Source organism: Giraffa tippelskirchi, chromosome 7 (genome assembly GCF_054371585.1).
Source record: "Giraffa tippelskirchi isolate mGirTip1 chromosome 7, T2T-mGirTip1v1.2.pri, whole genome shotgun sequence".
Classification (NCBI taxonomy): domain Eukaryota; kingdom Metazoa; phylum Chordata; class Mammalia; order Artiodactyla; family Giraffidae; genus Giraffa; species Giraffa tippelskirchi.
Genome location: NC_137281.1, coordinates 16,722,574 through 16,844,469, shown reverse-complemented (window position 1 = coordinate 16,844,469; position 121,896 = coordinate 16,722,574). Strand labels below are relative to the sequence as shown.

Here is a 121,896-nt window from a genome sequence, read left to right as displayed (position 1 = left end):
GCAAGGAGGGCATGAGGTAGCCATGTGGGTGACGGATGGGTTCATTATTATGGTTGTGGTGTTGGTTCCCTGAGTGTACACATATTTTAAAACTCATCAAAGTGTACACATTAAATATGTACAGCCAATTATTGCATGGAAATTATATCTCAACATTAAAAGAATTGTAAGAATTATAAGAATAAGAATTATAATCATAATAATTATAATATAATATATATTATATATAATAATTATAAGAATTATACCTCAACATTAAAAGAAATTGTTGCAAGTAAAAATCTGCTCTCCCACTCATTTTAGAAAATTTAAGATTTGGCACCCCCATATTGACTCTACTCCCACTCTCCTCATGTGTTGTCATGAAAAATGTTTGACTGTGTCACAAATGCCTCCTCCCTGGCTTACAAGATCTACCTTCTCTTAGTCCCCATTTCTCTGCCAACACAACACTGGTTTTGACATGAATAATGCACACAGCCTGCAATAACCCACAAAACCTTTAGCTGATTTCCTCTGCCAGTGGCCTTAGTCATAGGACAGAGGTCTGGAGGTCCTGAGAATTTCTGCAAGTCCTGAATCCTGCATAGTTACATTTAAGGGAACACTTGTGGATGCACTTTTATAACAGATACATTCCCTCTAATCTGCCAATTGGACCCAGTAAGTCTTACAGTAGTTGACATATACTGGATTTTAGACATCAAAGGCATATGATTCCTTGGCAGAGGCCAGGTAAACAATGTCTACTCGACAGTGCTAAGGAATAGGAGGCATCCTCAGGAAAAAAGGGGCCTAAATCAGGCTGCTTCCAGATGCACTGGAGGTTGCACAACCTCCCTTTCCTCAAGGTAATCTCTGATCTACAAAAATTCATGCCCTTCAGGTCACAACATTAGGCCCACCAAGCCCTACAATCTTCCCTAGGAGAACTTAGGTAGCAACACAAATGAGGCCAAATCTGGACTGAGAACTGTTCTCTGCCATCCCACTCTTCACTGAGGCAATAAATTTGGAGACCTGTTTGGTTTGGAAGACCTTCATTCTGTTCTCAACCCACTCCACATAGTTATCAGAATACAGGAAACTAAAGGTGACTTTATCAATAAGGCCCTTATCATCCAAACTAGAGCAACGTAAAGTCAAGGATGGATAATGTGGAAGCTGGATGAATCCATCATGAGCGTCATACAAGATCAACAATATCTTTGGAAAAGGGAAACCTCTGTAAGCTGCCAGTAGGACCCAGATCAGGTCTTCATGGCAAAGATGGGTCATGATCACAGCTAAAGCAGTCACAGCGGGAAGGAAGACATCTTCCTATGGCCTCAGGCTACTCACAATTCCTTCTTGAAAGAGGAAACAGAGGCCTGTCTTCCCTGAGAACAGAAGTGGCTGGCACACACTCTGGAGACCTGCCAGTGGGTAGAGCTGAGGTGACTTCTACCACAGACACTAGCAGTGACAAAAACTCTGACAAAGTAAATGTAGCCTTGCTCCAGAAAGCTTCCAATTTATTTAGCATCCATTGGGAATCTCTCCAGCACAGATATTTGGATGAAGAAGGTTCAACTGCTGGCTGACAGCTCCTTCATAAAGACCACTCTCAGAGTTCATCTCTAGGAGGTGCCATTGTGCTGAAGAAGGAGGAAGAACATCCTCTGCACTCTTTTCTCTAGCATGAATTTTCTGATGCCGGATGAGAGTAGACCTTTGGCTGAAGGCTTTTCCACATTCATTGCACTTATATGGCTTATCTGGTTTGTGAACTTTCTGATGCTGCCTCAGATTAGGACTTTGTTTGAAGCTTTTCCCACATTCAAGGCACTCATAAGGCCGCTCACCAGTGTGCAGTCTCCGATGGCTATTGAGGCCGGAGCTTTGTCTAAACAATTTCCCACATTCACTGCACTCATAAGGCCTTTCACCAGTGTGGACTCGCTGATGTTTCATAAGGTCAGAGCTTCGGCTGAAGGCTTTCCCACATACACTGCATTCGTACGGTCGTTCACCTGTATGAACTACCTGATGTTGAACAAGTCCATCAAAGCGGCTAAAGAATTTCCCACATTCATTGCACTTGTAAGGTTTTTCTCCAGTGTGAACTCTCCAATGTTTAATTAGGCTGGAGTTGCAGTTGAAGGATTTCCCACACTCACTGCACTCATGAGCACTTTTACCAGTATGAACCCTCTTATGATGAATGAGGTTAGAGCGTTGGCTGAAGAACTTCCCACACTCGCTGCACTCATAAGGCTTTTCTCCAGTGTGAATCCTCTTATGTTGAATAAGATTAGAGCTTCGACTAAAGAATTTGCCACACTCGCTGCACACGTGAGTGCTTTCACCAGTGTGAACTCTCTGATGTTTGATGAGACTGGAGTGTTGGCTGAAGAATTTCCCACATTCACCACACTCATAAGGCTTTCCTTGATTATGATCTCTCTGGTATTGAAAGAGGCCAGCAGCATAGCTGAAGAACATCCCACATTTGTTGCACTCATAAGGCCTTTCTCCAGTGTGGGTTCTCTGCTGAACAAACAAAAGTTTGTCACTGACAGCATTCTCAAATTCACCGTACTTCTTACGGAGTTGCACAGTGGGAAAATCCACCACACTTTCAGAGCTCTGCTCTAGCTCCCCCACACTGGTAGTGACCTGATGCTGGAGAAAACCACAACTGGCCACAAAGGCCTTCCCATCCTCCCTGAATGGGAAAGATTTCTTTGATGCGTCATATCTGCACCTCTTCACAAGCAAGGCCCTGCTTTCATTCCTTCCAATAGACTTGTCCACATTCTGCTGCATCTGTGGCTGGTGAAAGTGGGTGTTGAACTTGAACTCTTTCTTATGTGCCTCATGCATGTGTGTTTTCTGCTTGGAATGTGTTGCCTGATGTTCAGCCAGATGCAGAATGTCTTTCAAGTGTAGGCCACACAGGTTACAGGGGTAGCCCTTCTGGGTGGGTGGAACTGCCTTGAGGTTCATGTTCTGTGACACTTCTACAGAAACAGTGAGCTCAGCAGGTGATTCCTCACCCTCTGTTCCACAGTAAAAATCTGAAAGTAGAGAAATGCTGGTGATATTCATTTTAATTTTCATGGAAGGAAACAATCCAATCACAAATGCAAGTCTGACCCAGGAATGAGTCCATGGGACTGTTGGCAAGATGAGAGGCCTAAGGTCAAGATAAGGAATGGTCTTCCCAGCAGTCCTGTGCCTGGTAAGGTCATGAAATAAGGGAGGCCATACCAGGAGCCAGGACACAAAGATGGGCACAGTATCAGATGGAAAGGCAGGTCTCCAGCTCCGTTCTCTACAAAGGCTTTTCTTGGGGGCTCCAGCTGCTGATAACCTGTGAGGGCTGTGCAGAAGGGTATGACCAGATCTGGGAAAACCTGATTGCAACTGGTTGACTGGTGTTCAAGGACTATCAGAGGAAATGTGCACATGAAGTGCAGGCCCATGCTGAAGAGTGCTGCAGAGGGAGCTGTGGAAACAGTGAGGGGCACAGACAGAGGCCCTAATCAGAGAAGAAATGACCAGAGGTCAACATACTAAAAATAGGAAAGGAAAGGTAGAAGAGATATAAGCCCATTGGCTTGGCACCAAAAGAATGATGAACACAAGAAAAGTGGCAGGTATGATTTGAAGACAGTGATGTCACATGCTCCCCCACCCCAACTTACCTGAGCCAGGCCCTCTATACACCCCTCTTGCCATGGCTGAAGTCATGTCCACTCGGTCAGGCACCCAGGGCTCTGCCCCCATCTCCAGCTGGGCAACTATGTGAGACCTGAAAGATGTAAGTCCTAAGGGGAAGACGAGGCAGGTAAGGGACCAGCACTTGCCCAGGTGAATTATCCCACAATAGAACACAGGAAAGGAAACATAATTACAAAAAGAACACACCAGGGAGATCTGGCAGGAACATCCCAGTGGTCATGGCAAACAGTGACCACATCGGTGCCTAGAATTCCTGGCAGTCGGGCCTTAGGGAATGTTAGCTAAAGCAAAGGAGCCAAACAGAACTGTCAGAGATCTGAACAATCACCCAGGAGATCAGTGGCTGAGTCAGATGGGATCTGCTGGGCTGATTGCAAGACTCCTCCTTCTGGGACCCTTCCCCACAAGGCTTCAAGACAGTAGGTGTTGAGGCTGCTTGGGGAGAGCATGGGACCCTGCACACAGCTCAGCTCTGGACCCACAGCACATATACCTGAAGAGGTGGGGGGACTTCCCTGGTGGTCCAGTGGTTAAGAATCTACCTCCCAATGCAGGGGACTTGGGTTCAATCCTTGGTTGGGGAACTAAGATCCCACATGCTGCAGGGGAACTAAACCTGCACACCACAACTGGAGAAACCCACTCACTGCAACTAGAGAAGCCTGCGCATTTCAACAAAGACACAGCACAGCCCAAAAAACAAAGGCAGGAGGGAGGGGAGGAAGCAGTGCCCACAGCCCAGCTGTGGGAAGGAAAGAACCACCTCTTGGAAAAAGGGAATGGGCAGAGCTGAGCTCAGGACACCTGGGTGGGTGTAAAAGCCTTACCAAGTGAGGTGATCAGTGCAAAGTTCTCTAGCATCACATCACAGTACAGGAGTCTCTGAGCCTCATCAAGGAGTCCCCACTCCTCCTGGGAGAAGTAAATGGTCACGTCCTCAAAGGTCACACAGCCCTGCCATGATGATGGGGACAGTTCATTCCATGATCAGCTTCTTTCCTCAGGACTCCCTCTCTGTTCACTGTTCACCCTCCTCCCCAACTCCCCAACACAGAGCAGATCTCAGACCCCAGTTCCACGCCTTCTATGACTGCTGTGTCAGCCCACAGCAATGTCCACAGGGAGGTAGGCAGAGAGATACCAGTTGAGCTCTGTGTCTGAAATGCAGGGCCCCTAATAATTACCCTAAGGCATATGATAATAGACAAAGATACTCCAAAACTCCTAGGAGAAAGCATATTTTCTTTTTCTGTCTCTTCAAATTATAAACCTTATCATGTTTTTTGAATGTAAACACAGCCCACTGAGCCTGAGCCTGGATTAGCTCAATCAGTAGAACCTGAAATTGAAAAGAGAGAGAGAGAGAGACTTTTTAAAACACCAACTGCTAAAAAGCCTCTCTTGCTGAAACTCTAAGTCACAGCATCCTTAAAATTGTTTGCCAAGGGCAATACATATCTTATTTGTCTTCTCCACAAAGAACAAAATCCGAGCAAATAATCTAACTTATTCCAACTGTTACTTATAAACTAGTAAATTTTATATGCTTCCCCGGTGGTGCAGTGGTAAAGAATTCACCTGCCACTGCAGGAGACTCAAGAGTCTCTTGGGTTCGATCCCTGGATCGAGAAGATCCCCTGGAGTAAGAAATGGTAACCCTTTTCAGTATTCTTGCCTGGAAAATTCCATGGACAGAGGAACCTGGCAGGCCCCAGTCCGTGGAGTTGCAAAGAGTCAGACAGGACTGATAGACTGAGCACACGTGTGTAAGTTTTATGTTGTACTTGATTCATGATTAAAGTTTTAAAATGAGAACTATGAGATCTCTGGTTGTGTCTGTCTGTATGTCCATATGTGTATGCTACCTCCGGATGGCACTGCCAAAATTAATTTGTAAAAGAGCTCTATTTAATTGGCTTATAAAAATAAGCACTTATATAAAAATTCTCAAATATGCAATAAAAAAACAACCGAAATATTTTTCAAGTTCATATATCTAGGATAATCTTTAGTAAATAAGAGTGACTTTTAAACTTGTTGGTTAAATTAATACAGGTATATCTCAGATTTAACATTAAATATAATGTAGATAAACAACTTTTTTTCTACCTGAGTTTATTAGTCAAATGGACTCATTTTGTCTCTGTTGCAACGTTTGTCACCAAACAAACAAACAAACTTAGGATAATGATTATTTTAATGTCTCATGAGATTTTTATGAGTAATCTAAGTATGATTGTTAAAAACAAATAAATTAGGGAATTTCCTGGCGGTCCAGTCTTTAGGATTTGTTGCTTTCACTGCCATGGCCCAGGGCTCAATCCTTGATCAGGGAACTAAGAGCCTGTAAATCATGCAACTTGGGAGGAAAAATAAATAAAAATAAATATATAAAATAGATGTAAATGTGATGAGTTTTTAGGTAGATTTTTAAACAATAATTGTGTTAAGGTATGTCCACTTAAATAACTCCGTAAATCCATTTGGTAAGTTATACCCTATGTTTTGCTATGTTAAATTAAATGATCAGAATTTGTTGGACGCCTAGATCACTTCCAAGTAAGATAAAGAAATATTAATTGCTAAACTCTAAGTTTATATGTACTTTTGGCCTCTTATTACAGAGAGATTAAGTATGTTTGGCTCTAGTAAATATATCTTGTGCTTTATTGAAAGACTGTACTATGAAATAGTATATGTTTCTAGAAATTATACAGTGTACTTATAAATTTGCCAAGCCACAAAATGTTAATAAAGTTTACAACTGTTTACTTCTTTATTTTCACTAAAAAATTAAGATTTCAAAGTATTAAGGATTCCAATTAATATATGTGGTTAAAGCTGCCAGATACAATAATAGAAATAGAATGTGTTTTGGGATGAGAAAAAATAAGGTGTGGAGATCTTTTTGTTAAGGAAAATGAAAGTAATTTTGTCCTAAGGCTAGTTAGTTCTAAATTGGAAAGAAAACAAGGGATAAACTAAAATGAAATTCTGTAGGGTTGTGAATAAAGAAATCTTTGGAAAGGAATTTTATATGTGGTCATGACTGAATAAGATTGGAATGGATTCAGTTAAGCAAATAAGTTTTAATATCAAAGTAAAGTAGTAAAAATTGGAATTTGGTTTTCTATTAAAAGAACAAAGTTTTGTTTTCCTATTGGACTGCTCTTGATAATAAGAAATTATGAAAGGCTTTTCTTTGCCTTTAAATAATATACTTAGGAAAAAAACAAAGATCTTCTGTCTTGTCAAAATAATTACTTACGTTCTGTTGTCTTTATCAGTTCTTTGATTCATTAAGTAAATCTAGTCCTGTTGCTATTAAAAGAGCTAAATTTTGCTCAGAACTACATAACTGCCTATATTTGCCTAAGGTTTTAATTGTTAGTTTCGTTGAATGGATAAGGAAGCACTGCTGTGAAGATCTATTTGACTAAGTCGAATTTTTTAAAATATTTTTGACAAACTTCCCTCAAATCAAGTTGTAAATGTAATCTTTTTGATTTAGAACTTTGAGAGACAAGATAGTTCGGGGGCCCTCTAAAATACCTCAAAGATTTATTCTTTCTCCTTATAAAAAAATATTAAACTAATCAGCTATATTTGATATGTTAAATTATGTGGAAACTGTTGTCACCTTCTTTATGTCGTGTCTATATAGGTATGTGTTCTAAGTGTTGCAGAAATTAGGTGAAATTCCTGAAGTCATATATGTCCTGGCATAAAATGTTATCTGTCATCAAAATGGAGGCTCAGACTAAAGGAATTGAGCCCAAGTATCAGAGAAATGCCCTAACTGACCTTCAAGCAAAGGCGGTAGCAACAGAATTTATAAAGACTGTGGCACATGTGAACAAAATCCATTCTGCTTCTGCAAAAATCCTGACCCCTTCTTGCCAGACTTTTCCCATCCTGATATCCTTGTACCAAGGCAACAGTATGCCACTGAATAAGAGAAATTAAAATAGGTAAACAATAGTTGCAAACTAAACAAACAGTCAGGGCTATGGGAAAACCAAGATGGCCACTTAGTTCTCCCCAGCTCCCTGGCAAATCTCATTTTTTCCCCCTGTATTCCTTCACTCACCATCATGCATTTAAATAGACATTGGCGGGGAGATTTCTATAAAACTGAAAAAACAGCCTATCAGTGATGTCTGACCTTTCAGGTCCATAACCCTGGGAAAAACTATTTTTGCCCCAGATGCTTCAGACCTCTTCTCTCTGGACCCTTTGAGCACCTGCAGTTGGACATCATTCAACTGCCACTAAGTATGGTTTATCAGAATGTTCTTATTATTACATGTATCCTTTCTAGATAGGTTGACGCCTTCCCTTGCTACAAGACTGATGACATCACAGGGGCAAAGAAAGAATTTTTTAAAATGTGTTTTCTATTTGGGGTATACCTTCCATAATCTCCAGTGATCAAGGCACCCACCTCACTGGACAAATCATTCAAGCCTTAACAAAAATCTCACAAACTCCTTGGAATCTCACTGTTACCCTCACACAAAATCATTAGGCAAAGTCAACAGAACTAATGCAAGAACTGGATTCAACGCGGAACAAGAATTAATTACATGGAATTGAATGAACTGATGAATATGACTATAGTTTTTATGACTTTTTGTTTAAAATACAATATTACTGATTTTTTACTCTTTTGTTTTCCAAATGCAAGGAATTCTTTTAAAAAGATTTACAGTAGTTTGGTGAATTGGATTTCCTTAGTAGCTCAGCTGGTAAAGAATCTGCCTGCAATGCAGGAGATCCTGGTTCTATTGCTGGGTCAGAAAGTTCCCCTGGAGAAGGGACAGGCTACCCACTCCAGTATTCTTGGGCTTCCCTAGTGGCTCAGATGGTAAAGAATCCTCCTGCAATGTGGGAGACCTGGGTTCGATTCCTGGGTTGGGAAGATCCCCTGGAGAAGGAAATGGCAACAGACTCTAGTATTCTTGCTGGGAGAATACCCATAGAAAGAGGAGCCTGGCCGGCTACAGTCCACGGGGTCGCAAAGAGTTGGACACGACTAAGTGACTAAACATGGCACAGCATACCTTTGTAAGCAAAAATGAAACTTTTTTTCTCCCCACCTGATTGCTCCAGAATTCAGAAACTCTCATGAGTATTCTTATTTTCTTAACAATATAGTTACATTTGGAAAAGTTCAATAAGAATCTGTTCTCCTTAAAATAGAACACAATTAGAAATACTGGTTATCTTACCAAGGCTTTTGACTGGAAAGTCATATTTGAGAGAGACACACACAGACTCAGATACGACCAAACAAGTTGAAAGAACTTGACTTTATTTCATTATTTTTCTTTTTAGCTGCACCATAGCTTGTAGGATCTTAGTTCCTTGACCAAGGATTAAACCCTGGTTCTAAACTGAACCCTTGTATGTATGATTCTAGTACTGTTAGTTTGCTTGAGGTTTTGTTGTTTACTTGAAATCTGGACTAGATCCTGAAATGTTCTAATTTCCTCCAATATCTGGCTACAATTCTTTAATGTTTCCAATTTTCTCCCACCCTTTTGACTTGGAATCTTTGAGAACTAAAATTGCCCTTTTCCTGATGCCTTGCAAATTAAGGCTAGACGACTTGAGAGAAACTGCCACAACAGCCCATACTTAAACAATCCTCATGCTTGCTGCTGTATGAGCCACTTAGAAAGTTTTCTTGAACACCTGGTGACATCAGAGACATTTCAAACTGCAAAAGATGCTTCAACCCTGACATCTAGAAATCTGGACTGCATCCTGATGTCAGAAACTGGTTTATAATTGGCTCCAAACATTAACCCTTTGTTTTCTTCTGTTTTCCTAGAAATGTCTCATTAACTACCTGATTGCTTGTACTATAGGCCTAGCTTCTGGAGCCCATCTGCAACATTGCCTCCCGAAATGATGTATAATTGTTTTCCTGAACTGACCTGTTCTCAGAACTAACAATCTGCTTCAATGAACTGGTGCTCAGACGCTCAGTCATGTTTAACTCTTTGTGATCCCATGGGCTGTAGCCTGCCAGGCTCCTCTGTACATGGAATTCTCAAGGCAAGAATACTGGTGTGGAGTGCCATTTCCTACTCCAGTGGCTCTTCCCCACCCAGCAACTGAACCCACCTCTCTTATGTCTCCTGCACTGGCGGGTGGATTCTTTAACATTAGTACCATCTGGGAAGCCCTCAATAAGCTGGAGGACTCCTCTTATCTGTTCTCTTTACACAGGGGAAGTTCCAGAGGAGGGAACTACTGGGGCCTAGTGTAGGCCTCCCCAAAATGTGCCTCAATGGCCTATTGATTATTTTGAATTAAAGTTACTGAAGAAACAGCCAACACAAGAGGGACACTCTGACCCATATTTCTGTCTCCCTGAAAACAGGAAATAAATGTCTACGTAAAAAGTGCATTCCCTGGGGACTTCCCTGGAGGTCCAATGGTTAAGACTCTGCACATCCACTGCAGGGGGTGAGGATTTGACCCCTGGTCAGGGAACTAAGATTCCACATGTCGCGCATGGCCAAAAAGTAAAAATAAATAAATAAATAAAATAAACTGGGCCAAGGTATTTAAAAAAAAAGAAAATTATTTAAAAGTGCATTCCCTGTATCTGGACGTAAAGGACACCCTTATTTCCAAAGGGAGGGAATTTGGACCAAGAAACCTATATAAATAAACCTTGTCACTTCTTTAATCCTAACCACTGGACTGCCAGGGAAGTCCCTGGTGTTTCTAACTGTGAAAATAAACAAAGACCAACCAAACAAGAAAAGCAAAAGGCTATTTAATCTTAGTTTGTTATGGAAAGGGAGTTAGCCACTTAAGTTTTTTTTTTTTTTAATTCATGTGTGTTCCCTTTATTTTTAAATATTTTTACTTAAAATAATTTTATTGGCATATAGTTGCTTTACAATGTTTAGTTTCTACAATACAACAAAGTGAATCAGCTATATGTATACATATATCCCCTCTTATTTGGATTTCCTGTCCATTTAGGTCACTGCAGAGCACTGAGTAGAGTTTCTTGTGCTATACAGTAATTCTCATTAGTTATCAATTTTATACATAGTTTCAATAGTGCATATATATCAATCCCCATCTCCCAACCACCTATGTTGGCAGAGACTCAAAGGTAGACAGAGGAATGGGAAAGCTTTATAAGTGGAAAAAAAAAATAGAAGGATTCCGGTATGCCCTGTTGGCCTGGGGAAGCTGTAGGCAAGCTAACTAGAAGCAGAGCATCCTAGGTGATCGGTTAGAGGTGCATATTTGGCTATTTCTGGTTGGTCTTAAGTTGGAACAAAAACAAGAGCAGTTGTCAGTTATTAAGTCCTGGTTATTTGAGGCCAACTGTTATAGAAATTATTGTTTAACTTCCTGGATTGTCACTAGAGATAGCAATCTGAGTTCCTGCAAGTCTAACTTACAGCAGAATGGCTTCCTGGGTTGTTTATTGTAGATAAGGGGTTTTTTTTCCTGGGCAGGTTGCTGCAGGTTGTGGGTCAGAGTTCTATTTTATGTATAGTCTGCCAATGTCCCTTTACATATTCAGTGTCTCTTAACCTAAACTAAGCCTCCCCCAAACACCGTAGCTGTGTGTCTAGCTGCTCAAGCTTCAACTCCACTCAGGGGTCCCTGGAACATCAGAACAGGGCCCAAATGTAACTTCTGCTATTTCCAGTGAAAATTCCTCCTACAAACAAGTTCCCTTCTCAGTTGATGGTTCATCCATCCTTCCAGCTGCTAACACCAAATCCATCGAGTCGCTGCTTTTCTTTCTCAGTTTCCACCTCAGAAAATCTGGTCAGCCTCACCTAGGAGACCCACCTAGAATCCAATCCCTTCTTCTACCCTCCTCACCTGGCCCGCAGTATTGCAGCAGCTACTGGTTGCTCTCCCCACCTGCACCCTCAGCCCACGGTCAGTTTCCACTTGGCATCCAGGTGACCCTGTTAGGATGTAAGTCACATCACCTTCCTCCTCTGCTCTGTGGCTTCTGTGGCTCCCAACACTCTCAGAATAGACGCCCGGCTTCTCAGCCGGCCATTCCAGGCTGACCTCAGCCCACCTGCTCTCTGAACATTCCCAGCTCCATCCTGTACTCGCACACCGCTGGTTCCTATTGCTTAGAAAACCGTTTCCCACCTCATCCACTAGGGTTCAGAAATGGGACCCGCTCTCTACGATCCCTGCCCTGGATTCAGGACCCGAGGTTGGAAGTGACCACTCGCTCCCTCTCAAACCCTCAGGACCCCAGACTCAAAAGCAGAGAGATGAAAAAGACGTCAAGTCGTAGAGCAAGGCCCGTCTTTGATCCCCCGGCTCCGGGTACGTGAGGATGAAGGGCTGAGCGGCTGCGGGCCTGAAGCCCATCCACTCACCTGCGCCGTGTCCATCAGCGCCGCCGCCGCCATCGCAGCCCCTGGACGCAGGAGCCCTCAGAGGCGGAGGTCGCGGGCTCAGCGTAGCGCCACGGCGCCTGGCCCCGGGCGAGGTGGGACTTCAGTCTCCTCGGGGTCAAGTACGCCCAGGGCCGGGTGCCGCCGAAAGCGCGCGGCGCGGCGGAACCCTGGCGGACACCGCGTTCCAGGGGGTCACTGCTAGTTCAAAGGGGCGGAGGAGGGTCCTGGCCTCCCTGTCCTTCCTCCTACCGTTCCCGAAAACCGCCTGGAAAGCGGCACCCGCCCAGCCCCACCCCCACCCCCAGCCCCGGACCCACGGCTCGGGGCGCACTGACCCAGCCCGGGGAAATGACTAGCTGTGCAGAAACGCAGGAAGTTCCGGCCCCCACCTCCCCGGACGGAAGAAACGACACTCTCCCGAGCTGTCATTGGCCCAGCGCCAGCCGGTGACGCACCAGCTCAGCCTCCTGGACAGTGTTTTCTGTCCTGCATCCGGCAGGGCGGGTCAGGGGCCGCAGGGAGGAGCGGGAGGGAGGCGGGCGGACCTTGCGGCTACTCGTTGGCATTGGCCTGGAGGCACCGCGAGCTTCTCCTCCTTAAGGGGCGGTCTCCAGACCTCTGCAACTGCCTGGGGCCAAGTGCCGCCTGCCCTCAGAAGCCTGTAATATGAGACCCACACGTGCCTGTGTGGGTGTTTGCTGGTCTCTTGAACCCGCAGGCTCCCAGGGACCTAGATTCACGTTGAATAATGAAGATAATATCTAATATGCGGGTTCTTTGTGTAATAACATTTAAAGTTGCGTCGATTCAATGCTTCTCAAAACGGTAACATCAGCATCACCCGGGAAGAAGTTAAAAATGCAAGTTCTCGGTCAGCAGTCTAAACCTTGATTTCTAGTCTTTCCCATTCTAGAGTTTTCGTGTATTTCTTTGCATTGTTCACTTAAGAAGGCTTTCTTATCTCTGCTGGCCGTTCTCTGGAACTCTGCATTCAGTTGGATATATCTTTCCCTTTCTCCATTGCCTTTCCTTTCTCTTTCTTTTCTCAGCTATTTGTAAAGTCCCCTCAGACAACCATTTTGCCTTGTTGCATTTTTCTTGGGGATGGTTTTGGTCGCCACATCCTGTACAATGTTATCAACCTCTCCATATTTCTTCAGGCACTCTAGCGACCTTGAATATACCTGAATCCCTTGAATATACCTGTCACCTCCATTATATAATCATAAGGGACTCGATCTAGGTCATATCTGAATGGCCTTAAACCCTTCAACTGAAGCCTGAATTTTACAATAAGGAGCTGATAATCTGAGCTACTGTCAGCTCCAGGTCTTGTTTTTGCTAACTATATAGAGCTTCTCCATCTTTGGCTGCAAAGAATATAATCAGTCTGATTTTGGTATTGACCATCTGGTGATATCCATATGTAAAGTCATCTCTTGTGATGTTGGAAGAGGGTGTTTGCTATGATCAATGTGTTCTCTTGGCAAAATTCTGTTAGACTTTGCCCTGCTTCATTTTTATACGCCAAAGTCAAACTTGCTTGTTATTCCAGGTGTCTCTAGACTTCCTACGTTTGCATTCCAATCCACTATGATGAAAAAGACATCTTTTTTGGTGTTAATTCTAGAAGGTGTTGTAGGTCTTCATAGAGCCATTCAACTTCAGCTTCTTTGGCATTAATGGTGGGGCATAAACTTGGATTACTATGATGTTGAATGGTTTGCCTTGGAAACAAACCAAGATCATTCTGTCAGTTTTGAGACGGCACCCAAGTACTGCATTTTAGACTCTTTTGTTGATTATGAAGGCTACTCCATTTCTTCTAAGGAATTCTTGCCCTCGATAGTAGATATATGGTCATCTGAATTAAATTCACCCATTTCCATCCATTTTAGTTCACTGATTCCTAAAATGCCGATGTTTACTTTTGCAATCGTCTGCTTGACCATGTTCAATTTACCTCGATTCCTGGACTTAACATTCCAGGTTCCTACGCAATATTGTTCTTTACAGCACTGGACTTCACTTTCACCACCAGACACATCCACAACTGAGAAGAGATTAAGAAGAGGTAACAAGAATACACAGAGGAAATATACAAAAAAAAAGTCTTAATTACCTGGATAACCATGACAGTGTGGTCACTCACCTAGAGCCAGACGTCCTAGAATGTATAGTCAAGTGGGCCTTAGAAGCCATTACTGCAGATAAAGCTAATAGAGGTGATAGAATTTCAGCTGAGCTGTTTCAAATCCTAAAAGATGATGCTATCAAAGTGCTGCACTCACTATATCAGCAAATTTTGAAAACTCAGCAGTGGCCACAATACTGGAAAAGTCAGTTTTCATTTCAATCCCAAAGAAAGGCAATGCCAAAGAATGTTCAAACCACCATATAATTGCACTCATTTCACATGTTAGCAAAGTTATGCTCAAACTCTTTCAAACTAGGCTTCAGCAGTATGTGAATTGCAGTACGTGAACTTCCAGATGTCCAAGCTAGATTTAGAAAAGGCAGAGGAACAAGAGATCAAAATGCCAACACCCACTAGATCATAGAAAAAGCAAGAGAATGCCAGAAAAACATCTACTTCTGCTTCAAGGACTATGCTAAAGCCTTTGTGTGGATCCCAACAAACTGGAGAATTTTTAAAGAAATGGGAATACTAGTCCACCTTACCAGTCTCCTGAGAAACTGGTATGCAGGTCAAGAAGCAACAGTTGGAACTGGACATGGAACAATGGACTGGGCCAATATTGAGAAAGGAGTTCATCAAGGCTGTATATTATCACCCTACTTATTTAACTTATATTCAGAGTCAGTTCAGTCGCTCAGTCGTGTCCGACTCTTTGTGACCCCATGAATTGCAGTACACCAGGCCTCTCTGTCCATCACCAACTCCCGGAGTCTACTCAAATCCATGTCCATCAAGTCAGTGATGCCATCCAACCATCTCATCCTCTGTCGTCCCCTTCTCCTCCCGCCCCCAATCCTACCCAGCATTAGGGTCTTTTCCAATGAGTCAACTCTTCTCATGAGGTGGCCAAAGTATTGGAGTTTCAGCTTCAACATCAGTCCTTCCAATGAACACCCAGGACTGATCTCCTTTAGGATGGATTGATTGGATATTCTTGCAGTCCAAGGGACTCTCAAGAGTCTTCTCCAACACCACAGTTCAAAAGCATCAATTCTGTGGAGCTCAGCTTTCTTCACCATCCAACTCTCACATTCATACATGACCACTGGAAAAACCATAGCCTTGACTAGACGGACTTTTGTTGGCAAAGTAATGTCTCTGCTTTTAACTATGCTGTCTAGGTTGGCCATAACCTTCCTTCCAAGGAGTAAGCGACTTTTAATTTCATGGCTGAAATCACCATCAGCAGTGATTTTGGAGCCCAAAAAATAAAGTCTGACACTGTTTCCACTGTTTCCCCATCTATTTCCCATGAAGTGATGGGACCAGATGCCATGATCTTAGTTTTCTGAACGTTGAGCTTTAAGCCAACTTTTTCACTCTCCTCTTTCACTTTCATCAAGAGGCTCTTTAGTTCTTCTTCACTTTCTGCCATAAGGGTGGTGTCATCTGCATATCTGAGGTGATTGATATTTCTCCCGGCAATCTTGATTCCAACTTGTGTTTCTTCCAGCCCAGCATTTCTCATGATGTACTCTGCATATAAGTTAAATAAGCATGGTGACAATATACAGCCTTGACGTACTCCTTTTCCTGTTTGGAACCAGTCTGTTGTTCCATGTCCAGTTCTTACTATTGCTTCCTGACCTGCATACAGGTTTCTCAAGAGACAGGTCAGATGGTCTGGTATTCCCATCTCTTTCAGAATTTTCCACAGTTTATTACATCATGCAAAATGGCAGGCTGGATAAATCCCAATCTGGAATCAAGATTGCCAGGAGAAATATCAATAATCTCAGATATGCAAATGATACAACCCTAATGGCAGAAGTAAAGAAGAACTGAAGAGGCTGGGAGACCTCCAGTCTCCTCTGTCCATGGGATTCTCCAGGCAAGAATACTGGAGTAGGTTGCCATGCCCTCCTCCAGGGGCTCTTCCTGAACCAGGGATTGAACCCACATCTCTCATGTGTCCTGCATTAACAGGTGGGTTCTTTACCACTAGTGCCACCTGGGAAACTTACTTATGTGTCCCAGTTTATTACAAAGGCTATTAGAGAGGCTAAAGATGAACGGTCAGATGAAGAGAGACACAGAGTGAGGTCTGGAAGTGTCCCAAGTGCAGGAGCTTCTGCTCCTATGAAATTGGAATGTGACACGCTCCTGGCATGTGGATGAGTTCACCACCCTGGAATTTCATCAAATATTGTTGTTCAAGAGTTTTTATAGAGTTTAGTCTGTACCCTCCAAACCACCACTGCTTCCCCTCATTTTCCCTTCCCAGAGGTTGATGGATGGAACTGAAAGTTCAGACCTTAAATCACTTATCTTTCTGGTGATCAGTACCATCCTAAGCCTTTGTAGGGAACTTACCTTAAGTCATCTTGTTAGCAGAAACTCAGGTGTGCTCAGAAGGGTCTCCTTAGCTCCAAAATCACTGCAGATGGTGACTGCAGCCATGAAATTAAAAGAGGCTTACTCCTTGGAAAGAAAGTTATGACCAATCTAGACAGCATATTAAAAAAAACAGAGACATTACTTTGCCAACAAAGATCTATCTAGTCAAGGTTATGGTTTTTCCAGTAGTCATGTATGGATGTGACAGTTGGACTATAAAGAAAGCTGAGTGCCGAAGAATTGATGCTTTTGAACTGTGGTGTTGGAGAAGACTCTTGAGAGTCCCTTGGACTGCAAGGAGGTCCAACCAGTCCATCCTAAAGGAAATCAGTCCTGAATATTCATTGGAAGGACTGATGCTGAAGCTGAAAGTCCAATACTTTGGCCACCTGATGTGAAGAACTGACTCATTTGAAAAGACCCTGATGCCGAGAAAGATTGAAAGTGGAAGGAGAAGGGGACGACAGAGGATGAGATGGTTGGATGGCATCACCGACTCAATGGACATGAGTTTGAGTAAACTCCGGGAGTTGGTGATGGACAGGGAGGCCTGGCGTGCTGCAGTCCATAGGGTCGCAAAGATTGAATACGACTGAGTGACTGAACTGAACTGATGAATAACAAAGATAATTCCATCACTCAGGAAATTCCAAGGGCTTTGGAAGCTTTTTACAGGAACCAGAGACAAAGACCAAATGTATTTCTTATTATATAATACCACAGTACCTTAGGTATGATGTGGAAAAAATGGCCTTTACCTCTATGTTCTTCTTCCCCAAATCCCAATCAACTCAGTCTAATCATGAGAAAATCACAAGATAAATTCTCACAGAGGCACATCCTACACTACACCTGACCAGTACTACTCAAAACTGTTAAGGTCATCAAAAACAACAGAAGTGAGTTATTGTCATGGCTAAGAAGAGCTTAGGGAGTCATGACAGCTAAATGTAATATCGTATTCTGAAGAGTAGTCTAATACACAAAAAGTGCATTGGATTAAAAACAGGAAATCTGAGTAAACCATGGGCTTCAGTTAGTAATAGTGTATCAATAATGGCTCATTCACTGTAACAAGCATACCATATAATGTAAGATATTATGTGTGTGGGGAAGAAGTATAGAGAAATCTCCTGTACTGCCTGCTCATTTTTTCCTGTAAATCTAAAACTACTCTAAAAAACATAAAGCCTATTATTAATTACAAATAAATCAGAGCTCTCTTGGAGTTTACAAGAGTGATTGTGGACAGAGGATATTCCAAGAAAACTGTAGGGGTAAAGGATCTGATTTACAGCACTGTTGTTTGCAAGTAGGGGAATTGAAACTTGCAGATATGAACCTTTTCAATGAAGTTTAAGATTAACCTTTGGGTTTTTGTTGTTTTTTTAAGTATTTTTTATTTGGCTGTGCTGTTTCTTAGTTGCAGCATGTGGGATCTAGTAATAGTTCCCTGACCAGGGATTGAATCTGGGCCCCCTGCATCTAGAGCACAGAGTGTTAGCCACTGGACCACCACCAAGGGACGTTCCTCAAAGTTAATCTTTGCTAGTGCCATTTTCAGAGAATCAAATCTCCAGTTTCTATGTGCGGGCTAGTTTAGATGGGAGGACAGGAGGAAAAGTAACATCAATTTGGTGATAAGTATCAGTAAATGGATAACTTAATGAGTTCATTTTAATAGTTAGGAAAGTCTGAACTGGCCAAAGTGGTATGTATACAGAATGCTCATGGATCTTCCAGTAATCATCTCACAGAGCAAGGGTTGATGTGGCCTTGTTGGTGAGGATCAGGGTTATCAAAGCCAGGAAACACCTTGGGCTATAGAAGGCAGGTTCCTCTAAGAGTTTTGCAACCTTTTTTTTAATTAAAATTTTTTTCTCCTTGAAGTATTCAAGTTTAGATTTAACAGTCTACTTGCACACTCAATAGACAGGGCAGAAGAAATTTCCAGGTGGGGAAAAATCATTCTAACAAAAATTTATCAATAGTAGTAATGGTGGTCCTTTTACATGGGAAAGCTTTGATCCAATGAGAGACCTGTGAATAATGATAAAGATATATTTATAACCGTAAGATAAAGGGGGTTAATAAAATCAAATTGCCAGTGGAGAAAGAAGTCCTGCCCAAGGTGACTCTCTTCCATGCCCGCCTTACCACCTGTTTTTGGCAGGTGAGGCAAATGGATACCATTTGTTCCAGGGAAGGAGTAAAAATTTCTCACTGATGCCAGTTAAGAAGCTGATCTGGTTTTTCTTTCTCATTTTGCCAAAGCCATAGACTAAATTTCAGGCAAGGGATTGAGGAGACACCAAATGGCCATCTGGGTGGCTCCAAAGCTTATCAGAGTGAATAAAACATCCAGGTGTTTCACTTAGCTTTTAAGCTTAGGAGCTTTGAACTGGGAGACTTTTTAAAAAAATTTATTTTATTAAAGTATAGTTGATTTATAATGTGCTAATTTCTACTGTACTGGAAAGTGATTCAGATAAGTCTGTATCTATATTCTTTTTCATTATCATTTATCACAGGATATTGAATATAGTTCCCTGTGCTATACAGTAGGATCTTGTTGTTTATCTCTCCTATATATCTGCATCTGCTAACCCCAACTCCCACTCCATCCCTCCCCCCGCCTGCCCCCTGGGCAACTACACATCTGTTCTGTTTATCTGTGAATCTCTTTCTGTTTCATAGATATATTCATTTGTATAATATTTTAGAGTCCACATTTAGGTGATATCATATGGCATTTGTCTTTCTCATCTGACTTGCTTCACTTAGTATGATAATCTCTAGGCCCATCCATGTTGCTTCAGATAGCATTATTTCATTCTTTTTAAAAATGTGAGCATTTAAAATTTTTATGACATCATACAAAGACTATCCCAAAGCTGAGATTAATTTTTAAAAATGCTCTTCCATACTTATGGTATTTTATGGTTTCTGTGCCTTATGGTTAGGTCTTTGTATCATCTGGAATGGATCCTGATTTGTGATGAGGGCTCTGTATGTCTTCTCCTCCTCTGTAGCTCCACTTCCTAAGACAGTGTCTGAAACATAGTAATACTCAATAAATATTTGTTGAATGGATGAAAAAATTAGCACTCAGGTGCTTCAACATGCCCTCCCCTGAAACCATTATTTTCCATTGCCTGTGGTGCTTTATTGCATCTCAAAGACCTATGTACTGCATGCCTCCCATTTCTCTTATTTCTCACAGGGAAACTCAGAGTATTTCCCTGTGGAGCAACAAGCACTGAAACTTCTCAGAAGATGAGCAAACTGCTGGCATCCTCTCTCTTCAGGCAACAGCCTCTAGCAGGGAAGACACCCCGGCTCTGACTGCAGCTGTCTGCAATATTGTGTCAGTGTGGTGATTACCTACCTAGTCTTGCTGAATCCTTTTTCATAACGTGGGATGGTAACTAGTTGGTAACTAGAGTATGCCTAGCTCCAGAATACAGAAAATATCTTCTTCTATGTCTGGTTCTTAAAACCATCACACATGTGAACCCAAAAGTCCTGGGAAAATATTCTTTCCTCTAGTATTTGAGAAGCAAAGCAAATCTATTGTTCTGGGTCTGCAGTGCTTGATTCTGGCTTATAGAATCCAAATTGAAAATGTGATGTGTGATGACAAAACGAAAGATCAGGGGTATGAAGGTAGGGAAAACAACTTGTATTGTCACACACTATAAGTACATAGATGTGGGACCAGAGAGAGGGCAAAGGGCGATCAGGCAGAAATACTCAAGTGGCCCCAGTTTCATATTTTGCTGCAAGTTGATCTCCCAGTAAAACTCAGCCCAGAAATCCACTTCTGCTCCTCCTGCCCTCTGGCCTGCTCCAATCAACTGTTCCTCAATCAGGGAATTCCCCAGTGGTCCAGTGGTTAAGACTCCATGCTCTTCCACTGCAGAGGGCATGGATTCCATCCCTTATTGGGGAACTAAGATCCCACATGCCATGGGTGGGGCCAAAAAAATCTTCAGTCAGGGGAGAGATAAATTAGGATATTGAGATTAACACATACACATAACTATATATAAAATAGATAATCAACAAGAACCTACTGTATAGCTCGGAACTCTACTCAATATTCTATAATAACCTATATGGAAAAGAATCTGAAAAAGAATGGTTATACGTATATCTGAATCACTTTGCTGTACAGCTCAAACTAACACAACACTGTAAATCATCTATACTCTAATATACGCCAATAGTCAAAGCTATGGTTTTCCCAGTAGTCATTTACACATGTGAGAGTTGCACCATGAAGAAGGCTGAGCACTGAAGAATTGATACTTTTGAATTGTAGCATAGAGAAGACTCTTGAGAACCCTTGGACAGCAAGGAGATCAAACTAGTCAATTCTAAAGGAAATCCCTGAATTTTCATCAGAAGGACTGATGCTGAAGCTCCAATACTTTGGCCACCTGATGGGAAGAGCCGACTCATTGGAAAAGACACTGATGCTGGGAAACACTGAGGGCAGAAGGAGAAGGGGGCAAGAGAGGATGAGATGGTTGGATGGCATTATTGACTCAGTGGACATGAGTCTGAGCAAACTCAAGGAGATAGTGAAGGACAGGGAAGCCTAGCGTGCTGCAGTCCTTGGGGTCCCAAAGAGTTGGACATGACTTACTGACCGAACAGCAGCAACATACTCCAATATAAAATAAAAATTGAATTAAAAAAAATAGAGTTGTGATCTTGGCAAGGCAACAGTGAGCAATGGGGTGAAGCAAGATCTTAATTCCCTGCCCGGGAATCAAACCTGGGTAGCCTGGATGAGAACCAGGAATCTTAGCCACCAGACCTGCAAGGGCTAGAGGCTAGAAGCTATTATTCCCTAGACCTTTGCCCCCAGTGAAAAACACATTTATCATGGAGGCAGAAACTGTAAATGCAGAGGCGTGCCTGTGTGCTCAGTCATTTCAGTCGTGTCCACCTCTTTGTGACAATATGGACTGCAGCCTGCCAGGCTCCGGTGTCCATGGAATTCTCCAGGCAAGAATACTGGAGTGGGTGGCCATGCTCTCCTCCAGGGGATCTTCCCAACCCAGAAATCAGTGTCTCCTGTGGCTCCTGTATTGCAGGTGTATTCTTTACTGCTGAGCCACTGGGGCAGCCCTGTAAATGCAGGTACAAAGTTTATTATTAGATACGTAGCAAAACCACCAGTAGGAGAGCACGTAGAGAAGCAGTTTGTTTAGTTAACATAGAAGCAAGGCAGAGATGCACGCCCAGAGAGAAAGAGTGTGGGATCCTAGTGAGGCGGAGCGCAGTCAAGAGGTGGTTAAGTCATTTATATAGGACAGTGCTTCCTCCTTCAGGGCAATTATTTTCCACCACTGACATGTCCCTGGAGTGGGCACACACCCCTCAGCTGAGATGGATCTCGAAGTGAAGGCTTCTGGGAGGAGCAAGACTCATTACGGCCTGGAATTATTCCCTGATGTTTGACCCACAAGGAGCCTTTCTGTGCATGTGTAGTGTGTCCCTTGTCCCAAAAGAGGGGGAAGCGGAGGCCCCTTAATCCTTTACTCAAACAGAGTTTTGCCCTCCTTTGTCCTTGCCATGACTGTTATCTTGTCTATTGCCATGACTATTACCTTAAGGTGTTTACAAGAGACAAACACTGGCTATTTACCCTGTTTCTGTTGTTACTTCCATTTTGGAGAGCAAACAGGAGGCTAATTGTAAATGCCTTAACTGGAGCCCACCTATCTCTTGGCTCAAGAAATGCAAACACTTGTTAAGTATCCAGCCCAAAGCCCACTTCCTGGTGCCCCATGAAATGTAAACAGAAGGCCAGTTGTAAATGTCTAACCTGGAGCTCATCTATTTCCTACATCAATTCCTCCATCAACTGTACTGGGTAAGACCTCTCCTCAGATTGCAATATTGAGGAGCAAAAATGACATCTGGCCTGAGGATTCCAGTTCAGAACTGCCAGAGAACAAGAGGCAGGAACTCGAAAGAGAGAAAGATCATGACTCAGAGGAAGTGGTTCTTCCTGCTACAGGAAGAGTCGGCGTATCCTGAGGAAACCACAGGTTTTGCAGAGCCTGAGCTCTGCCTGGTCCAGAGGGAGAAGACTCGATTTGCGGTATTCAGGGTGGAGCCTGTGTCTGAGGCCTTACCTGTTTCAGACAAAATCTGACCCAGGCCCCGGGGAGGAGATTTGGATGGGTGGTGCACCCAGTCAGTTGCTCCAAGTTAGGCTCAGCAAACCAGAGATCAAACCAGTCAATCCTAAAGGAAATCAGTCCTGAATGTTCATTGGAAGGACTGATGCTGAAGCTGAAACTCCAATACTTTGGCCACCTGATGCAAAGAACTCACTCATTGGAAAAGACCCTGGTGCTGGGAAATATTGAAGGCAGGAGGAGAAGGGGACGAAAGAGGATGAGATGGTTGGATGGCATCACCGACTCGATGGACATGAGTTTGAGCAAGCTCCGGGAGTTGTTGATGGACAGGGAGGCCCGGTGTGCTGCAGTCCATGGGGTCACAAAGGATACAACTGAGTGACTCGACTGAACTGAACTGAGGCTCAGCAAACACAGGTACCGGCACCAAGAAAGAACCAGAAGCCAGTATGGGACTGAAATATTGCCTTCACGTGAATGCAGGCTGGCACACTGGGCTGAGAACCCTGTTGTGTGTGTGTCGGGGGGGAGGCGAGGGAGTACAGGCACACGTTCAGCTTGCACGTGACTGGGGATCCTGATAAAGAAATGACATGTGAGCGGCTATTTGTTACCAGTGGCTGCATAACAAGTTATCCCTCAACTTAGCAGCTTAGAGCGACACACATCTATTATCTCCCAGTTTCTGTGGGTCAGACGTCCAGGTAAGGGCTTAGCTGGGGCCCCTCCTCAGGGTCTCTCTCGAGGCTGCAGTCAAGGTGCCAGCCACCCGGTGCCTCACCTCATGGCTCAACCGGGAAGGAGACACTTGCAAGTTCACGTCTTCCCTCACAGGCTGTTGACCAGAGGCTGCTCTCGGGTCTCCTCTTCCCCACCCCAGCAGCATGCATCATCAATGTGTGCAAGCCAAGGGGGCCATTGGAGAGTCTGCTAGTAAGAAAGAAGTCACAGTGTTTTGTAACCTAATCATTCCGTCAGCCTTGCCATATTCTCTTGGTAAGCAAGTCATGAAATCAGGCCCGCACTCAAAGAAGGAGAATACGCAAGCACACCAGTAACAGGAGGCCCTTGAAGAAAGTCTGCCTTCCACAAGTGGGGAAATACTTGCAGAAAAATACCCAAAACTTCCCTCTGGGTCTAGACTGTTCTTGAGGGATATTTAAGAACACAGCTTTTTTTTTTTTTTTTTTTTTAGGAAACAATAAAATCACTTTAATTTGTGACTTTTCATTTTGAAAGATCATTGCAGTATCATTTGTAAAATTCAGCCAGGAAAGATGCCCCAGGATGGCTGAGTCCTGGGGACCACTGAGAACCATCACCCCAGCATGTGGTCGGGGGTGGGAGTGGGTGGGGGCCGACCTCACAACCTGGGGCTGCTTCTTGCTTGCACCCGACCTGATTCCAAGCTAAGACAAGATGAGCCGGGGGGAGGATAGGGAGGTGTCAGGTTCCTCTGTGATGAAGGCATCTGGTGGAGACCAAGAGCTGAGGTATCAGAGCACGCCCCCCAACTCCCCTTAGCTCCAGAGTCAGGTTCCGGTCTGTGAGTCCCCAGGAGAGGCCACATGTGGGTTGATGCTGGCCCTGGCCATGGTCTGTGAAGGGACCATTAGTCCTGATGCTGAAAAGTGACACGAGGCCACAGCGTTTTAAATGAATTAAATGGCAAAGAGGAAAAGTCATAACAATGCCAACTCTGAAAAAATTTACGCTGATTCCCTAATAGTTTATAAGCACTGAACTTTATTTATCATGAGACTGCCTTTTAAAATAGTAACTAACAGGGACTTCTCTGATAGCTTCCCTGGTAGCTCAGTTGGTAAAGAATCTGCCTGCAACGCAGGAGACCCCAGTTCAATTTCTGGGTCAGGAAGATGCCCTGGAGAAGGGATAGGGTACCCACTCCAGTATTCTTGGACTTCCCTTGTGGCTCAGCTGGTAAAGAATCTGCCTGCAATGCAGGAGACCTGGGTTCGAACCCTGAGCTGGGAAGATCCCCTGGAGAATGGAAAGGCTACCCCTTTCAGTATTCTGGCCTGGAGAATTCCATGGACTGTATAGTCCATGGGGTCGCAAAGAGTTGGACACAACTCAGTGGCTTTCACTTCAGGGACTTATCTGGTGGTCTAGTGGTTAAGAATTCACCTTCCAGTGCAAGGGACACAGATTCTACCCCTGGTTGGGAAACTAAGATCCCAACATGCTGTGGGGAGACTAAGCCATTGAGTCACAGCTACTGAAGCCCACGTGCTCTAGAGCCCATGCTCCGGAACAAGAGAAGCCTGAAAACTGGAACTAGACAGAAGCCCCCAGGCACTGCAACTAGAGAGGCCTGACCACCACAACAAAGACCCAGTACAGCCAAATAAATAAAAATTAAAAAAAAAATTAAACATTATTAAAATAGTAACTAATGGAAAATAGGTAACTTACCTATGGTTAATCAAAGCCAGAGGCTCCTCATCCCCAACCTGACACTCAGTCAAATTCAGCATATTGTCCTCGAGTGAGAGTCTGAGGGTGTTTCAGTCACCTATTGCCCAGTAACAATAAGCTAAAGTTCAGTGATTTAAAACATTAATTTTGCTCCCAGGTCTCAGTGGGAGCAGTTCATGTCTGGAGTGACTTGAAGATAGAGAGCTGAAGGGACTTCCCTGACAGTCCAGTGGATAGGAAACTGTGCTTTCACGGCCACGCGTGCATGCCAAGTTGCTTCAGTCATGTCTGACTCTTTGCAACCCCATGGACTGTAGCCCGCCAGGCTCCTCTGTCCATGAGATTCTCCAAGCAAGAATACTGGAATGGGTTGCTGTGCCCTCCTCCAGGGGATCCTCCTGACCCAAGGATTGAACCCCTGTCTCTTAAGTCTCCTGCATTGGTAGGCAGGTTCTTTACCACTAGCACCACCTGGGAAGTCCATGGGGATGGCCAAAAAAAAAAAACGGGAGCTGGAGTCTTCTGAAGGCTCTCTTACTGATATGTCTGCAACTGATGCTGGCTCTCAGCTGGGGTTGTGGCCAGAACACCTAGAGGGGGCCCTTCCAGGTGGCTGCTTGGGCTTCCTCACAGCATGGTGCCTGGGTTCCAAAGATGAGCACCCTGAGAGAATAAGCCAGGCGGGTACATCATCTTTTATGACTTAGCCTCGAAAGTCACCTAGTACCACTCCCACCCTAGTCTTAAGTCTGCTAGCTTCAAGGGGAGGGAGCTTAGATCCCATATCGTGATGGAGGAGCCTCAAGATCTTATCATAAGTTCACTTAGGATGAAATTCATCTTTGGAAAAATGCAATCTGCCACAGAAAGCAAACTAGCCCCCTGGCTCATCCTAGAGTTTCATGAGTGTCGGTGACAACACACATCACAAGGTAGAAAGAAGTGTGCAGTCATGGAGAAAGAAGACAGCAGGTATAACCATGATAAATGAGAATCCTTTCTGCCTCTTCTGCCATTGTGTTGGAGGTTAAGAACGAATCCATCTGGGAACTTCCCTGGTGGTCCAGTGGCTAAGACTCTGAGCTCCCAGTGCAGAGGCCTGGGTTCAATCCCTGGTCATGGAACTAGATCCCATATGCCACAACTAAAGATCCTGTATTGCTGGAGTCCAGCTCCAGCAGCCAGGGAATTGGCCTGAAGGGATGAGAGGTGTCGGGGGAGAATAATGCAACCTCTGACTCACAGTGTGGGACTGCATGTTTATTTTAAGCATCAGGTTTTCTTTTATACTTTTACAAAAGTATTAGGTCAGAGGTTTGACATCTTCAGTTCCCCCTCACCCAGATTTACTGTCTCCATAAATCATTGTTGTCCTTCAGAGTTGCCTCTTAAGTGTCCTTGTGATTACATTGTAACTCATGTTTATCTCTGGGCTGCATACCACATTCCTCAGTTTATTTCTTAACTTTCTAAATCCTGCTAGCCCCTGGTATCCAAAGCTCATTATCTCCTAAAAAGGCTTCTAGCTATTAGTATCTCTAAAATTCCTAGTCTCTATAAACTATAGTAAAATATGCCAACATTGTATGCCACAAGTAAAACATCCCACATGTTGCAATTATGACCCTGTGCAGCCAGATAAATTGTTGTTCAGTCGCTAAGTCACGTGTGACTCTTTGTGACTTTTTCACAAATAAACAAAACAAATTTTAAAAAGAAAGAAAAGAGCGGGACCCATTGGCCTGGATTAGAAAAGAGGCATTGTGCATAATTGTGGGCTTGGGTTTCTCATTTTGCCTGTTATTGCGAAGCCTATAAAATTCTCTGTATTACTTTTGTATTGCGGCTAACATATCACAAATTTAGCAGCTTAAACAATACCCATTTATTACTTCACAGTTTTGTAAGCCAGGACTCCAGGGTGAGTAGTCTAGGCAGGTTTGTATTCAACTTATTACAAGGCTGAAATGAAAATGTCAGTGGCTGGGCTCTGGGAAAGAATCTGCAGAACTCCAGAAATTGTATCTGTTAGGCAAGCTTCCAGCATCATCCGGTCTTCTCTTGCTAGGTGCTGCTAGGGGGGTTATGACCACCAGATGGCGCAAGAACCACAGTTCCTGGGGCATGAAAGGGGGGAGGGGGGAAGGGGGGACCTGAGTTCCGTCTCCTGCCGCCTTGATACAGTTTGCAGCAGCATCTGGGAACTTGATAGAAAGTCAGAAGCTCAGGCCCCAAATTCAGACCCACTGAATCAAAATCTGCATCGTGTCGGGCAAATTGTGTTCACGTTGAAGTTTGAGAGGCACTCCAGCTCAGTGCTTCTCAACTTCAGCTGCAGGTTGGAATCACCCCAGGAGCTTTAAAAACGCCGTGATGGAGGGGCACCACCACCCTCCCCCCACCCCAGGAATTCTGGTTATAACGGTCCTGGGGTCTGGGCTGGTGACAGTTCCCTGAGGATTTCAGTGCGCAGCCAAGGTTGAAAATTGCTGCAGCGCATTCCACACTCTTAAGAACCCTGGGCATGCCGTGTAGTCCACCTGGGTGTAGACGTCGGAGAAGGACATACCCACCCTTGGGGATCTCCCGGGATGAGGCCCTGGTTTTCAAAGTGCTTCAGAGACCCAGGTCAAACCATCGGCTTCTCAGGCAGAAATTCTACCCCCTACATGCCACACACACACACACACATGCCCCGTGCTTGGTGATGATATTCCCTGACCGGTGCTCCCTGACTGGTGATGGTGCCTCCTAATCTCCATCGGGGACTCCTTGAGAGCAGCACGTGTGTCGATTTCCCCCTGCAGAGTGTTTGCTCAGTGAAGCACTCTCCACAACTGCTAAGGTAAGCTGGGCAGATCTCCCCACTGGTGGTGGAACAGGTGAGCCCAACTTCAAGAAAGAAGCTGCCTGCAGGTTAAAGGAACTTGGCAGTGTTAGGACGGACTTTTTAAAATATTTGTTCTTCCCTGTTTACATAGAGCTTTACAGTCCAGTACACTTTATGCACACTCTTTCATTTTCACAATACCCATCTGTGTTGTTAGAGTCGATTAACAGTAGTGGAAAACTGAGTGACGGGGGAGTGAACAGATATGCTGAAATTCGTAGGATGAGTCAGAATTAGAAAAAGATGTTGCTTTCCTAAATTCTCTGATTTTCTAAGTGCTATTTCCAGGATGTGGCAATAGCCAGGGACTTCCACAGCGGTCCAGTGCAGGGGACACAGGTTCAGTCCCTGGCGGGGGAACTAAAATCCCGCATGCCTCGCCGTGTGACTGAAAAAAAAATTATTGGTGGCTTCAGGATGTGGCAATATCCAACTTCTGACCTCTCTTTCCTCACTGGGAGTGTTTCTGGGGATTTTGTCTTTGGTTTTCCTTCTCCATTCTCCTCCCCCAAGTGGCAGGTTTGTTTTGTCATTCTGGAATTTTTGATTTATCTCCTACCTGATGTCCACTGATTTAGATGACTTCTCATTTTTGATAGACAGTTCACCAGGTATGGAGTAAATTCTTAATGTGTGTTAGCAATAACGATAATGCTTTCACTATATGTTTCTTCAATACAAAGAACTTATTTCTCATTGTATCTCTCATGTGCATAGGTCTTATATGTATGGTATCAGTAATTTTTCACATGTGTACCATCACCATGCATATGAGAATATAGAATACTTCCAACACCTCAGAAGTGCCCTTGTGCCCTCCCAGTCATTACCCCGTAGAAGCCAGCACTATTCCAACCTCTAGCGCCATGGATTAGCTTTGCTCATTCTTGAACTTCTTATTTTTTATATATTTAAAAATTTTTATTTTTTATTTGAAAGTATGATAACACATTTACAGGAGATTTGACAAATACAGAACAAAGTTACATATAGTTCCACTATATATTACAATAGGCTTCCTTGATAGCTCAGTTGGTAAAGAATCCGCCTACAATGCAGGAGACCCTGGTTTGATTCCTGGGTCAGGAAGATCCCCTGGAGAAGGGATAGGCTACCCACTCCAGTATTCTTGGGCTTCCCTTGTGGCTCAGCTGATAAAGAATCTGCCTGCACTGTGGGAGACGTGGGTTTGATCCCTGGGTTGGGAAGATCCCCTGGAGAAGGGAATGGCTACCCACTCCAGTATTCTGGCCTGGAGAATTCCATGGACTGTATAGTCCATGGGGTTGCAAAGAGTTGGACATGACTGAGTGATTTTCATATATTACAATTAGTTTTCTAAGTAGATAAATTAAGATTTTTAGTTGGAGTTTCAATATCAAATGCTCAAAAATTAATAGAATGAATATATAGAAAAGTAGAAGGATACAGTAGACCTGAAAGTCACCATGGACCAATTCAACATAATTAAGATTCATACAGTTTTCACACAACAGTAGGATACAAATTCTATTGAACATCATATTCATGGAAATGCCTCCATGCTGATGCTTGTACCGATAGTTGGCTCATTTGCATTCTTGTATAGTATTCCATGTCATGACTCTATCACAATTTGTTTGATCATTCTATTGTTGTTGGACATTTGGGTGGTTTCAGGTTTGAGGCTACTATGGATAATGTCAAATGATATCGTCATTCTTGTATTGGGTTGGTCAAAAGTTTATTCGGGTATTCTGTAACATCCTAGGAGAAAACCTGAATGAACTTTTTGGCCAACCCAATACATGCCTTTTAGTGGATATTTACAGTCTTTTTCTTGACTGGCAGTCTCCCAGAAAGATATATCCACAGCCTAATCGTCGGACCCTGCGAGTGTGACCTTGTTTGGAGAGTATTTGCAGATATAATTAAGGATCTCGAGATGAGATTATCTTGGATCATATGTGTGTGCGTGCTAAGTCACATAAGTTGTGTCCTACGCTTTTCAACCCTGTGGACTGTAGCCCATCAGGCTCCTCCTCTGTCCATGGTGTTCTCCAGGCAAGAATACTGGAGTGGGTTGCCATGCCCTCCTCCAGGGGATCCTCCAACCCAGGGATTGAACCCACGTCTCTTAAGTCTCTTGCATTGGCAGGCAGGTTCTTGACCACTAGAGCTACCTAGGAAGCCCCTTGGATCATATGGGTGGGTCCTAAATCCAATAAGTGTCCTCACAATGGACACACATGTGAAGATGGCATCAAAGACTGTGTTAATGTAGCTCAAGTCAAGGACTGTGGGGAGCCCCCGAAAGCTGGAGAAGGCAAGAAGGAATTCTCTCCTGGAGCCTCTGGGGAGAGCTTGGCCTTGCCAACACTTAGGGCTTCCACACCCCAGAAATGAACTCCAAGATAATACATCTCTGTTGTTGTAAGCCACCAAGTTCATGGTACTGTGTTATGGCAGACCCAGGAAGCTTAGACAGATGGCATTTAAAATGTAACTTTATGTGTACCCATGTACATTTGCTTGTCATGTGCACAACACTCGAGTGGAACATTTTAAGGTGTTTGGAGGGCAGACTTTCTCAAGCCAGACTAACTTTTTCCCCCTCTCTTGAGAACAGGTAGTGTTTGCTCAATGCTCAGGAGTTGAGGTGGCCCCAGCAGGCTTATAGGCATATCTGCGAGCCCACTCATGTGTGTGTGTGTGTGTGTGTGTGTGTGTGTGTGTGGTTTCCGTTAGAGACGGCTGGCTAGTACTTGATCAGGCGCACTTCCCCTGCTTGGGCAGCCAGTTCCCCTACCACTGCCCTTCCCTTACTCACCTTTGCAGGGGCAAGGCCAGTTTTTTCCTATTAAAATTAGTCATGCTTAAAATTTAACTGTTTTCTTTTTTTAATTTTAAAGTGTTTTAAAATAAAAAGCAAAAAAATATGCATCATCCTGATACGTAAACAGAAAAAAAGTTAGCCATATTAAACCTATCCTGTTTGGAGAGTTCCCTTCCTCACAAGCCTGATGGTGGAGCAAAATGAAATCTTTCTAGTTCCTCCTTCTGTGGTCTCTTTGCAAGCAAGCATGCATCGTTTGAGATGCATTTTAAGATCTGGCTAGTATATGATGTGAAGAAACACCCACAGCACAACAAAACCAACATTTTTTTTTTGACAGGACAAGCATGCTAGGATTCTTTTTCTTTTCTTTCTATACGCACTCAGCAAGTGCTGTATTTATTTATTTATTAGGCTGCACCATAAAATTTATTCATTTATTAGGCTGGATCTTAGTTTCCTGATGAGGGATTGGACCCATGCCCCTTGCATTGGAAGAGTGGAGGCTTAGCCACTGGGTCACCAGGGAAGTCCCCATTCTAGGATTCTAATACTTCTTCCAGCTCTATTTCCCCAGCATCTGGGTTCTAGCATCTTGGATAGTGTGGTTGTTGAAATCATGAACCATATATGCTCATCCAAACACCACCCGTGAACATATAGTAACAGCTGAAATCATGACTGGTATACACTGTGTGCTTAAGACCAGGCTAAGCACTATGCTTGTATTATCTCATTAGTTCACTCCAAACCCTTGGAGGTGGGTCATAACCCTTTTCACACTTCACGGATGAGGGCTGTAAGCACATTGACCACAGGGACCATGTCTGTCAGTGGCTTAATTTTCATTTTCTAGGAGAACAGCCAACAATGTGTGTGTCCATGGGAAGAGAGACAGCCTACAAAATCATTGCAGTTTATCAAGTCTCCCCTGACATCACTGCTGAAATGAAGCCTTCGATATCTGTTAAGTTTCCTTGAGGATTTCCCAATCCAGGTGAAATACAGAATGGAACGTCTACTGGGCCTTATAAGCCCTCCCTCCAACAGTTATTTGCTTTTTTAATTTATTTATTTTTAAAATTGAAGTATAGTTGATTTACAATGTTTCAGGTGTATAGCAAACTGATTCACTTACATGTATTCTTTTTCAGATTCTTTTCCATTAGAGGTTATCACAAGATGTTGAATCTAGATTCCTATGCTATACAGTACCTCCTTGTTGTTTATCTATTTTGTGCATGGTAGTCTATATCTGTTAATCACAAATGCCTACTTTATTCCTCCTCCCCTCCCCTCTTTCTCCCTTGGAAACCATTAGTTGGCTTTTTATGTCCCAAACAGCTATTTTCTACAGAAAATGTTATATTTAGTCTTAAGAAGTCCTTGCAGAAATGAAATCAAACAGTCAGAAAAAAAATGTAATTAGGTTTTTAGAACAAGCCATAAGGCTTCCCAGGTGGTGCTAGAGGTAAAGAACCCACCTGCCAGTGCAGGAGATGTAAGAGATGTAGTTCGATCCCTGGGTTGGAAAGATCCCCTGGAGGAGGGCATGACAACCCACTCCAGTATTCTTGCCTGGAGAATTCCAAGGATAGAGGAGTCTGGCAGGCTAGGGTCCACAGGGTCGCAAAGAGTCAGACACAACTAAAGTGGCTTAGTATGCATCTTTTCTTATACCAGGTCTTGGGTCCCCCTTCTAGTTTTCAGGGTGGGAATAAAGTGTATAAAATTAGAAGGTAGAAGGGGAGAATGGATATATGTATATGTATGGCTGAGTCTACCTGCAGTCCACCTGAAACTATCACAACATTGTTAATTGTCTATACTCCGATAAAAAATAAAAAGTTAAAAAAAAGAAAAGCAAACAGAAAAGAATTCAAAAAAAAAATAAAAAGAAACTATCCTAAATAAATTAGAAGGCAGAACAGAAAAATAGGTGCTAGGCAGGAAGTTGGGAGAAGGAAGAAACCCTTGGGAGGCCCAGTCCTTAATGCTCTAGCTGACAAAACGTAAAAAGTCCATCTTCTTCCTTCCTATCTCGTCCTTGTCAAGGTTCTGATTCCTTGGGAACTCAAGGTCCACCAAGCTTCCTCCCAGATAAACCCAAGTTTAAGGGCAGGAAATGGTCTTGGAGTGGGCGTCTTTGCTCTGACAGCAGCACCAACACAGACCTGAGATGGTGGCAAGACAAAGCAGAAGTGCAAGAGAAAGAGATGCTCCAATGACACAGTGTGGGAAGCCAAGGGGGGCTAGGAGGGACTGTCCAGCCTGCCCCACAGACGGCCAGTTAGCACCTGTTTTGTTAGCATCTGTTTTGTTGAAATGGAGCTCAGTCTAGCCAAAGGGAGAACTCTCAGTATGCAAACAAAGAACTGAAGAGGAGAAGACCAGATAATTTGGGACTCTCCAGGGTAGAGGGTGTGGGAAGGAATTTGTTAAAACCAGACACACTTGGGGGAAGATACCCTGCATATGTAGAGGGAGTGGGTGAGATTTGGTAAGAAGTCAAAACTTACCAGACCCACGTGGATACACTCAGAGAAGAAACCAGAAGTTACAGTTCGTTGGAAAGAGTTGGGAAATCCTGAAGTATTTGGGGAACGATAATATCACTTTATTGCTTATTATGTGTCAGAAACACACAAGCCTCAGAGCAACTAAGCCTGCTCACCACAATTACTGAAGCCTGCATTCTCCAGAGCTCATGCTCTGCAACAAGAGAAGCCCATGAACTGCAACTACAGAAAGCCTACACACTGCAACAGAGACCCAGCACAGCCAAAAAATTAATATATTTTTTTATATCCACTTAAAAAAAAAAAAAAGAAACAAGTGGTTTTAACCCACAGTGTGTTTCCAATGGGGAAACACAGGGACCTTCACATGGGAGCCTCATGTGGGGTGTTCTTAGGTAGCCCTACTCTGTTTGAGATTTCACTTCCATGCACCAGCCCTTCCTGTGTTTCCAAGGACATTAGGTGCTGATGAGTTTCCTTCTCCCCACAGTCCTAACGCCAGCCATGAACTTCCCTCAGAGATCTGTCTGCAAAAGCAGAGATCAGAAAAGGTAAAGCCCAGGTCCCCCACATTACTCAGCCCCGAAGAGGGAATCTGGGTCAAGCTCAGTGTTTTCTGAAGATAGTGATCTTGTGCAGGAAGCGAGGCTGAGTTCCGGGACCAGATGCACCAGGGGAGGGGAGGGACATTTTGATGCCAGGTGTCTTGGGGTGGGTGATCACACCACATGCTGGGGACTCCCCGGGCCAGCCCTGAGCTGTTTGTCAGCTGCCCACTGGACTTCTCCATCAGGAGCTTCCACAGGCATGGCCAGCAAGTTGTCCTAAATAGAATTCTTGATGTTTTCTGTAAAGCTTTTTCTTATTTTGGTCATCTTCTGCCCCCTCAGTTGTTAAACCACAGGCTGATCTCCACTTCTAAATGTGAAACAAGGATAATGCACATTTGGGGAAAGCCTCTAACATGAAAAGCCAAGAGACTCTTAAAGAAGAGCAAAGTGGGAAGACTTACCATCCCAGATATCAAGACTAGTTATAAAACTACACATGTGTATTTATATAAAACACATATGCATGTATATATATATATATATATTAGTATTTGTATGTGTTTATATATATGATAATTAGGTATATATAATTAAGATAGTGTGGTTCTTGCACAGGGATATATAAATGGACCAATGAAGCTCATGGATGGATAGATGGATGGATGGGGATGGGTGGACAGATAGACACTTGCTGTGTGACAGAGAGGAACACAAAAACACATGTAAAAGAATATTCACAGCAGCGCTATTTAAAAATACATATTTATTTATTTGGCTGCACCAAGTCTTAGTTGCAGCATGCTGCTGCTGCTGCTGCTAAGTCGCTACAGTCGTGTCCAACTCTCTGCGACCCCATAAACGGCAGCCCACCAGGCTCCGCCGTCCCTGGGATTCTCCAGGCAAGAACACTGGAGTGGGTTGCCATTTCCTTCTCCAATGTATGAAAGGAAAAGTGAAAGTGAAGTCGCTCAGTCGTTCGACTCTTTGTGACCCCATGGACTGCAGCCTACCAGGCTCCTCCGTCCATGGAATTTTCCAAGCAAGAGTACTGGAGTGGGGTGCCATTGCCTTCTCCAGCTGCAGTATGGGAACTCTTAGTTATGGCATGTGGAATCTAGTTCCCTGACCAGGGATTGAACCCCCGGGCCTCGTACATGGGTAGCATGGAGTCTGAGCCATTGGACCATGAGGGAAGTCCCAGTAGCACTATTTTTAATGGTCCAAACTGGGACGCCCAGAGACACAGTTTCAATCCCTGGGTCATAAAGATCCCCTGGAGGAGGGCATGGCAACCCACTCCAGTATTCTTGCTTGGAGAATCCTATGGACAGAGGAGCCTGGCAGGCTAAGCTCTTTGCCCACAGGGTCGCAGGAGTTGGATATGACTGAAGTGACTTAGCACACACACACACTGGGAAGCCCTCAAATATCCATCAACATAACCAATAAGTAAATAGTAGTATTTATCTCCAATTTATTTCATCAGTGGAATACTGTACAATAGTAAAAGTGAACAAATTTCAGCCACACACACTAAAGTGGATGATTTGCAAACAAAATGTTAAAAGGAAAAAGCCAAACACAAAAGACTTTGAAGTGTGTTATTCTATTTATATGACGTTCAGAAGCAGGCAAAACTAAATGATGGTTTTGGAGAATATGTGCTCAGGTAATAAAACAGCAAAGAAAAACAGGAAGGGAATAACGTAGAAGTCAGAGTGTATTTATCTTTGGAGGGGAGAGAGATTTGGTTGGGAAGCACTTGGTGGCATCTGACGGGGGTGAGGTTGGGCAGGGGGAACAACGTGCTTTTTCTTGACCTGGGTGGTAGGTCCATGGGAGTTTCCTTTATAATTATATATTGTTATTTATATTTTATGCCATTTCTTGTGTGTAATATCTGTCACAGAAAGATTTTTAAAAACATAAAATATCAAAGGAAAAAAATCTAGGAAAAGATTTAAAAGAACTTTACATGAAACATTATTATTATTATTTTGGCCACTCCGCATGGCATGCAAGATCTAAGTTCCCTGACCAGGGATTAAACCCACCCCTCTACCGTGGAAGCATGAAGTCTGAACTACTGGACCGCAGGGAAGTCCCAAGAAACATTATGCTTCAAAAGTACCTTAACATATGGTAGTTGTGTTTGCTGAACAATGTGAATGAAAATGATACTGAACTGTACACTTAAAAAAATACTGACAGTAACTTTTATGTGCATTTTGCCACAACTTAAAAAAAAAAACACCTAAACACTCAGAGAGGGACATTAAAACATACGTAAATACATTCAGTGTAACCCCTTGTGGACATTTTGGAAAACTCAGTGTTGTAAAGATATCAATTGTTGGTTAGAGCGTAACAATTAAACTCCCACTGTTGATTTTTTTCCCCCCTTGGAGTCTGACAAGCCAATGCTGGTAGAAGAAGGGCAAGATAGAAAGACTTGCTTCACCAGATATCAAGACTTACTTTAAAGATGAAGCAATTGAGGCAATACCTCATAGATTGAGTTAGGCAGATCCACAGAACCAGCCTGGGCATTTAGAAGCAGAGCCACACAGGTGAGGCACAGATGGCCCGGCAGTTGGAGGGATGCTGTCTACCCACGAGATACCCAAGAAGCAGATCCAGGAATATTCAGGGCAGCTCAGCTGCTCCTCAGAGCAGAGAGCTGGAAACAACCCAGGGTCTATGGACAGGAAAACTGGATAAATATATTGTGGTGTTAATTCCACAAGGGACCCTTTTGCAGCAGCAAAAATGGATGAAGTATAACTACTTACTTCCCTGTGGCAGAATCTTAGAAATAAAGCTGAGGGACAAAAGCTAGTCATAGAAGATGACACGCAGATGGTTGGATGGCATCACCAATTCAATGGACCTGAACTTGAGCAAACTCCAGGAGATGGTGAGGGACAGGGAAGCCTGGCGTGCTGCAGTCCATGGGGTCAAGAAGAGTCAGACACGATTTGGCGACTGAACACAGAATGTTCCATTTTATAAAGCTCAAAATCGAGTAAAGCTAAAATTATAATAGTTAGGAATGCATGCCGATCTGATTTAAAAAATAAACTATTAAAAGAGGGAATGATAACTGATAAATGAGGGGTGATGGAGACTTCTGGAAGGGAGGCAGGGTGGAACTCACAGTGACATGCTGGCTCTCAAATTGGGTCTGAGGGGTTCGTTTTACTGTTAAACTTGCTACCTCACAACTAGGCTCCAGACAGCCTTTAGCATGTGTCAATTATCATGTAATGAAATTGAAAAAGAGCTAAGCTGTGGGGAATGCCAGCTTTTATCAATCGGGTGGAGAAGACAGAGCTGTGCACAGAGGGAGAAGGAGCTGTCAGTGGGGTGCCCTGGAATGCGAAGAGAACCCACCAGAAGGAAGGAATTGGAGTCTCGAAGGTTCCTGGCACTAAGAGCAGGACGGGAGGATGGGGATGGGGAAGAGTGTCAGACCTGGCCGCCTGGGGGTGATGTCTGGGCTTGGAGGAGCAGTGCTGGGGGAGAAATGGGGACAGAAGCTACACTGTGACTGGCTGCAGCCAACAGGAAAGATGGAGCTGCAGAGCCCCAGGGCACAGTCAAGAGGGAAGGGCCTCCTCTGAGGTTGGAACACCCCCACCCCCACTCAACCCTTTCTCCCGGGAACAGTTGGCCTGAGGGGAACCTGACTCCAGCTGGACACTCTACTCCGCCTGACAAGGTCGTGACTCCCTGGCCCAGCCAGGACTCCCCGGGGGAAAGAATAGGGCCTGGTCACCTGCCCCAACCCTAGAAGCCGGAGCACACGCTGTGAGGACAGAAGGAGGAGGAAGCCATAAGGTAGGGGCATTGGGGTGTCTGGGAAGGACTCTGGGGTCCCAGCCTGGCCTGTAAGGGTCAGGTTCTTCCCAAACCGGGGGAAACCCTCTCTGGGTCCCACAGGTCATCCTTCCCTGTCCCCCTCAGCAGCGGGGTGCCAAGAAGCCCTCACCGTGTCCTGTGGTGAGGACAGACAGACACTAATCTCATCTCCCCAGACACATGTGGCCTCCAGTATCACAGTCATAATGGCAGGAACTGGCCTCGTTCCCTCCCTTTGTCTGTCTTGGGAGGGGCAATTGCCGAGCAAAGAGGGAAGGGAAATCCTGGCCTTAATCAGCCGTTACTCAGGCCCCTGGGCCTCTGGGGCCCTCTCAGACCCGGCTCCTTCCTGACCCTGTGTATCGGGAAGGGAGCTGGGGTGGTGGGTGTAGAGAGAACCCAGGGCTTGACCGCAGTGCATTCATGCTAGAAAAAATAAACCCCAGTCCAGGGGCAGAAACAGAGTTACTGACCACTTGCCGTGTGCCAGACCCTGGGCTAGCCCTCCACTTGTCGGAGCTCCCTGACACTGCCTGGCCACCCTCGGAGGTCTCCATCAGGCTCTCCAGATTCCAGAAGAGGAACCAGGGTCACCAGGCAGGATGTTGGCCGAGATGGGAATCCCACCCAGATCTCTCTGACCCAAATGCTATGCTCTGAAGCTCAGCTGACCCCTCCTCCCACTGGGCAGCGGGAGGTGGTAAGGGGCAGGGTTTGCATGGGAACTCTCTCCTTCACTCCTTCACCTCTTCTTTCTCCCCCAGAGGCCACACCACTGTCCAAGATCCCCGGCTGGGGGGCAGAGCCATCCGCATGGCTGAGTTCCTGCCCCTGCTGCCTTGTGCATCCCTGCTGACCCAGGATGTCTGTGCCCAGGACTCACGGGTGCCCCCAGCCAAGGAGCTGAGCCAGGAGGCACAGGGTGGCAGGGTCCAGGGCCCGGCCCCTAAGTGCTGGAAGCTCCTGGAGGTGCCCACCATTCAGATAACACCAGCCTGCGATGGGGAGTCACCCCCTTGCACTCCATCCCCCCAGCGCCTGCAGCTGCCAAGGACCCCAGACCCGGAGAGTTCGCCCCAGGACAGGTCAGACCTAGGTGGTGAGATGGGAAAGGGGTTCTCTCTCTCAGGACTCAAGCTCGAGGGTGGGTTCCCTGTGGCTGGTACTGTCCTGGTGGCGGATTGAAGGTCAGTTAGAATGTGGCTTTAGCCCCACAGAGGCCTGATTGGAAGTTATGAAATATATGCAGATAAAAACTGGAATATGTGTTGGGATAACCAGCTGTGCTCAGCTGAGCACTGCTTACTAAGACCAGAGGCAAATACTAACCAACTGGTGTTTTTCAAACTTTGGGTCATGACCCATTTAAGGGCCATGAAACCAATGTAGTACTCTGCAGTGAACACTTTTTTTTCCCAAATAGAATCAGGAGAGAACTGAACATAACACAGTATAAAAAATAAATAAAAAGAATAAGAAAATAACACAATGTAGGCAGGTAGTGAACAAGTGTGGTTTCCTACCAATTTTGTGACATTACATATATAGCAGACCCTCCATAGCCATGCAAGTATTCTAAGACCCCTGTGGATAAACTCTGCAGATGCTCAAATCTCTTAACCTAAAATGGTGTAGTATTTGCATATTACCTACTCACCCTCTCCTGTTACTTTAGACTACCTCTAGATTACTTACAGGTTTCTGTGCTGTGCTATGCTCAGTTGCTTCAGTAGTGTCCAACTCTTTGCGACCGTGCGGCCTATATCCCGCCAGGCTCCCCTGCCCACAGAATTTTCCAGGCAAGAATTCTGGAGTAGGCTGCCATTTCCTACTCCAGGAGAATCTTCCCAACAAAGGGATTGAACTGTGTCTCTTGCGTCTCCTGTATTGTTGGCAGATTCTTTACTGTCTGAGCCACCAGGGAAGCTCTAAATACAATGTAAAGAGTTGCCAGCCAGCAAACTCAAGTTTGCTTTCTGAAAATTTTTTTTTAAATTGAAGCACAGTTGACTTATAATGTTGTGTTACTTTCAGGTGTACAACAAAGTGATTCAATTATACATACATATATATATATCTATTCTTTTTCAGATTATTTTCTACTACAGGTTATTTATCGTAAGATACTGAATATAGTTTCTTGTGCTATACAGTACATCCTTGCTGTTTATCTTTTTTCTTTTTGGCTAAGCCACAGGGCTTTCGGGATCTCAGTTCCTCAACCAAGGACTGAACCCAGCACCGGCAGTGAAAGCGCTCAGTCCTAACTGGACCGCCAGGGAAATCCCAGACTCCTAATTTATCGCTTTCCTGTTCTGGAAAATTTTTATACAAAAATTATTATGCTATACACCTGAAATTAATATAATATTATCTATCCAGTTTTTAAAAACTGAAGTATAGTTAATTTATAATGTTGTGTTAGTTTCAAGTGTATTCCTCCCAGAATTTAAAAAAAAATTCTGTTTTGATCTTTGATTGGTTGAATCCATGGACGTGGAACCTGCAGATATGGAGGGCCGATTCTATTTCTAATTGTGTACTTGGAGACCAATATGAAAGGTATTTCCTGTTGCAGCTCATGGGCAAAAAAAAAAGTTTAAACAAAACTTCTACAAAGAAACACTACCTCTGGCACAAGGAGACAGGAACAAGGAGGTTGAAGGCTATAGGAGGAAAGAACTACATTGGCCTTGAACAGAAATGTCCATTGTGGTTTTTGCCAACAATGAACATTTGGATAAGAGTTAAAGTTTATGAAGTAGGGCTCTGTGCATTAACGTGGAGAAATCTCAGAAATAAAGATGATGGAGAAAAACAGGTTGCAAAATGATAGTAGGAGCCTAATTGTGTATCTTTTTAAAAGACTTTGAACAACAGGATATATTGTTAGTGGATGCATCTTGATGCAGAAAAAGGATGGAAAAATGTACAAAAATGGTAAAATGTCCACATGTATTACATGCTTGGTGGGGACCAAGATAACTCTTGTATTTTTCCTGTTTGAAATAAACATTCCCTAATTAAAAATTTTTAAAGTATTTCGAAAGAAGAAACAGGCCAAGAGAAATACAAAGAAAGAGAACAGTGAGACAGAGGGAGATGGTGGGAGGAGGGCCTCACTGGGATCTGACCCTGAGATCTGACCTTGAGAGGCAGTTGTTCAAGAACTGAGCTTTCCTACAGAGGGAAAGGGAGTGCAAAGGCCTGGGGGCAGGAACAGGAACTGGGGAGTCAGAGCAACAGCAGGGAGGCTCCGGAAGCTAGAGGCAGTGAACAAAAGGGAGCCAGAGTTTAAACTGGATAGATTTTGTAGGTGGAGCCTATAGGGTTTGCTGAGAGACTAAAGAGAAAGAGAGGGATCAAGAAAGGCTGAAATTTGGGGCATTCCACCCACCAAAATGGGCATCCCAGGCGGAGCTATTGGTAAAGCCTCTACCTGCCAATGCAGGAGATGCAAGAGTCGTGGGTTCGATCCCTGGGTCAGGAAGATCCCCTGGAGAAAGGAATGGCTACCCATTCCAGTATTCTTGCCTGGAGAATCCCATGGACAGAGAAGCCTGTCTGGCTACAGTCTACAGGGCTGCAAAGAATTGGACAGGACTGAGTGACTGAGCACACACCCACCAAAATGGAGAAGTCAGTGGATGTTTTAGGAGGGAAGAGGTGTAAGTGTGGAAGAGCCGTGGGAATGGAGTTTTTTTCAAGAGGTAGGAACAGCCTGTCCTGGAGACGGGTGGGGAGCAAGTCTGTGCTGGGGGGCCTGTGGCCAGGAGCTGTGAGATTCCGCGCACATATCTGTGTCCTCGAGGGAGGAGTCCAGGACACTGAGAGACCCGGCAGCTACTGCCGAGATAAAGGTGGGTTAGGGCATCAGTGGAGGATTGCGTCCACCAAGAGTGACCTCGGCGAGTCACTTCCCATCTTTGAGGCCGGGGCTTCCCCTTCTATAAAAGGGGAGCACTCCTGCCTCCCCCGCTCCCAACCCCGTCCCGTGGGAAAACCGTGACCACAGAGTTAGTGGGGTTCCCAGGACTGGGGTGACTTGCTCGACGTCATGGCTGACTGGGGCTGGCACTGAAAAGGGTCCCCAGAGAAGCTGCTCAGAGATGCGGAGAGGGAGGCGGCCTAGGGCCCCACCTCCTTCCCGCCAGCTGCGGTTCCCCGCGTCCCCACTGCCCCAACACCTCCTTTTCCCCGAATCTCCCTCCCATCCCCAGCCCCGCCCCCTCTCGCAGGTTCCGCCCCGGGTGGGGAGTAGGGGTACGCAGAGCGCCCGGCCCGAGGCCTCACTGGAGCGGAAGACCCCTCTCTGGGTACCAGGCGAGCGCGTCCGGCCTGTCCCCAGGTTACCACGGCGGAGTTGTGTTTCTGATCGAGTCTGTCTCTGTTTTTCCGTTTCAGTCTTCCCTCCTCCCCGGTCCTGTCTCTCTCCTTAGATCCTCAGTCTCTCTGTTTCTCTCCGTCCCTCTTGCTCTCTCCGGGCCCTGACGACCCCGCCGCCCCCTCTCGACCTCTGTCTCGCTCCTCCTGCTCCTGCGCCCGGTCGCTCCATCTCTAATTCTCCCTCCAGCAGCGGATTCCTCCCGGGGGTCTCGCTCGGTCCCCGCTGTCCCTCCCGGGGTCTCCCTCTAGTTCTCACCTCCTGCTTTCCCGCCTCCCCTCCGGTCCCTTTCTCCCTGCGGGGACCTGAGTCTCTGCCTCGAGGCCCAGCCGCCCCTCCCCGCCAGGGCCGATCCCTCCTCTCTCGCCCCCTCCTGCGGGCGGGGGGCGGTGCCGTGACGCGCGGGGCGGAGGCAGGAAAGCGGAGCTGACGCCGCGGCGGCGTCCCGCGGCCCCGGCCTTTTGTGCGGGCAGAGGGCGGCGGGGGCGGGGGTAGGGGGTACGGCTGCCTAAGAAGGAGAGGAGGCTGACCGGCGGGGACGCCCGACACCGCCCAGCCCCGCACGGCCCGGCCCGGCCCTGCCCTGCGGCTGGGCGCGCCCGCCGCGCCGCATCCATGTTCGAGTGAGGACCGCGGCGGGGGCGGGGGCGCGGGCGCGGGGAGGTCCGGGGGTTCGCTGGGGCGGGGGCTTCACGGGCTCGGCCCAGCGTGGCGCGATCGCAGCCGAAGTCCAGGAGCTTGTACACCGGGGTCTGCGGGAGGGGAGAGGAGGGAGGCCTCGGGGGCCCAGGGGTGCACTCGGGGGTGGGGCGCTGACGGCGGGGTAGCCCCCCGGGTCTGCTCGGCACTGCCCGGACGCGATGCACCAGCCTGGCGGAGCTTTGGCTGGGGGTCCGGGGCTCATCGCGCTGCGAGCGCGGCCTGCCGGGAGCGCCCCGGGCCTTCTTTGCCGCTGCTTGGGAGGTGAGGAGTGGGCGCGGGGCTGACCCGGGTCTTCGGGCCTGCGGTCAAGGCTGGGCGGAGATGAGCCCCCGCCGACCGGGCTCCCAGGCTCGTGAGTCCGGGGCAGGCCCGGGAGTAGCGTCTCCAGGTCTGGGCCCCCTCCCTCGTTTCTGGTCTGTCTCGAGTCGAGTCTCGAGGTTGCTCATATGGGATCTTCTACGTGGCCGGCCGACCGCGTGCCTCAGATCTTCTGGGGTCGTGAGCACGGAATTGACCTGGTCCCTGTCCGGGCCCAGAGTATTCTAGATTATGCATTGTAGATGTCTTGTAAGTGTGTATGCGTATCTGTGTTCCTGCTGTGCAGGCAGCTGTGATCCTCTTTGGCTCTGTGTGTGTGTGTGGGGGGGGCTTCATGTGATGGTGTAAGCTCCGTGTGTGTGTCTGGCTGGGATCATAGTATGTGTCTGGGGCTTTCTGTGCGTGGCTGTGATCTCCTGTGGTTGTGTGTGTGTACTGCACCTCCTTCCATCAGACATCCGCGTGTCTAGTTGTGACTTTGGAGTGTGTGTACATGTGTCTAAGCCTCCTAGTGTGCAGCAGCAGCTGTGGTCCTCCTTGGCCGTGTGCCTGTGTGTGTGAATTTATTATCTCAAATTCCATCTGTGGCTCCAAGTGTCACTGTAAGTTGCCTGTGTGTTCAGTTGTGACTTTGTAGTGTGTGTGTGTGCCTGTGTCAGGGGCTCTTTGTTTGCTGCTGTGACCTTTCACCTCTGTGTGTGCTTGTAATTTACCTCTGTACCTATTAGCATAGTGTGCAAATGTAAGTCACCTGTGTGTCCATGTGTGACATTATTGTCTGGCCCCGGCCTTGGTGAGTATGACCAAAACCCTCTGGGGTTGTACCTTAAACCTACGTCTGATTCAGTCTTTGTGTGAAAATTCCTGTGTCCCTTTATGACATTGTTGTACGCCCCTGGCTTCCATGTGAGCAGCTGGGACCCTCTGGGGCTTTGTGTGTGTGAAGGGTGTGTGACGAATACGAGAGAGAGACCCCTTGTGGCTCTTAGTGAGCCTGGGACCCTCCCTCTCGAGACCTTGGGGTGTACCCTTGACAATCCGGAGCAATAATAATAGCTGACATTATTGTAAAAGTTCTCCTGTGTATAAGACATGTCCCACGCATGATTTAAAATTCAGTCCCTGGCCACTGTGTTGTCAAGGGGTGTCCACAGCCTCTTGGGGCTGCGCAGTTCCTGAGTCCTTCACAGCTGTGTGTGTGTAGGGCCCTCAGTCACCCGGCAACAGCATTTGCCACGTCCGTCTCGTGCCACGTTAAGAGCAGGTCTTCGCTCTGTCTTCCGTTCCCCACGGCACTTCTCATGGGGAGTGCCATGAGACCTGAGCTGAGCCTGGACTTAATTTACCTGGGTGGTGCACGTGTTAGCTGGGGGCCTCTGGGACTGTTCTTTCACTGTGTGGCCCTCTCTGTCACTGTGGAGATGTTACTTTCAAGTCTCCTCCGAAACTTCCCTGGAGCTGTATGTGTGAACGTGCCCGGGACTTTTCTGTTTCTGTATGCAGGTGTGTGTGTGACTTCTGGGGCTTTGTGTGTGGCTGTAATATACCTGTGATATTACTGCTGAGTGTGTGGGGGTGAGGGGTGAGGGAGATGTCTTAGAACTGTGGGGAACTGCAGTTTGCCTGGGACCCTGGCTATGTGTGACCCACGTGGAGGTTCCCTTTTGTGCACACCCGTGCACAAAACGCCTCTGCCCCACTCTGCCCATAGGGAGCTGTTGGCCCGTTCAGGCCAGGAGGCCGGAGGTGAGGTGTCTGCAGTGACAGAACCCCATTCTCTTCCAAGTCCGTCCAGCCGTGTCACCATGGCGGGGCCCCTCCCCTCCACCGCTGCATCCTGCCTGGTGGGGCAGCCGCAGGGTGTCAGCACTTCCTCTTTGTCCTGCCAAGAGCAAGATCTGGGGGCGCAGGCCGTGACCTGGCTGCGTGTGCTGGACCTGTCTGCAGGCACCCTCCCCAGACCTGCGGCTGCAGGGGCGTAGGAGGGGTGGAGGTCTGTTTTCAGTCACTTCAGTCATGTCTGACTCCTTGCGACCCCGTGGACTCCAGCCCGCCAGGCTCCTCTGTCCATGGGATTCTCCAGGCAAGAATACTGGAGTGGATAGCCATTTTCTTCTCCAGGGGATCATTTCAGGCTGGAGAGGCAGGAAGATGAGGCAACGGGAGGGATGTGATCACTCCTCCTTCAAACCCTTCCCCCAGTCCACAAAGGCCCTCAGGGTGAAGCCCAGACTCCTTGCCCAGGGCCCACAGGGCGTGTGGGTGGGCCTGGGGCCTCCCATCCTCCTTCCCCAGCACCCCTTGGCCACCTCACTCCTCCTCAGCCTTGCCAAGCTCAGTCCTGTTCGGGAACTCACTGTTCCCGCCCCTGAAACAGCCTTCCCCGGCCTTTTGCCAGATCCTTGTCCTTGGGGCTCAGCTCAAGTGTGCCCTGAACACCGCCCCGCCCCCACCAACTTAGTCCTCCTTTATCTCTGGGGTCCTCCAACTTAAACTTGCATTAGAGTCTCCTGGGCCCCACCCCCGCTTCCTGATTCAGGAGGTCTGCAGTGGGTTCCCGACTCTGCATTTCTAACCACTTCTGGGCACTTCTGTGAGCAGCGCTGCTTGGTAGCACTGACCAGTGTCTGAGGTTGTCATCCTTATTTACCTGTTGCCTTATTGATCATCCCTGTTCCCCAGTCAGAATGCCAGGTCCCTGCAGGCAGGTGGTGCATCTGTCGTGCCCCCTTCTGTGTCCCCAGTGCCTGCTGCAGGGCAGGGGCTCGATGTGCACTCAGACAGTGAATGGCTGGAGTTGGGGTCAATTGGGTTAGGCTGAGGTGTTTGTGCGGTACCTGTTGGAGTCAACATGGCACTTTGGCAGCAAATGGACTGCGTTGACAGCAGGACTGTGTGCTCCATTTCAGTCTGACAATTCTTAATAAAGGTGCCTTCGAGGGTGCCTTCCAGGTGGTGGGCTTTATGTATATATATCCTCCTCCAGACCACTGTGAGGTAGATGTTGCTATTAGCCTCATTATACTCAAGAAGAAACCGAGGCCCAGAAAGGTTTAGACACTTGCCCAAGGTCACACAGCGAAGTGGCTCAACTGAGATCTGCAGTGGTCTCAGGCTGCCAAGTGTCAGGCAAGTCATACACTTGGTGGAGTCCAAGTTTGGGGGTGGGGTAGGTGGGGGTAGGTGGACTGAATCACTCATTCAGTCCACAAGGGCAGAAGCTTGCGGAGCACCTGCTGTATGCCAGGCCTCCTTCTGGGCAGGGGGGTGTACCCAGGGACGAAACCCCTCCCCCTGTGAAGTGTACCTGCTGGTGTGGGAGGATTTGAAATGAGAAAATACAGAAGGGCGGGAGAAGTGATGAGAACGATGCAGAGGGAAGGGGCTTGGGAGGAGTGTTCTTTACATGGAGAGGCAAGGGGAGGTGTCTTGGAGAAGTGAGCCCTGAGCAGGGGATGGGGTGAGGACCTTGCCTTCCCCTGGAGTGAAGTGCAGCGGTGGGGAGAGCTTAGACAGGGGGGGCCCTGACCTAACTGGGGAGGAGGCTGCTGAGATGTCCAGGAGGGAGAGCCTGGAGGCTGGGCCAGGGTCCTGGTGCAGGAGGAAGTAGGCAACATAAAAATAATGGAAATAGATCTTAGAGCTGGAGCAGGGAAACCTGCTAACAGATTAAAAATGAAGAGTAAGTAGGAAAGGAAAAGCAGCTTAGGTTTTTAGCTCAGGCAACTGAGTGGAAAGTATTTGTTGAATAAATATTTATTATATGAATGTATGAATAATTTAGTTTGAAAAATAACAGGCGTGACTGAGAGCTCACTTTTTGCCAGGCTCTGTTAGAAGCCCTTTACACGTATGGACTTGTTTAACCCTCCAAACAAGAAGACGACATGTGTTTCTTACCCCTGGGTTACAGATGAACTTACCGAGGACAGGGAGCTGGGGGGCCTGCTCTGGATCATTCTGCAAGGAGGTGAAACAGGGTGGGTGGGTGAGAATCAGTGGGCTGAAGGGGGCCCCCCAAACAGGCCCATTGCCATCCCCCAGCTCCCCCCCCCATAAGAACCCTCTTCCTCTCCCCCCAGCACAACCCCTCACTCTGGCCGGAGCACGCCAAGCAGCTCTCCATCCCTCCGTAAGCGCCTGCAGCTCTTGCCCCCAAGCCGACCCCCGCCTGAGCCGGAACCGGGCACCATGGTGGAGAAGGGGTCGGATAGCTCCTCAGAGAAGGGTGGGGTGCCCGGGACACCCAGCATCCAGAGCCTGGGCAGCCGGAACTTCATCCGCAACAGCAAGGTTGGTGCCAGCTCAGGTGGGGTGGGGGCAGGGTGGGAGGACGGGGATCCAGAGGCTCCGTCTGACTCCTTTCCTTTCTCTTGCAGAAGATGCAGAGCTGGTACAGTGTAAGTATCTGGGAAGGGGGCCTTGATGGAGGGATGAGAGGGAGAAGGACAGGTACTGAGTCCAGGGGCCGCTGGCTGCTGCTGTCAGAGAGTGGGCGCTGAGGTCAGCAGACCTGGGAGGGGGGTCTCATCCCGTGCTGCTACTTACATGCTCTGTGACGTTGAGTGAGTTGCCTAACCTCTCTGGGCTGCTCTCTCCTTGAGAAACAGTACCCACCTCATTAGACTGCAGGGAACATTCCCCAAGAGTCAGTGATGCTGGTGGGTACCTGATACAGTGCCTGGCTTCTGTAGCAATCAGAAAATGGCTCTCATCATGATTACTCTTGTGTTATGGGCATGGGAGCTAGAAGTGAGTTAGACACTGAAGCCTCAGAGAGGCTGTCCCGGGCTGAGACTGAAGGGTGCTTGGAACTTTGGGGGGCTGAACTTTAGGGGTGTGAAACTCTGTCCTGGTTCTTACCTCCCAAACATCCCCCAGATGCTGAGCCCCACGTACAAACAGCGGAACGAGGACTTCCGGAAACTGTTCAGCAAACTCCCTGAAGCAGAACGCCTCATTGTGGGTAAATCATCATCCCTCCCCGCCTCAGCCAGACCCTGAGCCCCCATCTCTGCCCTCCTGACCCTCCCCGCGTGCACCGGCCGGGCCAGGCCAGCCTGTGACTCGGGTGTCTGCCCATCTCTCCTCTTGGCCGCCTCAGATTACTCCTGTGCCTTGCAGCGCGAGATCCTCCTCCAGGGCCGCCTCTATCTCTCCGAGAACTGGATCTGCTTCTACAGCAACATCTTCCGCTGGGAGACAACCGTGAGCCGACCCATCCGGAATGCAGAGGGGCCTCGGGGCAGGCAGCAGCCTGGCCCCTTCTGACCCACCTTTCATCCTCAGATCTCCATCCAGTTGAAGGAAGTGACGTGTCTGAAGAAGGAAAAGACGGCCAAGCTGATCCCCAACGCCATCCAGATCTGCACGGAGAACGAGAAGGTAAGCAAGAGGAGCGGCAAACAGAGGCCCCCGGGTTCCCAGTCTTCACTGACTCCTCTCTCCTCCCCGCCACCCAGAGCCCTGTTCACTCTGCACCCAACTTCTTGCAGGGAATACTCATTCTCTTTACTCTCCAGCCCAGCCTGGGTTCCCATTGTCTCTAGCCTGGACCCATGCACCTGCCCCTGACTCAGGCCCTGCAGTCTCCCCTCACACAGCTGCTCAGGGATAGTCTTAATAGAAAAATTCTATCAGTTCAGAGGCCTTTTCCACCAGGAAGCCTTCCCTGATGCTCCGTCTATCATGATTGTTGCCTCATGGTCCAAGATGGCTGCCTCATACCAGTGGCCCAGACAAGAGAAAGAAATAGGGAGGGAAGGCTTCACAGCAGACTTCTCTTTGTGTTTTCTCGGCCAAAAGGGGATCTGTTTGCCATTCCTAAGTGGACATAGGAGACTGGATATGTGCCCTGGGCTTCCCCTGAGCAGCCCAGCCACTCTGGGCTGACGCTGTCTCCAGCCCTGGACTGTGAATCCCGGGGCAGGGCTAGGGGCCATCTCCTCATCACCGGGACTCCAGAGTTTTCCATCGCTGGGCTGGGCACAGAACCGACTTTCTGTGGGGCGAACGAGGGGATGACTAAATAGATACATTGGGCTGGGGAGCTGGGAACACAGTGTGCATAGGTGATGCTTCCTCCTCCCTCTGGCCTGGTCTCTCCCCCACCACTCACACCCTTCTCTCTGCTGCAGCATTTCTTCACCTCCTTTGGGGCCCGAGATCGCTGCTTCCTCCTCATCTTCCGCCTCTGGCAGAACGCACTGCTTGAAAAGGTGGGTCTGGGCGAGTCCTGGACAAGGGGGCTAGAGGGCGGGCAGTGGGGGGGACCATGGAGCCAGGGATGCTAGGACTCGGGGGACCCCTCCAGCTCTTCTCCACAGGCAGCAGGTCCAACACACCTGCAGCTTCTCCACAGGCCACCCCTCACTGCCCAGAGGGCCTCCAGGGCTCCAGTGCCACAGCTCGCCCACAAGAAATGCATACCCACGGCCCCTTAGTAACCACCTGCAAATCGGAAATGCTCTGAAGGGACGTCCCTGGTGGTCCAGTGGTTAAGACTCTGAGCTTCTAATGCAGGGAACATGGGTTCAATCCCTAATCAGGGAACTAAGATCCCATATACTGCATGGCCAAAAAAAAAAGCTCTGAAAATGGGGAGATTTTGGGTATGTTTGGCAACAAAACCTGACTTGAGCTAACATGGAGATATACAGGCCCTGTCAGCACCGTCTAACAGAACCTGGTGCTATACTGTCTGATATGGCAGCCACTGACCACACACGCCTGTTGAACTCTTGGCTAGTGTGATTGAAGAACTGCATTTTGAGTTTAATTTCAGTTTTAATTAATTTAAACTTAAAACACCCTGTGTGCTTCTTCCATAACACAGGTCTGTATTTATCTCAGTTAATGGGCCACAAAATATGTGTATGACTGGGGTCAATCTTAAATATAACTGTGATTCAACATAAAATTATAGTATCCAGTTTAGAATATACCAGTGATTCTCAAACCAGAGTTTCAAGAACCCTTTACACTCTTTAATTATAGACTCCAAGGAGGTTTTGTTTAAGTGCAGTATGTCCGTCAATATATACTGGATTAGAAATTGAAACTGGGAGATTTTTAAACATAAGATACACAAATACACGTGGATTAGCCACCAGAACAATGATAATATCACAGTATCTGGGGAAACCCAATTGTATACTCATAAAAGAATAAAAGTGAAAAAGGCGAGTAATATCTAATATCTTATGCTACTAACACTTAATCATACTTAATGGAAATAATTTTTCCTTCATGGATTCCCTAAAAGGGTCTAGGGGACACCCAGAAATCAGACCACACTTTGAGAACCTCTGGTAGACTCTGCACTTACTGGATACTAATATAATACAGATATTTTGGGTATTACAGTATAGGCACTGTAAAATGTTTCTTATATCCCCCAATTTCTTAATTTTGAATCAAATTTTACCCCCAAAGATTTTGAGTAAGGGATTTCAGACATTTATTACATTCTGATAGTCTATTATGGGCCAACTCTGGAATGCCCATTATGGTTGAATGAGTTTATGTAGCATGAGTTTGGCAGCAAGCAGCTAAAAACCCCACCAGACAATGGTTTAAGCAAACAGATGCTGAAGTACTTCAGATAGTAATAATAATAGCTAACACTTAACAGAGCTACTGGGTGCCAGGAACTGTTCTGAGCTTTCCATGAAGTAACTTAATTAATCATCACAGCCACCCTTCAAGGCAATATGGTTATCTTTATTTCACCAAGGAGGCACAGAGGGAAAGCCTTGCCCATGGTCACATATGCTTTTCTGTGGCTGAGTGGGGTTCTGACCCATTGTAGTCAGGTTCTGGAGTCCATTTACTCACACTGATGCTCATGTAACAAGAGATCTGGAGGTAGGCAATCCCGGGAGGGGGGAGTGGTTGGAAGCTCCCTGTGTCATTCAGGACCCAAACTCTTATCCATTATTTCATACCATCATCCTTCTGCTGTTGATGTTTTGTCCACATGCTTATTGCCTCATGGTTGCAATATGGCTGCTATAGCTCCAGATGTCATGCCTTCACTTAACTATGCCAAATGTGAAGGAAGAAAGGGATGGATGGAAAGTGGGCATTCCTTTATCAGGAAGGGAAAGCTTCTTTCAGCAGACTTTTCCGTACATTTCTAGGGCTAAAACTTGGTCACATGATCACCTTTGGTTGCAGAGATATATGGGTTATATGGCAAATGAAAAAATGAATTGCTATAAGCCAGTTTTAATTTGCTGGGGCTGGGAAAGATTTTCACCTCAGACATATCAGGGTCCTGCTGGCAGGAAGGGAGGGTGGATAGATGTTGGGGTCTGCTACTGCTGGCATGCAACACCTCAGAAGGCCCAAACACACTCCTCTAGCAGGGCTCACTCACATCCTGTCCTCCAAGGGGGCTGCAGCTGTGGCCATCCTCAGGGGCAAGAGTCCTGGAGCAGGAGCCTGAGGGAGGGACAGGGCAGCATCAAGTCTTCAGGGAGGCTGAGGGCAGCCAGACTGCTGGGGATGGAGTTCAGTCCTATTACTGAGTGCAAGTCACTGAACCCCATCCATCAGATGGGGACCATTCCTTCCTTGTAGCACCTGAGCTGGCCCCAGAATAAGTGCTCCATCATGTCACCTCTTGGGAGGCAGTGCAGTCCAGTGGTTAGCTCCAGGGCTGGACCAACACTCTGGGATCACCTCAGTACCACCACTTCCTAATTGAATGATGTTACACCACCTCTGTGGGGCTTCCCAGGTGGCTCCAGTGCTAAAGAACCCGCCTGCCAATGCAGGAGATGAAAGAGATGTGGGTTCAATCCGTGGGTCAGGAAGATCCCCTGGAGTCAGAAATGGCAGCCCACTCCAGTTTTCTTGCCTGGAGAATCCCATGGACAGAGGAGCCTGGCGGGCTACAGTCCATGGGGTGGCAAAGAGTCAGACATGACTGAACACACACACATTCACCTTTGTGCCTCATTGTCGTTATCTTAAAATGACGATAATATTAGCACCTACTTGACAGAATTGTTTTGAAGACTTGTTGAGTTAGCACAAGTGAAAGGTCAGACAAATGCCTGGCATGTTGTAACAACTCAGTGAATGTCAGTTGCTGCTGCTGCTACTATTACTAATATTACTATCTATCTCATCAGTCTCATCTAGCCACTCTGGCTGTGGGTAGCTCCTGAGGACACCTGGGAGAAGTATTGATAGTTGGGGGCAGGACCGCACGGCAGGTGAGAGCATTGGCTCTGGAATCTGGCTGGGTTTGAACCTCAGAGTTGACCTCAAGCACAACTTCTCCGCTCTGGGCCTCATAGTCTCCTCTATAAAACAGGGAAGTTTAACCTGTAGCTGTGGAAGTATTGTGAGGACCTAAGGGAGAGTTCTCCAGTACACTGGCTCCTACCCAGTGGGTTGAGAGAGATCTGCGATGGGAAGTCATGCTCCCCCTTGTGGACACCGGGGGAACTGCTGAGGCTGAGGCTGGTGTGGGTGAGAGGGAAGGGCTCTCTGGCTGTAAAGTGGAGCCCAACCCAATGTCCTGCCTCTCCAGACGCTGAGTCCCCGCGAGCTCTGGCACCTGGTGCATCAGTGCTACGGCTCAGAGCTGGGCCTCACCAGCGAGGATGAGGACTATGTCTGCCCCTTGCAGCTGAATGGCCTAGGGTGAGTCGGTGGTTGCTGGCTGGTTCCGGGGGGTTGGGAGGAGACACAAGGGACGGTGTCCATAGCTCCTGGAATCCTGGGTGGACCGAGGTGGGTGTACAAAATTTTGGGAGACCAGGAGGGTGTGTGGGATCTCAAAGATCACAATGGTCTCACTCCCTCTCTTTCTCCGCAGGAGCCCCAAGGATGTGGGCGACGTAATCGCCCTGAGCGACATCACCCCCTCGGGGGCAGCTGACCACAGCCAGGAGCCGAGCCCTGCAGGTTCACGCCGTGGCCGCATCACCCCCAACCTGTCCCGGGCCAGCAGTGATGCAGACCATGGGGTGAGCAGGCGGGTAGAGGAGAGAGGAGGGTGCTGGGTGGGGCTGAGGAGAGGAACCGACTAACAGATTGAGGGCACCAGCAGGGAATGGACAGAGAGGAGGTGGCTGGAGGCGGAAGCGAGTGGATGGATGGAGGAATGGGATGGAGCTGGGAAGATGGGCGTGGGAAAATAAGCACAGGTAGGGGAAGAGAGAGACAGAGGTGGGGCAGGTAGATAGATGGAAAGGGAGAGAGACAGAAGAGCCAAGAGAGGGATGGATGGATGGATGGATGGATGAGGTGGGGTGCAGTCATATGAGGCATGGACAAGACAGGCATAAGAAAGCTTACAGCCCAGGCATCCAAGACACGCCTGACTGAGAGGCTGAGAGGAGTCCTCCTTCAGGTGGCCCCAGCGCCCCTCGCCACTCAGCTATGAGCCCTCGGTACACACAACCTCCCCAGCGTTGGTTTTCCTACAGTCTCGAAGCCTTCTGGTGGATGTGGGCACCCAAGGGACAAGCTTGGCTTAAGCTTTTCTCTGCAGGCAGAGGAGGACAAGGAGGAGCAGACAGACAGACAGCCAGACGCCTCCTCCAGCCAGACGGTGACCCCGGTGGCTGAACCCCCGAGCGCAGAGCCCACCCCACCTGACGGGCCCGCCTCCTTGGGTCCCTTGGATCTGCTGCCCAGTGAGGAGCTGTTGACAGACACGAGTAACTCCTCCTCGTCCACGGGGGAGGAAGGTGAGGCAGGTGGCCTGACTCGTTTGCTTTGGCTACACGAGACAGACTTTACTCAGACAGGCTGACCAAGGGAGTTGCTGGCTCACAGGACTGAAAAATCCACAGCACGGGCAGATAAGGCATTCACGTGTTCTTGTTAGAAATCTGGCCATATTTAGCTTTGCTTTGAAGGCGGCTTAGCAAGGTGGATAGGAGCATAGAACCTGAAGCCAGATGGCTGGGGCTCAAATCCTGGCCATGCCACTTCCTAGCTGTGTGACGTGGGCAAATTATTCAACCTCTGAGCTTCATTTTCCTTATCTGAAAAACGGGTTGGCAGTAATAATGCCTACTTCATAGGGTTGTCATGAAGAGAATTAAATGGCTTAATACATGTAGAATGCTTGGGCCAGTCGCTAAGTATTGGCTTACTTCCATCAGCAGCAGCAGCATTTCCATTTTCTCCATGCCAACTCATTCTCAGGTAGCTTCTATTCTTGTAGGGGCAGAGAGAGCTCCAGCCCTGCCCCAGACAAGCCTAGTGGAAAGGAAGCCTGCTCTTCCCAGCGACTGCACCAAGCTCTAGGGTTGGCTCTGATTGGAGAGCTGGCCTATCCCTGAGCCCACCACTGTGGCTAGTGGCCTGGCCTGGGTCACACACACATATGCACACATACACAAACCCTGAACCAATCACTGTGGCTGGCCTGGAACACACATACATGCACACCCCCACCCCCACCCCCATCCCCACCCGAGTCCCATCACTGTGGCTGATGGCTTGGCCTGGATCAAACACCCTTGTGCATGCCCACACACACGCACACACACACACCCTGAACCAATCACCGTGGCCAAAGGCTCAAGGTTATGAGCTTGAAGGTGGGCTTATGACAGGTCCAGCCCTGTCGTCACTGGGACTGCAAGTATGTGGGCCTAGATGTGTGTTCCACCTTGAACCCACAGTGATGGCTCTGACTGTCTGGCTTGGGGCGCACACCCACCCTAAAGCCATCCTGTGGTGGAGGGGGCTGAGGCACTCCGTGTCAGCGTCCCCTCTGGTCCAGGAGGACGGGGCTGCCCGGCCACCCCACAAGGCCTGGGAGTGGGCAGGAGCGGCACCCCCAGAGGGAACCCGAGGAGCGCAGGCAGCCCCATGCACCATCCTCCTCTGTCGCCCAGCCGACCTAGCGGCCCTGCTGCCTGACCTCTCCGGCCGTCTCCTCATCAACTCCGTCTTCCATGTGGGTGCCGAGCGGCTCCAGCAGATGCTCTTCTCAGACTCGCCCTTCCTGCAGGACTTCCTGCAGCAGTGCAAGTTCACAGGTCAGGGGCTGAGGTGGGTGGGGTACGGGGAGGGCGTGGGGAGGAGCAGGCCAGGAGACCAGCAGGAACTGCCATGCAAATTGGGTGCGGTGGGTCGAGGAATGAAAAGCAGCGATTGTGAGACCAGAGGGGCTCCACCTCTTACCAGCTGAGTGGCCTTGGGCCAGGGGCGGACCTCCTCTGTGCCTCGGTTTCTTCTATGTGGGGCGGATGTGATGCTATACCTGCCTTGTCAGGTTCTTATGAGAACTAAATGAGTCAGTACTGGGGAAGTGCCTAGAACAGCAGGAAATAGGAAGCCATTTAATAAATATGAATTAAAGACCACTCTGTCAGGCTGGTGCAGAGCCCAGGACCGATGAACTCAAGTCCAATGGGGACAGCAGTGAAGAGATACTGACACAGATAAGCATGTGTATCAGAGGGGTGGCTGTGATCTAGGGGATATCAGGAAAGGATGCTGGAAGGATGTGAATTGCGACTAAGGCCTGAAGGAGGAACTTTCCTAGGGAAGTGGGAGGGGGTGAGAGAGAGGAAGCCCGGGAGGCCAGCAGGGTACCTGCAAAGGTCCTGAAGCTGGAGGCAGGCACTGGGAGAAGGCCCTTGGGGTTGGGCCCCCATGGCCAGGTATGGAGGGGGGAAGCCACAGCACCAGGGGAGGCAGAAGGGCTGACCAGGAGACCAGCAGGGAGCTCGGGAGGCTACGAAAGAGGTTCAGGTAGGGGAGGGGGCCTGTGTCTTTTTTCTTGATTGATGAAAAAGAACCATGCAGCATCCTCTGCAGAGTGGGTAAGACTGCACCTTACATTGGGAGCACTCAAATCCCCCCCAAACTATGCTTATTTTCTGGAGAGAGTGGCACATCAGACTGAGAAGCTCAGACTCTGTCCAGCCGTACTAGGGAGCCATAGAGTGTTGTAGGGAGGGACAGGATCAGCCTTGGCTGTTAGAAGCTCCCCCTGGACCAGAGCTGCAGATGGAGGCCAGAACCTCAGGGGAAGGCTGGAGAGGTGCCCTGGAACGGCAAGGATGGGATGAACTAGGACAGTGCTCAGGGAGTCAGTGAATAGTGTCCAGGATGAGGCCCAAGGCTCTGCAGGGAGCCTGGAGGACGGTGGAGCCCAGTGAAGAGGGTCATGTTTGAGAGGTTGGGGAGGCCAGTGGGTGTGCATGGTCCTGAGGACTTCCAAGGGGGGGTGTTCAAGAGGTCACAGGACCCTAGGTCTCAGGCTCAGGGGAGAAACCAGGACTGGCAGCATGAATACTAAGGCTGCAGAGTGGATGCAGTGGCCTAGGAGGGCTGAGAAGTGTGAGCAGGAGAGAGGTCCTGGCTCCAAGGATCATCAGCATCTAAAGTTTTAGGCGTCTGGAAGGAAGACGGGGCAGACACTAGGGTGGGGGCAGGGAGGAGGTGCGGGTTTAGGAGCCAGTCTCCAGAGAATTGGAACCTTCCCCAGAAGGCTGGGTCTCCTACTGCCCGAGGGCAGACGACTGGAGAGTGGTGTCTTCACTCCGCCCCTCCACCCCCTAGATGTGACCTTGAGCCCCTGGAGCGGGGACAGCAAGTGCCATCAGCGTCGAGTGCTGACCTACACCATTCCTATCAGCAACCCGCTGGGGCCCAAGAGCGCCTCTGTGGTAGAGACACAGGTGTGCCGGGCAGGGGGGCCGGCGGGCGGGGGGCCGAGCGTCGGGGTAGGGCGGATGGCACTGACCCCTGGCTCCCCCCTTGACCCTTTAGACGCTGTTCCGGCGCGGCCCCCAGGCGGGAGGGTGTGTGGTGGACTCCGAGGTGCTGACGCAGGGCATCCCTTACCAAGACTACTTCTACACTGCCCACCGCTACTGCATCCTGGGCCTTGCCCGGAACAAGGCCCGCCTCCGGTGAGCCGCTCCCTGGCCCTGCCACCTGACACCCGGGTGGTCCCAGGGCCCCCCCCACGCCCCATTCTCCCAGGCTCGAGTCAGCCGCAGAATGCTGGTTGCCACCCTGGCAGATGAGGAGACGTCAGGAACACCCCGAGGTGGTTGACCTGGGCCACCAGAAGGGCGGAATCGCCACTGACCAGGAGGGGAAGGCGGGCAGGGTTTAGGGGAAGACCGGGAGCTCAGCTTGGGACATGCTGAGGTGTCTCTCACACCCCCGCATGGAGACGGACCCAGCCGCAGGGTGGAAGGCGTTCAAGGGTGAAGTGCGGGCTAGGATGGCAGTCTGAGTGGGCATTGCTGGGGCAGCACTGAAGGTGGGAAACCTGCCATGACTGCGGGTGTGGACAGAGAAGGGGCTGCGGGCTGAGTGGGGTGTTGTGTGGAGATCACAGGGAACCCTTGATGGGGGGTGTGTGTCTGTTTTGTGTGTGGGTGACACGGGGCCCTCTCTGAATTAAAAGAGGGCACGCACCCCCCTGGGGAATGGGATAGCAAGGCTGCAGTCAGCCCCTGACCCCCTCCCCTGGCCCTGCTCCCCAGAGTGTCCTCCGAGATCCGCTACCGGAAGCAGCCCTGGAGCCTCGTGAAGTCCCTCATTGAGAAGAACTCGTGGAGTGGCATCGAAGATTACTTCCACCACCTGGGTAGGGGACAGGGGCCTGGCCGGGCTGCAGCTGGGGTCAGGGCCGGGCCGGGGCGGACGTGCAGAGCCCTCTCCTGTGTCCGCAGAGCGAGAGCTCGCCAAGGCCGAGAAGCTGTCCCTGGAGGAAGGCGGGAAGGATGCGCGGGGCTTGCTGTCTGGCCTGCGCCGGCGGAAGCGGCCTCTGAGCTGGCGGGCTCACGGTGACGGGCCCCCACACCCGGACCCTGACCCCTGTGCCCGGACTGGCATGCACACCTCGGGTGGGTTCCGTCAGGCCTGGCTGGGGCCAGGGAGGAGCTGGGGGTCTGGGTCGGGTGAGTAGAGATGAGTCCATCTGACTTGGAGTTGCTCCCCCACAGGCTCCCTCAGCTCCCGCTTCTCGGAACCATCTGTGGACCAGGTCCCGGGGGCGGGCACCCCCAGCGCCCTGGTTCTCATCAGCATTGTGTGAGTAAGGGGACCGGGCTTGAGGGGCCAGACAGGCCTGGATCTGCACCTTGGCTGTGCAACCCTGGGCCAGTGCTTGGCCTCTCTGGGCCTCTGCTTACGTGGGAGCATGGGCTCACCCCACAGCAAAAGTTAAAGGAAGCGATGTTTAGGATGCGCCCAGGAGGGCTCCTCAGCTTGTATCGCTCAGTTTGTTGTGGAGAGGTCGTCCCTGCAGGGAGAGGGAAACCCTGGGACTCTAGGGGCAGTGGTCAGAGAGGGCATGGCCTCGCCCAGGGAGCTGGAGGAGCAGGCTCCCAGGGGTGGTGGAATTAGGTGAGCCAGGAGAGGTTTACCCATGGAGGTTTCAGGTTTTCTGTGCTCAGCCCTGAGCTGTGTGTCACGAGGGACACAGTAGTGACCAGCAGTCCTGGGGCGAGACAGGTCTGGCAGCAGACCAGAGGGATGGGGTTGTGATGGAGGGAATGGGCGGGGGCGACAGGGAAGCCGTGGGAGGCCGAGGAAGGCTTCCTCCAGGCTGGACAGTGTGGGTCACTGGGGAAGGCATCTCGGGAAAGCAGAGGACTCTGAGCTGAGACCACCTGCCCCCACAGTGGGTTTAGGCTGGAGGACCCACCTGCACAGAGGCCTGGGCTGGGGGACCCACCTGCACGGAGGCCTGGGCTGGGGGACCCACCTGCACGGAGGCCTGGGCTGGGGGACCCACCTGCATGGAGGCCTGGGCTGGGGGTATGCTGGCCTGGGGGGACACAGATGCACAGGGGCCTGGGCTGGGAGCAGGGCGCTCTGAGAAGATGGAAATGAGATCCATGCTCCCACCAGACCATGGGCAGTGAGAGGTCAGCCTCGTGCTCAGCCTCTGGCCTCAGTTGGCCAGTAACAGCGGTCCATGGGACTGTGTGGTGTGCTCAGCCTGGGGCTGCTGGGGTTGGGGGTCAAGGGGTGGCCAGGACAGGCTGGGCAGCTCTTATTTCTTTGTCTCCCCCTCTCTCTGCCTTCTCAGGATCTGTGTGAGGTAGGGTCCTGTGTCCTGCCCTCCCTTCCCCTGTGTCTCGCCCCCCCACTGCAACCCCTTCTCCTCACTCCGTGCCCCTGGCTCCTCCAGCGAGGTGACCAGAGCGACAGTTAAGAACTCGGGTGTCAGACCAGCCTGGGTTTGAACCCTGGCTTTGGCTTGTGTGACCCCAGGCATGTCACTCACCCTGTCTGAGTCTTGGTTTCCTCCTCTGGAAAGAGGGCTAGTCATGGTGCCCCTTCAAGGCATGGTCGAGTGGGTGCCCCCCAACTTGTGGGAGCATTGGTATCCTGACCCCTGACCTCTGACCTCATCTCCCCAGCCTCATCGTCCTCATTGCCCTCAACGTCCTCCTCTTTTACCGCCTCTGGTCCCTGGAGAGGACAGCTCACACTTTTGAGTCCTGGCACAGTCTGGCCCTGGCCAAGGGGTGAGTGGGTTAGCCCCAGGGGGTTGGGAGCTGGGCAGGTGTAGGGGAGGCCAAGACCCCACTCGGGCCCTGTCTTCCCCACAGTAAGTTCCCCCAGACGGCCACAGAGTGGGCGGAGATCCTGGCCCTGCAGAAGCAGTTCCACAGCGTCGAGGTGCACAAGTGGAGGCAGATCCTGCGGGCTTCCGTGGAGCTCCTGGACGAGGTGCGGCCTGGGCTGCGGGGTCCTGCAGTCATGTCCCGAGATGCAGCATGATGCATCCGGGCCTCGCTTTCCTCCCGTGTAAAATGAGGAATCCATTCGTAGTCCTCACCTCCCAGGGTTGCTAGAGAAATCAGTGAGATGGAAGATAGAATTTATTGCTTCTCATCCTGGGGAAGAAGTCCAGGATGTCTGACTTCAGGCATGGCTGGATGCAGCCACCCAATAGTAATAAGAATCAGTCTCTCTTACCTTCTGTTGACTTTGCCCACCCCCAGGGCTGGCTTTGTTTCGGGGGCATCCCAGGTTGACCGAGATGGTACCTGCAGCTCCAAGGTAGCAGCCAAAGGAAGGAGCTCATTCTCACTGGCTACTGGGTCATGTGCCCATCCCCCAACCAGTCACAGAAGCCAGGGGCAGATGAGGCTTGGCCCCTGAACCCCTTCCTGCCTGTGAGGTGACTAAGGGATCACATGAAGGTGGGAAAGAGGTTCTCCAAAAGTTAGGGATCTTGTCTCCAGGAGGGGTTGCCCCACACACCCACTGTAGTTTGCTGGCAGTGTCTATTCAGACAGCCAGGTTCAAATTCTGACCTGTGACCTTGTGCCAATGACTTAACTGCTGGGGTCTTGGCTTCCTCCTCTGTGAATGGGATGATAATCAGTGTTACTCCAAAGGCTGCTGGGAGGATTGAAGGAATTAGCATCCAGGACTTCCCTGGTGGTCCAATGGGTAGGACTCCACTGTAGGGGCTGTGGGTTCGATCCCTGGTCAGAGAACTAAGGTCCCACATGTTGTGGCCAGAAAGTAATATTAACTAGAAAGGAGTTAGCCTGTGAGTAGCGCCCAGCTCACATAAACACCTCACCTGTGTTTGCTGTTATTAGTGGGATCCTGTAAAGCTGGTGCTCAATAAATGCGGTGGTGGGTCAGCACAGGTGCCAGGCACTGGGGAGCGTCTGGCCTTGACTGGGTGCCCAAGGGCATCATAGCCCACGTTGCTGGGTGATGCTAAAAGTCCTTTCTGGTCACTCTGAACCATAATGCTGAGGTCCACCTTTAGGGGCCTCATTGCACCCTGAAATCATGCTAGGAGGAAGGGGAAGGGCTGTGCAGGACTAGGACGAGGGGTCATCAAGGCTGGGGTGCCATCGCTCAGAGACAGGAGGTCAGGGCCTTCCCGTCCTGAGTTCAGTTCCGATTATGTTCCTCTGCCAAGGGTGCGGAATCGACTCCACAAATTAACTCTAACAGCAGACACTGATTGAGCTAGACGGTTCTAAGAGCTAAAATGACCGACTGATTTGTTTCTCATGGCCAGCCTTTGAGGGGGATGCTCTTGTTACCACCCCACCCCTCCCATCCCCTGCCATGTAACAGACAGGAACATTGAGGCAGAGACATTCCCAAGGTCGCATGGCAGGGAGTAAGGCTAGCTAACGTGCACCCAACACCCCGTGTGCCAGGTCCTAGTCGTACACCCGGGAGATCCCTGAAGTAATCCTATGATGCAGGAATATTACTGACTAGTGTCTCAGCTGAGGGACCCGGGATGGTTAAGGGGCTTGCCGAAGGTTACCCCATAAAATGACTTGAACCCAGGCCATCTGGGCCCCTCCCACGTGCTGCCTTTGTTGTTTGTTGTTCAGTCGCTCAGTCGTGTCCGACTCTTTGCGACCCCACGGACTGCAGCATGCCAGGCTTCCCTGTCCTTCACCATCTCCCGGAGTTTGCTCAAATTCATGTCCATTGAGTCGGTGATACCATCCAACCATCTCATCCTCTGCCTGTGAGAAGTCAGACTGGGTGTGGAAAGGCTCCTCTCTCAGGACGGGCTGACCTTGGCCTCTCTGGACCTTGCCCAGTTCCTCAGCTGCAGGGTTGTGGGGGTGCGTCACCCCTCCCAGCACTCACCTCCCACCCTGCCCACCTCTCCCTGCAGATGAAGTTCTCACTGGAGAAGCTACATCAAGGCATCACCGTCTCAGACCCTCCCTTCGACTCCCAGCCACAGCCTGACGACAGCTTCTCCTGAGGACACACAGCCATCCTCCTAAATGGACAGACAGACACAGAGGCTTGGTGGCCACTGCTGGCACAGTGTGAACACCGGGAGCCTCCTGCCCACCCCTCCCGGTGGCCTGGCCAGGGGCCACACAGACGCGGGGACCACAGAACCGAGATGCACTTTAGACCAGCGTGTGCGAGTCCAGCTACCGTCGCCTGCCCTGCCAGGGAGCTGGCCCGGCTTTTGGCAGGCCCCCCACTAACTTATTGTGCCCGTCTGGGGTTGTGGGGGTGCCTCCTGGGGTGCACGATTCCCTCAGCTCTGGGTTTAATGTATTATATTTATTTGGGGCTGACAGAGCCCCAATAAAAGGTTGGAAATGGCTGTGATTGTCCTTGCAGGGCCCTGGGAGCAGTGAGAGCCTCCTGTTATACTTAGATCCCGCGGCGGTAGGAGGGGCATACGACCCATTTTCTGGGGCCACAGACACCGACGTGACCTGGAATTCCCAAGCAGCTTTGCACCATCAGGATCCAGTGTGGGGGCTCCAAGGACAGACTGGCAGCCTGGCTCTATCCTACCTCTGATACTTAGTGGGCATGTCACCTGGAGCAGGTCAACCTCTCTGAGCTTCAGTTTCTTCTGTGCAATGAGCATAAGAATAGTACCAGTCAGGGACTTACCTGATGGTCCAGTGGCTAAGAGTCCATGCTTCCACTCCAGAGGGCACAGGTTTGAGCCCAGGTCAGGGAACGAAGATTCTGCATGCCTCACAGAGTGGCCAAAAAAAACAAATAGCACCGGTCTTTCAGGATTGTTCGAAGTGAGTTTTCTTGAACTTTAGCTGCATCAGAATCTCCTGGAGGACTCTTAAAAGGCAGAGTGCCGGACCCCACCCTCAGTTTGAGACTCAGCCTACCTGCCATGAGTCTGCTGAGGTCTTGCACTTTCAACAAGTTCCCAGGTGATGCTCATACCGATTGTCCAGGGACCTCACTTTGAGAACCACTCTATAAGGATTCAAGGAATTAATAAAGGTGGCTACTTGTAACAGGGCCCACACAGAGTAAATATTCAATAAAGGTTACTGTTATGGCAGAAAAAAAATCGAGGGAGAAAAAAAGTAAGTCATATAGTGAGGACCAAGTATGTACCAGGCTCTGTGCCAAGGTCTGAAGTATTAGTCGCTCAGTTGTGTCTGACTCTTCAACCCCAGGGACCCAGGGCTACACCAGGCTCCTCTGTCCATTGGATTTCCCAGGCAAGAATACTGGAGTGGGTTGCCATTTCCTTTTCCAGGGCATCTTCTTGACCCAGGGATCAAATCCCCATCTCATGCATTGTCTGAGTCAAACCCAAATGTTCATTTAATTCTCAGTTACACCATGATGGAGACAAATAGTTACATGCCTGGCACCACTCAGCACAGAGGCAAGGCCTAGCCCCTGGTGTCTCCATGTTTTGATACAAAGGCCCCCTTCAGGGGGCCACATCAGAAGTTGAGGCCACTGGACCCCATCTTAAAGATTCAGAAATGAGCCTAGAGGCAAAACCTCTGGTCCACATAGAACCCAAATCTGTCTCACTCAAATCCTGTTCTGGTTCCAGAGTGAGTGAGGAAGGGTAAACAGAGACCTCTGACAGGTCACAGGCTGTAAGAATCTTAATTGATGGTTTGGGGCAGAGGAATGAAGGAGGGGCTGGATGGGGCAGGATGGACCACAAGTGGTAAAGGACAGAGCCAGCCTCTCCTATCCTCTAGCTAGCGACTGAGGCAAATTACCCATCCTGTGTCTCAGTTTCCCACACCTGTAAAATGGGCATAATGGTAACACCCATATTGCAGGAAGAATTAAATGAGTTAATAGTAAAGTGCTTAGAATGGCACCAAGCCCATAGTAGGTGCTCAGTGAACATCAGTTTGCAGGTGCCCCTGTGTGGTGCCTAAGACCTGTCCTCACTGTGCCTGTGCCTGCCACCCCTGACAGGAGGGACCGGAACAGCAAGAGAGTTATTTTTTGCAGGGGAATTTCACAGCCCAGGAAGTGCTGGCACAAAGGCCCAGACCACAAAGGTGTCTGGTGTCCCTGGCGTGGTGTCCCTGGCTTCCTCTCCCTCTGCCCGGGCCAGCCCCACCCTTGATTCCTCTTGCCTGGCAAAGTTGGGCTGGGGAGATTCTGGAACTTCACCCTATCTAGAACTGGAGGTCAGGACCTGAGGAGCAACCCTCAGCCAAAAGTCCCCTACAGTGGTCCTGAAAGAGCCCCTACCCTCATCCTTTTCATTGAGCAGACAAGTTATCTGCCATTTGGGCAGGATTCCAGACCCACCTGAGGCCAGCTGCGTGACCCTCGGCAAGGGAATGGCCCTCTCCCAGCCTCAGTTTCCCAGTTCATAAAATGCAGATTAATAATAGAACATGCTATATACATGCTTGTGGAGATAGAAGTGGACCCAGCATATATCAGGGCTCTAACACTGGTAGTTATTTATTCACTTGACAAATATTTATTGAGCACCTGCAAGGTGACAAAGGGCTTCCCTGGTGGCTAAGATGGTAAAGAATCTTCCTGCAGTGCAAGAGCCCCGGGTTCAATCCCTGGGTTGGGAAGATCCCCTGGAGAAGCGAATGGCAACCCACTCCAGTATTCTTGCCTGGGAAATCCCATGGACAGAGGAGCCTGGCGGGCTACAGTCCACGGGGTCACAAAGAGTCGGACACGACTGAGCGACTAACACAACATTACAAGGTGCCAGGCACAGTTGAAGGTGCTGGAGACGCAGTGGTGCACGGGACAGTGTTCTCACCTTGGGGAAGCTTGTTTTCCAGGGTTGGAAGGACAAAAGGTGAATGGAGGAACCATATAAAGAAAAGAGTAATGTCAGGTAGTGACAACTGCTGTGAGGAAAAAAACAACAACTGGTAAAGGAGGTCAAGTAAGGGACGGTGGAGGCAGTTTGTCCTGAGTGGACAGAGGGCCTGATGAAGGTGATGTTAGAGCCAAGAGCTCCAGGAGAAGAGGAAGTCAGCCCTGGAGTCACCTAGGGGAAGAGTGGTCCAAGCAGAGGGGACGAAGTACCAATGCTCTGAGGTGGGAATGAGCTTGGTGTGTTGGAAACAGCCCGGGCCTGGACGGCAGCGAGGGGGGGCAGGGGGAGGAGTAGAAGATGACGTCAGAGACAGAGAGGGTAGTGGGGTCAGGAAGGGTCCTCTTCTAGAAACGTGGTACCTCTAGTACCCAGAAGAGAGCAGCCTCAATGGTTTGGATCCAGGGTGTCCCTCCTGCTTGGGAGGGGTCTGGAGTATTATGGGTAGCCCTAGCCTGACACCCCCCAAGCCCACTCGGGTTCCAACACAGTGACCTCCAGGCCCGAGTGCCCGGGGTCCGAGGGGGAGGACACTAGGAGGTTCCTGCCAGGCTCTAGAGATTCCAGGGGGATGACCTCCATAATTTAAAGTCCGGAGCCCTGCCCTCAAACCACCCTCCAAGCCCTCTTGTGACTCTGGCGGGGGAGCAGGGGGGGTCACCTTTTCCAGACTCCGCACCTGGGGGTCCCCGGAGTCTGGAGGGGTCCGACGCCCAGACCACGCGCCCCACGCCCGAAGCCGCGGTCCCTGCGCCACCACCGGTAGAGGCCGGTGCGGCGGGCGCCTCCTGGGCCGCTGCGGCAAAGGCTGGGCAGCCGCGCCCTCCCCCCGCGGTGATTCATCCCGCCCCCTCCCTCTCCCTCCTCCCTGCCGTGGCTGCCGCCGCCGCCGCGGCCGCCGCTGCAGTGCGCAGGAGACCGCGGCCCGCGCCCTAGCGCGCCCGAGCCGGAGCGGGGCCGGGGTCCGCGCACCTGGCGGATGTGTCCGGCTGCGCGCGCCAACGCAGCAGCCCGAGCAGCGGCCGCCGCCCGCGCGGCGGGGATGCCCGGACACCGGTCCCCGGGGCTGGGCCCCCGGCGGTAACCGGAGCGGGGGGGCCGCGCCCCCCCCCCCGCCGGTCCCAGAGCCGCAGCTGCTGCGCCCGCGCGCTCCCGGGGACATTCTAACCGCCGCCGGGTCCCGCCGCCTCTCGCCCCGCTATTAATACCGGCGGCCCGGGAGGGGGGCGCAGCGTGCGCAGCGCAGCTATGGGGACGCTGCTGGCCTTCGTGGTCTGCGCCGCACTGGGTGAGTGCGCGGGGGGCGCGAGCGGCAGGGGCACAGCCGGGACACTGGCCGGGCGGCGGGATTCGCGCTCGGGACTCCGGGCCGCGGGCGAGGGCCGTCCCCACCCCATCCCCCGGCCCGGCTAAGTCCGCTTCAGAAGTTGTGCGCGCGGGGAGCGGGGCTCGGGAGGGCGCGGAGGTGCGGGTGGGCGCGAGCGGGCTAGGGCCGGGCTGGCACGACTCGGCGGCTGCGGGCGCCCAGCCGGGGGCGAGGAAACGCGGAGTCAGCTGCTCCCGGAGAGCCCCGCAGGCTGCAATGTGACACCTACAGCCGCGGGAGGGGGGAGGGGGGGAGGCGGCGCCCGGAGATTGGGACGGAGAGACCGAGAGAGAGAGAGAGAGAGAGAGAGAGACGGGGAGAGATAGAGACGGAAGGGAAGCGGCGGCGAGAAGCACAGAAGTACTCCGGGATGCTCCGCTGGGAGACTGGGGAGCTGGAAAGTGAGGGGGGAGACAGAGAGAGGGGTGCAGAGTATGCCAGAGAGTTAGGGATCTGAGCCGTGCAGAGAGAAAAACTTGAGCGAGGCAGGAAGAGATAGAGACACAGGTAGACACAGGGAGAGGTGGAGTTTTAAAAGGACAGGGAAAGGTGCAGGGCGAGATGGAGAGGCCAGGAGAGGGTGTCTGAGCCTGAGGTAAAGACACAAAGTGGGGCCTTCGGAGAGATCCCTGAGGGAGATAAAGAGGGGCCGACAAAGACTGAGGCGCTCAGGGAGATGGAAAGAGACAGCAGAGGAGGAGGGCAGAAAACCTCAAGATTAATAGAGGAAAGAATGGGGGGGAAGGAAAAGCCTGGGAGCTGGAAAGACAGCTCGAGGTAGTGAGCAGGAAGGAGGAGGTAAGAATGAGGATGAGGGACTCAAAGGGACTGGAATCTGCTGGGGATGCGAAGGCCCTGTGGCGGGAAAGAGCTCAGAGAGTTTTGAGAAGCTGAGGAGGGTGGGATTGGCTTCAGGAAGTGAGGAGCCTGGGAGCAGAGGGAACTGAGGCAGGAGACGATAGGAGGGGGTGGATGCCGGTAACTTACGTGACTGGGGAGCAGGGCTGGAGTGTTTCTCTGCCCTGGATCCCGTGCCCACCTCCTTCTCTGAGGCCTTGGCTTCTCCCAACCCATTTGTCTGGAGCTGGTTGGTCTTAGAGAGCAATCAATGTTGGTAGAACTGACACTGCCACCTTGAATTTCTAACCACTGGAATTCTGGTCCCACCACCTAGACACTGCAGTACCTTAGAAAAGTGGCCTCCTGAGAAAGGGGTACCTGGGTAGCACAGACTCTAAGTTACTGACCACAGTAACAGCCCTGTTGATTGGGGGCGTCCAGTGTACCATGGGCTTCCCTAGTGGCTCAGACAGTCAAGAATCCGCCTGCAATGCAGGAGACCCAGGTTTGATCCCTGGGTCAGGAAGAGCCCCTGGAGGAGGGCATGGCTACCCACTCCAGTATTCTTGCCTGGAGAATTCCGTGGACAGAGGAGCCTGGTGGGCTACAGTCCATGGGGTTGCAAAGAGTCGGTCACGACTGAGCACACACACACTCTATCAGGTCCCCTACAGCCTTAACTACCTTAAAGATCCTGCCCTGCCACCTCCAGAAGAAAGAGAATCGTTTCTCTCACTATTCACAGGGGGAATCAGAGAGGATGAGGGACTCAGCAATGGCACGACGTAGCTGGTGGCAGGGCCAAACTCCGAGCCTGGTTCTGGCTACTGCTGATCGTAATCAAGGGGAACCAGATGGCTTCCAAGGGGCCTGAGAGCTGTCAGACAGTGAGCCTGTCATTGCCAAGGGTGATGGGTGCCCCGGTTCAACCTGAGCCCGCTGTCCCTGCAGTGTCCTCAGCCTTCGGGGGCTGCGTGGAGGTGGACTCGGAGACCGAGGCCGTGTACGGGATGACCTTCAAAATCCTGTGCATCTCCTGCAAGCGCCGCAGTGAGACCACCGCCGAGACCTTCACCGAGTGGACTTTCCGCCAGAAGGGCACAGAGGAGTTTGTCAAGGTGAGTGGGCTACTGGCACAGGTGTGGAGGGTGGGCGTCTGTGTGGGAGCTGGTGGCTGGGAGCAGTGTTCCGGTTGGGGTTGTGAGTTTGTTTGCACTCAGGTGCCATTTCTGATGACCTGGATCCACATGCCAGCTCCACCAGGACTGGCTGGTGACCTTGGGCAAGCCATTGAACCTCTCTGAACCTTCGTTGCCTCCTCTGTAAAGATGGGAGGGGGGCATGTAGTCTCCAGCTCTGAGGTTGGTGTGAGAATTGAGTTCCTGCACCTGGCACACGGTTGTCAAAAAATATGCGTCATCGGAATTATTTCGTACCAGCAAAAAATGCCGCAGATGGTTATCGTGGAAGGAAACAGAACTTTTTGACCTCCTTTTTGCTCTGTGTGTTTCGAATTGCATAGGAGGGGGTTCCATAAACTTTTTGAGGGCCTGCCAGAGAATTGGAGTCTACAGCAGCCAGAATTGCGCTATCTCTTGCCCTGCCTGGGGAGTGTGTCTGGGGGCTGGGTGGGCAAGATGGTAGAGAATGAAGACCGGGAAGGCTGAATAGGGGCTCTGGAGGATGGCCAAGGAACGCATGCAGAGGTGTGTGTGTGTGTGTCAGGGTTCGGGCACAGTATGGGTCCTTTTGTGTCTGTGTGTCAGGGCGAGGGGCAGAATAGAGGTCTCGGTGGGGCGGGGGTGGCCGGTGGTGACCCCATGCCCACTGCCCCCAGATCCTGCGCTATGAGAACGAGGTGCTGCAACTGGAAGAGGATGAACGCTTTGAGGGCCGCGTGGTGTGGAACGGCAGCCGGGGCACCAAGGACCTGCAGGACCTGTCTATCTTCATCACCAACGTCACCTACAACCACTCGGGCGACTACGAGTGCCACGTGTACCGCCTGCTCTTCTTTGACAGCTACGAGCACAACACCAGCGTCGTCAAGAAGATCCACCTTGAGGTGGTGGACAAAGGTGAGTCGGGCCCCCGGGCAGCCAGATGGAGGGACAGATGGCGGGAGCGGGGGGTGGACGGCCTGGCTCAGCGCCTGGGCAGCGGGGGGTGGAGGCAACACCTCCCGCCTGGACTCCAGCTCTGGCCTCCGCTTCCCTTCAGCCACGGAGAGGTCACGGCGGGCCTGTCCCACGGAAGTGCTGAGTGCAGAGCTGAGCTCTGCCTCCCGCGCTGTGAGCCCCGGCGGGTGCCTCCCTGTCTCTGAGCCTGAGTATCGTCCTGTAGGAGACAGGGTGATAATAATGTCTCTCTCTCTCGGTGTGTCGTTGGAGCCATTCTGATGTCGTGGGGAGGTGGTGAGGATGGAGTGAGATGCTGGGTGTCCGAGGCTGGGGTGTCTGTCACAGCGGGGCCTCGGCACACAGGGGCCATGGTTGTGGTGCTTCTGATTATCAACAGCCTCAGTTCTGCCCCCCTGTGTCACCTGGGGCAGGAAATCAGCGGTGTCACCTATGGCGGGGCTCCTCAAAATCTACCATATGCGGTCGTGCTGTTGTTTGGATCTTGACTCAACAGATCTGTGTTGGGCCCAGGATTCTGTCTCAGATGAGGCCAAGGCTGCAGGTCTGGGGCCACGCTGAGCAGCAAAGATCTAAGATGTGTTTTGAACCATTTTTTATCATTTTGGCTTCGACTGCTTTGGACTCCTTCCCTGAACCATCTTCTGATTCAGTGTAAATTGGAATTTTCCAGGGCCCCAGGGGCCATTGGCCTAGAGAGTCAGGGAGATATCCCAGACCTTGGGCTTCCAAAGAGCATGGCAGGTGAGTCCCGAGGGGCCATCAGCACATGCGCACCATCACGGGCCACGTGCGTTGGTGTCCCCCTTCCCCAAGACGGGGGCTGGCCTCATCATCCTGTATGAAGTCCCTCACTGAATCCTCCCACCCACCATCTGGTGGCTCAGACGGTAAAGAATCTGCCTGCCAGTGCAGGAGATGCAGGTTCGATCCCTGGGTCAGGAAGACCCCTGGAGAAGGAAATGGCAACCCACTCCAGTATTCTTGCCTGGGAAATCCCACAGACAGAGGAGCCTGGCAGGCCACAGTCCACAGGGTCGCAAAGAGTCGGACATGACTTAGCAACGAAAAAACAACCCGCCTTCTGGTGTAGAGGCTCTTCTTATCCCCATTTTGCAGATGGGGAAACCGAGGCTCAGGGAGGTAAGATTACAAGGCCAAGGTCACAGAGCTGCGATCTGGATTTGAACCCAGCCAAACTTGTGTGATTGTTGTTTTTATTCTTGGCATGATTCACTATACTCTGCTGTCAGCCAGAGCCTGTGGGTTCCTGTTGGTAATTAGCATTTTTACGTGTATTAGCAAAGTGATTTAGCAGAATTCAATTCAGGAGACATGTCTGAGCGACTGTTTGGTGTAGGTCACGATGCTGGGTGGGTGGCCACCCACACATGTCGATGACGGAGCCCTGCCCTGGTGAGCTGGGTGATGGTGGAGGAGTTGTGAAAAAGACACCCCCAAATACTGTGGCTTAACAAAGTCTGGGTCAGTCCTGTCTCCCAAATCTGTGCTCAGACGAAGGGTTAGAGACTAGGAAGTTTCCTGGATACCCTTTGGGTTCTTTCCATCTTGTGGCTCAGCCTTTGTTCATGATGCTGTCTTCCCTAGCATGGTGGAGTCTAGGCTTAGGCATGCCCGGGTCCCAGAAGAGCCTCTCTCTTTTTTTTTTTTTAACGTTATGTACCACATTATACTGCTTCCCAGTATATGTGGGAGGCTTATATTTATGTAATGCAGGACTTATATTTGGTTGGGCTTGCCAGGTGGCGCTAGTAGTAAAAAACCCGCTTGCCAATGCAGAAGACATAAGAGACTTGGGTTCCATCCCTGGGTCAGGAAGATCCCCTGGAGAAGGGAATAACAACACTCTCCAGTATTCTTGTCTGGGATATCCCATGGACAGAGAGCCTGGTGGACTACAGCCCATAGGGTCACAGAGTTGGACATGACTGAAGTGACTTAGCACACGTGGACTTATATTTATGTGATATAGGACGATTTCTGTTATCTTCCCAGAGCCTGTATTTTTTGCACCATCCACTATACCTAAGTGTTTTTTAATCTACCATGTTATAGTACTGCTTACCCACTGTGATACAGTATGTTATGTTATACTATATGCTATAGTGTTTTCACATTACTAAACACCAAACATAACAACAGTATTTTTTTATTATAATCCATCATCCCAGAGTATTTTTAATATTATCCATCATATTATCATTTTTTTAATCCTTAGCCACCATGCTATAGTGTTCTAAAATATTATCAGTCATATCATAGTATTTAAAACATTTTTATTTGGTATGTATTCAGCATCCGTGCTCATTTTGTAATATTTTTAACATTATGTGTCACTCTATGGCGTTTCATTCCCCATGGTATTATTGTATTGTTAGCGTCAGTAGCCATTGTTGTCTTCTTTATCATAAACCGCTGTCTTACTGCCATTTCAACATTCCCTATCAGTCGGTATTGCCTCCTGGTCATGACCCCTCAGTAATGAACTGAGTCCCAAGTGGGGAGCAGTGGTTGCTGGAGATGAGGCCTTCACTGAGCTGGGAGGGGTGCAGAAGATGGTAGGAAGCATCTGGGGGTCCCCCACCAGGGGTAGGGCTGGCATCTGGGGACAGGAGGGCTTATTCTGTCTGGACACACCCAGTAAGAGGGAAGAGGTGTGGAGGTGCAGCGGCGACTGAGGCTGCCGAGACATCCGGCCCGTAGTCGTGCAGGCTGGGGCTTCAGATCTGCCCCGGGGGCAGGCAGGTGAAGCTCTCGGAAGATTCCGGGATTTTGAAGAAATCAAATGCCCCTCAGAGAAACTACCTCTGCTCCTGGGTCTGACTGCTCTGTCTCAGTTTCTCATCTGTGAAGTGGGGGTGGGGGGTGGGGGGAGCGACAGCCCCACCTCCTGAGATGTCTGTGGGTTGATGGAGACTGCGCTGGACATACCACGGCCATTTCCAAGTCTCTCGTTGGCTGCGGGAGCTTTTAAGAGTAGATAAGAGCTCGGACCCTGCAGTCGGTTCCACTTGGAGTTGACTCCTGGCCCTGAGAGCAGTCCTGGCTGTGCATCCTTGCCTGGCACTTCCTCCTCTCTGAAGTGAAGTGAAGTGAAAGTTGCTCAGTCGTGTCTGACTTTGCAACACCATGGACTGTAGCCCTCCAGGCCCCTCTGTTCGTGAAATTCTTCAGACATGAATACTGGAGTGGGTAGCCATTCACAGGGGATCTTCCAACCCAGGGATCGAGCCCAAGTCTCCTGCATTGCAGGCAGATTCTTTACCGTCTGAGCCACCACGGAAGTCCTCAGTAAACTTATCCTGTAGATGGCCTAAAGAGCCGTACCTGTCACCATCCTAATCTCATTGGGAGAGCAGGATACCCAGTTTACTTAAATCCATTTTGTTGGTGAGTTCCAGGAGCAGGGGGGAGAATTCTGATGACTGAGTGCTTGCTTGTGTGTGTGTTCACTCGTGTCCGACCCTTTGTGACCCCATGGACTGTAGCCCGGCACCAGGCTCTTCTGTCCATGGAACTTCCCAGGCAAGAATACTAGAGTGGGTTGCCATTTCCTATTCCAGGGCATCTTCCCAACCCAGGGATCGAACCCACATCTCTTGTGTCTCCTGCACTGGCAGGCGGATTCTTTACCACTGAGCTTTATCCAACATGTATTCAACTCTGTGCTTCTGGAGGTCAGCTGACATGGGAAGCCTGGACTCTCTGTATCCTTGGGGTTGTTTCAGAGTCAGGGAGATGCTCAGATAAAGAACTCAGGACAGAGCCCGGGCGAGAGCATGCTTTCACTGCAGGAGACACATTCAGGGTATCTCTGGAGTGAAAGAACAAGCGAACAAACAAACGGGTGAGGTGTGGAGTCCTGTCCCCAGCTCCTCCTGCCGGGAAGCAGGGAAGAAGCATCGGGCCCTGCACCCGCCTCCCTGTGGCCCAGAAAGCCTTGGTACCATCTGCCTCGGGTAGAGAAGCAGGAAGCACCCACTCCCAGGGGAGGAGGAAATGGCAACCCGCTCCAGCGTTCTTGTCTGGAAAATCCCATGGACGGAGAAGGCTGGTGAGCTATAGTTCATGGGGTTGCAAAGAGTTGGACATGACTAAGCAACTGAGCACACACCTAGGGGAGGAAGACCTCGTGGGAACAGCGGGGAAAATGAGGTCCCGGCCATCCAGAAGGAGGGGCTGGGGATGCAGGGTGGACACCTGCGAAATGCCACAGACGCCACAGTGGGCTCCCGTTCTGGTACCCCAGCTGAACATGCTCCTTTTACAGTTTAAATTTAGGCTCAATGAAAAGAAGCTGACATTGGCAAGAGCCAGGGCTGTGGAAAGGAGAGAGGGTTTCCGGAAAACGTCAGCGAATAGCCAGCGCTTAGGCAGTGCTGACTGTGGGCACATCCACGCATGTTACAGATGTTAACTCATTTCCTCTTCCCAGCAGCCCTGTGAGAAGGCATGTGTTATTATCATTCTTATTTTATGGCAGGGGAATAGAGGCCCAGAGAGGTGGAGTCATTTGCCTGTGGTCACACAGCAGAGGCAGAGATAAGGTTTGGACCCTGACAGTCTGGCCCCAGAGCCCTGCTATTAACTACTGTGCTGTATCACCCCAATAATAACAGTGATGATATTAATAATAGTAAACATGTATCAAGTGCTCTCTATATATCAAGCACTATTCTAAGGGTTTTAAAGGCTTATTTAATTCTCACAACACTCCCATGAAGGAGATACTATGATTATCAAGTTTTTACAGGTGGGGAAATTGAGACCCAGAGAGGGTGAGTCACTTGCCCAAGGTCACACAGCTGGCAAGTGGCAGAGCCAGGATTTGAACCTGAGCCTTCTTATTGCAGAGCTACAGCTCTGGGGCACCTACAACCACCTGTATGACATGGAGGCACCCTCAAGTTACACAAGGAGGCAGGTTCAGGGCGATCCCAAAGCCCTTCCAAGGCCAATTATTAAGAACTGCAGTAACAATGATGACTCTAGAGGGAGAGAGCATGGCCTCATTTGCAGACAAGGCCCGGGGAGGTCAAGCCACTTGCCCAGGCTTGCACAGCAAGCTCAGGACACACTGAGACTGCCACCTGACCCTGCCTGGCCCGTGCAGCCAACAGAGACATGGCGTCCATCGTGTCCGAGATAATGATGTACGTACTCATCGTGGTGTTGACCATCTGGCTTGTGGCAGAGATGGTGTACTGCTACAAGAAGATCGCCGCTGCCACGGAGGCTGCCGCACAAGAGAATGCGTGAGTGGGGTCCTGAGGAAGGGAGGAACAGCCCAGGACGCCTAGTGTTTCCCTGAGGGGAGCATGGGCTGAGTGGGGAGGCGGGTGGCGAAGTGACCCAGGCACCATTTGCCAGTCCTCCCCAGGGGGGACCGTTTGGTGCCAGAGATGGGATGAGGCTGCGGTTGGGTCCCCACCCCTCCCTGCTCAGACTCTTAGCCCCCACTTCTGTCAGGATCCAGGGCTCAGGCCTGGCATCCTCTGCCCTAGAGACACACAACTCCAGGCCCTAGCCCTTTTTATCCACCAGGACCCAGGAGTCTGAGCCCCCTCACTCGCTGCTGCCTCAGACTCCGACTCCAGGCCCCCAACCCCTTTCCCCCCAGGACCCCAGAGTCTAAGGCCCCAGAACCCCTCCTCCCTCACATTCAGGAATCCAGACCTCCAGCCTGGGCTCCTCTTGGATCCCTAGGATCCAGCCTGCAGCCTCCTCTTCTGTCTGACCCCTGTGCCCCTGGGAACAGAGACCTCAACCCTCATCAGTCTCCATGGGGGGAGTGGGCCAGACTGACGATGGGGTCACTATATGCCTGGCTTTTGCCCCCACAGCTCGGAATACTTGGCCATCACCTCAGAAAGCAAAGAGAACTGTACGGGTGTCCAGGTGGCCGAATAGCCCCGGTAAGGTGGGCAGCCAGGCGGGCAGGGGGCTGGGGGGCCTGGGAGGTGCCAGCTAGCTGTTAGGTTCGTCATGCCCTGTCTCTCCCCTTTCAGGCCCTGGGCTCCACCTCAAGGAAGAGCCAGCCCTAACGGGGGAACATCCAGGCGAGGCCTGCCCCCGATGGGGGTTGGCCATTCCTGGGCTGCCACAAGCCTCAGAGTCCTGCCAACAGAGCCTCCAGGGTGGGAGGGGGCAGGGGGCTCGGCTCACACCCCTAATCCAGCCTTCTTCCTCCTGCCCCATCACCCACCGCGCCATGCATGATGGCTAAAGCAATACTGCCGCTGCCCCTACCCCTGCTTCTGCTGCCTGTTTTGGGGGGGCGGTGAAGTGGGGGCAGCGGCTCCGCACCCCTCCTTCTTGCTGATTTGCACACACTGGCCGCTTCGGACATGCACTAACAGGGGCCCAGCGCCTCCCTGCCCCCTCCCCGCCCAGTGGGGCTTGTGATGGCTGGGACGGTTCGGGGCAGGGGGTTCCTGGACACCCCCCCCAACTCCCCTCTGACCCCTGGTGCCATTTCCCCTCCTGCTTCCTCTGGCTGGACCTGGGGTTTCCTCTCCCTGCGACGCACTCTCACCCCAGCCCAACCCACCCTCTCTCACCAGCCTTGGATTGTGGCCACTTAGAAAGGGGCCCATTCAGCCTCGTCTCTCTTTACACAAGTAGTTTTGTTCATGAAATAAAGATTCCTGGACTTGATTCACAGTCTCTCCTGTGAGCCCAGTCACCTTCTACACCCCCTCCAAATCCGAGAGAGCCCCCGGGTGTTTCGGGGACCCGCCCTCCTGGGCAGGTGACAGGGCCTCTGTGCACACATTCCGGGAAAAGGATGGGGAAGGACAGACAGGGGCCGCATCTCAGGCTCGGCATCTGCCTGAAGTCTCAGCGGCTGCAGCCACTTGATACTTAATTAGTGTTGGGGTTCAGGGAGGCATTAGCTCAGCGGGGACCAGGAGTTTCGAGGGAGCCAGACTGGAGCGGAGGAAGTAGACTGGTAGTGGAGGTGGGGGGTGATTAGGGAAGGAGAAGGAGGGCTCTGAATGGAGGAGGAGGGCTGGGCAGTGCGGACCCTGCCCCGGCCTGTCCCCCGGGTGAGGCCGTGGCTCTGAGTGCAGGGGTGCGTGGGGCCAGCAGCTGGGTCTGATGGTGTAGGGGCAGCCTGTCTGGGGTGAGCAGCTGTGGCCTGACTGAGTCTGGGTGGCGACTGTCCATAGGTAGTGACCCTGTGTGTCCGGGTGTTTATCCAGCCCTGGGGTCTGACGTTGATGACTCCTGGGCTGCTGGCGGGACAGTGCGTATCTGCCTGTGGACACTTCCGGCCGCTTGGCCTGGGCCTCAGCACTCTGTGCTGCCTTTTCCGGGCCAAGTCCCCATCCCCCTTGTCTAGGACTTCCCAGCTCCAGAGGTCATCGCTGCAGGCGGCAGAGAGGCTGCCAAAGCAAACCAGCCCCCGTGACTTGTAGGAAAGCAGCTGGGGGGAGGGGGTCTGGGGGAGGGTGAATAGAGGTGGCGGCCGGTGTCAGGACTGGGGACACAGGAAGGGGCAGAGGCTGGGGCAGGAGTTGGGGTGCAGGAGGGGTCTGGGGCCAAGGCTGGGCTGAGGCCCAGCCTGGAACTGGAACGTCTTGTTCAGGAGCTGGACAACAGTGCAGGAAATGGCAGGGGCAGCGGTGGGCAGGGGGCTGGGCATGAGGCAGAGGAGACGCAGGGGCAGGGCGGCCTTGGGGCAGCTGGCGCCCTCCGTCTGTGTCTCTCCACTTTATACCTCCTTCCTTGGGGCCCTGTCAGCACCCTGAGCCTGGCCTGTCTCCCCAGACTCCGGGCCCTCAAGCCAGGTCTGTCCCAGCTCCACATACCCTTGTACCGGCACACCTGGGGCCCGTCCAGGCTGGAGGCAGGTTGCTGGGTGCCCCGGTCCAGCCCCTGGCAAACCCTGTCCCACCAGCCAGGTGGCCTCCCGCGCTGCCAATCCCTTGGCCCGGCCTCTCCCCGCCCCTTCCCCCGCCCCCTCCTCCTCAGGTGAGGCAGCCAGGCCTAGCAGGCCCCTCGCGCTGCCGCTGCCGCTGCCTCCGGGGGCCCGCCGCTGCGGGGCCACCATGCTCCTGCCCAGGCCTGGAGACTGACCCTAAACCGGCACCATCTCTCAGCTCTGCCCCCACCTGCCGGACCCCAGGGTAAGGACCAGGGTCCTCAGGTTCCCGTCCCCAGGACATGGGTCCCCTCACCCCTACCCACCCTAATGCCCACTTCCCAACAGAGGTGCTCCCAGGGACCCCGAGAGGGGCCAGTCGGACTTCTCTCCAAGGACCTCAGAGTTCTAGCCCCCGCTTCTTCAGACTCCAAGATCGAGTCCCGGTCTCCTCCTCCCTCCAACCCAGGGGTACAGGCCCCTGTGCCGCCCCTCCCTCATAAGAAGCAAGCCTGGTCCCCAAACCTCTCTCTCTCCAGGACCCGGGAGTTGAGGCCTCCAGCTCTCCTCCCTCAGACCTGGGAATTCAGACCCCTCAGTCCCCTCTCCACCCCGGCCCAGGCCCAGGGTCCCCTGGCGCTATAAATCCCATCATCCCTCTAGCTGCTGGTCACACACTGACCCCATCCTTGAACCCAGCCCAGTCTGTGTCCGTGATCACGGCGTGCGCTGGCCGGGGCCCAGTCCCTCAGCCTCCCTGGATGGGCGCCTGGGACTGGGGGCACAGGGGCTGGGCTGGGCTCCCCCAGGCCCTGCCTCCCCCTCGTTCATCTCCCCACAGGTCCCGCCCCGGCCCCGGAGGTCAGCCGGGGAATCATTAACTAGAGGCCGTGACATGGCGGAGAAGGAGGGTGAGTCCCCCTGTCCCTGAGACCTGAGCTCTGCCTGGCGCCCCTCCCCTCCCTCTGTGCTGTCTTCCCAACCCTCCGCTCCCTTGGAGCCCCCTCTCTCTGGCACCCCCTCGTGGGCCCACCCCCACCCCCTTCTGAAGCCTCCTCCACCTAATTAACTATTAACCAAATTCTCTGTGGGGCTGCAACACCACCTGCCTCCCGGCCACCCCATATGACCTTCCTGGCTCCCTGCCTCAGTTTCCCCTCACCCCCCAGTGACTTCTCAGCTACCTCTGGACCTGTCCTTTACTTGCAGTCAAGGCGGGGAAACTAGCTATCACCGTTGAGGACATAGACTCTGGAATCGAATGCACAGGCCTGACTTTAAAATATATATATATATATAATTTTATTTATTTATTTATTTTTGACTGTGCTGGGTCTTCGTTGCTGCATGCAGGCTTTTCTCTAGTTGTGGTGCGAGGGCTTCTCATTGTGGCGGCTTCTCTTGTTGCAGAGCAGGGGCTCTAGGGCGCTCAGGATTCAGTAGTTGGGGCACATGGGCTCATTAGTTGCGCTTCCCGGGCTCTAGAGCACAGGCTCCATGGTTCTGGTACACGGGCTTGGTTGCTCTGCGGTATGTGGGATCAGATCCCACGGGAACCCGAGTCTCCTGCGTTGACAGGCGGACTCCTTACCACTGAGCCAGCGGGGAAGCCCCACCGGGCTGCCTTCGGATCTTCCTCTGCCGCTGATTTTTACTGTGTGATCTGGTGGAAGGGTCGTTTCTCTGGGCTTCATTTCCCCCTGGGTCAAGCGTGGGTTCTAATGCTACCTACCTGCCTACATGAGGTTGTTGGGCGCCGAGAACACGCACAAGGCACCAGCACGGGACTTTGTGCATAAAACCATGCGGGGTGCCCCAGATGCAGGGCGCACCAGAGCTGTCGTGGCAGAGGTCGGCCCACTTGGAGACCTGGGGCCCAGACCCCCACCGATTCCAGACGTTCCTCTCACTTCCTCACGCAGTGGGCAGAAGAGCAGAGGGAGGACTTTGGACCTGGGCTGGATGGATGAAGAGAGGAGAGACAACAGAGAAACCACCCTAGGGATGGTGGGGAGAAACCACACCTCCGGTTTGACGGGCACTCGAGGGCTTATGGAAGCCCCTGGCAGGGGCCCCAGACACGCTGGCTCCCTCTTAACCTCCTCCACACTTGAAAGCCAGTTAGAGGAGCCCAATTAGGGGTGGCTCTTTCTTCCTGCCCTCCCTGGCTGGGGCTGACTCCCTCTCTTCTTCCTGGAACCAAGCTAGTTGCTTTCGGTCCCAGGCAGTATCAGTTTCCAGCTGTGAGGCCCTGGGCAAGTGGCTCACCCACTCTGGGCCTCATTTCTTCCTCTGTTAAAAAACAAAAAAGCAGTACTAATGTCCACCGTATAGGATGGTGTGAGGATTTAAATGCCGTGATAGGCAGGAAGCACTGAGTGTGTTGGCTGAAATGATGGGTATGGATCACTGGCCTCCTTGTGTCTCAGAACAGTTAGAAAATCAGAGCCCAAACCATCCAGCTGTGAAGTGTTTGTTATGTCCGACTCTTTGCGATCCCAGGGACAGGCTCCTCTGTCCATGGAATTTTCCAGGAAAGAATACTGGAGTGGATAGCCATCCCCTTCTTCAGGGGATCTTCCCAACACAGGGATTGAACCTGGGTTTCCTGCATTGCGGGTAGATTCTTTACCATCTGAGCCACCAGGCTCCCAGTGGCCTGAGAGAAGGCATTGCACCCTTGTTGAGCAGGTGGGTGGCAGAGCCTTGCATCTTTGGAAACCTTCCTTCCTAGAGCCCACTGAAGGGACTCACCAGGCCTGGGGCCTATGGGTGAATGAACCAGAGAAGAAAAGCAGAGTGTGTCCAGAAGGACAGCCAGGGACCGGTCTAAGAACAGACAAGCAAGGCACAGTGCGCTTCAGTGCGTCTCCAGGCAGCTCAGTCCTAGTCTTGGAGGGGAGTCCTACCGTCATGGCAAACCTGGGCTTACTTGCTGGGTGACCTGGTGTAGGTGGCTGCACCTCTCTGGGCTTCCTTTCCTCATCTGTACATCGGGGATGGTGATAATAATACGTTCCTCATTGACAGTTGCAAGGATTTCAGGCAACTGCAAGATGGGGTTGGGCTCCCTAGGTGGCGCTAGTGGTAAAGAGCCCACCTCCCAGTGCAGGAGACATAACGGACAGGGATTTGATCCCTGGGTGGGAAAGATCCCTTGGAGGAGGGCATGGCAACCCTCTCCGGTATTCTTGCCTGGAGAATCCCATAGGCAGAGGAGCCTGGTGGACTGCAGTCCATAGGGTCACAGAGTCGGACACGACTGAAGCAGCTTGACACTGACACACACACTGGCAGTTATGCTAACGTTTGTGTTACCATTCTGCTGGTGAAGTACGCCCAAGGGGCGGCTCTTGGTGCTCCCTGGGGACTCCGAATCAGAGGGGGTGATATCTACGTTGACACTCAGAATGAGCCAGGAGTAAGGAGGTGTGCCAGGCAGAGAGAAGAGCAAGGCTAACAGCTGGGGGTGACAATCTGCCAGGTGTATGGTGGCATGTAGATAATTCGGGATTTCTGGAGGTAAACTTGGAAATGGAGCTGGGAGGGTGATGAGACACGCAGGCTGGACCAAGTTCTGTTAGGACTCTGGTGAGAAGCCCGCCCATGCCTGGGCAGTGCTGGCTCTCTCCACAAGATGGCGCTGGTGGTTATTCTTCGTTTCTTTCTTTTTTTTATTTTAAATTTGTATAAGTCCTGTCATTTTGGTTGCTTTTTGGAAGCTCTATCAGTTGTGTGGTAAGGACCCTTATAGCTATCTTGGAACTGGAGAAAACATGTTCAACCCCCAGATCTCTGATAGCTGTGCTTACATCCTAGAGGGCCTGGCACCATGGGCTTGAGTGCCTTAGACTGTGTCCTGAGAGGCACTGGGGAGCCATAGAGGGTTCTAGGGACAGGTTGGATTTGCTGTTTGGGAAGACCCCCCAGGTTTCCATGTGGAGGCTTGACCAGAAGGAGAGACTGAGCCCAGGGGTTGGAGGGGGCAGAGGCAGGGAAGGAGAGAGTGGGCAGGAGACACTCAGAAGGCCTGAGCCGTGGGGAGAGGGAGGTGTTCTGCACACAGGGACAGACCTGAGGATGAGGACCTCTGAGATGGGACCTGGGGACTTAGGGAGACCTGGAGCCCAGTATGGAACCTGGGAGGTGTGATGGAGCGTGGGGATTCCAGGGGGAGGCTTCTAAGAGGCTGCAGGACCCCCAACCTAGGACTAAGCAGAGTCCAGAGCTGGGGACAGAAAAGCAACACAGTCTGTGGGGGCGGATTAGGGAGGCATGAGGGGAAGGAGGCCGGGGCTGCCCTGTGAACCCCAGATTTTAGGGAGCGTGTGGGGGGTCAGGAGATTGAGAAGTAGTAAGCAAATTGGACAAGGGTGGTGTCCCAGAAATCAGACGGGGAGAGAATTTTGTTCGGGAAGTCGGAGTTGGGTACACGAGGACAGACACGGAGCTGTTTGGGTGGAGTTTCAGAGGCAAGGAACCAAGGACATCACTTGGGAGGGTTTTGCAGCCAAATGGTGGAGGCAGAGGAACTGCCCTGTGAGGAGACAAGGGCAGCCTCACGCCCCTGAAGGAACAGGGAGCGGAGTCTCAGGGGGACACTCGGGGGCCCGGGCTTACCGGGCTCTATCGCCCCGAGGAATCACACCAGGATGCTCCCTCTCGTGCAGTGAGGACACTTCCTGCCTTGGCAAAGATACGCAGTCAAGATGCCTCTCTGAAGAACTTGGGTGAGGACGCTTCCTGTCCCAGCAGAGGCACCTGTTTGGGGGTTGGCCGAAGTCTCCTGAATCACAGGGCATGGAGCAAGTTTCTCCTCTTATCTTAAGAGACACAGGGTGGCTGTGCTTCCTGCCCCAGCAGTCAGGCCAGGGCCTGTAGCCTGGGCTCTGAGTGGCCCAAAGCTCCGCAGGCACATCTGGAAACAAAGGACCCAGGACCAGCCTGATGGCGTGGGGAGCCAGGACCTTCCACTGAAACCAGGAATATGGTTGGGGACCAAGGTGGGGACAAGGTCCTCCCTGGTGGCTTAGTGGTAAAGAATCTGCCTGCAGTGCAGGAGACCTGGGTTCAACCCCTGGGTTGGGAAGATCCCCTGGAGAAGGGAATGGCAAACCACTCCAGTATTCTTGCCTGGAGAATCCCATGGACAGAGGAGCCTGTCGGGCTACAGTCCAAGGGGTCACACAGTCGGACACAACTGAAGCAACTAAGCAGCAGCAGCAGCAAGGTGGGGATGGGGCCTGAGAGGCCCCTTAGGGAGACAGGGAGGGGTCAGCCAGCCGGGACTGGGCTGGTCTGGTCTGCTGGGGCCTCTTTGGAGGGAGGAGCGCCTGGACAAGAATGGCTGGGTTCTCAAATTCTTAAGACTCAGACAATAGCCATCGCAGGAAGGTCCTCGACCGCTCCCCGCTCCTTTCTGGGTGCTGGCCTGGCCCCGTGCCCATCAGCCGTACGGCCGTGACCCAGATGGCAGAACTGGAAGGTCCTGCAGATGCCAGGGGCAGTCGGGTGCACGCCAGGCCCAGCGAAGGCTTTCAGCTGCCTTTTCTCTTTGGTCCCCCCGGGCCCCTCCCCGCCCCCCCCCCCACCAATCCCTAGCCAAAGGATTGGCTTTTCAGCCCCAGGGTCCCTGTTGCACTGGGAATAAAATTCCTCTTCTCCTCAGGCTGCCAAGCCTCCCCAGCTGGCCCCAGCCTTGGCCCCACTGCCTTCCCCAAACTCATGCCATTCTGGCCACATCAGTGGCCTCTCTTGCCCTCTCACCCACCAGGCTTGTTCTGGCCTCAAGGCTGCTCTTCTCTGCCCACTGGGCCCTTTCATAAGAGCTGTTTGCTTGGCTGGTCTCAGCCCTCAGGTCTCAGCTCAAAAGCCCCTTCTTGGGGAGGCCCTTCTTGAATACCCCACAGAAGACCTGCTGCCCCCGACCCGTATCATTTTCTTCATGGACCTGGCCATGTTCTGAACATGATCAAGTTCATTTACTTGTTTGCTTGTTTTGGTTTCCCCCTCACTTTACACACATGAGAATGTGAGCTCTGTGAGAGCCAGCATCTCAGCTCTCTTGTTTAGGGATGTGTCCCCAGAGCCTAGAATGGTGCCAGGTACACAGTGGATGCTCCATAGGACCACGAGTGAATAAACCCCCATTTTACTGATGAGAAAACTGAGGCCCAGAGAGGTGAAGGGAGTTGTCCAAGACCACACAGCTATAATGATTTAAAAAGATTTATTGACCAATAAAAATGAAAAAGAAAAAAAGCATTTATTGAGAATTTGCTCTACTATAGCACAGAGAGGGTGGCAAGGCTTAGTGGTTATAAGTCTGGATCCCAGTGCCAAATCAGTACTACCTCTCCCTGGCTGAGTCACCTTGGGCAGGTGGCTCCACTTCTGTGAGCCTCAGTTTCCCCTGTCTGAAAAATAGGAATCATAACTGAGATAAGGACTGAATAATTTAATGCATTCAGAGCAGTGCTTGGCACATAAGGCATCTGGTAAGAGTACGACTCTTAATTATTTGAAAGAACCTTCAAATATTATTTTTAGAGGTGAATGCTAGGTGGATGCCCATTAAATAGATGAGGAAGTTGAGGCTCAAAAAGCTGATAGTACCTGCCCAAGGTCCCATATATAGGAGTAGGTAAGGCCAATATATATATTTTTTAATTTGGCTGGGCCACATGGTTTGTGGGATCTTAGTTCCCTGACCAAGGATCAACCCTGCACCCTCAGCGGTGAAAGCATGGAGTTCTAACCACTGGACCACTAGGGAATTCCCAAGGCCAATATTTTTAAGTGAGGCTGACAAATTTCCAAATGTAGGTTCTCAACCTCTGGGATCAATTTGACGTTGGAGCTGGGTCCTTTGGGAGAGGTCTGGTTTTGGGGGGTTCCCAGGGACAGAGGGTCTGGAACAGCAGAAAGAAATGAGGCAGTGAGGAAATGCCAAACAGCAGGGAAGAGAGTTGCCAAAAGGGCAAAGGTCAGGGGTCACAGCCCCCAAGAGGCTCCAAGAACCTCTGGGAAAGTTAGCAGAAGTGAGAGGTCTGAGAAGGAGATACAGAGCACAGCGTCATTGGGAAGGAGAAGTCCCTTCAGTGCCAGGAGTGTGGGCAGGGAGGGTGGCAACTGTCCCAGCCACACCCCTTCCCAGCTGGAAGCCCTGGGGGGCTGGGCACCTGGTCATCCTCCCCGCAGGGGAGGGACAGGCCTGCCAACTGCTCGCCCCAAGAAACTGTACCCAGGGCAGGGCAGGCTCAGGCGTGCTAGGTTAACGCTGGGGGGCAGGGCAGAGCTGGCCCCTTGCCACGGTGAAGACAGACCTGGCAGTGGCCCCAGCATGGTGTGTATTGCAGGTGGCCGGACTGTGCCATGCTGCTCCGGACCCAAGGTGGCAGCTCTCACTGTGGGGACCATCCTGCTCCTGACAGGCATCGGGGCAGCATCCTGGGCCATCGGTGAGAGTGGACAGACCTCTGCACCTCTACCCTCCCCTGCCCCTGGCAGCCCCCAGCCTGCCTGCCCTCACTTCTGCCTTCTCCGCAGTGACTGTTCTACTCAGGAGTGATCAGGAGCCGCTGTATCCAGGTGAGTAGAGCGGGCTGAGACCCTCTGGGGAGCCCTGGAGGGAACTTGCAGCTGGTGGGAACTCAGTGAAAGGATTTTTTTAATGAATGCCCGAATGCCTGCAGGAATGCTGGTGGTGCTTATGGACCTGTGTGGCTGGTCTAACCCAGTGTTCTTCAGACTTTAAACATGTTATCCATTAAGTGCATCATGAAATCAGTGAGTTGAAAACCACATTTAAAAAAGTATGAAACAGATTCGATCAAAAAAATCAGAGTGCATCTCTTTCCATAAGAAAAAGTTCTGTTAATCTTTTCTTTGGGTTTTATGAAGGTGGGACTGTTTTTCCCTCCATTTTACAGATGGGGAAACTGAGGCTTGGAGCAATGCCATAGTTCACCCAGGAAAGGGAAGTTTGGGGCTACATCATTATGTAAACATGAGTTTCTTATTGTGGAACATGGTCAATACATGTTTGAGAGATAGAGGTACTGTATGAATTCAGCCAACCTTTTTCTATTGCTTCTTGGTGGTAGCTGCTGTCATTGTTCCCATTTTACAGATGTAGAAAGTGAGGGCTAGAGAGGACACACTGTGGGCACATGATGGCACCAGGAATAGCACTTAGGCTTGACTGGAAGAGATGTGGAGGCAGGAATGGTCACACGAATAAATACCAGGGTGGCCAAAAAGTTCGTTTGAGTTTTTCCATAGGTGGAAAAACTAAGAGATGTAGAAACTAATTGTGGAATGAATGAACGAATGAATGAATCTTTTAAAATGCTAACCGCAAGCTGCCATTCTGTGGCCCAGGGCAGCAGGAAGAAAGGGTAAGTTGGGTGATGGGACACATTTTTCACTCCCACGAGGCCCATCTAGTTCCGTAAAGGACTCAGCTCACATTAAGAGCAGAAAATGAACATCTAGAAAGGAAGTCCATCAAGGTCAAACACCACAGTTGACACTTGCGGAGCATTTACCTGTGCCAGGCACAGGCCTCAGGGCTTTGCAGGTATTAATTCATTAAATCCTTCCCACGGCCCATTTTAATATGGGGAAATGAGGTGTGGAGAGACCAAGTGACTTGCCCCGAGTCACAGGGATTGGAACTCAGCCAGCCTGGATCCAATGCTTGTGTACAACTATTATACCCTATTGTTTCTCAAGAAACAGCCCAGTGAGTTGCCATGTTGATGGCTAACATATGCCAGGCCCTGGCTGCAGCCTTTGCACAAGACCCCTGTGAAGTCGGGGCTGTTTATCATCACCCCCATTTTGCAGATGGGGGAAACTGAGGCCCAGTGAATTGTACTGACTTGCACGTTGAATAAATGGCAGGGCAGAGGGGTCATGCACCTACCAGATGCGCCTCCGTGGCTCGCCACTGCCGCTACTCCAAGGCTCCTCGGGTGCCGCCCTTCTCCACCCTCACCTCATGCTTTCTCCCAGCACTCTTCAGGCACCAGCCCACGGGCCACTCTCTCACTCTCAAAGGACCCTCCTGGCACCACCGTCTTTGCTCACCTCCTCTTTATGCTCACACCGAAGGCAGGTTTCCAGGTCCTGTACCATCATGGCTGAGCTGAGGCTCCCACCCGGCCTGCCCTCTCTGATTCTCAGCATCCTTATCTGGAAATTGGTGGTGAGAATTAGCAGAGGTGATGATCCGTGCAATGCTTGACTCTCAGCCAACTTGGTTAAAACGGACTTCTGTGTCTCAGGCTTTAGGCTTTAACTTTCCTGAGCTGGACCTTTCTGCTCCCAGGCTCCATACCCTCCGCCCCCCACAACCACTCCGCATACCACCACCCCCTCTAAGACCCTCCTCACACAGTTCATGATTTACTCCTGGTGAATTTCAGAAGGGCAGGGGCATTTTGTTTACCACCCTAGACAGTGTCTGGTGCATAGAAGGTGCTCAGGAAACCTTTGTTTAATGAATAAGCATGAAGACAAATCTCAGAGGTGAACTAACTTGTCCTGGGCTTCAGCTGAAAAGAAATGAGGCCACAATTCAGACCTGATTCTGGCCGTCGCCAGCACAGTGCCCTCCCATTACACTTGGGTTTTTCAAAAACGGTGGGAAATTACAAAATGAACAAACAGAAACAACCCAGAAATGATATCCCCACCTCACTTTTCTGGGATTTTTCACACCTCTAAGTATATCAGACAATTTGGTAAGCAAACCAGGTGACCCAGAATGTACTTTCTGCATGGCTTAAAATAATACAAACAAAAATAAAGAGTTTAAAAGTGAGAAACAGTGGCCCAGAATATAGCTTTAAAAATACTCGGAGGGGACATTTGATATTCCTTCCTCCCTCCCTCCTCCTCCTTCCGCTCCTCCCTCCAAATACATACATAAAATGATAATTTTTTCCTAAATCCTCACACCTCTGGAAATCACAATCTCTGGAGCACGGAGAAGTCATTTAAAAAATAAGAATTCACTCCCACTCCAGCTGGTGCTTCGAACCCCAAGTCTTGGTCTGGGAATTCAAGGGGTGGTAGGTATCACCCAGAGGAGGTACCAGACATTCTGGGCCCCATCCCAGAACAGGAAGCCATAATTAAGGCCAGTTAACCAGGAAACTCCTAGTACAGGCCGTACATGAGTATATTTGGGGAAAAGGGGCTGATAAGCGTCCCTATGAGAGCCACAGAAGGAGCAGGGGTATGCAGGTTGTCAGGTCTGGATTTAAATCCTGACTTTGATAGTTCTTAGCTATATTCTCAGGGGCAAGTATGTACTCTCTAAGACTCAGTTTTCCCCTCCGTAAGATGGGCATAGAGATGGTCTCTCTCCTCCCAGGATGGTTGTGGGGTAGAACCCCCCAGATATGACACATAGCATGGCGTCAGCCCATCCCCAGGAAGTGTAGTCAGTGTTACTATTTTTAAAATTTATTTTTAATTGGAGGATAATTGCTTTACAATGTTATATTGGTTTCTGCTGTATAAGAACATGAATTAGCTATATATCCCCTTCCTTTTGAACCTCTCTCCCACTCCCTACCCCATCCCACACCTCTAGGTCGTCACAGAGCATCAGATTGAGCTCCTTGTGTTACATAGCCACTTCCCACTAGCTATTGATTTTATATATAGTAATGTATATGTTTCAGTGCTACTCTCTCAGTTTGTCCCACCCACTCCTTCACCAGTGTTATTACTGTGCCTTTTTTGTTTAACCCTTAGGAGGAAAGTTGCTCGAGAGGCTGTCTTGTTGTTCAGTTGCTCAGTCGTGTCTGACTCTTTGTGATCCCATGAACTGCAGCACACCAGGCTTCCCTGTCCTTCACCAACTCCTGGAGTTCGCTCAAACTCATGTCCATTGAGTCAGTGGTGCCATCCAACCATCTCATCCTGTGTTGTCTCCTTCTCCTCCGGCCCTCAGTCTTTCCCAGCATCAGGGTCTTTTCCAGTGAGTCAGCTCTTCACATCAGGTGGCCAAAGTATTGGAGCTTTAGCATCAGTCCTTCCAATGAATATTCAGGGTTGATATTTTAGGGTTGATTTCCTTTAGGATTGATTGGTTTGATCTCCTTAATGTCCAAGGGACGCTCAAGAGTCTTCTCCGGCACCACAGTTTGAAACCATCAGTTCTTTGTTACTCAGCCTTCTTTAGGGTCCAACTCTCACATCCGTACATGACTACTGGAAAAACCATAGCTCTGACTATATGGACCTTTGTCGGCAAAGTGACATCTCTGCTTTTTAATATGCTGTCTAGGTTTGTTATAGCTTTTCTTCCAAGGAGCTAGTGTATGTTAGTTTCATGATTGCAGTCACAGGCAACATTAAAAGCTTGGGGTTTGGAGTCACTCAGGTCTGAATGCAAATCTTCTCTTTGCCTGTCTCTGTCCTCAGCAGGACAGGGTTCTCCCCGGAAGTTCTGCCTCCCCTTGTTCAGATCTGTGGGGCTGTGGGAAGACTGCTCAGCTTGGGTGTGGCCTCACCAAATTCTTCCTCCAAGGATGCATAGTTGAGTTTGGACCAGATTCACTGTCTCAGAATGTGCTCTCAGAACACCAGCCATGCAGGAGGCTCTGGAGAAAAGGGGTTCACAGCTGATCTTTCCCCAAACCTACTCCTTCCCACCTTGCCCATCTCAGTCAGTGGCAGCTCATCCTTCTAGTGGCTCGGACCAAACACCTTGGAATTGCCCTTGGCCCCTCTTTTCCTTCCACCCACATCCAATCGTAGCAGATCCTGGGGGCTCCACCCACAAATTCTCTGCGAAATCTGAACTCTGCTCCTCCACTGCCCCCCACCCTGGCCCCGGCTCCATCCTCTCCCTCCTGGAATATCACACAGCCTCCTCCTTGGTCTCCCTGGTCCCATCCTGCCCCCTACAGTCTGCTCCCTACACACAGCCAGAAGGTGCCTGTGAGCCCCCGAGTCACATCAAGGCCCTCCTGGCTCAGCCCTCACTCCTCGCTCACTCTGCCCAGACCCCTTGCTGTTCCTTCAACAACCCCGCCCCCACCTTGGGATCTTTGCACTTGGAATTCTCTTGGCCTAGTTCTCTGTTCCCTCACCTGCCTTCTCACCTCCTTCAGATCTCTGCTTGCATACCACCTTCTCAGTGCAGCCTTTCCTGCCCACCTATAGGAAAGTGCAACCTCCTGTTTCTCCCCATGTCAGCACTCCCCTGCCTCTCTGTCAAGCTCGACTTGTCTCCCAGGCCCCTTCTTCTGTGACACAGCATCTATTTTACTTCTCTCTCCTGTTTGTTATCCATCTCACCCATTGGCCTTTGAGCTCCCCACAGCTGGGGGTTTTGTCTGATTTGTTCATCACCCAAGATAGAGTCTGGCACAGACTGAGTGTTTGCTAAAGCACGCCTAAGGGCTGTGACCTGGCTTAGGTGTGGGCAAGGGTCCTCTGGCCATGTGTGAGGAGCAGGCTGGGAGGGGCTGAGGGGAGCATCACTTTTCAGTGCATTAAGCAGGCAGGAAGAATCCCCCATAAGCACTCTGCAGCCTTGCTGTGTATCTGCTTCTTGTCATACTTTGTGATGCTGTGTTTGATTGGGTGATTTTTTTTCTTTACTGCTGTCTGTCTCCCCTACGGATGGAGCTTGTGCTTGGTGAGGGTACAGCCTAGAGATGTCTTGGTCATTTTTATGTTCCCTAGCATCACCCCACATAAGACCGGGCATGTAGTATGTGTCTAGTTAACACTTGTTGAATGAACGAATGAATGAATACTGCATCCTCTGCTTGAATAATTATCCTGCAATTTAGTATGTATTCAAGGCTCTGACAAGTCCTGCAGAAAAAAGATAATTTCTTTTTTAAGATTATAGGAAATCTATTTAGATATTTTGGCAATATGATGTATTGGTCAAGGATCTTCAGGCTGCAAAAGAGAAAAGGAAAAACCAAGAAACTGGCTAAACAAAAAGGGAAATTATTAACTCACTTAAGTAACGATTCTGGAGGTTCTTTAAGCCTGATTCCATTAAGGAGCTATAAAAATGCTTTCAGAATCTCCTGGCTTTCCTCTATATTGGTTTATCACCACTGGCCCCCTCCCCACCCCCAGAGGCAAAGATGGACCTTGACAAATCTAGCTTCCAGCTCTTGGGCAACCAGTTTAGGAATCCCGGTGGCAAGGGAACACCCCCTCCCCCACCTTGCCCGATTTCCCCATGGTGATGCAGCCAGAGTCTTAGGACCCCTAATCTTTGGTCCAACTTGAGTCCTGAGCCCTTCCAGAGGCAGTCGCAAATGTACGGAGCCCGGGGTGCTCCGATTGGGCGTGCCAGGACTCAGGACTAGACTGGCATGGGCAGAGAAGAGGCCGGGAGGGCTCGGGCGGGAAGGTGACCCAGGCGGTCCTCTTGTTGCCCTGCAGTGCAGGTCGGCCCGGCGGATGCTCGGCTCACGGTGTTCGACCAGACGGAGGGCACGTGGCGCCTGCTTTGCTCCTCTCGCTCCAACGCCAGGGTGGCGGGGCTCAGCTGCGAGGAGATGGGCTTCCTCAGGTACCCGGGGTGCCCCTGGTGGGGGGCTGGGAGGGCGGGGGGCACAGGTCTGACCGCTGCCCTGCCCAGGGCGTTGGACTACTTGGAGCTGGACGTGCGGACGGCAGGCGCCAATGGCACGTCGGGCTTCTTCTGTGTGGACGAGGGGAGGCTGCCGCATGCCCGGAGGTTGCTCGAGGTCCTCTCCGTGTGGTGAGGAGGGCAGCGGGCGGGTGGGGCGCACGCCGCGGGCCCCACCACCCCTGGACACCCACGCTCCCCTGGGTGCCTTTCCTCTGTCTTAATTGGCCTCTTTTTGTTTCTGTGTCTTCATCCCTGTCCCTCCCACAGTGACTGTCCCAGAGGCCGTTTCCTGGCTACCAGCTGCCAAGGTGAGACCCCAAAACTCAGAGCCCTCTTCTGAGACTCCCTGCCCCTACCGTGGCAGGGCCATGTCCCATCAGATACCCCCAGACAGGCCTTATCCTCTTAGCTCCTCCAAGGATGCAGCTGTGTCCTCTCAGACTCCCCCAGGGTGAGGGGTCCACATCTCCTCAGACTCCCAAAGTAGGGCCATGTCCCCTTAGGTCCCCACAGATGGGGCTGTGTCTCCTCAGACAGACCCCTTCCCCCTAGAGCAGAGCCATGTTCCTGAGACCCCTCAGGTTAAGAGCGTGTCCACTCGCTCTCCCCAGAGCGGGACGTGACCTCTCAGACCCCCAGGGCAGGGAGTCCAGGCCTCCCCCTGGCCCCTGACCGCCCCTCTCCCTACAGACTGTGGCCACAGAAAACTGCCCGTTGATCGCATTGTGGGCGGCCAGGACACCAGCCTGGGCAGGTGGCCGTGGCAAGTCAGCCTTCGCTATGATGGAGCACATCTCTGTGGGGGGTCCGTGCTCTCCAGGGACTGGGTGCTGACAGCCGCCCACTGCTTCCCTGAGTGAGTGTCCCCCGGGGCACTGAGGGGAGAGGCTGGGGAGCGGTGAGCTGGGGGAGGCTGTGTCCAGACAGGTGGCCACCCTCCCCTCCTATCCTCGGTAGGCGGAACCGGGTCCTGTCACGATGGCGAGTGTTTGCTGGTGCTGTGGCCCAGACCTCACCCCATGGCGTGCAGCTGGGGGTGCAGGCTGTCATCTACCATGGGGGCTATCTCCCCTTTCGAGACCCCAACAGCGAGGAGAATAGCAATGACATCGCCCTGGTCCACCTCTCCGGCACCCTGCCCCTCACAGGTACGTCTGGGCCTGATCCTGGGCCTGGGGACTTCAGGGGTCAGGAGGACAGAGGAGGAGCTGGGGCATAGAATTCATGGTGTTGAGGGAAATGATCTCCAGGGGCACTCATTGTGCATTCATTAGGTAGGGGCAGTTAGCGCAGCCACTTTGGAAAACCATGTCCGAGTGTTACCATTTGGCCCTGCAATGCCACTCCTAGGTACATACTCAAAAGAAATGAAGATACATAGCTACACAAAAACTAGTGCATGGGTGTACATAGCAGCATTATTTACAGTAGCCAAAAGATGGAAACCACCCAGATGTCTACCATCTGGTGCTGCTGCTGCTAAGTCGCTTCAGTTGTGTCCGACTCTGTGCGACTCCATAGACGGCAGCCCACCAGGCTCCCCCGTCCCTGGGATTCTCCAGGCAAGAACACTGGAGTGGGTTGCCATTTGCTTCTCCAATGCATGAAAGTGAAAAGGGAAAGTGAAGTCGCTCAGTCGTGTCCGACTCTTAGCAACTCCATGGACCGTAGCCTACCAGGCTCCTCCGTCCGTGGGATTTTCCAGGCAAGAGCACTGGAGTGGGGTGCCATTGCCTTCTCCGGTCTACCATCTGACATGTGGATAAACAAAACATGCTAGATCCATACAATGGAATCATATTAGGTTAGAAAGGAATGAAGTACTGACTGATCCGTGGTACACAGCGGATGACCCTGGACAGCATTGTGCTCAGAAAGAAGTCAGGCCCAAACAGCCACATTCTATATGATTCCATTTCTATGAAATGTCCAGAACAGGTAAACTTGCAGAGATAGAAAATATATTAGTGGTTCCCCAGGCTTGAGGGTGGCACAGAGACGTTGGGAGGTCAGAGGTAAAGGCAGTGATGAAAATGTTCTGAAATCAATTGTGGTGGTGGCTGTACCTTCCTACTGCCAGGCGGGCTAGTCCCTGAATCTAAAACCTGTCTAAAACCCATTGACTTGTGTACTTTAAGTGGGTGAATTGTGTGGTACAGGAATTATATCTCCAAAAAAGCTATTACCAAGATAAAAGAAAAAAATGAAAAAAAAAGTCTATGAATGAATCAGAAAGTCAGGAGTTATTTATTCCCTTTGTAGTTCACCAGAGCATTTCCTTGCTGTCAATGAGAAAGACTCACCTGGGTGTCAGTATGTCCTTCATACCTTGTCTATGCATGCCTTTTGAATTAAGAGCAGGCTGTGGGCTTCAGCTTTCAGAAGGCCACTGAGTGGTAGTAATAGTAATAATGATAATGTCGATGATAAGGATGTTATCTTAGCAATCATGATGAGCCTTCAGCAGGCATCACTATGATGATGATAATAATAATAATAATAATAAAGAGGGACTTCCCTGGCAGGCCAGTGATTAGGACTGCACCTTCCAATGCAGCGGGTGTGGGTTTGATCCCTGGTTGGGAGCTAAGACCCACATGCCCTCTCTGCCAAAAAAAACCCAAACATAAAACAGAAGCAGTTGTGTAGCAAATTCAATAACGAGTTTAAAAATGGTCCCTATTAAAAAAATTTAAAAATCTTGGGCTTCCCTGGTGGTTCATTGGTTAAGAATCCGCCTGCCAATGCAGGAGACATAGGTTCAGTCCCTGATCCGGAAGGATCTCACATGCCTCAGAGCAACTAAGCCCAGGTACCACAACCACTGAAGCCTGATCGCTCTAGGCCTCTGTCCCACAACAGGAGAAGCCACTGCTATGAGAAGCCCATGCACCGCAACCAGAGAGTACCACAACCACTACGGCTCGCTACAAATAGTGAAAAGCCCTCACAGCAACAAAGACTCAGCACAGCCTTAAATAAATAAGATTTTAAAACATCTTAAAAATAATAATGAAAGAATACAATAATAGTGATGATAGGATGAACTCCAACACTTGCGCGTGCCTCCTGTGCGCGGCCACTGGCCTCAGCTTGTCCCAAGCATGCAGTCATTTCATTGTCACAACAGCCTGGGAAGGGCGGGTTCTCTTAGGATCCTGTGTTTTTTTTTCACACGAGGGAAATTCCCCACATAGAGAAGGTACATAATACCCCACATTCCCCCAGCTGGCAAATGGCAAAGGTTTGAGCCCAAGTTGCATGGCTCTGGAATCTGTGCCTATAAGCCCCTGGCTGTGCTGCCAGGAAAGTCAATACTATTTTGTAGTTTGTATTATTGTCTTTGTTTTTTATAATTTAAGAAAATTGTTTATTTATTTGGCTGCGCTGGGTCTTAGCGGTGGCATGGGGAATCTTTAGCTGCGGCTTGTGAGATCTAGTTCCTTGACCAGGGGTTGAACCCCGGGCCCCCTGTGTTGGGAGTCTTAGCCACTGGTCGCCAGGGAAGTCTGCCTTGTTCTTATTTTTAATGGTTATTTTCTTTTGAATGGTCCATGATACTGGTTCTCCGTTTAAGGGAACAATACATGTGAGCAGCCTGCGTTTGGACGTGGGGCTGAGGGGAGTGGTGGGTCATGGGGTCAGATACTCAGCAACTCTGCAGTCTTGGGTGTGTGGCTTCACCTCTTCAAACCTCAGTTTCCCTCATCTGTTAAATGACTCCTGAAGGTTATCGAAATGCTGAAAAGGGTTAATCTGAGTCAAAGAGCTTAGAGCAATGCCGGCATTCAGTTAATACTAACGATCATTGCTGTTGTTGTTTATTGCTATTGCTAGTTGCGTGAGCATTTCCCATTAGCCAGGCATGCTATTCAACACTCCACCAATTTCTCACGATACACCTCTGGGGAGGAAATGATTATTCTTTCCATTTTGCACCTGAGAGCTCTGAGCTCAGGCAGGTGAAGTCATCAGCAAGGCTTGCTAGTAGGGCTGCCAGGACCACTTGCATGGGTTGTGCACTGCACAAGGACGTCATGTCTCAGAGATGCCATTCTTACTGTGGACAGGATAGACTGGTGTGTTTATTATGATGATTTTTTGACAGGTGGAAGTCCAATATCTCAAGATAGTGCCTAGTAAAATTTCTTACAGAAGGGACTTCCCTGGTGGTCCAGTAGTTAAATGGGAGGCGCTTTCAATGCAGGGGGGCACAGATTCGATCCCTGTTCTGGGAACTAAGATCCCACATGCCACGGTGGCTAAAAAATTGAAAAAATAAATTAAAATTTCTCAAAGTCACTCTCTAGATAAGGGACAGCCCCATGGGCCATGGTTAAGAACACAGGCTTAGAAATTGGGCCAACCTGGGTTCAAATTCTGGCTCTGTCATTGACTCAATCTAAGGCTTTGGACTTGGTTTTATTTCCCCCTCTTTAAGTGGGGGTAATAATAGCCCCTACCTATCTGAGCTGATGGGATATTAAGGGAATTCACCCAGAAAAGCACGAGTACACAGTGAGTTCTCAATAGAAGGCAGCTTCTTTTATTTTTAAAAATGCACTGAAGGACGCTTCAGTCATGTTCAACTCTTTGTGACCCCATGGACTGTAGCTGCCAGGCTCCTCTGTCCATGCGGTTTTCCAGACAAGAATACTGGAATGGTTGCCATGCGCTCCTCCAGGGGATCTCCCCACCCTAGGGATCCAACCAATGTCTGCTGCATTGCAGGTGGATTCTTTACCGCTGAGCCACTGGGGAAGCCCTGTATTGAAGTACAGTGATTTACAATGTTGTGTTAATTTCCTCTATACAGTGAAGTGACTCAGTTACACACACACACACACACACACACACACACACACACACACACATTCACACACATATATATATCTTTTTCATATTCTTGTCCATTATGGTTTATCACAGGGTATTGAATATAGTTCCCAGCACTATACAGTGGGACCTTGTTGTTTATAGGAAGCGACTTCTGTGGTGGTGATTGTGAAAGAACAGAGGGAAGGGTGGGCTGGGGCAGCTGGAGCGAGGTTTGTCCCAGGCAGGGCCGACCAGCAGGGGCCCAGACCGGTGTGGTCTCTCGCACAGAATACATCCAGCCTGTATGTCTCCCGGCTGCCGGGCAGGCCCTGGTGGATGGCAAGATCTGCACCGTGACTGGCTGGGGCAACACACAGTACTACGGTGAGTCTTGTCCTCTGCTGGGAAGCTGCCTTAGGGAGACTCTGAGCCGGGCTGGAGAAGAGCAGTCGGGCTACACGAATGCCTCTTGGCCCCGAGGGTGTAGGGACACTGAGCAGCCCAGGTGGGCACTGGGAGGGGAGGGGGTGTGCATGCTCCCCAGCTTTGGCCAGCCTTGCCCACACACCCCCAGGCCAACAGGCTGGGGTGCTCCAGGAGGCCCGAGTCCCCATAATCAGCAATGATGTCTGCAACGGCCCCGACTTCTACGGGAACCAGATCAAGCCCAAGATGTTCTGTGCCGGCTACCCTGAGGGTGGCATTGATGCCTGCCAGGTGAGGGATGCTGTGGGGCGTCCAGGGCCCCAGCCTCCCCAGGGATGGAGACATAGGCTTTGGGCGGTCGGGCTCCCTATCTCAGGGCCAGAGGGCCCTATGACCACAGCCCCCGGCCCTCCGAGGAGGGCCTCCCGGACAGCCGTCTCGGCCTCCAGCCAGGCCTTCCGTCCCCCACCAGGGCGACAGTGGTGGCCCCTTCGTGTGTGAGGATAGCATCTCTCGGACGCCACGTTGGCGGCTATGTGGCATCGTGAGCTGGGGCACCGGCTGTGCCCTGGCCCAGAAGCCAGGCGTCTACACCAAAGTCAGTGACTTCCGGGAGTGGATCTTCCAGGCCATAAAGGTGAAATTTGAGCCCAGATGGGAGCCAGAGGGCGGGAGGGTTTGGGACTCTGAGCGGGAAAGGGAGGCAGGGTTTTCTGGAAACCTATAGGGCTTAGAAGGGGTCACCCTAGGGAACAGATGGCTTTCACGGGGCTCCTGGAGAGGGGTGGGCACTTGTGGGACGTTGGGGGAAGCCCCTAGTTGTCTTTCCCCAGACTCACTCCGAAGCCAGCGGCATGGTAACCCAGCTCTGACCTGTGGCTTCTCCTCGCTGTGCACGCCTCCAGGGCCCGAGCTGATCTAAGGGGCCCCAGCCCCACGTGATGGGGTTCACCCTGGGCCAGGGATGGAACATTTTTCTTCTTGGGCCCAGCCCACAGGTCCAAGGATTCCCTTCCCTCCAAGGTCCTCCACAGTGGCGGGCCCACTCAGCCCTGAGACCACCCTCCTGCCCCCCATGTAAATATTGTTCTGCCATCTGGGACGCCCCCACTTTGTGCTCCTGATGACAGGATGCTCTTTAAGTAATAAAGATGGTTTTGATTAATGTGGTCTCTGAGTTTGCAGCTGTAAGCAGCAAATGAGGACATTTTGGGCGCATGGAAGAGAGCAATTAGAGCCTGGCATAGATTAAGGCAGGGAGCATAATCCTCCAGTTCCCACTGGCTTAACAGAAACGATCTTAATTGGTTCACTTAACTGAAAATGCGCTGGAGCCTCTGGCTTCTCTTCTCGATCCAGCTGCTCAAACATTTCTCAGGACTGTGCCTCACTTCCTCTCTCACATCTGCTTTTCTCTGTGTCAGCTTCATTTTCAAGCAGTCTCCTCTACAACTAGAGATAGAGATGTTCCCCCCCAACCCACCGAAACTCTAAGCTCATATGCCGTGGACCACTTAGTAGCCTCAGTAGAGAAAGAATGCTTCTTTCCCATCAGCTGTAGCAAAAAAGTCCCAGGCCTGGCTCTCCCTGGACAGATTTGGCCCATATGCTCATCCCTCATCAAATCACTGTGCACCTGTGCATGGGGTGGGGTGGAGGTTTGACCCTCAAGAACTACATGACCTGAGAATGAGGGCTTCTCCAGAGGAGAATGGGATGCTGTTTCAAAAAAGAAAAAATGGCTGTAGATACCCAGTGAGAAAAAAAGACATCTACTGTGGATCTCCACGGGAAGCTGGACCCTGTGGATAGAAGGCAGGTGTGCCAGGCCCGGTGAGCACAGCCTGAGACATCCCCCTCCTCTCTTCACCTGGGCTGGAGGTTGTTTTCAGCTTCCCCTTGGACCCACTTTGTTCCCTAGAGCAGGGGTCCCCAAGCCCCGGGCCACGGACTTCCTGTTAGGAACCAGGCCTTGCAGCAGGACGTGAGCAGTGGGCAGGTGAAGCTTCGTCTGTGTTTACAGCTGCTCCCCCATTGCTCACGTCACCGCCTGAGTTCAGAAAAACAAGCCCTGGGCTCCCACTGATTCTGCATTATGATTATATCACAATGTAATAATAATAGTAATAAGTGAAGTGAAGTCGCTCAGTCATGTCCGACTCTTTGAGACCCTGTGGACTGTAGCCTACCAGGCTCCTCTGTCCATGGGATTTTCCAAGCAAGAGTACTGGAGTGGGTTGCCATTTCCTTAAAGTACACAATAAATGTAATGCGCTGGAATCATCCCTGAAACCAGCTTCCCCACCCCGGGTGTGAAAAAATTATTTTCCATGAAATTGGTCCATGGTGCCAAAAAGGCTGGGGACCACTGCACAAAAGTATTGGCAGATCTTGGGGGGGACCCAGATGGTCACCAGGGGGCACCACTGCTCCTAAACTATGGGGCTTCCTGGTTAGGCTTGACCAGGTGCTGCTGGACACCAGATGCTCTGCAGGAAAACCATCCACCAGCTACCTGTTTCCCATGACTTTCCTATGATAAAAATTAAATGTGTTGCCCATCAACTACAAGTCCCCAAGCAATTTCCTAAAACTCAAATAGACACAGAAAAGTCCCTTCAAATAGTTGTTCAGTTGCTCAGTCATATCCGACTCTGCGACCCCATGGACTGTAGCACGCCAGGCTTCCCTGCTCTTTACCATCTCCCAGAATTTGCTCAAACTCCTGTCCATTGAGCCGGTGATGCTGCCCAAGCATCTCATCCTGTCACCTCCTTCTCCTTCTGCCCTCAGTCTTTCCCAGCATCAGGGTCTTTTCCAATGAGTACGACTATTTACTTGGAAAATGCTTCAAGCATTTCTCCCTGGATCAGACCCTTAGGATCTGGTGATCCTCCCCATGGCTCTGTCCACCAGGAATGCCCTGACTCCACATCTCCACACAGTTTTCCAAACATCTGCATGCAGCTCTGCTCGCTGTTCTACCTACCATGTTGGAGATATAATTCAAGACTTGACTCACACATTGCTTTGTTAAAAATGTTTTGAATTACAGGGATGGGATTATAAATTTTCCTTTATCATTATCAGTTGAAAAATGTACTGTACATGTGTTTTGTGAAGTTTGGAAGCTCTAAGAGAACATGGTCTACCTTGGGGATTCTGAGCAGATATGGCTGTGTCCTAGGGGGTCCAAGGGGACACAGCTCACTCTGGCTGGGAGGGAGCCAATCTGAGAAGACATAAGCTTGCTGGACTGAAGTCCCAGGGTAGGACTCCCACCCTGGGAGGCCTGAGGGGATGCAGTCTGATTCTAGGGGATCTGGCTGGAAGTCTGGACATTAAAAACCTATAGATCGTCCATTGGGAAGTTGTTAAACAGGAGGTCATTCTGGGTTCTGCCTGCATCATTGCTCTTGGAGGGGAGAAGAGGTTGGGGAGATTGATTTACTCAACAGCCAATCAGCAGTCTCCTTTGTTGGCCAGCGGTAGGTAAGCCTCAGTTTCTCCTTCTGCTCTCACTAAACCCAAGGAGTCACGCAGATATTAGAAAAATATTAATGGCAATCACAGGGTTGCTTTGAAGCTCCGCCAGGATCTTGGTCTTCAGAAAGATCAAATATCAAAACTCTTTCTTCCATGTCATTGCTGTGTATCTCCAAGCCAGAAATATTTGGCCCATCTTATCTAATTTATGTAACCACCTCAGGGATACGAGCAAGGCTTTGCACTCATGGTGAGTGTTTATATCTGAGTATTCACTTTCAAATATAGAAAGCCTTCTGGATGTAACTTGGAATGGAAAGCTCCATATGTGGTTTATAAGTTGGCATTCTCCCAGTTGAATTGAAGGAGAAGCATACAGTTATTTTTTTTTCTACCATGGTTTTTCTGCAAGTAAATTCCCACCATAATTAACAATGATTATGATGGCCATGAATTCTGTATTCAGAAATAATTATTGTTGAATGTTCAAATAGGGCTGTAAGGAGAGAATGGATTTTAGTTTCTGCAGAAAAAATAATACTATTTAAATCCTACAGTTACTTAGTGAGCAGCTGTCCCAGTTCTAGGCTGCATAACAAACCATCCCAAACTTTGTGGTGTAAAATAGCAACCATCTTATTATGCAGATTCTTTGGTTCAGAAAGTCAGAGGGGTAACAGCAGGGACAACTCTGCTTCATGATGTCCAGGTCTTCAGCTAGAAGTCCTAAAGCAGGGGTCCCCAACCCCTCGGCCATGCGCCAGTACCAGTCCATGGCCTGTTAGGAACTGGGCTGCACAGCAGAAGGTGAGCGGTGGGTAAGAGAGTGAAGCGTCATCTGTATTTACAACCGCTCCCCATAGCTTGCATTACCACTTGAGATGGCAAATGACAGTGGCCTTAAAAGTATGTTGAAGACTTCAAATCTCCATACATTCTGGATTAAAGTCAAAGTAGAGTATCTCAGGATTGCCACAAAATACTGAAAAGCCTGCTTCTGTTTCCAACATCCTATATTTGTGAAGCAGAGTTTTCTGCAGGGACAGCAACCAAACAAGATCATGGAGTAGACTGGACATAAGCATCACACTTTAGGTGTCACTGTCTCCCATCACCCTCAGATGGGACCATCTAGTTTCAGGAAAACAAGCTCAGGGCTCCCACTGATTCTACATTATGGTGAGCTGTGTAATTATTTCATTATATATCACAATGTAATAATAATAGAAATAAAGTGCACAACAAGTGTTATGTGCTTGAATTATCCCCAAACTACTTCCACCTGATCCTAGTCCCTGGGCCAAAAAGTTTGGGGACCACCGCCCTAAATGGTGGGCTGACTTGGTGAAAAGGGGCTGCTTTACTCATAAGTCTGGTGCCTGGGCTGAAATGACTCAGCGGCAGGGCTCAGCTGGAACCATCAATGCATTGGGCTGTCCAAGTGGCTTGGCCTTCCTCCCAGCATGGCTGCCTCAGGACATGCACACTGCTCACACAGCTCAGGGCTCCATAGTAAACCTACTAGCAAATGCTGCCTTTTATAGCCCAGCCTCACTTCATTTGTACTCTGTTGGTTGAAGTAATCACAAACTTGCTCAGATTCAAGGAGGGGAGACAGAGACAGATCCCTACCTCATGATGGGAGGCTAGTCAGAAAATGTAGGGCTGTGTTTTAGAACTGCCCGTAGGCATTTACTGACTGTAATTGAACACTGGCTGCTGACAAAGTGGAGAAATTTTCTGAAGTGTCAACTCAGAAGAGTTGCCCTTGACCTTTGTGGATAATAAAATTATGACAGTAATACATTTTAAATACATTTCCAGATTTTTTTTTTTATATCTCAGAAGTTCATCCTAAGATGATGATATTCGGCTTTGGGCACATAAGCATTTGACCAGAATGCCTATGTGTTGCATCTTTAAATAATAATCATTTTTATAATAATAAGCATATTCATGAAGATTTTTTTGAGCACTTCCTACGTGTTGGGCACTGCTGAGAGTTTTATGTATGTTAATTAATCATTTTCCCAAATTCAGATGTCTGAGTGTGATTTTCTTAACTTTTACTATTCATTCATTCAACTAATATTTATTGAGCAGCTATTATGTGTCAAGCACTGTTCTAAGCACCAGGGGCAGAAATGGAGACAAAAAAATAAACAGACAAAATTCCCTACCCTACAGAGCTGCCTTTAGGAGAGACAGACCAGGAACAAATACTCTGGTAACATTTGTATTTTTATTTTATTTAAGAAAATAAAATACAATTATTTAATAAAATAAAATATAATAATTATCTTTCTTTTTGTCTTTCCCCCTTTTTTAACTTAACCTTGACGTTAACAGTAATATTTATGAAGCCATGGGCTTCATGTGGCAGTGGCATACTTTTATTTCAATATAAATCAAGCCTATTTTGGGGCTTCCCTGGCAATCCAGTCCCTTCTCCTCCAGGTACAAGCCAGAGTGACCACACAGCCCATGGGGCTACCTTGGAGGCTTCTCTGGCCATTGCTGGTGGATGAGTGGGATAGAGGGCTCTGGAAAAGGGTCAGATGTGATGGGGGCACCCCAGCCCTTAGCTGACATCTTTTCCTTTTCCCTCAGTCCTGCAGAACCAAGTGACCTGGAGCAAGGAGTGAGGAGGTGAAGCTAGACATGCTCCCCAACTTTGTCAGGGGACAGAACTGGGGGACAGGCAGGGAGGGGCCTAGGGATCTGAGGGGACATGGTCCCACCCTGGTGGGATGTCTGAGGGGACATAATCCCCCCAGGGGGTTGTCTGAGGGGACACGGCCTTACCCAGGTGGGTGTCTGAGGGGACATGGCCCCACCCTGGGGGGGCTGGTGGAGCCTCAGTGGTTTGGGTGAACCCAGTTTCTCTCCCTTGCGGCTGTCTCATCCAGTCCATATCTGCTCCCTCCTCCTTCTGGGTCTTGGGCCTGGCACCCTCTCCAATCCCTGACCTGAGACCCTTCTGCCCATCTCTTCCTTCCCCACCTCCCCCAGGTCGGCACTAACAGGCTGGAGTCCTTTGGGAAGCCTGTGGCCCTGTTCACGCCTGAGGTTATTTCCCCTGGAGACGGGCCAGGCCTTTGCAGCCCCGTTCTGGGTGGATGGGTCCACGCTGAGTGGGATCCCCTTTGAGCAGGTGGAGCGCTGCCAGCCTGAGCTGCTGCAGTGGAAGGTGGCCCAAGATCTGGCCCGTGCCTCCTCCCGGTGTGCCCTGCTTGTGGCCACCTGGGACCGAGTTCCCATTCTTGGGGCCCTTGGTCCCCAGGTGAGGAAAGGGGTGAAGGGAGAAGGGCCGAGGCTGGGGTGCTCTGGCCCAGGCCCAGGGAAGAAGGATCTGGTTCCTGGGCAAGTGGGAGACACCAGTGGGGAGAGGCAGAGACAGAGGGAAAGAGCAAAAGATAAAAACAGGAGGGTGATGGTAGAGATGGAGAGACAAAGGGGAAAGTGCAGTGAGAGAGAGAGAGAAGATGGGTGACGGAGAGAGAGGGGGACAGACATGGACTGGGAGAGAGAGAGAGAGGCAGAGACGGAAAGAGAGATGGCACAGGGAGTGAGACCATCAGATGGAGAGAGAGAGCGAGAGAGAGAAAGGCGTAGGTAGACTGAGGGTCGGGGAGTGGGGCTGGGAGAGTAGAGGCAGAAAAAGAGAAATAAAAAGTAGAGACTAAAGGGACTTCCTTGGTGGTCTAGTGGCTAAGACTCTGCGCTCGCAATGCAGGGGGTCCGGGTTCCATCCCTGGTCAGGGAACTGGATCCCACATGCCCCAACCAAGAGTTTGCATGCCACAACTCAAGATCCCAAGTGCCGCAACTAAAACCCAGCACCGTCAAATAAATAAATAACAAATATGTTTTAAAAAATAAAATAGACACTCCAGTGTTCTTGCCTGGAGAATCCCAGGGATGGGGGAGCCTGGTGTGCTGCCGTCTATGGGGTCGCACAGAGCCGGACATGACTGAAGCGACTTAGCAGTAGCAGCATGTGTGTACAACACTGCATCCAGCAGTTAGAGATTTCGTATTACTTGGATGCCAATAAATATGAAAACTTAGAAAAAAGGGGTAATTTCCTAGAGAACTGACTCGAGCAGGAGAAAATGTAAAGCAAACTGACCATTAGAGGAATATAATCAGAAATTAAAGACACATCTACCTGTGCTGGATACTGTCAACCAGTGCCACACCGCTCCAGTGAGTGGTGAGGCCTTGGTCTCATCCCCGTGAATCTAAGAGAACACAGTGACTTTTTTTAAAAAAAATTAATATTTATTTGGCTGTGTCGGGTCTTGGTTGGGGCACATGGGGTTTTAGCTCCCTAACAGGGATGGAACCTGGGCCCCTGTATTGGAAGCACAGAGTCTTGGCCACTGGACCACCGGCAGAGGCCCTGTGACACTGTGACTCCTTCGAGCGATGGAATACACTGGAAGGGGTCTGCCAGTTTCTGGGCCCATGCTTGTTTCCAGTTCTGTCCTTGGAACGTTCTGGAAGCCTTGAGATCTCCATGCCACATGCAGACGATTCAGTGGACGGTCTGTTGGGTCCTGCCTTCTCATCTGCTGTCGTCACCAAGGTGCCCAATAGGTTGAGGCCTGGAACCTCCAGGCCAGGCCATTTGCCTGCTGAATACTGAGTAACCTCTGTTGGGAGGATCCTCTGGAGGAGGGCATGGCAACCCTCTCCAGTCTTCTTGCCTGGAGAATCCCGTGGGCAGAGGAGCCTGGCGGGCTACAGTCCATAGCCTTGCAAAAAGTCAAACATGACTGAAGCAACTTAGCAACCTCAGTTGACCTCAGATGGAGCAGAAGAGTCACCCATCTGAACCCTGCCTGAATTCCTCACCCACAAAATCAGGAGATAAAATGGTAGTTGTTTTAAGTCGCTAATATTTGGCTTTATTTGTTTTGAAGTAACAGATAACAAAGCCACCGCCAAATACAGAACAAATCCTTCCAAGGAATAAAAAAATAAAACAAAAAGATTACACCATAAAAAAAAAAATAATAAAATAAAAAAAAATAAAAAAAATAAATAAAATAGAGACTGAGGGAAAGCAAGAGGAAGGCTGATACCCCTCTGTCGCCACCACCTCCCCTTTCTCTGTTACACAACCCAGCCTCTGGCTCCCACTCCCTGGTTCCCTGACTCTAGCCGCTGGTTGACCTCACTGGCCACCCAGCCTACCAACCCACTGACCCTGCTGCTTCTTTCTCACCCCTTTCCTTCTAGGATTTCAGGCTCCCTCCTGGCCTACACCCTCACCACCTGTGCCCTCCCTCCCTCGCACCTAGGCAGCCCCTCGTCAGAAGGCGCCCCTCTCCTCTTGCTCTCGCCCCTAGGCGGCATGGCCAACCTCATACCTGGGATCGTGAACTTGAAGGGCCATCCCACCGGCCCCCCTCACTGTCCCCCTCTCCCCTCAGACCCAGTCACCTCACTCTCGGCTGTGATGGTCTCGCTTCCCATTTCACAGGGAAATGGGGGCAGAAACCCTCCGTGAGCCCCCACCCTCCCTGCCCCTCTGCCCAGGCCCCTGTACCTTCCAGGCCATGGGGATGGAATATGGTCTGTGCTCCCAGCTAAGCCCTGCTCCGTGATTGCTCCTGAATCTCATCTGGAGATTCTTTTGCTCTCTCTCTCTCTTCTGCATCTGTGCTTCTGAAAGGGGGTCCAAACCAGCAGCAGCGGCACCTGGGAACTTGTTTGAATATTCTTGAGTGGATATTCTTGGGTGGTACCCCAGACTACCACTCTGGGTGGGGCCAGTGGTCTGTTTTAACCAGCCCCTTGGGGACTCTGATGCACGCTCAAGCTTGGGCAACACTGATTTAATGCCGCGATATCAATTTGCCTCTTCTTACAGGATCCTTCTCACTACATTCCAACAGGCTCTGATCTGTCCACCTTAAGAAGCCTCTTTCCCAGTAGTCATGAACAGGTGTGTGAGTTGGACTATAGACAAGGCTGAATGCCAAAGTATTGATGCTTTCAAACTGTGGTGCTAGAGAAGACTCTTGAGAGTCCCTTGGACTGCAAGGAGATCAAATCAGTCAATCATAAAGGAAATCAACCCTGAATATTCATTAGAAGGACTCATGCTGAGGCTGAAGCTCCAATACTTTGGACATCTGATGCAAAAAGCCAACTGATTTGAAAAGACCCTGATGCTGGGAAAGATTGAAGGTAGGAGGAGAAGGGGGCGACAGAGGATAGATGGTTGGATGGCATCACGGACTCAATGGACATGAGTTTGAGCAAACTCCAGGAGACAGTGAAGGACAGGGAAGCCTGGTGTGCTGCAGTCTGTGGGGTCGCAAAGAGTCAGAAACAGCTTAGCGACTGAACAAGAAACATCCCTCGGTCCTTCTGCACCCCTCCACACACCCTTTCTTAGACACCCTTTACAGCAAATACCCCCAAACCCTGCAGCCTCCAACCCTCTCTTTCCAGTCTCTTGAACCCTCTCTGATTAGGTTTTTGTCATCCTTCAACTTCAGGCCTCCAAAATCACTCTTTTTTTTTCCTTTTGGCCGAGTTTGCGGGATTGCAGGATCCTAGTTCCTCAGTCAGGAATTGAACCTGGGTCCCTGTTGTGCAAGCACTGGGTCTTAACCACTGGACCATTAAGGAACTCCTTCTCCAAAACCATTCTTGATGAGGTCTTCTGGAGAAGGGAACAGTTACCCACTCCAATATTCTGGCCTGGAGAATTCCATGGGCTGTATAGTCCATGGAGTCTCTAAGAGGCGAATACGACTGAGCGACTTTCATTTTCCCCAGCCCCTGTCTCGTGCTTAATCCTTTGTCCATGTCCTGCTTGACCATCAGCAACTTTAGACAATGTCCAACACCTGTCTCCTCCCTGAAGCTCATTTTTTTCCCACTTGTAGGACCCCGAGCATCTAGTTTTCCTCTCATCTCTCCAGCTGGGTCACCTCCTCAGCCGTCACTCTAAAGACTGAGTGCCTGTGGACTCAGCCCACCCTTTTCTCACCCCGATCTTTGCCCACTCCCTTGGGTGTCCCTTCCCCACTTTCTATTGTAAATACCCCCATCTGGGTCCCCTTTCCTCCTGAAGAGTGTCACTGTAACCTGAGCCTCACCGGACACATGCATTTCTATCTCAGATTCCTCCCACCAATAGCCTCCCCCAGAGTCGAATCTGTGCTGGGGCTCCCTGATCCCAGTGTTCTGTCCTGTTCCCACAGTGAATGGGCACCCGCTTCCTCTGTCCTTCTTCATCCCCAAAGCTGGGCTCGCTGTCCACGCTTGGGACATAGTCACTTGCCTGGCCATGGACGCAGGCCTCAAACTGTGGATCCAGGACGGGTATCTGGAACTTATGGTACCAGAAACTGAGGTCACCATCACCAAGGGCCTGTGTAGGCCTGAGACCCTGACCCCTCTGGGAATGCCCCAGTTGAAACCTGGGCCATTCCAGCCCAGCTGGCAGGAGATAGGGCCCTGCAGCCTACCTGAGGGCCCGGTATGCAGGCCCCGAGACTTGCGGGCGGCTTTCAGAACTGACGAGGCCCTTTCCAGCTTGTGCCTGGACCCTCCCGGTGGGCCCATTCCTGGACAGCCGTGTGGAGGAACGCTGTGTAGCAGTGTGCTGTCATCTATCGGGCACCGGCTGCCTTCACCCGGGCCTGTCAAGCTACTGACATTCCTCTGGGCACCTGGCATGGTCCTGACTTTTGTGGTGAGCTGGAGGGAGATAATAAAAAGAAGTGTGGAAGCTGGGTCTGGGAATGCTGTGTGCAGTTGCACAGGCTGTGGACTGCACAAAAATATCCAGCCCTGTTCTGGGGTCTGAGAGGATGCAACCCAACCTTGTGTGTGCACTGGGGGAGGGATTGTCTTGAACCTCAAACTTGATACTGATCTCTCTCCCTCTCTCTGCTTGCTCCAGAACAATCCTGCCCTGAAAATGGCCACTGGGAGACATGTTCCAGTAACTGCCAGACCAACTGCCCACACGAGAAGGTGCCTCTGACTTGCCACAGCCCATGTCGTGAGGGATGTGTGTGCCACGCTGGTTATGTGTTCAGTGGTAGGGCTTGCATGCACCCAGCCCTCTGTGGTTGCCCCGGCAGAGACATGTCCTGCCCCTAAGGGCTCGAGAGCTGAGCCCCCACTGCATGAGCTGTACGAGGATAAGGATGCTGGGCGGCCACCTTGCTGCAGCTCCCAGGCTTTCGGAGATGGAACCACTTGTCTGCTGTGTGCGGGGGTCTGGCTGTGGAGTACTGAGTGGCAGTAACCAAGCGTCAGGTGACCCCCATCACCACATCTTCGATGGGGCCATCTTCACAAACGAGGGGGCCCGCCATTATGTGCTGAGCATCTGTGCCTGTCAAGTTGGCCAAGGGGCACTGGCATTCACCATGTGGGTGGATAAAGACTATCTAAGCCCCACAGCCAGCCTGACTGGGGCATGGCAGATCGAGGTGGGTGCCCAGGGGGTAAAGGTGATGATGGAGGCTCAGACTCCTGGACGGATCCAGGTAAGCTTAGCCAGGGCTAGGACCAGAGTCCAAGGGGGAACAGCAAACCCCTGGGGTCCCTGAGGGGACATGGCCCATGCCAAGGGTCCTGAGGGGGTCAGAGCCCACCTGGGGTTGTCTGATGTGGACACGGCCCTGTTTATGTTTCCAGGTTAAAGGGACCCAGGCCCACCTGTCCCTGCCCCTGGCCGGGGGCCCCATGCAGGTGTGCATCAACGGTTCCAGGCAGCAGTGCAGACCGAGGCTGGCCTACAACTGGTGCCCACCACCTATCTGTCATGTGCCTGAGATCTACATTGCTGCCCTCTGAAGCCTGGGGTGGGGGGACTTAAATGGGGACCCCCAGGATGGCCCTGATGGCCCTGATGGCTCCCTGCTGCCTGATACAGAGACCTTGCACTCAGCTGGAAGGACCTGGGCTCCCCATGTCAGCCTCTCCATCGCAGGCCCCATCCCTCTGTACCCTCACAACAGGGAGGCCTGGTACCAGTCCCTGGCCTTCTGTGGGCTGACAGCCCATAATTGGCCCTTCTAGGTCTGCGATGAGCCAGCCGAGGCCCAAATTCACCATGTCCACTACCTCTGTGCCCCTGGGGACTCAAGGGAGATCCTGTGTGCTGGGCTAGGGAGCTATGCCCAGCGATGCCAGCCGCATGGCCTCCCCCTGTAGCTGTGAAGACACCAGGTAGACTGTGGTGAGGGTCCACTCCACCAGTTCTCAGGCACTAGGCTCTGCCTTCCTATCCATGCAGGCCAGGAGTCTTCTGCTTGCTAGCTACAAGAAACAGAAAAGTGAAAGTGAAACTCGCTCAGTCACATCCGACTCTTTGTGACTCCATGGACTGTCAGTCATTTCAGTTCAGTCACTCAGTCATGTCTGACTCTTTGCGACCCCATGGACTGCAGCACGCCAGGCCTCCCTGTCCATCACCGACTCCCAGAGTTTAATCAAACTCATGTCCATTGAGTTGGTGATACCGTCCAACCATCTCATCCTCTGTCGTCCCCTTCTCCCCCTGCCTGCAGTCTTTCCCAGCATCAGGGTCTTTTCAAATGATTCAGTTCTTCACATCGGGTGGCCAAAGTATTGGAGTTTCAGCTTCAGCATCAGTCCTTCCAATGAATATTCAGGACTGATTTCCTTTAGGATGGACTGGTTGGATCTCCTTGCAGTCCAAGGGATTCTCAAGAGTCTTCTCCAACACCATAGTTCAAAAGAATCAATTCTTTGGCGCTCAGCTTTCTTTATAGTCCAACTCTCAAATTCATACATGACTACTGGAAAAACCATAGCCTTGACTAGACAGACCTTTGTTGGCAAAGTAATGTCTCTGCTTTTTAATATGCTGTCTAGGTTGGTCATAACTTTTCTTCCAAGGACCACTGAAGTCCATGGAATTCTCCAGGCCAGAACACTGGAAGGGGTAGCCTTCCCTTCTCCAGCGGATCTTCCCAACCCAGGGATCAAACCCAGGTCTCCCACATTGCAGGTGGATTCTTTACCAGCTGAGCCACAAGGGAAGCCTAAGAATACTGGAGTGGGTAGCCTGTCCCTTCTCCAGTAGATCTTCCCGACCCAGGAATAGAACCCGTGTCTTCTGCATTGCAGGCAGATTCTTCACCAACTGAGAGCGGCTCATTTCATTGGTTTATGTGATTAAGGATCTAAGAGTAGCTACTCCAGGCCTGCATCAACCTGGAGTTCAGGATCATCAGCCCGGGTTTGCTGCTTCCTGCCACGCTGGCCCTTGTCCAGCCAGGCTCACCCTGAGCAGAGTAGCTCAGGACCTGCAGACATTCAGATGCCCAGCAGGAAAGAGAAATCCTTGGTGGGGAAGTCCCAGCATAGTTACACTGTGTCTCCCTGGCCGTGATTGGCTCTTTATTGAACCAATCACTGTGACTGATTGGTTGGTTGTTGTTGGTTTTGTTTTGTTTTTTTTCTTTTTAGAATTATGACTTACATTTTCACACTCAAGCAAATCTGGGCAGTTGACCCTTTCTGTCCTCAAGCCCCCTACTCTTCAAAGGAAGAAAAAATGTTTACTTTCACTCCACTGCTACGGGAGTGCCTAAGCTTTGCCAGTGGCCTTGCAGTGGATCAGAGTGCAGGGGGAAGGGTCAGTGGCACTGGTCCAGCTGAGTATTGGGGCAGCCTGTTGGCATGTCCCAAGTGTTGGAGTTCAAAGAGCTGATGGTGGTTATAGCCTTCTTTCATTTTGGGAGTATTGATGGGAGATTTTGGGCTGCGTTTGCCATCACTTTATCATCATTCAATGTAGTCCTGTAAAATCCTAAACCATGAATTTTTTTTTTTTTAATATAATTTACTTATTTATTATTTTTGACTGGCCTGGGTATTTGCTGCTGTTCAGGCTTTCTCTAGTTGCAGCAAGCGGGGGCTACTCTTCATTGTGGTGCATGGGTTTCTCTTGTGGACCATGAGCTTTAGGTGTGCAGGCTTCAGTAGTTGCATGGGCTTAGTTGCTTTGCAGAATGTGGGATCCTTCCAGACCAGGGACTGAACCCATATGCCCTGCATTGGCAGGTGGATTCTTGTCCACTGTGCCAGCAGGGAAGTCCCTAAACCATCAGTTCTTAACTGAGGCTATTTCATCACTGAAGACTTCTTTTGCTTGTCAGAGAATCTCTTTAGGTATCAGGTTGGAGTCCTCAAATGTCTCTCTCAGGAGATGTTTTTCTATCGCATTCTTGGGGCTGCAGGGTGGGATAATTCTCCAAATGGCTTCTGCGTGACTCCAGGCTTGCCCCTGGGAGTTTGCATGGGCAGAAGCTGGGGTGAGGTTTGCAGTGGGCAATGGATGCTGGCCAATGCCCCAAGGACAAACATACACTCTTCTCCCCATCCTTGCCCTGCTGCCATGCCACCTTCATCAGGAGTATTAAGGAGTCTTTCAAATACTTCATCAAATGAAGGACACACAGCACAAAATACAATTAGTTTGAGGACCCAATTATATTCATTTTCTTTTGCTGCTATAACAAATTGCCATAAACTCCATAGCTTAAAACAACACAAGTCTATGACACTCAATTCTTTAGGTCAGAAATCGGACACAGTTCTCATCAGGCTAAAAATCAAGGTGTCTGCAGGGTTGTGGGCATTCCTGAAGGCTCTAGGGGAGAGCCATCTTCTTGCTCATTCAGATTGTTGCTGACTTTAATTCCTGGTGGTGGTAGGACTGAGGTTTCCATTTCTTTGCTGGCTGTAAACTGAGGTCTGTTCTCAGCTTGCAGAGGCCTCCCACATTCCTTGGTTTGTGGCCCCTTCCTGCATCATCAAAACCACTAACAGCAGGCTCAATCCCTCTCATACTTCAAGTCTCTCTTGTCTCTTTCTAACCTTTCTGCCTCCAACTTCCACTGTCAAGAGCTCATGTGATTACATTTGGGCCCATGTGAATAATCCAGGATAACCTCACTTACCTCAAGGTCTATAACTTAGTTATATCTGCACAGGCATTTTGCCATGTGATGTACCAGGTTCTCAGGAGCCAGGGATTAGGCCATTATTTGGCCACACCAATATATGCATACACATAATACAAAGTGTCACTCAGATATTTCCCATTCCCTTTTTTCTGCTCTTTTTTTAAACAGGGATTTCTGGGACTTCCCAAGTGGTCCAGTGGTTAAGAATCCACCTTGCAATGCAGGGGATGTGGGCTTGATCCCTGGTTGGGGAATTAAGATCCCATATGCAGCACCCAGAGAAACTAAGCCCACACCTCACACATTCCTGAGTCCGTGCACTGCAATGCAGGATCCCGATCGACACAATGAAGATCCTATGTGTCTCAACTAAGACCCAAGGCAGCCAAATAAATAAACAAATGTATATCAAATATATATGTGTGTATATGTATATATAAAAGCAGAGATTGTCCAATATATCTGTACAGCCTTTAGGTTGAGAACACAGATCCTAAAGTCAGCCTCCCCTGGTTAGAATTCAGGCAGCACCACTTCCTAACTGGATGCTCTTGGGAAAATCACTTAACCTTTCTCTGTGCTTCAGTTTCCCTTTTAATGAAAACAAATGATGCTAATAGTACCTAACTTGTGGTGTTGCTGTGAGAATCAAGTGTTTTAACAGTTCCACATAATACGTTGACTGCTGTTAAGGATTAGCTGTCATAATTTTATTTATACTCTTCACTTTAGGGAAAGACACTGCACTGATGTCATTATGCCCCCAGATCAGACCCACAGGGCTCTGCATCCTGGGGCTTTTTTGGTGACAGATGTTGTTCCAGAGCCCTGAGTCATCTGGTCCTGGGGGAAACTTGGGGTCAGCCTTGCCCAAACCCTCCTCAGTTCAGCAGGCAGCTGAGGGGTGGCCTGACCCACGTTCTTATCCCTTTTGCAGATGAGAAACTGAGGCACTGAAGTGAGGGGTCTGACTCGAGGACACACAGCTACGGAGTAGGTTGAGGTACTCTGGACCAGACCTTGTCCTGGGTGATGCTGGGGACACAGTTGTGACTGATAAAGTCCCTGCCTCTGTCCCATGGAACCCACACTCCGCTGGGATAGACAGCTGTGCTCAGACAGCAAGAACCTGGGGAGGCAGGGGTGGCCTGTGATGGGGGAAGGGCAGACAGAGTGATCGGGGCTCAGTGAAGAACACTTAGGGGTCTCTGGGAGCCCTTAGAAGGGATCTGGGCCAGCCGGGGGAGTCTGGGACAATTTCCGGAGGAAGGGACATCTGAATTGAGGCCTGAATGACAAGTCAAAGTCAGACAGGTTAAACAAGAAGACAAATGTTCCAGGAAGAAGGAACAGTGTTTTCAACCTAGAGGCAAAAAGTTAAAGCGCAGAGGACTGCATGCAGTGGAGCCAGAGAGAGCCTGCAGAAGGATGAGGCTGCAAGGGGCCAGGCCTGCGGGCCTGGAATGACAGGCATGGAGCAAGGGCTTTATCCTGACGGTCTGGGACCCCCCAGCTCATGGTGCCCAGTGACTCCCCTCCCCTAGCCCAGTCCCATGCGCTTCTCAGGACAGAGTGAGTTTGTTATTCAGTCACTCAGTCTTGTCTGACTCTTTGCGACCCCAAGGACTGCAGCACGCCAGGCCTCCCTGTCCTTCACCATCTCCCTGAATTTGCTCAAACTCATGTCCATTGAGTCGGTGATGCCATCCAACCATCTCGTCCTCTGTCATCCCTTTCTCCTCCTGCCTTCAATCTTTCCCAGCATCAGGGTCTTTCCCACTGAGTCAGCTCTTCGCGTCAGGTGGCCAAAATATTGGAGCTTCAGCCTCAGCATCAGTCCTTCCAATGAATATTCAGGACTGACTTCCTTTAGGATGGACTGGTTGGATCTCTTTGCTGTCCAAAGGACCCTCAAGAGTCTTCTCCAACACCACAGTTCAAACGCATCAATTCTTTGGTGTTCAGCCTTCTTTATGGTCCAACTCCCACATCCATACATGACCACTGAAAAAAGCATAGCTTTGACCATACAGACCTTTGCTGGCAAAGTGATGTCTCTGCTTTTAAATATGCTGTCTAGGTTTGTCATAGGTTTGCCATCTCTGTCTTTTTTTTTCAAGGAGTGCAGCCAAAAGTAGAAAATAATATACTAAAAAAAGTGAGATATTAGAAAAGCAGAGTCAGGGCTCCTCCCAGCCCTTGTTTTAATCCCCCCTCCTTCCTCTCTGCACTTCATCCCGAGTCATTCTCATTGTTCATCACCTGCCATGACTTTTAAGTGGCCCGTGGATGTGATGGTAATAAACCACATGAAGGAAAAGCACTCACCCAAAACAATGGTGACTTGGGAAGTGTCCTGAGGTCCAGCCCTGCTCTTTCCCTGTCCTGCAACCCTCCTAGGTTTTTCCCTCTGATTCAGGGGTTTCAGGGTGGCACCCGTCCCCTGGCTGGATGTGTCTAGCCCACAGCCACTGTGACTTCTGTGGGCCACCATGCCCAGCCCCCTGTGCCAGCCTTAACTCCTCCATGCCCTGAGCTTGCCAGTGCACAGTGGGCAGTTTCTACCGTGAGGGCTTTGGCCTAGAAGTGGGCATCCGAGTGCTGGGCCCTCACTGTGGCTGCCGCCTGCAGGCCAGCTACAGCCCTCTGGGCACTGAGGTCTACCCAGAGCCATCTGTGACCAGAGGTATGTGTGCCACAAGTGTAGATGCCCCTTTGAGAGCCACCCCTGTGCCTTCAGGTCCCCAAACTGTGCCACCAGTCTGAGGTGTTAGGAGTTGCCACCCCATGTACTACAGGGTGCTGTGGCTCTAGGGAGACCCTCACCCATGCACCTTCAGTGGCACCCACCACCAGTGTCGTGGGCCTGGCCAGGAGACACTGACCACAGCTTGCTGCCACACCACACCCCTGCACCATCTGGGTGAAGGTCAGGCATCAGGAGCCCTGGGGTCCCACGTGGGCTCAGCAGGTGGGTGTGGACCTGGCAGGATGGTGCTGTCACTGCTGGAGTGACAGTTGGATGCAGTCCAGGTAGGCATCAGCCAACTTGTAACAAACATGGGTGACAGAAGGCTGACAAAAGGGTAGCCCAAAGTGTCCCCTTTGGAGATGGAAATACGGGGGTTCTGACACCCTTAGAACTGGACAGAGGGTCCCTGCCCCAGCCCTGCACTTCAGAGATCCCACTCTCGCCTCCTCTGACTGCACCCTCTCCCCACCGGTGGTGGAGTCCCAGGCCCTTTGGGACACGCCCCCTGGAGCCTGCTACCCATCCCCCTCACCGACCCCCTTCTAGACCTTGCTCCACAGGACGGACCACACAGCAGCAATGAGCACAGCCAAGGGCCCCCTGCAGGGAGGGTGAGACCAGGTTGGGCGGAGAGAGGGGCAGGATGGGTCATATGAACATGCAGGACCGCTTGCAGCTGGGCGAAACCAGGACTGGAAGACAGGAGGCGGACCAGGGGCAGCCTGTGCTCAGGCATAATTTCCTACCCAGGAATCCTAGTATCACCTGGCCTTTGGCCATTAGGAAGGTCCTGGTGTCAAGGCAGGAGGCTAGAACATATTCCATTTGGCAGTTCGGCAGCCTGAACACATAGGAGTTGCGAGCCTTCATTTATATGGCTGTTCTGGGTCTACAGGCTTCCCTGTTGGCTCAGAGGGTAAAGGATCTGCCTGCAATGCAGGAGACCCTAGTTCAGTCCCTGGGTTAGAAAGAGCCTCTGGAGGAGGGAATGGCAACCCACTCCAGTGTTCCTGCCTGGAGAATCTCATGGACAGAGGAGCCTGGTGGGCTACAGTCCATGAGGTTGCGAAGTGTTGGACACGACTGAATGACTAACACTCTGGGTCCACCTTTCGGGCCCACCAGGAGCTCGTTGATGCTCTAGCAGGCAATGTGGTGAAGTGGTGAAGCATGTGCTGCTGGACCCAGAGGCCTGAGTTCGAATCCCACTGTGCCATTTGCTAGCTATTGAGCTTGGCCTGGTGACTTTACAGTCTGTGGTTTTGTCTCCTCATCTGTAAGAGGAGTGATAATGGTGCTGTGCACCCTTTGGTGGCCAGATGTGGGGTTTTCCACACCAGACAATTCTCTGTGGACACCAACTGGGTGTCTTCGATTCAATTCAATTCTGACACTCTCTGCCTGGGTCAGCAAACTCCACAGGCTAAAGGCTCAACCCCTGAAGACTATCCCCACTTTAGATGCTAAATTAGTGGGGTCCCCATGTTACCCACACTTCTGTCTGATTTGGCTACAAATCAGGGGTTCCCACCACCCTCTCCTCAGTTCCAATAGTTTGCTATATTGGTTCACAGAACTCAGGGAAACACATTTACTGGTTTATTATACAGGCTCTTACAAAAGATACAGCTGAACAGCCAGATGGAGAGGCGGAGAGGCACACAGGGTGAGGTCTGTGGAAGGGTACCAAATGTGGGTGCTTCTGCCCTTGTGGAGCTGGGGTGTGTCATCCTTCCAGCATATGGATGTGTTCACCAACCCATAAGCCCCCCCCCCCAAAGCCCATAGTTGAGGAATTTTTATGGCTGTTTCACCACGTAGGCGTGATCCATCATTAACTCGATCCCTAGCCCCTCACCTCTCCCCAGAGGAAGGCAGTGGGGGTGGGACTGAAAGTTCCAAGCTTCTAACTATAACAACAAAAGCTCCTGATCTTGGTTTGATTTTTCAAGTGACCGAAACCCATCCAGGAGCCCACCAAGCATTGCCTCGTTAGAACAAAAGACACCCCTAGTGCCCCGGGAATTCCAGAGGATTTAGGAGCTCTGTGTACCAGGAACAAGGGTCAAAGACCAAATATCAGGAAGCAAGATGCTCCTGGCACCCCAATCACTCGGGAAATATGAGTGTCTTAGGAGCCATGTGCCAGAAACTGGGGGCAGAGACAACATACAGCAAGTCCCCTACATACGAACCTTCAAGTTGCGAACTTTCAAAGATGTGAACGTGCGTTCGTATGTCCAGTCACGTAAGTTAGTTCTGTCTGAGGAGACACCATTAGCTTTTGAGGCATAGGACTCGAATGTAGAATGGGACTCAAAGTTTGCAGCAGCTGTTCAATGCAATCAAGCGCTACCATGTCATCTATGACTCGAAAAAAGAGCTACTACCCAGACATCACCAGGTCATTTTTTTCAAGAGGGTAGATGGAATTGAATCCAGCAAGGAACCAGAACCTGGGCCGTCAACGTCAGGAGTGAATGAAGTTGCGGCTTTCCCTTTGCTGACATCTCCTTTGCTGACAACCCTTCAGCTCTACCATCTCCCACCTCCTCTCCCTCCTCCAGTCAGTAACTCTTCTTGCCTGTTCACTCGATGCCAGCCCCTGTATGCCAGCTGTTGTACTGTACTACTGTACTATTCAAGGTACTATACTCTAAGATTAAATATATTTTCTTGATTGTCTTTTATGTATTATTTGTGCAAGAAGTATTATAAACCTATTACGGTACAGCACTGTATAGCCGACGGTATTGGGTACCTAGGCTAACTTTGTCGGACTTGTGAACAAATTGGTCTTAAGAACGTGCTCTTGGAATGGAACTCATTTGTGCATAGGGGACTTACTATATGTGTTTCTGAATATGTCACAGGTGTCTACTTGTATGTGAGCATTAAAAGGTGTAAATTACCTAGGACAGGGCATTTAGCAAGGGGATAAAATGTTTGATAAATAAATAAAACATAACTGCAAAGGCAAACGAGCTTCCTAGTGGTGCCCTGCCCCCATCGCAGGCAGAGTAAAATACAATCTAAAAATCCCAATCAGGTCAAGAGGTTCTATCGCAAATCCCTGCCATGGCTCTGTCTTACTTGGAGCATAACTGTAATCCATGTGACTGCACAAAACTGGCCTCTGTGACCTCTCTGACTTTAACTTCTCCCACTCGCCCCCTTACTCACTCTGCTCCAGCCACATCAACCTCTCTATTGCCCCTCCAACACCTAGGCAAGCTCCTGCCTCAGGGCCTTTGCACTGGCTGTTCCCTCTGCCTGAAACACTCTTCCTTAAGAGCCTCACATAGCTGACACTTTCTTATTCTTCAGGTTTCAGCTCAAATGTCACCTCCTCTGAGAAGCCCTTCCTCACTACCCCCATGAAGGGAACCACCTCTTCCAAGTCTCTCTCTATGATAATCCCCCATTTTCTTTCCTTCAAAGTAATTTGTCAGCATCTTAAATCATCCTTTCTATTAATCACTTCTTTGTTTCCTGTCTGTGCTCCTCTTGACTGGATAAGACATCTCCAAGGGCAGGGACTTCGCTTATTTTGTTGAATACATAGACAAAAATCCGAGCACAAAAGTAAACTTCTAGCACGTCAGAAGGTGATACAGTTTGTCCTGTAGACAAATTAAGCAGGAAAGGAGACAAGAACATGCAGTGGGGTTTTACACTTTAAGACAGAGGGCAGGGAGGCACTGGGGCAGAGCCTGCAGGAGGTGAGGGAGGGAGTCAGGTAAACACAGCAGGGAAGGGAACCAGGCAGAGGGAACAACCAGTGTAAAGGTCCAGAGGCTGGAATGCTGCCTGATATGCAGCTGGGGCAGGGTGGGCAAGGGGCAGAGTGAGCGATGACGACAGAGGGGTGACAGAGGCTGGTTTCATAGGGCTGCACAGGCCACGGGGAGGAGTTTAGACTTTATCTGATTGTACTAGGGAGCCATGGAAGGGTTTGGAATAAGGGAAGGGCAGGATCTGATTTTTTTTTTTTTTGCCTGAAGAAACAATGTATTTGGTGAATGAACAAACAAAGAAATATTCTCAATTTATTGCAATTACATATTTCCATTTCCAGTTTGCTTTTATCCTTATTAAGATTAAATTCCCTTAATTTGATTATATATGAAAAGATTTTCTGAACACGTGGCAGGGTAGGGAGGTGAAACTGCCTTTTGTACCTTTTAATATTTTTAATGAAGAGTCTAAATTAGACTTGTGACAAAGTACGAACTGACAACTTTTGGCATAGCCATTAATGCTTTTGAAAGCAAGTACCCGAAAAATAAGTTTTGAGTAATATTTTGAATAACATTTTTCAGGATCTGATTTGTGGTTTTTAAAGGATGCAGTGGATGCTATGTGGAGAGTGGATCATGGGGACAGAAGCAGGGGGCCCAGGGGGGCTGGTGTCCAGGCAGGACTACCTGACACAACCTGGGTGCCCGGGTTCCGGGCCAGCCTACCCCTGACCCTGGCTGGGGGCACACTCTGAGCCTTCTCCCCATCCTCAGCCATCACAGTCCAGGTAGCCCCTGGCTTCTCTGTGGCCTTCCATGAATCTCATGTCCTCTGGGTGACAGTACCTGAGATCTCCGCCAGCACCTTCTGTGGCCTGGCCGAGGACTTTCACACAGGGACTCCGTGTGGCTCCTGTGGCTCCAACAGCACGTGGCTCTCTGATACCCACAGCTCAGCCATGGGCCTACACCCCTCTGTATCCACAAGACACAGACCTGACAAGGCAGCCCTGATCCAGGCCTTCTGCAGATTGCTGGGCGCCCACAACTGGCCCTATAGTGAGGACATGGAGCCTTGGGTCCACGTGGAGAACTGTGTCCACGAGCTCTGTGCCACACGGTGGTCGGGGCAGACTTGCGTGCTGTGCTGAGGAGCTATACCCAGGAATGCCAGAGACCAGGCCTCCCCATGCAGCCCTGGGCACACCTGGTGGCCTGTGGTGAGTGGGGGTTGCCAAGGGAGGGTCCTTCTCAGCCTGCTCTCACCAGCTGGCCCAATACCACCTCCAGGAAGTCCTCCTAGGTCAATGCTGCTCAAATAAAGTCGCTGTGCACCCTGCTAGTAACTGTCCCCCTGAGGAAGACTGCTTCATTAAAAACGATGGCCGACGTCAAGTGACATCGAATCAGCCAGGATAGTCCAGGTCACTCTGCAGTAACCAAGCCATCTGACATCTCCATTGCCGAACATGACCAAGGGTTATTCTCTCTTCTACAAATTCCACAGAAGAGTCCAGGGCACCATTCAAGTCCATTTCCATCCTGTGATACCACCCTGGTCACAGGTGCGCCCCCCACTCTTCATCACTCACCTTGGAAGTCACAGTACTTTGGCTAGATCTTGTCATCGTTCCCTCCCCCCGCCCCACTCCCCTACAAGAGTGGGGCTGGGATGGGGCAGCATGCGGGCGTTCAGTGACCGTCAGTGACTCTACAACATGCATTAGCTCATTCAGTCCCCATAACAACCTGCCGAGGGGAGGGCTAGTCTTACCTCTCTTTTATGGATAAGGAAACTGAGGCACAAGGAGGAGTTTCCGTAACTTGGGCGAGGTCACTCAGAGTCAGCAAGATGCATGCTGCTTTGGTTCCTGCTCTCCTTAGGATGAAGTGCCAGCCCTTGACCGAGCACCTGAGCCCTCACGTGGACTCACACTTCTGACCCCTGACAGCTGCCCGTCACCTCCCTTTACGCTTCAGGATTCTGATGTGTGTCTACATCTGCCAGGCAGTTTCTTGCTGCTTCTTTGGGGCTCAGAAACCCAAATGCCCATGGAGCCAGGCAGGCAAATGGTTGAAGCAGCTGTAATGATGAGGGGAGACCAGGCAAATGTGGGAGGGTGTCCTTCCTATGGGGTTGGCGCTGCACTCACCGGATGATCGTTGCTAAGTGGGAGTCCAGGCTCAGGGGAACCCAATCGCCCTCAAATTCCAGCTCTGATGCTCAGTAGTCATATGACCTTGGGCAAGTCACTTAACCTCTCTTGGTTTCAGTTTCCTTATCTGAGAAAGGGGGTGATGAAAGTCCTGTCTCCTGGGATTGTTGTGAGGTGTGGGCAACATGCCATATGAAAAGCAAGCTCCTGCTATCTGCTCGATTATAGGTAGTTCTTTTGACCAATGAGATGATAATGACCTTGTATAATTTCTGGCTAATTCAGTTTTCTTCAGTGAATTCAGGAAGAAAATATTCATATTAATTTTCCCTGAAGAAACACAGAGCAGAGCCTGATGTACAGTAAGTGTTCAGGAAATGCTATTTCAGACCATCTTCAGGAGGTAATGACCCTATCATCATATAGTGGTCATCTCCAACATCACCTCCATTATGCTCATCACCACCACTGTCCTCCTCTCCATCACCACGATCAACACCATCATTGGTACCATCATCACTATCACCACCACTGGTACCATCATCATCTCCTTACCATCACCACTACCATCATCACCATCTTGGGTATCATCATCATTATCACCACCGCCACCATCATCACCAACATCATCACCATCATTCATACCATTATCATCACTATCACCACTACTACCATCAGCATCATCAACGTCACCATCATTGGTACCATCACCATCATCCTCACCATCACACTGCCACCATCACCATCATCAGCAACATCATCATCACCATTACATCACCTCCTGATGATGCCTCCACCTTCTTCCCTGCCCTATGACCTGCGCTTGTCCCCCTCAACTCTCTCTCTGCTCCCTTGGTCCTCTCCTGGTTGGATGTATTCCGGAATTGTAATGCTGGGCTAGTTATCAACCCCCATCTGTCCTCCTCCAGAGCTGGCCTGTCCTCCCCACAGCCACGTGAGCTCTGTGTCTCATGTCCCCGTTCCTGTGCTGCGCCCGCCCTGCCTGACAGCTGTGACACTGCTCAGCAGCACTGGCGGCATGCTCCTGCGCCCTCATGCAGTGCGGTGCAGCTGCTCCGTGGCGGGGAGGTGGCAGGTGCCACCTGGCTGGGGAGCACTGTGAGCAGTTCTGCTGCTGTAAGCTTTCCACTTGCACTGCTCCCCCTCCCCCTGCGGGTCTGGGCATCTTGGGGTGCCACCTGCTCTCCCCATGCATGTGCCAGGCCTTCGAGCATTTGAACATTACCACCTTCAATGGGAGAACTGCCGAGTTCCCAGGAATTCATGTTTCTGTCTTTACCAAGTCCTGTGGCTCCTTCAGCTCATTGCCCTTTTACAAAGTGGAAGTTGGGAATGAGAACAGGTCCATTTCAAAGATGTCTATCCAAGTGAATGGGATGCAGATTTGTTTACAGAGAGAGGGCACTGGCCTGGTTAAGGTAAGCACTTGTTGACCCCCGGAGACACTCGAACTGATTAAGCTAAAAGAAACACTTTGGCTCAAACTAAGTAAAATCATGTGACATATCCTAGTGAAAGTGCAGGGATTCTGGGTCCACAGAATGTTTCTGTTTGGTTGTTTTTATTTACAATTAACAGGAAATATTATTAAAACTAACTTAAACAGGTCAAGATTTTAGATTATATAAAATTCCAGAGGGAGAGCAGGCATGGCTTGATCAGGGTGCAGACTCTGTTTATCAGCATTTCTCTTGGCTTGTGGTCCTCCATAGTGTTAGCTTTGTCTTCACGCTGGCTTTTGTGGTGATCGCAAAATGACTGCAACTTCCAGGTCTCAAATATGCTTCCTC

At 50.5% G+C, this 121,896-nt stretch overlaps 4 protein-coding genes across 28 annotated transcripts; 3 read left to right on the top strand and 1 right to left on the bottom strand.

Annotated features, from left to right (window-relative positions):
• Positions 1 to 1,023: 1,023 nt before the first annotated feature.
• On the bottom strand, positions 1,024 to 12,517 carry ZNF792 (zinc finger protein 792). 9 transcript variants are annotated; one of them, XM_081516804.1, is made up of 6 exons: positions 12,117 to 12,517; positions 11,596 to 11,684; positions 4,911 to 5,065; positions 4,554 to 4,680; positions 3,690 to 3,812; positions 1,024 to 3,059 (listed from the first exon to the last, which is right to left on the bottom strand). In XM_081516804.1, exons 3-6 carry the CDS (start codon positions 4,962 to 4,964, stop codon positions 1,519 to 1,521), a joined length of 1,845 nt encoding a protein of 614 aa, XP_081372930.1. In that variant the 5' UTR covers positions 4,965 to 5,065; positions 11,596 to 11,684; positions 12,117 to 12,517; the 3' UTR covers positions 1,024 to 1,518. The 9 variants fall into 9 exon arrangements, with proteins under 9 accessions (XP_081372930.1, XP_081372934.1, XP_081372936.1 ...); XM_081516808.1 differs by lacking the exon at positions 4,911 to 5,065; XM_081516810.1 differs by lacking the exon at positions 4,911 to 5,065 and having other exon boundaries at positions 4,554 to 4,638.
• Positions 12,518 to 37,852: 25,335 nt separating this feature from the next.
• On the top strand, positions 37,853 to 62,386 carry GRAMD1A (GRAM domain containing 1A). 12 transcript variants are annotated; one of them, XM_081516733.1, is made up of 20 exons: positions 37,853 to 37,889; positions 38,675 to 38,995; positions 47,397 to 47,607; positions 47,694 to 47,714; positions 48,196 to 48,280; positions 48,419 to 48,522; positions 48,604 to 48,699; positions 49,452 to 49,532; positions 52,859 to 52,971; positions 53,147 to 53,297; positions 53,825 to 54,023; positions 55,185 to 55,328; positions 56,860 to 56,978; positions 57,070 to 57,212; positions 57,798 to 57,901; positions 57,987 to 58,160; positions 58,260 to 58,347; positions 59,685 to 59,792; positions 59,877 to 59,997; positions 61,937 to 62,386. In XM_081516733.1, the coding sequence occupies exons 2-20, from the start codon at positions 38,724 to 38,726 to the stop codon at positions 62,027 to 62,029; spliced, it is 2,427 nt and encodes an 808-aa protein (XP_081372859.1). In that variant the 5' UTR covers positions 37,853 to 37,889; positions 38,675 to 38,723; the 3' UTR covers positions 62,030 to 62,386. The 12 variants fall into 12 exon arrangements, with proteins under 12 accessions (XP_081372859.1, XP_081372863.1, XP_081372860.1 ...); XM_081516739.1 differs by lacking the exons at positions 37,853 to 37,889; positions 38,675 to 38,995 and adding exons at positions 42,782 to 42,917; positions 59,351 to 59,362; XM_081516737.1 differs by lacking the exon at positions 47,694 to 47,714 and having other exon boundaries at positions 47,397 to 47,623.
• Positions 62,387 to 65,775: 3,389 nt separating this feature from the next.
• On the top strand, positions 65,776 to 83,349 carry SCN1B (sodium voltage-gated channel beta subunit 1). Of its 3 annotated transcripts, XR_014060993.1 has the most exons (7): positions 65,776 to 66,158; positions 68,028 to 68,194; positions 68,914 to 69,154; positions 74,349 to 74,490; positions 75,079 to 75,150; positions 75,244 to 75,372; positions 75,629 to 75,892. XR_014060993.1 is itself a non-coding variant. In XM_081517099.1 (6 exons), the coding sequence occupies exons 1-5, from the start codon at positions 66,119 to 66,121 to the stop codon at positions 75,143 to 75,145; spliced, it is 657 nt and encodes a 218-aa protein (XP_081373225.1). In that variant the 5' UTR covers positions 65,776 to 66,118; the 3' UTR covers positions 75,146 to 75,150; positions 75,244 to 75,892. The 3 variants fall into 3 exon arrangements, 1 of the variants encoding a protein (XP_081373225.1); XM_081517099.1 differs by having other exon boundaries at positions 75,244 to 75,892; XR_014060992.1 differs by lacking the exons at positions 74,349 to 74,490; positions 75,079 to 75,150; positions 75,244 to 75,372; positions 75,629 to 75,892 and adding an exon at positions 82,799 to 83,349 and having other exon boundaries at positions 68,914 to 71,618.
• Positions 76,535 to 97,138, top strand: HPN (hepsin). Of its 4 annotated transcripts, XM_081517011.1 has the most exons (13): positions 76,535 to 77,367; positions 77,944 to 78,013; positions 84,461 to 84,562; positions 84,651 to 84,692; positions 90,537 to 90,666; positions 90,736 to 90,858; positions 90,997 to 91,037; positions 91,420 to 91,585; positions 91,687 to 91,877; positions 95,836 to 95,931; positions 96,122 to 96,264; positions 96,446 to 96,610; positions 96,807 to 97,138. In XM_081517011.1, exons 2-13 carry the CDS (start codon positions 77,998 to 78,000, stop codon positions 96,843 to 96,845), a joined length of 1,254 nt encoding a protein of 417 aa, XP_081373137.1. In that variant the 5' UTR covers positions 76,535 to 77,367; positions 77,944 to 77,997; the 3' UTR covers positions 96,846 to 97,138. The 4 variants fall into 4 exon arrangements, with proteins under 4 accessions (XP_081373137.1, XP_081373136.1, XP_081373135.1 ...); XM_081517010.1 differs by having other exon boundaries at positions 96,446 to 97,138; XM_081517009.1 differs by lacking the exons at positions 76,535 to 77,367; positions 77,944 to 78,013 and adding an exon at positions 82,199 to 82,332.
• The last annotated feature ends 24,758 nt before the right edge of the window (positions 97,139 to 121,896 follow it).

Coding starts and splice junctions, on each gene's coding strand:
- ZNF792 (XM_081516802.1), bottom strand. CDS start 4,964: ATGCTTTCTCCTAGGAGTTTTGGAGTATCTTTGTCTATTATCATATGC. Junction 4,681..4,805: donor ACACAGCAGTCATAGAAGGC/GTGGAACTGGGG, acceptor TCATCATGGCAG/GGCTGTGTGACCTTTGAGGA. Junction 3,060..3,689: donor GTATAGAGGGCCTGGCTCAG/GTAAGTTGGGGT, acceptor CTCTACTTTCAG/ATTTTTACTGTGGAACAGAG.
- SCN1B (XM_081517099.1), top strand. CDS start 66,119: ATGGGGACGCTGCTGGCCTTCGTGGTCTGCGCCGCACTGG. Junction 68,195..68,913: donor GCACAGAGGAGTTTGTCAAG/GTGAGTGGGCTA, acceptor CACTGCCCCCAG/ATCCTGCGCTATGAGAACGA. Junction 69,155..74,348: donor CCTTGAGGTGGTGGACAAAG/GTGAGTCGGGCC, acceptor TGGCCCGTGCAG/CCAACAGAGACATGGCGTCC.
- HPN (XM_081517008.1), top strand. CDS start 82,248: ATGGACAGAGGAGCCTGTCGGGCTACAGTCCAAGGGGTCACACAGTCG. Junction 82,333..84,460: donor TAAGCAGCAGCAGCAGCAAG/GTGGGGATGGGG, acceptor TGTGTATTGCAG/GTGGCCGGACTGTGCCATGC. Junction 90,859..90,996: donor CTCGAGGTCCTCTCCGTGTG/GTGAGGAGGGCA, acceptor TCCCTCCCACAG/TGACTGTCCCAGAGGCCGTT.
- GRAMD1A (XM_081516733.1), top strand. CDS start 38,724: ATGGCTGAGTTCCTGCCCCTGCTGCCTTGTGCATCCCTGCTGACCCAG. Junction 52,972..53,146: donor TTGCAGCTGAATGGCCTAGG/GTGAGTCGGTGG, acceptor CTTTCTCCGCAG/GAGCCCCAAGGATGTGGGCG. Junction 57,213..57,797: donor CGGAACAAGGCCCGCCTCCG/GTGAGCCGCTCC, acceptor CCTGCTCCCCAG/AGTGTCCTCCGAGATCCGCT.